At 42.0% G+C, this 121896-nt stretch overlaps 2 protein-coding genes across 2 annotated transcripts; one reads left to right on the forward strand and one right to left on the reverse strand.

Annotated features, from left to right (window-relative positions):
• Window positions 1-50352: 50352 nt before the first annotated feature.
• Window positions 50353-58388, reverse strand: LOC124613231 (dnaJ protein homolog 1). Its single transcript, XM_047141905.1, has 3 exons — window positions 58233-58388; window positions 51215-52028; window positions 50353-51105 (listed from the first exon to the last, which is right to left on the reverse strand). Exons 2-3 carry the CDS (start codon window positions 52019-52021, stop codon window positions 50872-50874), a joined length of 1041 nt encoding a protein of 346 aa, XP_046997861.1. The 5' UTR covers window positions 52022-52028; window positions 58233-58388; the 3' UTR covers window positions 50353-50871.
• Window positions 58389-58489: 101 nt separating this feature from the next.
• LOC124612404 (very-long-chain enoyl-CoA reductase) lies at window positions 58490-112682 on the forward strand. Its single transcript, XM_047140590.1, has 6 exons — window positions 58490-58629; window positions 58732-58782; window positions 64482-64795; window positions 93999-94215; window positions 110875-111067; window positions 112394-112682. The coding sequence occupies exons 1-6, from the start codon at window positions 58624-58626 to the stop codon at window positions 112519-112521; spliced, it is 909 nt and encodes a 302-aa protein (XP_046996546.1). The 5' UTR covers window positions 58490-58623; the 3' UTR covers window positions 112522-112682.
• Window positions 112683-121896: the final 9214 nt, after the last annotated feature.

The raw sequence follows: 121896 nt of genomic DNA on the forward strand, positions 1-121896 counted from the left end.
GTCGTAATGTGTAATCGGCAGACATCTATCCAGACCATCATACAGGAATTCCAAACTGCATCAGGATCTATCTCATGTACTCTGACAGTTAGGTGGGAGGTGAGAAAACTTGGATTTCATGGTAGAGCGGCTGCTCATTAGCCACACATCACGCCAGTAAATGCCAAACGACGCCTCGCTTAGTGTAAGGAGTGAAAAAATTGGACGACTGAACAGTGAAAATGCGTTGTGTGGAGTGGCGAATTACGGTACACAATGGGGCGACGCGATGGCTGGGTCTGGGTATGGCTAATGCCTGGTGAACGTCATTGCCAACAGTAAAATTCGGAGGTGATGGTGTTATGGTGTGATCCTGTTTTTCACGGAGGGGGCTTGCACCCTGTGTTGTTTTGCATGGCACAATCACAACACAGGCTTACATTGATGTTTTAAGCATCTTCTTGCTTCCCACTGTTGAAGAGCAATCCGGGGATGGCGATTATATCTTTCAACACGAACGAGCATCTGTTCATAATGCACGGCCTGTGGCGGAGCGATTACACGACAATAACATCCCTGTAATGGACTGGTCTGCACAGAGTCCTGACCTGAATCCTATAGAACACCTCTGGGATGTTTTGGAATGCCGACTTCGTGCCAGGCCTCACAGACCGACGTCGATACCTCTCCTCAGTGCAGCACTCGGTGAAGAATGGGTTGCCATTTCCCAAGAAACCTTCCAGGACATGACTGAACGTATGCCTGCGAGAGTGGAAGCTGTCATCAAGGCTAAGACTGGTGCAACACCATATTGAATTCCAGCATTACCGATGGAGGGCGCCACGGACTGGTAAGTCATTTTCAGCCAGGTGTCCGGATACTTTGGTCACATAGTGTAGTAGATAAGGACGGGAACTGAAAAAGACTCTTTTGTAGCTCTCACGCCTAATGACGCAACAAACGTTTCGGAACGCACTTCAATGGTTCTTTTTCTATGGTACGTACTGAATGGAGAAATATCTGAGCGTTTTTGGAGATTCTTTATTTCAGAAAATCAAATTTCAGATGGCGTATCAAAGAACGGATTTTAGAGTAATAGGAGATAATGCTTCACGGAAATGGACAAAAACTGATAGGTCAGACATTTGTTATGCAAATGTCATGTAAGGCAAAAAAGCAAGAGTTCAAGCCAAAATCCAACCAGCTTATAGTAATGCGTTTTTCATTCAATGTTATGCACATCACGTAATTTAATAATGAGAAATACAGCAAATATTACGCAAAGCGAAAGAATATTTTTTTTCTAACATTCTGCCTATTCCAACACTCTTCTCAAGATCACCGCAACATGTGTCCATTCTTAAGAAGCATATGGACGTCAGCATTCCAGTCCATCTTTTACAAGTTGGTACTTAAACACACGGATCAGAAACAGAACTTCATGAAAATTTCCAACCTTTAAAAAGCAACCTTACTGAAAATTAATGAACATCAAAAACTGATTAAACCACAGCAGAAGCAACAGGAATTTTAAATTACCTGAATGATGATAATTTCAAGTTTCGGTTAGGGTTTTTCCAAAAGATTATGCTTCATTTTGAAATAGCTTAGAACCAATTGCAGTCTCCAGAAATTAGATAATGGATATAAAAGAGAATTCGAAATTGCTATAGCCGTCCAGTGTGGACGAACGCTAGCCGCTTCAGTCTGGAACCGCGCGACCGCTACGGTCGCAGGCTCGAATCCTGCCTCTGGCATGGATGTGTGTGATGTCCTTAGGTTAGTTAGGTTTAACTAGTTCTAAGTTCTAGGGGACTCATGACCTCAGATGTTAAGTCCCATAGTGCTCACAGCTATTTGAACCATTTTTGAAACTGCTATTTTAAGAAACTCAAAGTACTGTGAATCCTTCAAAGACACTCTTGATAGAAGGAAGTATGTCACTATATATGTGTTGATATAATGGAGAGAGATACTGCCAGCAAACCCTTAGCAACGGCTAAATGGTTAAGCAAGAAATGCTTCGCTAGTTTTAAGAATGATCATCCTACAGAAGATATAGTACTGACCACTGAAGCACATCCGATGAGCAGTAGTCTGCAACACGACACGTTAACAGGACGTGTAGAACAGCGGAACCATAATAAATTATTTAAATGGCAGAAAGGTAGCGTCCACTTGGGCCCAACAGCGTCCTCTTCTATGTGACCGCACAGATCAGTGTTACGTAATGCTCGGTCAGTGCGGAGTCGTCAGACGAAGTGGAGACGTGACGGGCATGGATGTGTGTGATGTCCTTAGGTTTAAGGTCTGATGACCTTAGATGTTAAGTCCCATATATATAAATAAAACACATTTTTAAATAAAAGATAACCTTTATTACATACTACTATACAAGATCATATCACCAACAATTTTACATTTTATATCAATACCTCTACCACGAATAAAAATACAAATACACTCCTGGAAATGGAAAAAAGAACACATTGACACCGGTGTGTCAGACCCACCATACTTGCTCCGGACACTGCGAGAGGGCTGTACAAGCAATGATCACACGCACGGCACAGCGGACACACCAGGTGTTGGCCGTCGAATGGCGCTAGCTGCGCAGCATTTGTGCACCGCCGCCGTCAGTGTCAGCCAGTTTGCCGTGGCATACGGAGCTCCATCGCAGTCTTTAACACTGGTAGCATGCCGCGACAGCGTGGACGTGAACCGTATGTGCAGTTGACGGACTTTGAGCGAGGGCGTATAGTGGGCATTCGGGAGGCCGGGTGGACGTACCGCCGAATTGCTCAACACGTGGGGCGTGAGGTCTCCACAGTACATCGATGTTGTCGCCAGTGGTCGGCGGAAGATGCACGTGCCCGTCGACCTGGGACCGGACCGCAGCGACGCACGGATGCACGCCAAGACCGTAGGATCCTACGCAGTGCCGTAGGGGACCGCACCGCCACTTCCCAGCAAATTAGGGACACTGTTGCTCCTGGGGTATCGGCGAGGACCATTTGCAACCGTCTCCATGAAGCTGGGCTACGGTCCCGCACACCGTTAGGCCGTCTTCCGCTCACGCCCCAACATCGTGCAGCCCGCCTCCAGTGGTGTCGCGACAGGCGTGAATGGAGGGACGAATGGAGACGTGTCGTCTTCAGCGATGAGAGTCGCTTCTGCCTTGGTGCCAATGATGGTCGTATGCGTGTTTGGCGCCGTGCAGGTGAGCGCCACAATCAGGACTGCATACGACCGAGGCACACAGGGCCAACACCCGGCATCATGGTGTGGGAAGCGATCTCCTACACTGGCCGTACACCACTGGTGATCGTCGAGGGGACACTGAATAGTGCACGGTACATCCAAACCGTCATCGAACCCATCGTTCTACCATTCCTAGACCGACAAGGGAACTTGCTGTTCCAACAGGACAATGCACGTCCGCATGTATCCCGTGCCACCCAACGTGCTCTAGAAGGTGTAAGTCAACTACCCTGGCCAGCAAGATCTCCGGATCTGTCCCCCATTGAGCATGTTTGGGACTGGATGAAGCGTCGTCTCACGCGGTCTGCACGTCCAGCACGAACGCTGGTCCAACTGAGGCGCCAGGTGGAAATGGCATGGCAAGCCGTTCCACAGGACTACATCCAGCATCTCTACGATCGTCTCCATGGGAGAATAGCAGCCTGCATTGCTGCGAAAGGTGGATATACACTGTACTAGTGCCGACATTGTGCATGCTCTGTTGCCTGTGTCTATGTGCCTGTGGTTCTGTCAGTGTGTTCATGTGATATATCTGACCCCAGGAATGTGTCAATAAAGTTTCCCCTTCCTGGGACAATGAATTCACGGTGTTCTTATTTCAATTTCCAGGAGTGTATTATCATCATGTAAAAGCTTACAGGACTTCCTAGTCCTAACACATAATGGTTTATCAATAAAAAAAATTGTAGATGTTTCTCCAACACCACGCACTTGAGACATAGTCATCAAGAATGTCCGATAACCGAGAACATCACGAGGAGGAACTTGCTCCAAAGACGTAGCAGTAGACTTAGTAGTAGTATCAATTCGAATTACTGCAACAGTTAACCAGCACTGACCAACTGGTTTATCAGTAACAAACAAAGTAAAGTCAAAACGACCTCCTCGAAACACAGTCTGTCCCTTTAGTACATCAGCTAAAACGGACGAACTGACATTCATGTTATATTCGGTCTCCACATCTAAGATAGATTTTGAACCACTCGGAAACGTGAAACCAAGTGCCACCGTGCCGCGTCGACATCACAGAGCGAATAATCGGCATGCGAGTGCGTTCGAACGGGGCAGAGTGATTGGTTTCCGGGAGGCGAGTCCGCTGTTCCATTACACTGCAGCCCATACAGGCCACGCCGCTTCATCAGTGAGGCGTATGTACAATCATTGGAGCAAAGACAGCCTTAACAGTGCCGACAGGGCACTGGACGATACAATGTGACCACAGCGCGAGATGACCGCCATCTTGTCCGCTTGGCTGTGATCGGCGGGACAGCTTGACCCACAAGTTGGTGCGATGCTGGAGCACTGCAACGGGTGTGTACAAGTTTGCGTCGACAGTGTGACGTCGTCTTCTGCGGGCTGGACTGGTAGCACGCACACCATAGCGTCAGCTGCCATTGGCGTGCTGAGTGGCAAAATGTAGTGTTTTAAGACGAATTCCACTTCAACTTGTACAGTACCGGCCGCATACGCGTTCGACACCACTGTGGTAAACGCAGTTGGGCAGATCATATTGTTGAGCAGCATAGCGGACAAATGCCAAGGGTGATGGTTTGGGGCGGCATTGCCCATAACACGCGATCTTGCCGCCTACGTCTTGAGGGCAGTCTGAGGAGCTACCGCTACATCAGGGAGATCTTACACCCCGAGACACTGCCCCTAATGCAGCCCATTCCACCTGCCATACTTCAGTACAACAACACTCTGCCCGTTCGCCTACGATGTCGCCCATAGAACACGTCTTGGATATGAACTGTCGGCTACATCTGCATCTACATCTACATGGATACTCTGAAAATCATATTTAAGTGCCTGGCAGAAGGTTCATCGAACCACCTTCACAATTCTCTATTATTCCAATCTCGCATAGCGCGCGGGAAGAATGAACACCTATATCCTTCCGTACGAGCTCTCATTTCCCTTATTTTATCTTGGTGATCGTTCCTCCCTATGTAGGTCGGTGTCAAGAAAATATTTTCGCATTCGGAGGAGAAAGTTGGTGATTGGAATTTCGTGATAAAGATTCCGTCGCAACGAAAAACGCCTTTCTTTTAATGATGTTCAGCCCAAATCTCTCTCCCATATTTCGCGATAATACAAAACGTTTTGCCTTTCTTTGAATTTTTTTCGATGTACTCCGTCAGTCCTATCTGGTAAGGATCTAAGGATCACACACCGCGCAGCAGTATTCTAAAAGAGGACGGACAAGCGTAGTGTAGGCGGTCTCCTTAGTAGGTCTTTTACATTTTCTAAGTGTCCTGCCAATGAAACGCAGTCTTTGGTTAGCCTTCCCCACAACATTTTCTATGTGTTCCTTCCAATTTAAGTTGTTCGTAACTGTAATATCTAGGTATTTAGTTGAATTTACGGCATTTAGATTAGACTGATTTATCGTGTACGTTCAGATCGTCCTCCAGCCACAGAGAACTAGCCTACAACGACGTGGCAGGGTATTCCCCAGCAGCACACTCAGGCGCTCTTTGAACCCTTGCCGTCATGTCTAGCGGCTCTGACTGCAGCAGGTGGTGGCGCTACTCCGTAACGAATTTCCATAGTTAGACTGCACGTACAGGCCTGTAATGCTAATCACTTTTGTAGTGTCATATACCCAATCGGTGGAACCAGTTTCAGCCGGCCAGAGTGGCCAAGAGGCTCTAGGCGCTGCAGTCTGGAACCGCGCGACCGCTGCGGTCGCAGGTTCGAATCCTGCCTCGGGCATGGATGTGTGTGATGTCCTTAGGTTAGTTAGGTTTAAGTAGCTCTAAGTTCTGGGGAACTGATGACCTCAGAAGTTAAATCCCACAGTGCTCAGAGCCATTTTTTGAATAAATTTCGTTGTAATCACATCTCTAGGTCTTGGTGTTTCACTTTTTCAAAACAGTAGTCATGAGCGACTGGAATGCAGTTGTAGGGGAAGGAGTAGAAGAAAAGGTTACAGGAGAATATGGGCTTGGGACAAGAAATGAAAGAGGAGAAAGACTAATTGAGTTCTGTAACAAGTTTCAGCTAGTAATAGTGAATACCCTGTTCAAGAATCACAAGAGGAGGAGGTATACTTGGAAAAGGCCGGGAGATACGGGAAGATTTCAATTAGGTTACATCATGGTCAGACAGAGATTCCGAAATCAGATACTGGATTGTAAGGCGCACCCAGGAGCAGATATAGACTCAGATCACAATATAGTAGTGATGAAGAGTAGGCTGAAGTTCAAGACATTAGTCAGGAAGAATCAATACGCAAAGAAGTGAGATACCTAAGTACTAAGGAATGACGAGATACGTTTGAAGTTCTCTAGCGCTATAGATACAGCAATAAGGAATAGCGCAGTAGGCAGTACAGTTGAAGAGGAATGGACATCTCTAAAAACGGCCGTCACAGAAGTTGGTAAGGAAAACATAGGTACAAAGAAGGTAGCTGCGGAGAAACCATGGGTAACAGAAGAAATACTTCACTTGATTGATGAAAGGAGGAAGTACAACCATGTTGCGGGAAAATCAGAAATACAGAAATACAAGTCGCTGAGGAATTAAATAAATAGGAAGTGCAGGGAAGCTAAGACGAAATGGCTGCAGGAAAAATGTGAAGACATCGAAAAAGATATGATTGCCGGAAGGACGGACTCAGCATACAGGAAAGTCAAAACAACCTTTGGTGACATTAAAAGCAACGGTGGTAACATTAAGAGTGCAACGGGAATTCCACTGTCAAATGCAGAGGAGAGAGCAGATAGGTGGAAAGAATACATTGAAAGCCTCTATGAGGGTGAAGATTTGTCTGATGGGATAGAAGAAGAAACAGGAGTCGATTTAGAAGAGATAGGGGATCCAGTATTAGAATCGGAATTTAAAAGAGCTTTGGAGGACTTACGGTCAAATAAGGCGGAAGGGATGGATAACATTCCATCAGAATTTCTAAAATCATTGGGGGAAGTGGCAACAAAACGACTATTCACGTTGGTGTGTAGAATATATGAGTCTGGCGATATACCATCTGACTTTCGGAAAAGCATCATCCACACAATTCCGAAGACGGCAAGAGCTGACAAGTGCGAGAATTATCGCACAATCAGCTTAACAGCTCAAACATCGAAGCTGCTTACAAGAATAATATACAGAAGAATGGAAAAGAAAATTGAGAATGCGCTAGGTGACGATCAGTTTGGCTTTAGGAAAAGTAAGGGGACGAGAGAGGCAATTCTGACGTTACGACTAATAATGGAAGCAAGGCTAAAAAAAATCAAGACACTTCCATAGGATTTGTCGACCTGGAAAAAGCGTTCGACAATATAAAATGGTGCAAGCTGTTCGAGATTCTGAAAAAAGTAGGGGTAAGCTATAGGGAGAGACGGGTCATATACAATATGTACAACAACCAAGAGGGAATAATAAGAGTGGACGATCAAGAACGAAGTGCTCGTATTAAGAAGGGTGTAAGACAAGGCTGTAGCCTTTCGCCCCTACTCTTCAATCTGTACATCGAGGAAGCAATGATGGAAATAAAAGAAAGGTTCAGGAGTGGAATTAAAATACAAGGTGAAAGGATATCAATGATACGATTCGCTCATGACATTGCTATCCTGAGTGAAAGTGAAGAAGAATTAAATGATCTGCTGAACGGAATGAACAGTCTAATGAGTACGCAGTATGGTTTTAGAGTAAATCGGAGAAAGACGATGGTAATGAGAAGTAGTAGAAATGAGAACAGCGAGAAACTTAACATCAGGATTGATGGTCACGAAGTCAATGAAGTTAAGGAATTCTGCTACCTAGGCAGTAAAATCACCAATGACGGACGGAGCAAGGAGGACATCAAAAGCAGACTCGCTATGGCAAAAAAGGCATTTCTGGCCAAGAGAAGTCTACTAATATCAAATACCGGCCTTAATTTGAGGAAGAAATTTCTGAGGATGTACGTCTGGAGTACAGCATTGTATGGTAGTGAAACATGGACTGTGGGAAAACCGGAACAGAAGAGAATCGAAGCATTTGAGATGTGGTGCTATAGACGAATGTTGAAAATTAGGTGGACTGATAAGGTAAGGAATGAGGAGGTTCTACGGGAATCGGAGAGGAAAGGAATATGTGGAAAACACTGATAAGGAGAAGGGACAGGATGATATGACATCTGCTAAGACATGAGTGAATGACTTCCATGATACTAGAGGGAGCTGTAGAGGGCAAAAACTGTAGAGGAAGACAGAGATTGGAATACGTCAAGCAAATAATTGAGGACGTAGGTTGCAAGTGCTACTCTGAGATGAAGAGGTTAGCACAGGAAAGGAATTCGTGGCGGGCCGCATCAAACCAGTCAGTAGACTGATGACAAAAAAAAAAAAAAAAAAAAAAAAGTGTATGTTGTAAATTTGATGGTATTCATGAATATTACAAATAACTGAGCTGCTGAAATTTATCTTGGAAAAGTATCTAGACAATGCTCTTAATGAAATTACGAAATTGATTTAAAATCCACTTCACAGTTCCCACAGCTACGTCAGAGGCAGAACGCTGTTTTTCAACATTGAAAAGAATAAGAACTTTTCTGAAAAGGTCTATGATTCGGAAAGTCTTAAATACACTTGCAATGCTTTCAATTTTCTCGGATGTCATTCAGAAATCAAGGACACAGTTAATGATCTTTTTGTACAAATTAAAACAAGAATAATGGACTTCCCTTTTACATTAATAGACCGTCCGCCCCCGGCAGCTGAGTGGCAGCCGGCACGGTAGCTCAGCGTGTTCGGTCAGAGGGCTTCCCGCTCTCTGTAATAAAAAACTTGGGCAAACGAGTCAACGATCAACTTGAACGGATGTCTTGTGACGTCCACCCAGACCAAACGCAACGAACAATACAAAAAAAGAAGTGGTCAGCGCAACATAACGTCAATCCTAAATACCCGGGTTCGATTCCCCGGGTTCGGAGATTTTTCTCTGCTCAGGCACTGGGTGTTGTGTTGTCCTAATCATCATCATTTCATCCCCACTGACGCGCAAGTCGCTGAAGTGGCGTCAAATTGAAAGACTTGCACCCGGCGAATGGTCTACCCGACGGGAGGCCCTAGTCACCCGACTTTTACATTTTATTTTTTTAATTAATATACCAAGATTACAGTAAGGTTACTGTAAGTAAAAAGTATTTGATTTTGTTATTATAGGATTTTATCAATTTTCTGAATAAATTTTCTTCTTATACACACACACACACATACACTCCTGGAAATTGAAATAAGTACATCGTGAATTCGTTGTCCCAGGAAGGGGAAACTTTATTGACACATTCCTGGGGTCAGATACATCACATGATCACACTGACAGAACCACAGGCACATAGACACAGGCAACAGAGCATGCACAATGTCGGCTCTAGTACAGTGTATATCCACCTTTCGCAGCAATGCAGGCTTCTATTCTCCCATGGAGACGATCGTAGAGATGCTGGATGTAGTCCTGTGGAACGGCTTGCCATGCCATTTCCACCTGGCGCCTCAGTTGGACCAGCGTTCGTGCTGGACGTGCAGACCGCGTGAGACGACGCTTCATCCAGTCCCAAACATGCTCAATGGGGGACAGATCTGGAGATCTTGCTGGCCAGGGTAGTTGACTTACACCTTCTAGAGCACGTTGGGTGGCACGGGATACATGCGGACGTGCATTGTCCTGTTGGAACAGCAAGTTCCCTTGTCGGTCTAGGAATGGTAGAACGATGGGTTCGATGACGGTTTGGATGTACCGTGCACTATTCAGTGTCCCCTCGACGATCACCAGTGGTGTACGGCCAGTGTGGAGATCGCTCCCCACGCCATGATGCCGGGTGTTGGCCCTGTGTGCCTCGGTCGTATGCAGTCCTGATTGTGGCGCTCACCTGCACGGCGCCAAACACGCATACGACCATCATTGGCACCAAGGCAGAAGCGACTCTCATCACTGAAGACGACACGTCTCCATTCGTCCCTCCATTCACGCCTGTCGCGACACCACTGGAGGCGGGCTGCACGATGTTTTGGCGTGAGCGGAAGACGGCCTAACGGTGTGCGGGACCGTAGCCCAGCTTCATGGAGACGGTTGCGAATGGCCCTCGCCGATACCCCAGGAGCAACAGTGTCCCTAATTTGCTGGGAAGTGGCGGTGCGGTCCCCTACGGCACTGCGTAGGATCCTACGGTCTTGGCGTGCATCCATGCGTCGCTGCTGTCCGGTCCCAGGTCGACGGGCACGTGCACCTTCCGCCGACCACTGGCGACAACATCGATGTACTGTGGAGACCTCACGCCCCACGTGTTGAGCAATTCGGCGGTACGTCCACCCGGCCTCCCGCATGCCCACTGTACGCCCTCGCTGAAAGTCCGTCAACTGCACATACGGTTCACGTCCACGCTGTCGCGGCATGCTACCAGTGTTAAAGACTGCGATGGAGCTCCGTATGCCACGGCAAACTGGCTGACACTGACGGCGGCGGTGCACAAATGCTGCGCAGCTAGCGCCATTCGACGGCCAACACCGCGGTTCCTGGTGTGTCCGCTGTGCCGTGCGTGTGATCATTGCTTGTACAGCCCTCTCGCAGTGTCCGGAGCAAGTATGGTGGGTCTGACACACCGGTGTCAATGTGTTCTTTTTTCCATTTCCAGGAGTGTATATATTCAATCCCGGAGCCCCGCTGCTTTCAGCTACATCTACATCTACATCCATACTCCGCAAGCCACCTGACGGTGTGTGGCGGAGGGTACCTTGAGTACCTCTACCGGTTCTCCCTTCTATTCCAGTCTCGTATTGTTCGTGGAAAGAAGGATTGTCGGTATGCTTCTGTGTGGGCTGTAATCTCTCTGATTTTATCCTGATGGTCTCTTCGCGAGATATACGTAGGAGGAGCAATATACTTCTTGACTCTTCGGTGAAGGTATGTTCTCGAAACTTTAACAAAACCCCGTACCGAGCTACTGAGCGTCTCTCCTGCAGAGTCTTCCACTGGAGTTTATCTATCATCTCCGTAACGTTTTCGCGATTACCAAATGATCCTGTAACGAAGCGCGCTGCTCTCCGTTGGATCTTCTCTATCTCTTCTATCGTCCGCAGCTCGTGGTCGTGCGGAAGCGTCCTCGCTTCCCACGACCGCGTTCCCGGGTTCGATTCCCGGCGGGGTCAGGGATTTTCTCTGCCTCGTGATGACTGGGAGTTGTGTGCTGTCCTTAGGTTAGTTAGGTTTAAGTAGTTCTAAGCTCTAGGGGACTGATGAGCATAGATGTTAAGTCTCATAGTGCTCAGAGCCATTTGAACCATTTTTATCTCTTCTGTCAACCCTATCTGGTACGGATCCCACATTGCTGAGCAGTATTCAAGCAGTCGGCGAACAAGCGTACTGTAACCTACTTCCTTTGTTTTCGGATTGCATTTCCTTAGGATTCTTCCAATAAATCTCAGTCTGGAATCTGCTTTACCAACGATCAACTTTATATGATCATTCCATTTTAAATCACTCCTAATGCGTACTCCCAGATAATTTATGGAATTAACTGCTTCCAGTTGCTGACCTGCTATTTCGTAGCTAAATTATAAGGGATCTATCTTTCTATGTATTCGCAGCACATTACACTTGTCTACATTGAGATTCAATTGCCATTCCCTGCATCATGCGTCAATTCGCTGCAGATCCTCCTGCATTTCAGTACAATTTTCCATTGTTACAACCTCTCGATACACCACAGCATGATCTTCAAAAAGCCTCAGTGAACTTCCGATGTCATCCACAAGTTCATTTATATACATTGTGAATAGCAACGGTCCTATGACACTCCCCTGCGGCACACCTGAAATCACTCTTACTTCGGAAGACTTCTCTCCATTGAGAATGACATGCTGCGTTCTGTTATCTAGGAACTCTTCAATCCAATCACACAGTTAGTCTGATAGTTCATATGCTCTTACTTTGTTCATTAAACGACTGTGGGGAACTGTATCGAACGCCTTGCGGAAGTCAAGAAACACGGCATCTGCCTGTGAACCCGTGTGCTACGAGCCGCCACTGCATACAGTTGAGATTTATTTATATACACGAGCCCTGCTGACCGTTTTTCGGCATTTTGCATCCGTTCTGCAGGTAAGTTCAGTCTGCCCCGACACTACGAAACCAACATTTGCATAAAATGCCTGTATTCCCATTGAACTGCGGATTCACGGAGCGGGGTCAGTTAACCCAGCCTTTAGTTGTGCCCTGTTACCGCACCAGTCCTACAGTCATGTGGCAGCTGTCCAGTGTGACGTCCACGTGACGGTCAACACGCAGCTCACGCCAGTACGCGATCAAGGTCTTTGCCGTCGACGCCGGCAGCGGCGGCGGCAGCGCCACGGCACAGTTCTGGCCAAGATCCCAGGAGCAGCACTAAATCTGCTCCAAGCGACGGCGTCGCTGGGTATGGGCTCCCACACGCAGAGCTAGGCACACTTCCTTCAGATGTTCTATTCACTCAGTCGTGGCTTAGAACATACTTGACGCAATTAACTGCATGGATAGAATTACTAGTATTCCTCTTATATCATCAGTAGTCACTACAGAACGCAGTAAGTTGTCCTCGACGGCGAGTTCCCATCAGAGACAGGAGTATCGTAAGGAGTGCTCCAGGGAAGTGTGACAGGACCTCTGCTGTACATAATGATCTGGAGGACAGCGTAAGCAGCAGTCTGCGGCTGTTTGCTGATGGTGATGTAGCGTATGGGAAGGTGTCATCTTTGAGTGACTGTAGGAGGATACAAGATGACTTAGACAAAATTTCTAGTTGGTGTGAAATGCAGGAAATGCATATGAGTAGGAAAAATAAACTCATAATGTACGAATGCAGTATTCCCAGTGTGCTGCTTGCCACAGTCAAGCCGATTAAATATCAAGGCGTAACCTAACGTTGCAAAGCAATATGAAATGGAATGAGCATGTAAGGATTGTTGTGGAGAAGGGACGTCGGACAGATGTGCAGAACTATAGACCTATTTCTCTAACGTCAATCAGTTGTAGAATTTTGGAACACGCATTATGTTCGAGTACAATGATTTTTCTGGAGACTAGAAATCTACTCTGTAGGAATCAGCATGGGCTTCGAAAAAGACGATCGTGTGAAACCCAACTCGCGCTATTCGTCCACGAGACTCAGAGGGCCATAGGCACGGGTTCCCAGGTAGATGCCGTGTTTCTTGACTTCCGCAAGGCGTTCGATACAGTTCCCCACAGTCGTTTAATGAACAAAGTAAGAGAATATGGACTATCAGACCAATTGTGTGATTGGATTGAAGAATTCCTAGATAATAGAACGCAGTATGTCATTCTCAATGGAGAGAAGTCTTCCGAAGTAAGAGTGATTTCAGGTGTGCCGCAGGGGAGTGTCGTAGGGCCTTTGCTATTCACAATATACATAAATGACCTTGTGGATAACATCGGAAGTTCACTGAGGCTTTTTGCGGATGATGCTGTGGTATATCGAGAGGTTGTAACAATGGAAAATTGTACTGAAATGCAGGAGGATCTGCAGCGAATTGACGCATGGTGCAGGGAATGGCAATTGAATCTCAATCTAGACAAGTGTAATGTGCTACGAATACATAGAAATAAAGATCCTTTATTGTTTAGCTACTATATAGCAGGTCAGCAACTGGAAGCAGTTAATTCCATAGATTATCTGGGAGTAGGCATTAGGAGGGATTAAAAATGTAATGACCATATAAATTTGATCGTCGGTAAAGCAGATGCCAGACTGAGGTTCATTGGAAGAATACTAAGGAAATGCAATCCGAAAACAAAGGAAGTAGGTTACAGTACACTTGTTCGCCCACTGCTTGAATATTGCTCACCAGTGTGGGATCCGTACCAGATAGGGTTGATAGAAGAAATAGATAAGATCCAATGGAGAGCAGCGCGCTTCGTTACAGGATCATTTAGTAGTTGCGAAAGCGTTACGGAGATGATAGATAAACTCCAGAGGAAGACTCTGCAAGAGAGGCGTTGAGTAGCTCAGTACGGGCTTTTGTTGAAGATTCGAGAGCATGCCTTCACCGAGGAATCAAGCAGCATATTGCTCCCTCCTCCGTATATCTCGCGAAGAGACCATGAGGATAAAATCAGAGAGATTAGAGCCCACACAGAGGCATACCGATAATCTTCCTTTCCACGAAAAATACGAGACTGGAATAGAAGGGAGAACCGATAGAGGTACTCAAGGCACCCTCCGCCACACACCGTCATGTGGCTTGCGGGATATGGATGTAGATGTAGATGGAGAGTTGACTTCAGTTTATTGGAAGAATTTTAGGAAAGTGTGGTTCATCTGACACGGAGACCGAATATAGAACATAACCCATTGTTGAGTACCGTTCGAGTGTTTGGGATCCGCACCAGGTCGGATTAAAGGAATACATCAAAGGAATTCAGAGGTGGGCTGCTAGATTTGTTGCTGATAGGTTCGAACAATACGCAAGTATTTCAGAGGTGCTTCTGGAACACAAATTGGAATCACTGCAGGAAGGTGTTTTTTTTCTTTTTTTTTTTCTTTTTGAGCAGCTCTATTGAGAAAATGTCGATAATGTGCATTTGAGGCCACCTGCAGTACTATTCTACTGCAGCCAACGTACGTTTTGTGTAAGAACCATGAAGATTAGAGAAACAGGGCTATAGTACGGAGTTATATTGACAGTCTTTTTCCCTCACTGTATTTGCGGGTAGAAATTACTAGTTGTGGTACAGGGTATCCTCCGGCACGCACCATACGCTGGCTTACGGAGTATCTATGTATTTAAAATGCAGAAACATTTTTCCAAATAACTAATTCTAAATCTACTTTTAACCTAAAACAAATGACCAGTTATATATGTAATTTGTGTGGTGATAACAGGTGTAAAATTTAAACTTTCATAATGAAAAATGTAATTCTTATTGAAATATCCCAGGCTACTGTGTAGTGGTCAAATTAATTTCATAGAGAAAGATAATGTTTGGTCTTCATCGGTTTACATCATAGCCCTATGGACAGCTGTAGAAAGAGAGAAATAGATTGATCAAACTGTTACAGAAAAAACTTTGTAGCCATGAGACCATCAGATTCAATTTGACAATATCATGAGAAATGATAGACTGCTACTCACCACATAGAGGAGACTTTGAGTAATGTACATTCACAACAAAACGACTACTAAACATATGAACTTTCAACCTAAGGGTCTTCTTCTATTGTGCAAAAGACACACGCATTCATGCGAGCACAACACACACACACACACACACACACACACACACACTTCAGAAATGACAATTGAATAACCTATTATTGGCCGGCTTTATGAATGGGATCTTGTCGTACAGTGGCAAACGAGGCTATGCTTTCACTAAGTTTCCACAGTTTAAGCTAATAATCCTGTACGCGATTTACGTCGTCAGTGAAACTGTCTCTCTCTCTCTCTCTCTCTCTCTCTCTCTCTCCTGTTCGTATCTGCGTTGCTGGTCAGTTCACTGTGTTTACTCAACTCGTCGCTTAATGGCACAGGTCCTATCATCATCCTGAGCCAAGGTGTGGCCTATGTAGCGTAATCAGAACGTTGACAAGTTGGGCTGTGGTCTACTAAGTCATCTTTAACGGAGTTCAAAGGATAAAGTCTCCTTGGTAGCTTAGCACAGGTGATACTGAAACGAAGAGGAAAGGTTTCCGCATGTCCATTCTTACGATCGATTGTCCTTAGGATTTCGACTGTTCCCTTAGTTAGTAAAATGAAACACCTGCAGCCTTAGTTTTGATGTTATTTTATTATTTGACAATCAGTTTCGGTGACTCAATACACCATATTCAGACCTTAACTGATACTGACGGGATGACCATCGATCGTATACACGACCCCGTCAGTGGCCAACATCTATGAACTGGCTTCCGTAGAATACTGTAACAGCGATGTTTGTCTGGAATTATTGACGGTTGTAGACACAACGTGCCATTCATAGATGTCGACCACTGATGGGATCGTGTATATGATCAGAGTTCACCCCTTCACCCCCTTTAGCATACTAGAGCCTGAAGATGGCGTATTAAGTCACCGAAAACTGATTGCCATATAATAAAATAACATCAAAACAACGGCTGCTGGTGTTTCATTTTACTACGTAAGAGAGGAGATTCTCAGGAAATCAATAATTGTGCAAATTTACAGATTCAATTCAGAAACAGTTTCCTCAATAGTTTAATCTTCCTATAAAGCAACTAAATCCGTCCTACATCTTTCGATTCCCTTGACTAACCACTGAGCCATATGTTTTATAGAAACTAGAATATTCGTAGTTTGCACAAAACAGATGCCTCATTAAGTCTAGCCAAGGAGATCGAAAGATATAAGACGAATTGAGATGCTTTACAGGGAGTTAGTTGGGAGGATACAGATACTCTTCATATCGAAAAGCAAACAATCTTTTACGGGAACTGTGAAACAGGACACTAATCGGGTGTGGTATTTTGTGTGAGTAATACTCCAGCTGCCAATGTATCTGGGTTTACGTCAATGGCTCCAAGCATTGGAGTATTAACAACAGATATGAAGTTATGTAAAATGTCATTTGTCAGCTGCCATGCGCCCACAGAAGGAAGCACGTCCCAAGTGAAGAATGTGTTCTATGCGGAATTGGAGGTAGGCATGGATTCGATCCCGAATAGCAATTGTCAAGTCGTACCGGTTGATATGAATGTTAAAGTGAGAAGAGGAGACGTATTCCATTTAACAACCGGAAAAAGTAGTTTACGTGAACTCAGCAACGACAACGGCAACATCAACAGAACATTTCCAACGGAAGCATATACATAAAGGAACTTGGGTGTCACAAAATGATAAAACAGTTAATCAGATAGATCAGTCTACACTTGACGTCAATGGAAAGAACTGGATGGTAGATGTATAGACAGCACTGGGTGCAGAATGCGGGAGCGATAACTTCCTAGTAAAATTTCAACCCACAGCCAGAGTTAGAAACAATCTCAAGAAATTAGTACGTTATCACGTCGATGTGTTCAAAGATATTACAAAGAAAGACAAATTTCAAGTCCAGCCCAGCAACCGCTTTGAATTTCTGTAGGAAGAGAATTCACAACAGAACCCAGCAGAAGTGTGGAAAGAAGTCAAAGGTGCAGTAAATGAGGTCAAAGGAAGCAAATCAGGGGCAAGGTAGTTTGGTTTGGGGACTAAAGCATTAAGGCATTATCCAAGAGAAGGGAAACTAAGTAAAGCTGGCTACGAGGGGCAGATTTTGTGCAAGACAAAGCAGGGTTCGAAGAAGTACAGACAACTATCCAAGCAATACTGAGGAGGGCAAAGAGAATGCACGACAAAGGAATGATTGAGGAGGATCAGCAAGATTTCTTGGGACAAGAGGCGCAAAAGAAGCACCTTAAAGTTAACTTCTTTATGAATGGACCCAAGAGCCACCAAAAATTCGGCAAGAACAATAATGTGCCATACTCACCAATAAGCATTGGGTAAACAATCTATATATTCAACAGAGCAAACAATACAGGTTGGTCGTAGAGAATTTGAAAGAACACATGGTTTACTTAATTTAATATTACAAAGAGCCCAAAAATCTGAAAATTTTTTACAAAAGACCTAGGAATGTGTAGCGATATCTTAAATTTGAATCATGTGAATTAGGAAGCCGATGGGAGGCTGAAAAGCACAAGCAGTGTGAAATACAAAACAATTACTAAACCGACATTAGGTGCCAGACATAGCATCCCACTACTGTCTCGGGCGTCTCCAGACAGATTATAGACGTATTCCCAAGGAAACTGTCTCTCTCTCTCTCTCTCTTTATATACAGGGTGTTCCATATATCTTGACCACACTAAATAACTGTTTGTCCAGATGCAAATTACAAAATGTTTCAATAAAATGTTGTTCAGCTGTCAAAGAGACATCAATCAGCATGGTTGCCTTCGTTGCAGTTTTGTTTTTTAGAAATGTATGAACAGTGATATTACTTTTTTAAACGGCACCCTGTATTTTTTATTCGGTAATTAATTTCCTCTCCTAAATACCTACTCAAAAATGTATCACAGTGTACCATTCACTGAAACACAGCGCTTGTGCACAACACAACATTGACGTTGACGCTCCCATCACTTAGTGCAGATACTTGGGGTAATGGAACACATCCACGTGCTGACGTTGACAGGAGACAAATGTAGACATAAGCAGAATTCACACCCGTCATATCGTCAACCATCGTCAGTTGAAGAGTTGGGTGAATAGAATGTACACCAACGAAGAGAAGGTAGAAATGCTACTCATCTATGGGGAATCTAAGTTAGCAGAACAGGAATTGCAATACTGTTTTCTCATGTATGGATACATTTTGTACAGTAGTTTAGCCCTTTTAAATACTGTTGTGTAGAGTAGGCATACAATAAAGGCTGTCCTTCTTACAAACTGCATCGACATAACGTTTCTTCTATTGTTGTTGTTGGTGGTGGTGTTGGTGTTGAAGGTAAGCGAAATGCTATGCAGGCAGCGGAACTGTACAGTGAGCTATATCCTGGCAAGAACCCACCTTCCCGACGGAGGTTTTCTCGTCTTGTTGCGACGCTTCAGGAAACAGGAAGTTTCAACCCACGACAACGCGATCGTCGTAGCACTCGCACAGACGAAGCTGCCGACGCTACTGTTGTCGCTTCCGTTGCTACGAATCCACATGTGAGCACACGACAGCCTGAACACGAGATTGGCATTCCTAAAACCAGTGTACATCGTATTCTTACACGTCACTAGTTCCATCCTTACCATGTACACCCACATCAAAAATTGCATGGGAATGATTCCCAGAATCGTGTACAGTTCTGTCAGTGGGCACAGCAGCAAATCCTCGCCAAACCGAACTTCTTCTCCAATGCTCTATTTACCGATGAATGTTCCTTCTCCAACAAAGGACAGGTAAATACAAGGAACATGCATTATTGGTCCAGCGACAACCCACAATGGCTTAGACAGGTGGAACATCAGCGTCAATGGAGAGTTAACGTCAGGCGTGGGATGCTTGGTAATACAATTATTGGCCCTCATTTCATCAATGGTAGTCTAAACGGCACAGCGTATACCAACTTCCTCAGACGAATTCTTCCTCCTCTTCTGGATGAAGTGCCGCTAAGAATCAGAATGCTTATGTGGTATCAGCACGATGGATGTCCAACACATAGTGTCTTGCGTGCACATCGTGCTCTGAACCGAAGGTATCCTGCCAGATGGATTTTTCGAGAAGAAACAGTTACTTGGCCTGCTAGGTCTCCTGATTTAAATGCTCTGGACATTTTTCTTTGCGGATGCATTAAAGACGTTGTCTATCGCGATATTCCAACAACTCCAGAGAACATGCAGGAACGTATCGTACTTGCTTCTAATTCTCTTCAGTAGGCAGCACTGGAAGTAGTAAATACTTACTTCATTCAACGAGTGCACAAGTGTATCGGTGTCCAGGGTAACCACTTTGAGCATCTTTGAATGTTCTACTCCTGGGCAATGGTACAGGAGAGTCAAAGTCAATTTTGTGTTATGCTTTTACTTGGTTTTCGGTTGTTTTCTGACAACTCCAGGAAGTGGACGAGTTTGTGATCCCGGGCTCAAAGTCAATGTTGTGTTATGTAATTAACAACGTGTGTTTCAGTGAATGGTACACTGTGATACATTTCTGAATAGGTTTTTAGGACAAGAAATGAATTACCGAATAAAAAAATACAGGGTACCATTTAAAAAAAGTCGTACCGCTGCTCATATCTTTGTAAAAAACAAAGCTACAACGAAGGCAATCATGCTGATTGATGTCCCCCTGACGACTAAAGAACATTTGCTTCTGGACAAACAGTTATTTAGGGTGGTCAAGATAAATGGGACACTATATATATATATATATATATATATATATATATATATATATAGAGAGAGAGAGAGAGAGAGAGAGAGAGAGAGAGAGAGAGAGAGAGAGAGATTCTATGGGAATACGTTAATACGTTTACAATCAAGGATCAGATATAAGGATTTTTGTCGTCACAGCGTCACAAAGTAAAATACATCTTCTTCTTCTTTGTGTTCAGGGATATAAATAGAGCGAGGCTGCATGGCAATCAGACACGCTGATTGCTCAGCTACAGAGCCACGGTATATATGTTGTTATAGGTGTCAATTTATAGCTCACGACTTGAGAAACTCCCAAAGTTTTTCTCACAAAACACACCTCACCTTACTCTCAAGGAGTATCTCTTATACTTCACTCATAACGACAACAGGATTTGACCCCTTGTCCAATGCAGTTGCAAATGGAAGATTTGGAGTCCATTCACGTTGAGCAGTTTGTGTGCAAGCTGTAGTTCTGCAATATTATAAAATGCCCGACACAAAAAAATCATTCAGCCGACGTGAAGACCAAAGATCTACGTAATATAAAACAGCATCTCCATAGGTTAGAGATTACTGTCATTCTTTCCAGATATAGAAGTACAAGCTTCGATTACTATAGACTCAGAAATATTTTTTTTTTCTTCCATGAGTCAGCCAATATTCGTGAGTCCAAATGAAAATAAAAATAAGTTTTGGAAAACATGGATAAAAATTTTATCAGTTAAAACAATCTTGGTGTTTTGTAAGAATGCTGAGTCAACGTATGCCGGTATATGGCGATGGCATAGGCACCACTGACGTCAGAGCCAGCAGCTATCGTATATAAGAGGAGTACCAGCAGCCCACTGCCGGTCATACCACTTGACAATGGCCAAGGAGTGCTTGACCGAAAGCTCGTGTAATTTTAATCACTTCACGCGCCTGAAACCTTAGAACTTTTTATACAGTCTTGGCGTTTGTTTCTGAAGGTCGTCTATACCGACAGTAGCTCTGTGTCACTCTTTTTTTCTAATTAGTCAGTTTCGTTCATGTTGACTTCATTGAAGTTAAAGCCGATTTTGCACGTATACCATCGTAGATAAACGAAAAAAGACGTTTGGAAAAATCAAATTGTCGAACTCCCTATAGAGCCTTCTTCTGGGAACTGTCTGCACATGCACACAGTCAGTCTTTGAGTAATTTAAGAACAGTATTTCTTGTGTTTATTGCCACAAATGCTAGTGACTGATACAGCATTTCTATTACTAACTGTAATTGTGACTGGCATAAGTGCAGTAGCATTACCCACTTCCCCCCCGAGGAAAATAAAAAATAATTATAACCGAACAGCACAAAACTAAAAGTCACTATGCCTAATTTCACAGCCACGTCAGCTATACATAGCTGCTATGTCCCTGCTACAGAAGAAAGCAATGAAGATCATTACTTCTAGCAAAGAATTGCTCATTATAAACTACTCTTAGCTAAACTCTGGGCTGTGACTGTTTACAGTCAATATATGTTCAGATGCCTCATTCACGTGAAGCTGAACCATAACACACACAGCAAGAGCCATCAGATTTACCGCCACGTTATCCAGAATAAGGGCAGGCCAAGATGTCGATTGACCAAGACACATGGTAGATCCCCAGTAGCGGCCATGAACATGAATGTTTGTTACACTCTGCTGACGATTTATTTCTAATTATAGAAAATGACTACCTAACTTGCAACTAGGTTCTACGACACGAACAACAATACTGATAATTGTGTTCCTAATGTTATTAAAATGTCCATTTTATTGTTACATTATTTTTGTAGATTCATGTCTGCATTAGATAATTACTTCAAAATCTGGAGACTCCAACCCAGTGTGAGTAAGACAGAAGTGTATTGCTTCCATTTAAATAACCGGTTGCCGAACGTAAAATTGGAAGTAAGTTTCAGAGGCAGAATTCTTCGTCATAATTGGAACCCAAAATATCTTGGTGTCACCTGGACCGTACACTGTGCTTCAGACAACGCCTTCTTAACTTAGCTCAAAAGTTGAGGACTCGAAACAACATCCTCCATAAGCTATGCGGAACTACCCGGGGATCTTCAGCAACCACCCTGCGATCTTCAGCTCTGGGCTTGGTGTACTCAAGTGCTGAGTATTGTGCACCTGTTTGGATGAACAGTCATCATACAAAGCTTGTTGACACCCAGCTGAATACGACAATGCGCATAATATCTGGCCAATCAGGTCTACTCCAGTTTATTGGCTTCCACTGTTAACCGGTATAATGCCTCCTGATCTACGCAGATGTACTGCCCTTATGAGAGGATTTCACAAGATCTACAGGAATTTTAACCTACCCGTGCATAGCGACCTGCCACTTTTAAATCGTAAGAGGCTGAAATCACGCCATCCAACTCTGTGCGGTGCTGCTGACATGGTTGCTAAGGGTTTCAAACCTCCTGAAGAGTGGAAAGGTCGGTGGGAAGCAGTGACAGATGTGCGCCTGCATAACATCTTCTCAGGTGTTAAACTTCCAAGTGGATTCGACCTACCACGCAAGACCTGGACTACTCCCAACAGAATCCGTACCGGCCATGGCCAATGCAGGGATTATCTCTTTTAAGTGGAACAAGCTGCCTAATCCAGCCTGTGGCTGTGGGGCGCCATACCAGACTGTTCACCACATTGTCAGTGAATGCTGGATTCGAGCCTATCACGGTGCTGAAGAGGACTTCCTGCTAGCAACTCCAGATGCAGTGCGCTGGATTGAAGGACTGGATATTCAGTTGTAAAGACAAACTTAAGTTTCTTGTGTGTCAATAAGTACATATGTATACGTAATTTAATTTTATGATATGTCTGCATTAATCATACGCTAAATAAATGTAGATTCATATGATCCTGACATAATCCACCTAGTCGTAACAGATCAATGACGTTGCACTGCTGATAACTTATACAGTAATACGAAGACGTATGTATAATACCTACAGATAGTTCTGACACCAATTCGACACCAGGGGAGACTCTTTCGTGGTTGGCAACGGAAAGAAATTCCACATATTCTTGTCCTCTCCTGGTATCTGGTGACTTTTTTCCTTGTTGATTTTTGTTGCGTGGGCATTAGACCATGGTGTAAGGCATGTTTCTGCTCCTCATGTCCAGTAACAAAAGCCATTAGGGATGGAAATACCTGTACCGTGCATTGTATGAACAGACTTTTCATTCATTGGAGAATTATAAGCATATCTAGAAATGATTATTTTCGATTCTAGTAAAAAACGGTGGCGTAACAGCTACTTGTTTGTTTGTGCTTGTGTATGTGTGTGTGAGAGAGAGAGAGACAGAGAGAGAGAGAGAGAGAGAGAGAGAGAGAGAGAGAGATAGGCGAGGAGTGGAGGGGGCAAGGAAACCTATTCATTGATTTCATCTATTGTGAATTAGACATATTAGACATATTTCAACAAAACCATTAATCAAATATGTATATCGACGCAGTGGAAGGTGTCAGCTAGTCACGGACATGTTTTCTACAAAAAAAAAAAAATACATTAATATTAAATGTAACTGTGGGACCAATTTAAAGGTACTGATTCTTGGAAATAATTTCGTTCCTTTACTCTTGAAAAAGGCATCGCATAGCTGGGAAGAAATTTGTTCTATTTTTTGTCTGAGACAGCTTGCGACTTCAGCAGATTTATATAGAACCGCAATAACAATTGACCATCGATAAAATTATTATTATTTTAGAAACTCTTTGCAACTCTTTGAAAAGGGACCTCCAAAAATTTTACAAATGATTTCCAATTGTAGATTTCCGTTCCTCATTTCAGGAAACAAATTATTCCAGGACATCCAAAAGATTAATTTTCTCATCCCTGTCTTGATGAACGTAAAGAACAAGTAAATGGGTGAGTATCGCCTGTATTATTGTTCATCTGAGCCAAGTTTTAAGTCGTCGCAAGGTGCTGAACGACCTCTTAGGGGATGATCGGTTGACGATACTGGAATTGTTATTATCAGAATGATCAGGCGAATAACTTCCTGAAATAGTTCTTTAACCCTGCCACGTTCAGTAGTAATTGAATAGAGGATACAGTACAGGATCACACATCAATCGTAATGATTTACAGCATTCTGAGCTCTGCATGAGGCCTGTCCAGGATTAGGTCTACTGTATGTACCCCATGCAAGTACTCCAAACGTCGTTTAGACGGAAGATTTCTTTGAGAAGACATAACAAGTCTCCCTTCAAGATAGAATAGTCGATTTAGATCCACTTGGTTGAGCCTTCGATCAATCTCGTTCAGAAACCGATCCAGAATTTCTAACAAACCTTTCTTAAATCTTCGTTCCTCAGACAATTTTTTTGTATATCTCAAACTCGTTGATATTTTCCTTTGCTGTGATATATTAGGGTCTGTTAGATTTAGGATTTTAGAACAATCTTTTGTATAGTTGAGGGTTTGGATTTACTCATGTTTTTTCACTAATCAGTTTTGTTTCGTTTATTTGTACGATTTGTAAATACCACTGCCTTTTACAAGAGCCTGAAAATTATTTGCGTGGGTGACCAGAAAGCGATGGAGGGCATGCTGCCCACAAACTCACTCCAGTCTACAAATAGACCACTCAGCTCGCCGAAACTGAAATAAAATATTCTAACTGTTTATGTACAATATAGTCCACCGGAGTCAGGAGATACGACGATTAGTGCAGGCGTACTGAAGTGCAGTTAATTACTCGCCTTAAAAGTGGTGAATAAGCTACACTAACTGCAACACGATTTTCTACAACTATATGTAGCACACAGAATTAGAAATATAAAAACAAAAATACAGGCTATCCAGCAAATTATTATCCTCACAAGTTCACTTTTACACATTTGCACAAATTTTTTTGCAATAACTATTTCGATCGAAAAACACTCAAGCCAGTTGTCTTGAACGCCATCCGAGGCTTGATATGCCTAGACACGGCTACAGTTACGGTGTATTCTGAACAGTAACGACACAGACGTGCAACTGACGACGATCGAATCACTGTTTTCAAGCCACTACGTTGTTCGTTATGGTGCGGACGGCATACGGAACTCATGCAGTTAGAATACCTTCAGTGTCTGCAGCAGTGCCCACGCTTTTTGACTACAAAATCATTTATATCTTCGTTAGTTGAAGAATAAAAACTTTTCCAATTTTTCTTCGAGCAAAGCTATACTATATTCGTGTTCTGTACAGATCTCCGTTCGATAACTCTGAAAATCTTGCTTCTAGAATTTTTCTAACGAAACCAAAAGTAGATTGTGACCTCTGAACTATTTCTTCTGCCCTCTGTACCTTTGTCAATTTATGGAATCATGATGCAAAATGTACAGCTTTCTCATTACATATATTAAATATAGTGTTGTACCTTAATTATAAAGGTTAGTTAATCTAACATGCTTTCATAAATTTTAGTTCAAAAATCAGTTTTTAGAGAATAACTTGAAAAATAAAAGAAGTAACGCGATATGAATCTCTAGGTAACGTTTTTATATAAAAATGAACCAAAATTCAAAAGTATAACTTTGTACTTTTAATATTACGCACTTTTGAATTTTCGTAAAAAGTGGGTTTTTGTGGAAACCAAACAGTGGATCATGCTGAAACTCAAAACATTCAACATTGGCATAGTTTTGCATACTCTGCCCAAGTTTTGTCACTTTATTAAACATTTCATTTTACTCTGAATAGACGTGCGGTCCTTTGAGCTGCACAGACATGCATTAGGCGCTGCCGGCTTGATCTAGGCAGGGCGGGGGGGAAACCTATCTCTCGGTCGCCACTATAGATATGTAGATACAGAGCTGGCTTCCCCACACTTTGGCTTTCTCTAACATGATATCAGACGCTTCTGCAGACCCAGAGGTGTTTTTAGAACGTCTACAGAATGTTTCACACAGACTTCATTAACACGCTCTAAAACAAAAAACGGCGCTCCACGAAGAAATTATCCGAATGGAATGGAAAGCGGTAGATGTGATGTACATGTACAGACAATAAATGGTTACAATTTCAGAAAATTTGGATGATTTATTCAAGAGAAAGAGCTTCATAAACTGAGCAGTTCAATAACGCGTTGGTCCAACTCTGACCCTTATGCAGGCAGTTATTCAGCATGACACTGATTGGTCGATTTGTCCTCCTGAAGGATGTAGTGTCAAATTCTTTCCATTTGGCGCGTTAGATCTTCAGAATATCGATCCAGTTGGAGGACCCTGCCCATAACGCTCCAAACATTTTCAATTGGGAGAGATCTATCGACCTTGCTGGTCAAGGAAGGGTTTGGCAAGCACGAAGACAAGCAGTAGAAACACTCGTCATGTACCGGAGGGCATTATCTTGCTGAAATATAAGCTCAGGATGGGTCGCCATGAAGGGCAACAAAACGGTATAGAATACAATCGACATCGCTGTGCTGTTAGGGTGTGGCAGATGACAACCAGAGGGGTCCTGTCATAAAATGAAATGGTTCCTCAGACCATCAGTCCTGGTCGTCAGGCTGTATGGGGGGGTGACATTCAGGTTGCTTTCCCAACACTGTTTGTGCCGTCTCCAGACACATCGTCGAGGCTCAGTTGGTGCTCATCACAGACAATTCTACTCCAATAAATGAGATTCCTGGCCGAATGTGCCCCACACCACAGTTGGTGTGCACAGGTCGGTGGTAGTCAGTGTAAGGGGTGCCGTGAGCTCAATTCCCTTTCTGTGAGCTGCGTATTAATGATTCTTACCGTCACTGAAGCGCCAGTCGCACATCGAATGATGATAACGATGAATCCAGGGCTCTGAGTGTCTTTGACGATTGCTTGGTCCCCTCATTCTGCCGCCTCTGTAGGTCGAGAGCTTCCTTCTTGAGACTGTGTCCAGCCATGGTTCATCCAATACCGCCAGCCCAGTTCTTCGCTTAGCCCAAACGGGTGAAAAGCAGCTCTCATATAAATACAGACTCAAACATTTCCAACAACCTCACATAGGCTTGCTGGACTGTGTGTCTTCCATCACCAACTGAGTTCCATACATACAATACTTTGGTCACTATTTTCTGAACTCGGTCATAGTTTTGCTAAAATGTTTAAAAGATTTTACCGTTACAGCTCATCAGTCGAACACAGTGGAATCAGCTGTTTAAATTTCGGATCTGGATTCGTCTTGTCAATGCCCGATAGTATCACATCTGTGTACACGATTTTCCTCCTTGCACTTTCCAGAGCTACACTATGTGATCAAAAGTGTCCGGACACCTGGCTGAAAATGACTTACAAGGTCGTGGCGCCCTCCAACGATAATGCTGCAATGGCAGCCCTTTCTTCACGGAGTACTGCAATGAGGAGAGGTATCGATGTCGGCCGGTAAGGCCTGGCACGAAGTCGGCGTTCCAAAACATTCTAAAGGTGTTCTATAAGATTCAGGTCAGGACTCTGTGCAGGACAGTCCATTACAGGGATGTTATTGTCGTGTAACCACTCCTCCACAGGCCGTGCATTATAACACGTGCTCGATCGTGTTGAAAGATGCAGTCGCCACCCCCGAACTCCTCTTCAACAGTGGAAAGCGAGAAGGTGCTTAAAACATCAATGAAGCTCTGTGCTGTGATAGTGCCACGCAGAACTACAAGGGGTGCAAGCCCCATCCATGAAAAACGCGACCACACCATAACACCACCGCCTCCGAATTTTACTGTTGGCATTACACACACTGGCAGATGACATTCTCCGGGCATTCGCCATATCCTCACCCCGCCATCGGATCGCCGCATTGTATACTGTGATTCGTCACTCCACACAACGTTTTTCCACTGTTCAATCGTCCGATGTTAACGCTCCTTGCACCAAGCGAGGCGTCGTTTGGCTTTTACCGGCATGATATGTGGCTTATGGGCAGCCGCTCGACCACGAAATCCAAGTTTTCTCACCTCCCGCCTAACTGTCATAGTACTTGCAGTGGATCTCGATGCGGTTTAGAATTACTGTGTGATGGTCTGGATAGATGTCTTGCTATTACACATTCGACCCTCTTCAATTGTCGGCGGTCTCTGTCAGTCAACAGACGGGGTCGACCTGTACGCTTTTGTGCTGTACGTGTCCCTTCACGTTTCCACTTCACTCCTAACATAGGAAACAGTGGACCTAGGGATATTTAGGAGCGTGGAAATCTCGCGTACAGGCGTATTACACAAGTGAACCGAATCATCTGACCACGTTCAAAGTCCGCGGAGCACCCCAATCTGCTCTGTTACGATGTATAATCAATACTGAGATCGCTGATATGGAGTACTTGGCAGTAGGTGGCAGCACAATGCACCTAATATGAAAAATGTATGTTTTTGGGGGTGTCCGGGTACTTTTTATCACGTAGTGTATATCTGAGACATCTTTCACAGTTACCAAGAGACCACACAATGGATCACAGCTTCTTGAACCTTCGTGTAGTGCAAACTCCAAACAATGATTCCTGCAGTTGGTGTAACATCTCTTGGCACCTTCGTCCCACCCAGACATAAAGATGCACAATCGAAACGATTGATGCTTCGAAACTCAATTCCAATCGAGAGTCTTAAAAGGATGTATTTAATAGTAGTTGCCGCTGTTTGTGCCCTGGAATCCGGTAGACTGTATAAACCCAGAAAAATCTTTTACTTCGCATACACAAAGAGTGAACTACTCCTGGCTGGCCATGTGCGTCGTTGTATTTGACACAACTCCGTAAAATAGAGAATTATTTATTTGCTGCACAATGCCTCGTTGGGTCATGTGAGCCACAGTTTCCACTATTTCGTTTAGCATCGCTGGCGCCAGCAAAGTGTCGCGGCGGTCCAGTTCAGTTCTGTTCTTTCTCTTATCGTCAAGTGTCATAAGAGTTCCAGTAATCGTTTCATGACCTCTCAGTGGATTTCCAGTTTTGTAGAGGAACCTGAGCGAACTGAAAATTACTAGTAAAAGGTTCTAACTTAATTGGCCAGCACATGTCGCGCGTGTTACTCTGTCACAAGTCAGCTGTTTTCATGTCACTGGATATTTGCCACATTCTCTCGATGAAAAGACAATTCTCGCGTATTTTTGAACTATTCCTTATCCTTTTTCCAATTGCAAAAACCTTCTTTGAGAAAAGCTGTTTCAATCGAGGGCCTTCTATTCCTCGCTATCTGGATAGGCTCATATAATACGGTCATAGCAGAGCACACTGACACTCTTTTCTTCGTAATATAGCCACGGGTACAACAGAAACCATTCCGATTTACGGTATCCTCGATTCCTTTGTATAAACAGGTGGTAGGACAGAACAGAATGTAACCTGACAGATAATAACTTCAAGGATGTGACAGGGTGTTTCAGTTACTTATAAGCGAAAATTGTTGTCAACCGAAATACAAGTGGCATATTCGCTGACATACATTATAATTTTTATCACTGGCTCTGCCTGAAATTTTTTCCACTTCTCCGGTCGGCATTCAATAAGCAGAAAGACAATTACAAAATCATGAAAGACACTGACAGGATTCATCAACGGCACGTCAAACTGGGAACATGAGCGTTCCACCACACCCGCAAACGTTTACAGCGATTCACCGGCGACTTGGCAAAACAGGCTCGTTAGCAGGATATCATGGTGATACTGTAAGACCTCGAACACGACGGGACGCTGCAATTGAAGAGACTGTTCTCGAGCGCTTCGAGGAAGCACCTACGACAAGTACTCGAGCTGTTGGATACGACATGGGGGTCACTCTTCGGTTAGTCAGGGAGGTTTTGAGGGATGACGGCCACCATCCACTTAGTTTCCACCCTGTCCAAGGCCTAAATCCTATGGCGGACTATGGACACAGGCTAGGGTTTTGCCAGTGGTTTCTGCGACGTGTTGCACGAGATCCCGACTTCCCCGCCTCTGTGTTGTTTACCGACGAGTGCACCTTCCATCGGTATGGCCTTTACAACACTCAAAACGTTCATTACTGGGCAAGGGGAAACCCTCACGTCACGTACATCCACGGACACCAGGAACGATTTTCGTCAACATTTGCACAAGCATTGTGGGTGACCATCTGATTGGATCGGTCCGTCTACCTCCTCGTCTTACTGGGGAAAATTACTTCCACTTTTTGCAAAAAACTCTACCCGGCCTGCTGGAAGATGTTCCCCCTGGACATAGGGCTACGCATGTGGTTGTAGCATGGTGGGGCGCCCGCACATAACAGTTGTGCTGTGTGCGGATATTTAAATGAACTCTTCGCCGGCTGGGTAATTGGCAGAGGTGCTCGTAGGATATGGCCCCCGCGATCACCAGACCTCACGCCACCGGGATTTTTCCTGTGAGGATTCTTCAAGGTTCCAGTTCACTCATCCGCACGAGAATCACCTAGAAACGAAGAGGAATTAATAGATCGCATTCAACATGCCACCAATCACATCGGAGCAATGCCAGGAATCTTTGAAAGAGTTCGGCAAAACACCGTTCCACGTTACCAAGTTTGTGTCGCATCAGACGGTCGCCAGTTCGAGCACCTGCTTTAAGTAAACAATATCCTAGCTACAAAAAAGGCCCTTTTCAGGGCCGACACTATTTGTAAAAGACTTTCTGTTCGCGAACTAACAGCTGTTAACGGGTTTGTTCCCTGGTATGTCTTATCATGAAACTACAACGGATGTGTCGGGACCCCGGCGGATTCGCCCCCAGAGTGGAAGGCTGGCGCGCTACCGCCGAGCGTGCGGGCCGTCTTGGATAAATCGCGATCTCCGCAGGCAAAGCTTTCGCGGTCATGCGTTGTCCAGAGCATCCGACAACAGGGCAATCTCGCGGCCAATTGGAGCGCGTGGCGCCAATAAAATTTCGTGACACAATTTTTCTCCACCCCGTATACGGATGGACCTCTGCTTGCTTATCATTAGTTAGTACGTGAACAACACCGACCATTCCTGTCGTGTATATTTACAGGTGATGAGAAATGATGTCTTTGTGCCAATATAAGGAAAAGAAAGGAATGGTTGAGCCCAAATAAAGCACCAACTTCCCGTACAAAAAACTGCGCGGGCATTCACAAAAGATAATGTTATGCACCTGGTGAAACAGCGACGGGATGGTGTACTACGAATTGCTTCCCCGAGGTGTAACCATCACTGCTAACATTTATTGTCAACAACTGAGATATTTTGCACACGCAATCCAAGAACGATGACCAGGAAGACTGCGTAAAGTGATGCTACTCCATCATAATGCCCGGCCACATTCTCTTAGACTGACAAAAAGTCTTTCTGATCCAACAGAAACTTGTGTACAGAGCAAACTGCAACATGATTGAGCATCTGCTGTGACATTCTTGAGCCTAGATGACTTTAGTCGTCGTAGAGCAGTGAAATTGCATTCTGTATCGCAGCTTGAAGCTGTACACAAACGCTTAAGTCTTGCCAAAACTTAAACATTACCAACTAATTCTCGCAATTTTTTTACATAGACACCAAAACATCTTTTGTGTCTTTCAGGAACTTTTGGTAGTGTCGTAGACGAAAGAGCTCGAGTTCTGAACATCAATTTCCGTGTGTGAAGCTTCCAAATCATGTCCTTCCTTTTTTTTTGACACTTTTTTAAAGGAAACCTATTTCTTCATGCCAGTTTGGTCAAGTATTCGATATCGAAGCCCTTGGGCAGCCGTATCAATGATTTCAAAATATTACTGCCCGTAAAGTTCAAGTGATACAATTATGTGGATCTGTGCCATCCTCCTACAAAATCTGTGCCATCCTCCTACAAACTTACAGCGAAACAAAGAAGATTCGTGCTTATCTACTTCGATCCATCACTTGTAATCACACCAAAACAATTCATTAAAACTTCGAAAATTGTCTTTTCAGCGGATCTAATAAGTGAATTTGCTTTACTGGCACATTAGCAAATCCTGTAAAACATTACTTTTTAATGCGCAAGAGCTTTTAGTATGTATAATTAGTTAAGCTTGAATATATATGTTCAAGGGTGTCTTTTTTTGTCAACTAAGAGTCAAACAATGGAAATTGCTTTTCACGTCCCTCCCACTCACAGCCGTTGACGCCTTGGTGAACAGTGAAGGAGAATATATCACTGATGGCTGAAGTGTCTGTTGTATTTATTAAATCTAAGGAAAAATGCTTCGAACTTACACAGAAACCAACTCCAAATGTAGCGGATCAACGCGTAAGGAAGTTTTAGCATTAATTTACGGCAGTGGATTGCAGCCATGCCCGCAAGTCAGTTGCGGTCTTGTTGATAATAACTTTGTGCACCATGAAGTAGCAAAGTGTGTCGAACAAACATGGGTGCAAGAGTTGCCCAAACGGCGTGTTGCCCAAACGGCGTGTTGCCCAAACGGCGTGCTCAACGAGGCTGCGAGTAACTCTTGCCACTAACTGCCATCAAAACCAGCGTACTAGTGCTAACCTAATGTGTGTCAGTATGTGAACTGAAGAGGCATATTCGTTAAACATATGCGCACTATCGAGTATAAATAGTGGGCATTCAGTACCAGTGTTAAAGCTCTCTTGGACAATGGTGCTGTGCTACAGGGCGGCTACATGAAGCTGCCAGAGGAGGAACACGTTTCCAGACTGTGGTAGGGCCACAGCTTATCCCTCTGTGTTCGCAAGGGACTCACCAGGAAAGTACTTGGGCTCGAACAAACACAAATACACCAAAATCGTGTGAGAAATAATGTAAAGGTCTCTTATTGCACTAGTGATACTCCCGCATCTGCAAAACTCTGCAGTCGTCCGTTAGAGGCCTCTGCGTATGCCATGCCGCATTGCACACTGACCTGCCGGTACGCCAGTCGGGACCAGTAGGGACGGTCAGTGCGCCTCTGAAGTTGCGTTTTGTGACATTATTTGTGTATTGAAGCGTCAGATGGCTCGGCGATTGGTAATCAATCCTGCTAATGTATTGCGATTGGTTGAGATGAAGTTACGAGGAACCCTTCTTCGTTAAGATGGTATTGGTGCAGAAGACGAATCATTCGCATGTTTTCTGGTATCTATTATAGTGCAGAAATATGAGCATAAGTTAGAAACAGATACTGTTGTAACACTAACACATAATGATGATGATAGGGATGATAATGACGAACAACTCATTGCAAACGGTAGTGCTACGGCAAGTGCGGGAAGAGGCGATGGAAGCAGTGACAGTGAATACCAACCGTCTCCCAAGAAGAAGGTTAAAGTTGCAAGTATCATCACGGCGTTTGATGACAAAACACTGGAGAACATGTACGATGATTATTACGCAAGAGGTTTCGACACATACGACAAGCTTCTGAAAAGATACCCTAAACTGAAGTCTAAAAGCAATATTAAAAACATACTGGATTACGTGGCAAATAAAAGAGAAGGAAATACAGTTTTCAAAGGAAATCGTACACTACTGTTCAAGACCATCAAGGAGCGTGTAATGGCGAAATTCGATGAAGCACGAGAATGCGGTTCCGCCGTTCATTATTGGCATTTACAACATTGGGCATTGGACGTAGCCAGAAATCTCGGGTGTACAAACTTTACAGCTTCACTAGGATTTATTACTAATTTGAAAAAGGAGTTTAGGATAACATCACGCCGTATCACTATGCTCCAAGCACGAAAAGATAAGGATGACGAAGAAGAGCTTATTGAAAGAGCTCAAACGTTTGTTGCTGACGTCAATGAGCATATCACGAGAGAAAACATCGATATTAGTTCTGTATGGAACTGTGATCAGAGTCAGTTCAACTATGAACTTTCTTGTGACAGAACACTATCCATGAAAGGGGAGAGAGACACTGACGCGATGTTGCAATCAGTTAACTGTGCAACACATAGTTACACGATCGATGTTGCTATATCAATGGACGGACGATTGGCAAAAAAACTCAATATTCGCTTCCAAGAATCCAGTGGAAAGTTTGGACCCCGCGTGTCAAGGGAAATAGAAACGCGGTGCCCTCCAAATGTCGTTGTCGATGCAAGTGTGAGTGGGAAGATGACGAAACAACATCTGAAGACGTTTTTTCTGTCAGTTTTGAATCCACATTTGTCGAGAAAGTCAGTAGTACTTTGTGACTCGTGGTTCAAATGGTTCAAATGGCTCTGAGCACTATGGGACTTAACAGCTGAGGTCATCAGTCCCCTAGAACTTAGAACTACTTAAACCTAAGGACATCACACACATCCATACCCGAGTCAGGATTCGAACCTGCGACCGTAGCGGTCGCGCGGTTCCAGACTGAAGCGCCTAGAACCACTCGGCCACTCCGTCCGGCTGTGACTCCTGGTCTGGACATTAGGATGAACGAGTACTACTGGAAGCATCTGGCGGAAAACATGTAGATTTAAAAATCATTCCGCCTAAAACTACAAAATATGCACAACCTCTGGATGTGTATTTCTTCAGGCAATATAAAATATATGCCAAGGGAATAACAGACTTCATTAAACTACGTTCCAGTAATATGCAGCCGAAATTGCACGACAGATTCTTTATCATGAATATGCATTCTGTCATTTACAATCAGTTATCTCCGGGAATATACAGACTAATGCTTCGTTACGCGTGGCAGAACGCTGGCTACGATATTTGTGAACCAGTGAACAACTTCAAAAGTGTCATTGACGTGGCGTTCAACACTGATATTATAGAATGTGCAAATACGCCATGCGATCAACTTGCATTTCTTCACTGTGCGTTTTGCAGTCATTCGTATTGCTCGGAGTATTTTATTGACATTCCGCATTTACATTTATAGTTAAGATTGCTGCATTGCGTATGGCATCTGCAATTACATCTGTAGTGATATCTAGAGCATGACTGCAGAAAAACGACACCCACCAGCACATTCAGAGGTACATAATGGTCCTGTAACCAAACGTTCATACAGATCTGTTTGTTCAAGCCCAAGCACTTTCCTGGTCAGTGCCAGCCAGCAGCGGGCCAGAGCAGGCCTTCCAGCAGAAAAGTAAACTCCTGCCCGGAGGCAGGGAGAGGAGGGGGAGTAGCATCCTGGCTGCTGCAAAGGCCGTCCACCCACCAGCATCTGTCTTCCACCATCAGAGGGAGCAGCTCAGCGTGGAGGGAGTGACGCTTGTCAATGGAGGCCGCTGCAGGGCCATCATCAAAGAGTTCGTTGCTGGGGTGTTGTGCCTCGTCGTGGCTGTCACAACTGGGCCATGAGCAACGGGACTGTGCCCTCAGTAAAGCTGAGTGACCAAACCACCAAGTGAGCGGAATCCGGCGTGAGCAGCACGACGGACACCTGTGCCGCATGAGCCAAAGGAAAACAAAATATGTACAGATTGCCACACCGTCTCTCTGGAGCCGTGACTTGCCCTGTGCCCCACCCCTCAGCCTCCACACCAGCATTTCTGCACCTCTGGCGACTTTATCTGGTGTCTGAGAAGTGGGCATCGTTTTTGCAGTATGGCATTCGGATCCACCACCTCCATTTGGATACAGCAGTGGAAAGGTGTGATTAGTGACGAACAGTTTTGTTTTCGAATGTGTAGTCTAACAACCCTACACAACAAAGGTCAAAAATTAATTATGATTGTAGTGTTGCTCACACTGCTAAATATTGCATTTTCGGGCAACAACAAAGTTATATTATGTGGCAGGTGTCATTATAGCACAGTTAATAAAGTCATTTCATGAAATAATGGATAAACTAGGCACTCATCTTTTCGTGATTCCCAAGCTAGTCTCGTTGTGAACTCATGGCTCAATCGTCGAAAATCTAGGTGGTGATGATTCCAAGCTCGGATGCAAAGAGGCCTAGGTGTTATTCTGCGATGTTCAAAAGTTTTATAGATGTGTTTCATAAACCATTCTTGAAGATTAAACTTTTGCAAGTTAGCACAATCGTGATGTAAAAAAAGTAATCAGCACTCCGAATTTAAGTTACACTTCTTTTTTATTAGTTTTGTTGCAATATCACGTAACTCACAGTATAAAATATACTTGAAAATATCTTCCTCACTGTTAAAGTTCACATTTCATAAACTGACTACAATTTGCGTCTTTTCAACATGACACGCCCAAAAATCAGAGTTACAAATACGTCAAAGATCATAGTGACAAAAGAAAGAATTCACATAAGAATAATGTCATTGCAATATAAACATATCGATGTATCAAAGTACCTTTACATTAATGAAATCAAATCTGAATGTTGTCTCAGAAATATGTTAATTACTTTACAGAAACACAGTAGAGTATTGCTAGTATCGAGAGGTTGAGGTGAGGTGCCGTAATGGTTACGTAATTCAAGTGCCATTACAGTAGGAAGTGTGGGAGGTGCAGAGTTACATACGTAGGATTTTTAAAAGTGATATGTGGTTATTACAGAATTATTTGGAGAAGCATTGAAGTATTGTTTTGTTGTGTATCTTAGTGAGATCTGAGTGTGAGGAACCTGCTGTTTTTTTGCTGTCTCACGGGGGTGCAACTCCTGAACCTTTGGTATCTGTAAGCCTCGTATTCAGTTTGCGGCACTAGAGTATTATATTTGTCGCCGTTTCAGCCACAGTACATATCAATGTTTTGAGTCTATGTGGTAAGACGTAGGAATTAAGGTTGTTTTGTTTGATGTTGTGTTTTAGTGGTTTACAATGGTAAGTTGAGGAATAGTGGCGCGACCAGGTGGAGGAGTTTTTCATTTTGTGGTTGTGTGGTTTCTGATTTGGGATGCTGAAGGATGAAAGCAGCACAGTGGCAGAGTCAGAGATGCAAGGTGTGTCAGAACCTGAGGTACTGCGGGTGTTACTGGAAAAGCTAGCTCAAATAACAGTAAATAATACGCATTTAAATAATCAGCCAGCTGAGTACTAATTTGTTACAGCCGAGTTGGTACTTGCTGAAGTGCAGAAAGAACTGCCGCCAGGGTTACACTAGGTAGTGGAACCTGGCAAGCAAAACCTACTATTTTACTATCACGTGGTATCGGTGGAAGTAAAGACTGACCAAACATGAGTATCCATTCTGGATCGATGCATGCGAAATTCCAGTGTTATATTACCCATCTGTGGGAGTGGAAGCGAGGATTGAGGGATGTTGCTATTCTCGGCAGACAGAGACAGGTCCGCCGAAATTCCAAGATAAGAATGTCAAAATTGAAACAGAAGAAGGATCACTTTGTGTCCATACAGAGCGATACACTTCGATGTGAATGTACGTGCAGTTCAATTGTTTCTATCCAGACAGAAGAAGATAGATTGCCCAAGAGATACAGTGAAACCCAAGCTGAGGCTACACTGAGTCGTGCTGCATCAGGCTTACTCCACCTTCGAATGTCTGGTGGTAGTAGCAAACTGCTATGAGCAGGGTGGAGTCTTGGAAGATAGACACCTAAAACTCAGAGGAAGTGGATAATGATTAATGGGGCTGCATGCAACGTAATAGGACCAACTTCACATCTAATGGCGTCCATTTCAGGGGCCACACAATTGAACATCACACAGCCAAAGCTGTACTGGGCAGAGGCAACGTTAGGACTTTTGCCCAGACGAAATATAACCTTTCCGATTCAGACTTTGAAGCCGGGCCTAATACAATCTGTGGATCAAATAGTCACCACGGAAGAGGGACGTATCCCAGCCGAGCAATTGATGCAGCATGTTATGCGTTACAGAGAAGAATAGCACCAGGAATAGTCCTTCTGAACGCCACCATGCAGAGTGCCAGAGTGGTCCTGACTCTGTTACACGTTGCTTTCATTCTTATAAGGAGGATAGCCAGCAAACAAAAGGAACCATCATGGTACAAATCCCAGTGGGTAAGATACCAAGGCCATGAGAGAAAGGAACTCCAGAATTTTTGGTGCCTAGTGCTTAAGTAAAAGTGTAACATTAGTATTCACGTGCTTGTAGGTGAGCGAAACCCCAGAGTACCACAATGTGGTATACAGGGTGTTACAAAAAGGTACGGCCAAACTTTCAGGAAACATTCCTCACACACAAATAAAGAAAAGATGTTATGTGGACATGTGTCCGGAAACGCTTAATTTCTATGTTAGAGCTCATTTTAGTTTCGTCGGTATGTACTGTACTTCCTCGATTCACCCCCACATGTGTGGGCTGACGAGAACCCGCACGCAATTGTGCAATCACGTCATCAACACAGATTTTCTGTGAACGTTTGGGCAGGTATTGCTGGTGATGTCTTGATTGGGCCCCATGTTCTTCCACCTACGCTCAATGGAGCACGTTATCATGATTTCATACGGGATACTCTTTGCTAGAACATGTGCCTTTACAAGTACGACACAACATGTGGTTCATGCACGATGGAGCTCCTGCACAATTCAGTCGAAGTGTTCGTACGCTTCTCAACAACAGATTCGGTGACCGATGGGTTGGTAGAGGCGGACCAATTCCATGGCCTCCACGCTCTCCTGACCTCAACCCTCTTGACTTTCATTTATGGGGGCATTTGAAAGCTCTTGTCTACGTAACCCCGGTACCAAATGTAGAGACTCTTCATGCTCGTATTGTGGACGGCTGTGATACAATACGCCATTCTCCAGGGCTGCATCAGCGCATCAGGGATTCCATGCGATGGAGGGTGGATGCATGTATCCTCGCTAACGGAGGACATTTTGAACATTTCCTGTAACAAAGTGTTTGAAGTCACGTTGGTACGTTCTGTTGCTGTGTGTTTCCATTCCATGATTTATGTGATTTGAAGAGAAGTAATAAAATGAGCTCTAACATGGAAAGTAAGCGTTTCCGGACACATGTCCACATAACATATTTTCTTTCTTTGTGTGTGAGGAATGTTTCCTGAAAGTTTGGCCGTACCTTTTTGTAACACCCTGTATGTTATCATGAACACTTGCAGAAGGCACGTAATAGATTAGATTGTGCTGAAGAGAAACCCATGGTACTAAGGATTATGTAACAGCTGTTAGAGGTCGACCCAGAGACTGGGTCTTCCCATAGGCGAAAATATTGTAGTGTGTCACCCCATAACGTAGTTTTAGTGTGAATTTATGGCAGTGGATTGCAATCGTACCCATAAGTAAGAAGTGGAATTGCTGATAGTAACTTTGTGTAATGTGAAGTAGCAAAATATGTTGGGCCGACATGGATGCAAGAGTTGCCAAAACAGCACACTCAGTGGGATTGCAAGTAACTCTTGCCGCAAACTTCCATCAAAACCAGGACTGGCGCTAACCTAATGGTTGTCAGTACGTGACTCGAAGAGGCGCATTCGCAAAACGTATGCGCACCGCCAAAGCTACATGGGTGGCGACTTGAGGCTACCGACGGAGGATCACAGTTCCAGTCTGTGGCAGGCTCATTGTTCGACCGTCCGAGTTCGCAAGGGACTTGGAACTAGCCAGCAGAAAACCAGACCAGCAGAACAGTCGACTCCTGCCCAGAAGCAGGTGAGGTCACATCCCGGCTGGTGCAGAGGACATCCAACCACCAGCATCCACCTTCCGCCATCGCGGGGAGCAGGTCGGCATGGCACGAGTGCCATTTGTCACCGGTGGTCGCTGTGCGACCTTCATCAAAGAGTTTGCTGTTGGGGGAAGCGTGCCTCGCCGGGGCTGTCACAACAGGGCCACAGGCAACAGGGTTGCGTCCTCAGCAAAAGGAGAGCGACCAAACTGCAGAGTGAGCGGAATTCGACGTGAGTGGGACAATGGACACATGTAATCCCTGAAGCAAAGGAAAATCAGATGTTAACAGAGTGCTGCAGCGTCTCTGCATCCGTGAGCTGACCTCTGTCCCGTCCCCCATCCTCTGCTCCAGCATCCCCGTACATCTGGCGACTTCAACAGTGACGTAAACGTTTTGTTCGCAAATGTCAGGAGGTGGTCATAGCGAGATTTCAGATTTTCTGCTTGGGAAACTGCAGCAATAAGGCCGGTACTAAAATTTCTTTAGCTAGTAACTGGCCAGTTTGAACTATTTCACATTTCAAAATAAAACATTTCAGTGAATATTCCTAAAACTGAAAAATATTTAATGTAGGTTCTTAGTCGTTAGGTGAAGGTTAAATATCTTTCAATGCATCTTTAAAGTCTATATGTGGATTAAATCCTCAGACTCTACAAATTTGCGGACATCATAGATGCCGGAACTCATTAGAACGGAAGTTGTGTCCAACAATTCTGTATTATTTGCGTCATCAAAGATCTTCATTTTCTTTGTAGTAGTTTGTTGAGGAGCTACACATACCCCCATCATTTATTATGGTCAGGTGTCAGGCTCTTCAGCTGTACTATTGAGCTGCCATAGCATGAATATTCATCCATAGTTTTCAAAACACTTTTCATGAATTCCTGGTATATTATTCTGTTTTCCTACTTTGAAACATGCAATGCCTTATTCTTCACAGCAGCGTCATCAGAAACTTTAATACTCGACGCTCAGGGCGTCTCATTTCAAATTTTTATTCAATAAACCTTTAGAAGTGGCGTTCCATACGATTTTTGTTTGCCTGTAATCATCTATAGATTTACGCGTGCTTCTTTTGGAGTCAGCAGACATTATTGAACAAAAATCTCTTCACAGCACAACCTCAACACACTGCACTGTGAGACACACAAACGCCCCAGCTGTTTGTCTTCTGCAAAAATCACACATTCCCACCGAAGGCGAGAAGCAATCCATTTTATGCACGGCCTCCATTTCCAAGAAATTACGCATGCACAAATGTTTTTATATTGCCATTGGATCCTGATGATGAGGTATCGCCTCAAAACATGTCAGTAAACAAATAATTTAGCAGTCAACAAATTTTGTGATTGGCACCGGTATCTGAAAGCCTTTTCATAATTTTGAAAGTCAACGACTATTAATGGTCAATATAGCTTTAAATTATGAAAATGTGGAACGCTGAGAAATGTTGAGTACATGCATTTCAAATCAAATATCTGCCAGACAAATTACCATACAACGACAGTAGCAGTGTAACTTGGTGTATCATTAAAACCAAAATGTTAAAGTTATAAGATTTGGCGACCGAGGACAACAACACAATAATTACCTGTGAAACAATTGTGCAGTGGTCCAGTAACACCCACTACATCGAATCAACAGTTCATGGGGACTCCACAAAGCAGGACATGTCATTACAACACTTTAGGTAATTTCCCCAGTCCTTCACAAGTTTCATTTTACTCTCCACATAGGAGGCAGTACTATGTAAAAAATAAAAAAATAAAAAAAATTAAAAACCTTTTGCTCAGGCTGAAAGAAAAGTAACTGACAAAACCCATCTTCCCTTTAGCCTTATGTGTCAAACATTACACTCGAGCAAGGAAGATTGGACCTGTAAGGCTGACAATTAAAAAATTATTACTTGAAACATTCTTCACTGCAGCTTGGACAGTATGTACTTGGCAGTTTGAAGCATAACTACAATTCATGTCAATACTCCACACTACACCAACAGGGATTTATAGATTCAAACTTTCCAGAAAAACTTGGCAACCACACTTCATGACCACAGATTTTTTACGCAATGATAGATTGTCCATTCACCCCCAACACTGTTCCTCATGGCAAAAAAAGTAAATAAAAACGATGCCCCAACTGCCGCATGCTGGCAATAAAAGTTCTTTGGAAATCTCAGTGTGAAGACTGCTTGGACACATCCACCCTCCAGCTCTACATCTACATAGATACTCCGCAAGCCACCATACAGTGCGTGGTGGAGGGTAACCTGTACCACTACTTGTCATTTCCTTTCCTGTTCCCTTAGCGAACAGAGCGAGGCAAACAGAGCCTCTATAAAAGCCCTAATTTCTCGTATCTTACCTTCATGGTCCTTATGCGCGATGTATGTTGGTGGCAGTGCGTTCGGCAGTCAGCGTCCAGTGCCAGGGATTTCCACTTGAGTTCCTGAAGCGTCACTATAACACTTATATATTGTTGAGACCTACCGGTAACAAATATAACTTGCCGCCTCTGAATTGGTTCAATGTCTTCCTTCAATCCGACCTGGTACGGACACCAAACACTCGAGTAGTACTCAAGAATAGGTCACACCAGGGTCCTATATGCCGTCTCCTTTACAGGTGAACCACTCTCATCTAAAATTCTCCCAATAAACCGAAGTCGATCATTTGTCTTCCCCACCAGTTATCAATTGCTCGTTCCATCTCATATTGCTTTGCAACGATACGCCCAGATATTTAAATGACTTGACTGTGCCAAGCTAGATACCAGTAATACTGTATCCGAACATTACAGGTTTGATCCTCCTACTCACCCGCATTACCTTATGTTTTTCCACATTTAGGGCTAGCTGCCATTCAACACATCAACTGAAATTTTGTCGAAGTCGTCTTGTATCTTCCTACGGTCACTCAACTTTGAAACCTTACTGTACAACACGGCATCATCAGCAAAAAACCGCCGGTTGCTGCAAACCCCGTCAGCCAAATCATGTGTGTATGCAGAGAACAACAGCGGTCCTATCACACTTCCCTGGGGCACTTCGGACGATCTCCTTGTCTCTGATGGGCACTCGACATCCAGGACAACATATTGGGTTCTACTATTTAAGAGGTGTTCGCAGCCACTCGCATAACAGTGAACTTATTCAATATGCCGATACCTTTGTTAACAGCCTGCAATAGGGCACCGTGTCAAATGCTTTCCGGAAATCTAGAAATATGGAATCTGCCTGTTGCCCTTCATCCATGGTTCGGAGTGTATCATGTGTGAAAAGGGCAAGCTGAGATTTGCACGAGCAATGCTTTTTAAAACCATGCTCGTTTGTGGACATAAGCTTCTCAGTCTCAAGAAAGATTATTATAATCGAGCTGAGAATATGTTCAAGGATTCTGAAGCAAACAGAAGTTAGGGATATTGCTCTGTAATTTTACAGGTCCGTTCTTTTACCTTTCTTATACAGGGTGTCCCATTAATCTTGACCACCCTAAATAACTATTTGCCCAGATGCAAATTACAAAATGTTTCAAGCAAATGTTCTTTAGCCATCAGGGCACAATAATCAGCATGATTGACTTCGTTGTAGCTTTGCTTTTTACAAAGATATGAACAGCGGCATGGCTTTTTTAAACAGCACCCCGTATTTTTTATTCGGTAATTCATTTCCTCTCCTAAAGACCTATTCAAACATGTATCACAGTGTATCATTCACCGAAACACAACGTTATTAATGACATAACACAACATTGACTTTGAGCCCGGGGTCATAAACTCATCCACTTGCTGGAGTTGTCAGAAAACAAATGAAAACCAAGTAAAAACATGACACAAAACTTTGACTCTCCTATACCATTGCCCAGGAGTAGAACATTCAAAGGTGCTCAGAGTGGTGACCATGGACACCCATACACTTGTGCACTCGTTGAATGAAAGAATTATTTACTGCTTCTAGTGTTGCCTGCTAAAGAGAATTATAAGCAAGCACGATACATTCCTGCAAGTCCTCAGGAGTTGTTGTAATAACGCGATAGACAACGTCTTTAATGCATCCCCAAAGAAAAAAGTCCAGAGGATTTAAATCAGGAGACCTAGCAGGCCAAGTAACTGTTCCTCCTCGAATAATCCATCTGGCAGGATACCTTCGGTTCAGAACACGACGTGCACGCAAGGCATTATGTGCTGGACATCCATCGTGTTGATATCACATAGGCATTCTGGTTCTTAGCGGCACTTCATCCAAGAGAGGAGGAAGGATTCGTCTGAGGAAGTTGGCATACGCTGTGCTGTTTAGACTACCATTGATTAAATAAGGGCCAATAATTGTAGTACCAAGCATCCCACACCAGACGTTAGCTCTCCGTTGACGCTAATGTTCCACCTGCGTAAGCCATTGTGGGTTGTCGCTGGACCAATAATGCATGTTCCTTGTATTTAACTGTCATTTATTTGAGAAGGAACATTCATCGGTAAGTAGGACATTGGAGAAGAAGTTCGGGTTGGCGAGGATTTGCTGCTGCGCCCACCTACAGAACTGTAGACGATTCTGGAAATCATTCCCATGCAATTCTTGATGTGGTTGTGCATTGTAAGGATGGAACTAATGACGTGTAAGACTATGATGTACACTGGTTTTATGAATGCCAATCTCGTGTTCAAGCTCTCGTGTGCTCACATGTGGATTCATAGCAACGGAAGCGAGAACAGTAACTTCGGCAGCTTCGTGTGTGCGAGTGCTACAACTAAACTACTGTACTAAATGTATCCGTACATAAGTAAACAGTATTGCAATTACTGTTCTTCTAACTTACATTCCCCATAGATGAGTAGCATTTCTACCTTCTCTTCTTTGGTGTACGTTCTACTCACGCGACTCTTGAACTGACGATGGTTGACGGAATGATGGATGTGCATTCAGTATGTTTACCTTTGTCCTCTGTCAACGCCAGCACGTGTATGTGTTCCATTACCCCCAGTACCTGCCTGCACTAATCGCTGGGAGCGTCAACGTCAATGTTATGTAATTAATAACGTTTTTTTCCGTGAATGGTACACTGTGATAATTTTGGAATAGGTCTTTAGGTTAGGAAATTTAATTACCGAATAAAAAATTAAGGTGCCATTTTAAATACCACTGTTCGTATGCTTGCAAAAAAAAAAAAAAAAAAAAAAAAAAAAAAAAAAAAAAAAAAACCCAAGTAAGGCAATATTGCTGATTGATGTCCCCCTGACGGGTAATAAGTATTTGCTTGAAACATTTTGTAATTTGAATATGGACAAACAGTTATTTAGGGTGGTCAAGATAAATGGGGCACCCCTGTATACTGGAATCACTAGTGCTTTTTCCAGTCTCTTGGGACTTAGCGCGGGGCGAGACATCCACGATAAATGCAAGATAGCTCAGGGACCAATGCCACACAATACTCTCTGTAAAATCGAACTTGGATTCCATCCGGACCTGGTGACTTACTTGCTTTCAAATATTTCGATTGTTTCTCTACGCCAGGGATGTTTCTTACAATGTCGTTCACACGGGAGTGTCACACAGTCAAATGGTGGTATGTTTGTACGATTCTCCTGGGTGAACGATTTCTTGAACGTGAAATTTAAAACTTTGGCTTTCGTTTTGCTGTCTTCAACTGCCATAACAGACTGGTCACAAAGTGACTGAATGGAAGCCTGAGATCCGCTTAGTTATTTTACGTAAGACCAGAACTGTCTATGCGCGAAGCATACAGCTACCACCGTCACACCTAAGCAAAATATCTGCCAGAGGACCCAGAACTTAAATACGTTCTCTGGCAGATATTTTTCTTGGGTGTATGCTACGCGCATAGATCTTTTCACAGACGCACGAATCTGTACTAACCCTCACTTGTCATCATTTGTGGGTTCTCTTTTGAACCGTGAGTGCAACAGCCTCTGCTTTCTCAGCATCGTCCGAATTTCGTTGTTAAACAATATTTGATCTTTTCCCCAGACCACAATTTACGATCTTCTTAAGTTTTGCCCATAATTCCTCTACATCCATCTTACTGGAACTAAGTGATGCCAATTCACTGTCTAGGTGAGATGAAGTAACTCCTTATCTGCTCTATCTAGCGGAAACACACTCCTAGCCTTCTTGGTTGACTTATTAACTTTCGTAATCATAGTTGCTATAATGACATCACGATCGCTAATACTAATATTGTCGATAAGGTCCGGCCTATTTCTATGTACAAGGTCAAAGATATTTCCATTGCGTGTGGGCTGCTGAGCTAACTGCTCAAAACAGTCTTCAGAAAACGTACTCAAAAGTATTTCGCATGACTGTCTGTCTGAACCCCGCAATGAATCCGTAGACATCCAAGTCTATACTCGGTAGGTTTACGTCGCCACCAATTAGTTCAAATGGCTCTGAGCACTATGGGACTTAACATCTGAGGTCATCAGTGCCCTAGAACTTAGAACTACTTAAACCTAACTAACCTAAGGACATCACATACATCCATGCCCGAGGTAGGATTCGAACCTGCGACCGCAGCAGCCGCGCGGTTCCGGACTGCAACGCCTAGAACCGCGTGGCCACCGCGGTCGGCAACGAATTAGTATTGCACGACATGGGTATTTACGCGCTATTGGCCGTAGACTCCCTTTGATTGACTTTAGAACTGTCACAGCAGAATCGGGTGGCCGGTAAGAAAACACCCAACAATTAACTTCGTTTCACCTACACCTGTGTAGTAACTGGATTAGTTCATTGTCACACTCCACTCCGACCTCAATCAAGACAATATTTTTGTCAACTGCAATGAACGTTCCCCCTGCTACAGCCTCTAATCTGTCTTTCCGATATACTTTCCACAACTCGCTAAACATCTCAGATCTTCCCACTACAGATTTCAGCCAGATCTTAGTCCCAACAATAATCTTATGCGCGGGAACTTTCCTGGAGGGCAGTAGATTCAGGAACTTTATAACGAACACTTGGTTTACTGACACAATTATAACAGTCGAAGTGTCTTTATTCTGAAAGCTGTTTGACTTCCCTTGCTGCATATCGACTGGCGAGTGTTCATCAAGGCACCTGAAACAACTACCTAGCGTAAAACACCCTCATGTGCACTCGAAGTATTCTGCAACCCGAATAGCTGCTTCCGTTGTGTAGTGCACCCCTGACCTATCGAGGGGAGTCCTACAAATCCCCTCACAATAACACAGGTCTAGAAATCTGCAGTCAAGGCCGTCACAGAGTCGACAAAGCCTCTGGTTGAGACCCTCCACTTGGCTCCAAACCAAAGGACCCTGATCAACTCTCAGAACGACGCTGCAAATTGCGAGCTCTGCTTGCACCCCGTGCACGAGGACAGCAGACTTCACCACCTCCGCCAGCTGCCTGTATGAACTTAGCATCACCTCAGAAGTCAGTGGCGACGTAAACCACATCTTGCAGACTACTGCACCCTGCACACTCGATAGCCACAGGCAAGGCCACCTCCACATATCACATCTCGGAATGACAACACCCCGGCAGACATACCGAATGCACACTGGCTTGCTTTCTAGCCCTGAACGCGCTATCTGCCTAACGTGCTGCATAACATGCCTAAGTTGGAGCTCTCAATAATTAGTAAACCCCTCCCCCGTGTGCCTGCTGAAGGAGCACTCCATTGTACACCCATTTGATAAGTTTAAACAATGTCAGTACTATGCTATTCTTCCACTGCAACAACCGTTATATGTCTTCAGGTGCGCATATTTCACTTCAGCACAACTCTTATTTTTCAAAGTTGAAAATAATGACAAACACAAGGGAGGGAGATTGGAGCTTAACATCACATTGACGATGTCATTTGAGGCTTAACATCAAATTGGTAAAGTTTTTGTGTGTAACAGTAAATTAAGTCTCACTGGGAAACAGATTTTTTCATAATGTGTCACTCCCTAAAGAAATGCACAGCCTACCTGTAGTGTAGTAGGAGTGGGAAAAATATTTACTTATCGTGTAACAGACACTGAAAATTACTTTGAGAACAGTGGTATATTTATAGCAGTCCCTGAGCTGTATACACAGCTAAAACATGTTGGATGACAGCACTACCACAGTAGCTGTTGCAAAGCAAGGTAGTGAAAGAAATTGTGGCTGCCAAATTGTGTTTAAAAAAATTGAGAAAAACCACTGACAGCATTTTACAGGATGGAGGCACACAGCTGTCAGTCTCAATTCCATAAGTTTTTATTATGCTTGCAAATCTAGATTTCAGCTATAAATATCCATCTTCAGTGTATTTTCATTACCATTCAACACTCATGGCAGCTCATGTCAACATATGTTCTTACAGCTGTATAGGCAGGACCCTGAGCTCCTCCGTGACTAACTTGCCACAAGTCTGTTGAATGGAAATAGAAAACGCACTGAAGATGGCTATAGCTGAAATCTATATTTGCAAACATGATAAAAACTAATGAGATTGCACCTGACTTGTGCGACTCTCCTCCCTTACAATCAACAGTCAATATGCACAGTGGTTCCTGAAGGAATCAAAGTTGGCATTTTACAGATCATCTTCAAACAACATGTCATGTCATGGAAGACGTGATCACAATGTGTGCCAGATACTGAGGTGATGGTGGGTGAGAGGATGTCATCATTACCTTTTCGTCAAATGGGCCATGTAGCAAGCACAAAATTTTCACCTTCGTTGCTTCATTTTTATACTGTGGAAAGTATATTGTACAGCTTTCATCACAAGCAAGCGCACAGTACAGCAAAATTTCATGTGAATACATTATAGAAATACGTTTTCTGTTTGGAGTGTTTCCAACAGTCCTTAACATTCAATTGAGATTTTTCCTTTCTTTTTGCATTTCCAAGATATTTATATTTGTTTAAAATGGATTAAAAATGTGAATATGAAGTATCCTGAAAATACAAGTTCAGTAAAGACCCATTCACAAGTAGTTTTAGAAAATTTAAAACAATTTGTATCCTTGGTGGATTTTTGAATCTTAAGGTGAAAGCTACACCATAATCCTAATCCATAAATCAAGCTAATTTCCACTTTTTAAAAAGGGCTTCACACAGTGCAACATGCAGTCAACTTTTTACCACCCCTGCCCTTTTTGTGGCAGTGGGGTGCATTTTAATAAAGTGGAATTTACTAATGTTACTTTGCCACAGGGCCATATGATCTATGCATCAAAGGCTGGAGCTCACTTTTGCGAGTGAAAAGTTAACAGAACGGCCAGATTTCTTCACTTAAATTTATGCTCCGGTCCTCAAATTTTCTCAATGTTTCTACAATAATGAAGTATAGGTGACAGCAAACTGTTCCACAGTAGGTATTGTGCAGTTCTTCGAAGCTGCACCTGCCATGAATTCCAACACGTTTTAATTCAAAACAGAATGAAACTACCTTTGCTATGTAAACAGTGGCAATGTATTGTGGTTAACTTTTTGGTCACATGCACTTTGTGGCTTGACCCAAAGTTAACAAGGGTATGGTGTATAAGAATCGCTGGTGTATAAATAATATGGCACAAACATTCTAGAAAAATTATCTGCCATACTTGCCACTATTTTTCTCTACTAGAGAAGACAAATATTGTCATATTCAGTACAAGGTATATAAGTCAACATTTAATGTTTACAAGTCATCAATACCAAATCTTGTTTCACTTTATTAGTCTTAATTTCTGGTAATGTAAAAGTAGCCTGCTTTCCTCATTGTACATAGTTCTTACCAGCACGGATTCTTCCCTGTGTGAAACACTATGAATGCTGGATACAGAACATTATCAAACCTATAAATTTCTAGTGTTGTTTATTATTTTGAAGTGTTTCAGCTATGAGGTTATCAGGTTATCTGTCCATCCTCAGCAATCTGCCAAAAAGAAATGTAGTGTGAGGGAATGTTTCAAAGTTTTCAAAATTTGATAGTACTATTACTTTTAGATTTTTCTTTTAATACTTCATCTACGATTCCAAATGGAGAAACAAATCTACTAACAATTATGAAAGTATTATTGTGTAATATACCAGAAGGACAATAGATGAACACATGACTCTGCTCAGGGGCAGAGCACCTCCCCTAAAAAAAGCACCCTCCCCCCACAGTGGGACCAAAACTGCTGTAAAAGGTAATTTCTGCCAATATTCGGCAAAGTACTTATTTTTATATAATGGAACTTGTATGAACATCCATTTACATGTCTCTACACACCAATTTAGAAAATGCAGCACAAAAATGACATTAGAATAGTACTACTTGGTTGTGAATTATAGATCACCATAGTTTCACAAAACCAAAAGTATACTGCAATTAAAAATGCCACAGTACCACACTAAGCTGGACAGCTGTGAAACACTGCTACCTTTGACACTACATGTGCACTGAAAGAAAAAAAAATTAATGTCTGTTGTGTTCTACAGTGATCCCAAATCACTTTGAACTGTTATCTCAAATAGCTTTTGAAACATCAAAGCACTGTTAGCAAACCAGTGTTCACAAATTTCTTGTTTACTGTATAGAATTCCATTTCCACACTGAATGCTTTACCCATTCTTATTGCAAAAGATATTTCACAAAAACAACCAGGCCTACTAAAAGATCTTGCACATTAACCATAAACTGAGCAGTAACAAACAATAGATTAATGACCTGAATTTTTTTTACTTCTGTATGTGTTTTTATGGTTTGTACCTTTTCCCTAATCTAGATGTGTGGACACACACACACACACACACACACACACACACACACACACACACACACACACACACACGGCCCCAACTAAGGTTAAGGGAAAATGAGGGTTCTGTTTCATAAAAAATGCAACTTTAATACAAATTTTATTAGCTAAGCTATTGGTTACACAATACTATTCACAAACTAATTATTTACAATATGTATGCAGGCCCACAGAACAGGCAGACAATATAGCATTGTACTAAAACGTACAAAATACAGATTGGAAAATAATAATGTTTACAAATAAAAATTAAATCTTTAATTAAATTTATTACAAATATAGACAAGAACGAGATAGTGACACTGTCACCATTTTGTTATATTCAGTCAACATTGCCACATTCTCACATAACATTCTTGCAGCAATTTAAGGAAAATCTAGACACACACACTTGCACAGAAGAGCAGATTCACTCTCAGATCACACAGCATAAAAGGAACACACACTCTTTACAACAGTCTTTTCATGTAACTGCCAAACCAACAAAGAACGAAAAATGATAATCACATTCTACATGGAAAAGATGAATGAATCTGCATTGCAAGTAGGAGAACAGACTTCACTTAAACAGCTTTAACCATAAAATACCCCCACATTAACATTCAATTTGGCAATGTATCATATAAAATGTCTCTGACACTTTGCGAGAGAACATCAGGGAATTTAATATCAAATGAAACCAACAAGTCCCCTTTCCTGCTTGGTTCCTTCGGGAATGGCAGACCATGACCCTGAATGCGCTTCACTGTAGTTGGTTTCACTATCTCATTTGTGAGATTTATAGGAATTTTTTCGCCTGTCAGCGTAGGAACCTGGACGACAGTTCCACATAACGCCTGAAAGAGGACAATTATCATTCAGATTGGGTTGTATTAAATTGCGAGTACATAGTATTTAATACCAGAGACCAAATGAACATAAATACTAAATAAATAAAAAACTTACCTGTTTCAAAGTAATTTTTGAAGTGAAGCGGATGTCACTTCCTTCTCTCTTGAAAAGAGGATGTGGCTTGTCTCTTATTATGAAAACAATATCAGCTGGAATTTTGTTTCGGCCTTGGTCCCCTTCACGCTGGAAGGTAATTTTCGTACCTGCCTTCCAACCAGGTTTCACACTTATTGTCAACACTTTATCCTCTTTACGTGTAGAACCATCAGGCTGCAAAACCTTCCTTGATATCTTCATTTTCTTGGTGCAACCTCGCAGAATGTCCTCTAATGTTACATATAAATCATGTTCAATTGGAGCATCCTGTATTTTGTCCTTGCTACGAGTAGGAGATCCACCAGGATGGTAGTTGAAAGAATGAGATCTGAAAGCAGGACCACCTGATTTCATGCCCATTGAGGTAAATGGATCATCTAACTCCATGTCATCAAAGATTCTGTTGCCACCAGGCCCACTCATTTCAAAGAAAGCTTGGAATGGGCTTGAAGACCCGAAGAACTGGGCAAATGTTGCACGTGGATCGCCGTGGAATGTGTAAGTGAATCCAGGTCCACCACCTTCAGCTGCACCAGGTGCACCTCCCTTCAGCCCTTCCTCGCCGTATTTGTCATACACGTCTCTCTTCTTTTTATCACTTAAAACTTCATAGGCTTCAGCTACCTCCTTAAACCTTTCCTCTGCACCTGGGCTCTTATTTTTGTCAGGATGGTACTTCAGAGCCAACTTGCGGTAAGCTTTTTTAATTTCATCATCTGTGGCACTTTTGGGGACTCCCAGGATTTTGTAATAATCTTTCCCCATCTTCAACCTGCAACAAAAGAATGACCCATGTCAAAATTATATTAATCAATACTTACAGTATCCTGAAGAACTAACTACAAGTTATCATGAACAAGTCATCAGGTATGATTGTCTACTACCTTATAGTAGTAAATTTGTCTCCGTCAGATGGAAATTTTCTCATTGTTATAAGGAGTTGATTTTCTTTTATCAAGTCTGCATATTCTGGACATAAATCATTGCTAATGCATTCACATTCATTTGCTATGACTGAATAGAATAAAACAAAGCCTAAACCACACCAGCTCCCACATGTGACAATTCAAATATGGGAAATATTTGACACTGCTCTTGATACTGTGAGCAACTGTGACAACATGATACATGATCGATAAATATAAACACTATGGAGATCCCTGCATCTTCTGTATTATTGCTATTTACACTTATATTTCTGACGTAGCTAAAGGAAATGCAATCATTTGAACCAATTCTTAATTAGTGCTCTCATCAATTTTGTCTATTGAAGTGGTTTTCTGAAAGAGGATATAAATTACTGCTCTCATCAATTTTGCCTATCAAAGTATTTTGGTGAAAGAGGATACAAAGTTACCTCCATTTACGTAACAGTGATAGTAATGTTCTTTCCATTTTGACATATTTGCAGCTAACTGCAGATAAAAGGAAATAGTAAATGATGCCTGCATATGCTTGCAACACAGGATTTACAAACCATTATTACTGCAGTTAATAATTCTTCCTGTACAAGATAAATGTTATTTCAATAATGAAGTGTCATTTAGGCATGCCTGATATTTTTCGAGATTTCAAATTGTGCTTGAGAATGGCTATATAGTGGAAATCATGATTGTGCGAAATAAATTAATAAAATTCTGTAGTCAAATAGGGGAAATTTTTTTAGAAAAAAACTGTCACGGGATTCAATCAAACTGTTCAGGTCCTTCACTGAAATCCAAAATTTTGTTGCGGGTGAAATTGTGGTAAAAGAACTTTTTATATATAAATGTAATGTTCTCCTTAGGAGAGAGAGTACTAACAAGTATTTCCAACAATTTACAAATTAATGGCAAGTACTACAATTGATGGAGCTGGAGTATGTACCATGGACCAATGATTTTTTAAAAGTGTACAGCCTAGTAATAACAACTCTTACTGTCTGCAGCTAGCAGGATAGTATTACAACTACACTATCATACCAGTTCCTTCGTCATTTAGGTCCAATGTTTTCTTTATACTTAAGATCCCAAAATCAAACAAGAAAGGACATTGTCAAAATGAATGTTAAACTGGAGTGTTTTCATGGCCTAGCAAAAGAACTCTTAGACAATGAGAACAGTATGTATAAACATTTAATCACATAAAGAGATTGGCTTCCCATCCAGACTAACTCAGAAACTACTACAAACCTAATTTTTACTGCACTCAACTGCTACCTCTACTAACCTAATACATTAGGGAGAAATGCCCATCAACATGCGTCATTCAAAACATTATGCCAGCTGAAGTGGGACTCAAAAATGAATAAGTTGTGGCAGTAAATTATAATGACTCTGTATGAAGTGATTTACAGGATGCATTTAGAACTCACCCCTAATCTGCCACTTCACTGGTGAAAATGCCTGCTTCAGGCAATATGTTTCTATTACTGTGGCCAAGTTGATAACATACAGCTAGGTAACCAAAAAAGGTGCCTGACAACAGCCAATGTGCCTCAACATGCTTTGAGAACCAAAATTTTAAGATTTGAAAACTGTTGTCCCAAGCTTTTCTATTGCTCTCCACCACCTGTTGGAATATATTAAGTACTAGACAAACCAGCAATTGCAACAAATGTAATAGACTTAAGATTTACATCACAATTTCCTTCTCCCTATTCTGCCCATCTCCTCCTCTGATATTCTCCTCCTTCCTCTGTCCTATGCCCACCCCTCTTCCCCCCCCCCCCCCCACCTCTCTCTGACTTTTTGAGCCTTGTTTATTATTATTAAAAACAAAACCTCACTTAGAGTGGGTAAAATGGTTGGGATCATTGGTATACACAGTACAAGACAGATCTCTACAGCTACTTTTCAGTTAACAGGAAGGCTGTACAATGCCACCTGGAAGTTTAGTATCATGAAGAAAACTGAAGTAACTCTGAAGAACATTTCAAAATTTTTGATAATTTCACACACTGTCTTGTCTGTATATAGTTGCATAGATGAGACATCTGTGATTAATGTGGATTGTCATGACTAAAGTGTAATAGTTGTGCAGTAACTGAAACATATTGCTGACTGCAATTTGTTCTTGAGGTTGTGGTTAAATTGGGACAGAAGAGGAACTAACTTTGCCCACTACAGTCCCCATGGCTGACTAAAACCTACTGTCATGTTCCCATCACGACTCTATAGCTAAACTCCAAAAGCCATCTTGCAGTGTGTGGCAGAGGGTAATTTGTCTACCACCACCACTTCCTTTCTTTCTTTCTTGTTCCAGTCATGAATTGTTCACAGGAATAACAACTGCTCGTAAGCCTTAATGTGGGTCAAGTCTATATAATTTTATCAATATACTTTTGCTGACTTCTACAAATGCACCCTGTCGGAACTTTAAACAGTAAGCCACATTGTGACGCAGAATGCGTTTCTTGCAGTGCCTGCCAGTGGAATCTGCTGAGCATCTCCATCATGCTTTCACACGTAATAAACAAAACACTAATGAAATGTGCAGCTCTTTTTTTAATCTTCTCCATTTTCCCTGTCGGCCTTATCTGGAATAGATTACACAGATGAGCAATATTCAAATATTGGTCAATCAAGGGTTTTTGTGAGCTATCTACACTGCGAGTTGATTAAACTTCCTGAAGATTCTTCCAGTGAATCTGACTTGCATCTGTCTTAGCTGCAATCAATTTTAGGTGACTGTTCCACTTTAAATTGCCCGATAAGCACACTCCTAGGTATTTTGTGACTGCTTCCACTGATTGTTTTGCAATCATGTAGGCATACTGTAATTTGTCTTTCTGACTATTTATCCACAATATGGGGCATGGCCAAAGTTATTTTTATACCTGAAGATTTCTCTCCACTGAGAGTGACATGCTGTGATCTGTTTGCTAGAAACTCTCCAACCTGAACACAGTGTTGGTCTGATTTTCAGTATGTGCATATTTTGTTCACTACATGGCAGTGCAGAACTGTACTGTATTGAATGACTTACGGAAATCAGGGAACACGACATCCACCTGGGTGAGAGTATCTACTGATGCCAATAAAAATACGTAAATTGCAGCACCACTACTTTTATCTCTGCTTACCTATGAATGGCAACTTCAAATTAAATACGAAGAGTGCTAATTGTAACTACTTGGTACATGTTAACAGCACAAACTTTGTCCAAGAACATTACACACTTCTGAAAAATTTAATAGTAAGTTAAGGGAGAAAATTATTAAAGGCAAGAGACACATTATGATGTGTATGTGCAATTGCAGTATCACTCAAAATCTAAAAGTGCCACCATATCTGTATGTATACGCAATGTTTACTACTGTATGTACACACAATGTTTACTATCCCCGCACCTTTAACACTTTAAACAAATCTGTTTCCAAGTGCTTCACACAATGCAAGTTCTTTTTACATACATTCTTGAAGAATTAAATATGTGTAACTTAAGTACAACCACAAATGTTACCTTGTAGATTGCATAAGAAACATTCTCACCTACAAAAATGTTAATACCTGAATAGTTTTTTTTTCCTTTCTCATAGTTTATTGAGCACCTTCCCACAAAATATAAAACTTTTGTCACTCCACATATAATATTACAGCAGTATTACCCATTTATCTCTTATTTCCATAACAGAAATTAAAAAATTGACACTACGTTGCAAGAATTTATGATTAATAATAGATCGAGAAATAGTAGTACAGTGAATACTGCTCTTTTAAAATGTTGGTAAAGATACTATGATACTATGAAAACCTACAGTTCCTAACTCTAAGCACCTCTTCAGGTTCAAACATATACAATCTTAAACCCATATATATAAAATGCATTTCACATTTTCAACATTAAATCGCACAGATTTCACAATATTGACCTATGTCGCAACCTACTATATTTGCTGTACATGCGAGTAGCAGACGAATCAGGATAAGAATATAGTATACCCATACTGAATAATCAATTTTCATAATTATCAAAAGATGGAATGATAGCAACCATATCCCGCATTTACTATTAGTGTGTAACAATGGAACCAACTCCTATTAATTAGCATGTAGCCAAGCACCTTTATAATTTAAATGTCACTGCACATTTAACACACCTATGTTGTCAATGCAGGTATGTTAGTCAAAAAGAAAGTATGTGATAACATCCTTAGCCGCCATTTACTAGCAAACAATTATGCAAAATATGTTAATAACTTACGAAAGTTGAGAATATAATGAAGTTTTACTGTAAATTAGTGAACAAAATAAATTTATCCATATGAAATCTCCCCCATAAATTACTTATCCCAATAACTGCCCCCCCCCCACCCCCCAAATCCTCATTGCTACAAACAAAATACAAACTGTCAACCTTACAACATCCCATTGCTCCAGTTTCCCCAACAGCCCTACAAGACAGCATTGTCAAGATCAATATGTGTCCTATTAGGAGTATCAGAACACCTAGTAACAGTGATATGCAAATACTATTTCTACTTAACTTTGAATGTTTCAATTTGTCTGCTATGACAATTTCACAGCAAAACAACTAATATGCTGCTTAAAATACAGAAACAATTTTACATGGATAAACCATGAATTGTCAATGTATACACAGTCACAACACCCAAGTTCCATGAAAGACTATTCTTTTTCCATCACAAGCTAGACAAATATACACTTTCAGTTACCCATGCAGTAACAGTTTATAATTTAATCATTACATCTCATTAGCATATGCAGTTGGCAAAGCTAACAAATGTGAATGCCAAATACAGATTTTGCTAATAGAATGGTCTGTGGTGAAGACTAACGTCACAAAAATAAATTGCGCAGCGTGTTCAGAAAACATATTTGGTAACGGAAAAATCAGTTATTTTGAAATTATGTACAAATACAATACACAAAATACGAAAATTTCAAGGGGTCGGGCCACGGAGTATCTTTTACCCACACCTAATTTCCGGAATCTTCCAAGATCCATAACTTATCTGATTTTTCAGATTTTAACAGCTTTGATTCCATTGTCACGCTGTCGCAACCTCAGGTGCTAATATAAAAGCAGTACTATGCGCGTTGTTTTAATGTGGTTACTCTATTAACTTAAAGTCAAGACTTGGGAATACACATTGGGGGCAATACGGATACTATCATCAAAACATTGCATTTTTCGCGCAGATATCGATTTATCACATCATGTGGTGTCAACTGCTTTATTGACGACGTCCTGAAGTGTAACATCATACTGCACACAAATTCTACGAAAGACTAATCACTTCTGTTGGAGATACTGATTCTGCCATAAAAGCTTACCAACACTAAATGTAAACAAGATCAAAATATGACGTAACCTAACCATTTAGAACTATAAATAACTTGTTGAAAGCTCTGCTACTGCAACTTCTACCACAAACCATTCTCGGTTGGAATTTACAACGAACTATCTCCTTTATTGGCTAATGTTTTCTTTAATATGCCTATTGTGAGAGAATGAATACGACCTTAGAATAAATGTGACATTAGATGCAATTAGTTTGTTTAGCACGAGAGCAATTACATAATTTGATATGAGCGCCTATATAAACTAACTTGCCCTAAATTTTTACTGTTATATCATGATACCTGCCACGTAATTTTTTATGCGACACGTTACGTGGAATTATCTCCGTCAAAACTGCAACGTCTAAACTTTTCGAAGTGCATTACGCAGATAATACAAAGAGAGGAAAAAATGGCAAAGGACAGTGAATAATCCAATGCACTCTGAACGTACGATAACATAAAATGGCTCTACAAAGGAAGCGAAACTTCGCACCCAACCAATACGATCAACCTTTTCCTCAAATATTAAAATATAATTCATTTTCACTCACATTTACGACGAAGAACTAAAATAGTTCGGTCTTGCTTCACTGCAACACACTGCGGATCATTGCTCAGCAGAGAACACAGTAGCATCCATTTTTAAAACATAAATAAAAGCGTCTAAAATAACATATGGGAGTACTTACGATTTACAACGATGTAGAAGATTCTGCAAATAATTTAAACAAACACACGAGCGACAGCACAACTCACACGACTTCGTCAAACTAAACCCTTACGCGCTTCTGCTCCGTGCATATATACCCACACTCTTCGAGAATATTCCGGAAGCGTCTGTACGCTGGCAGATTTCCAACACGGCAAAGATAACATTTGGAAAGATGTACTCAACGTTTCGATTATCGATATTTTACCTTCGAGCTGTCTGGTGTAACATCCTTGTTGCTGAAGTGCTTCTACCTGTCGGCAAAGAAACGATACTAAGTTTTGCCTTAGTCAGGTTTTATGCAAATATAATGCGGGAGGTACGGATAAACTGGTTGGAAGTTGAGCGTTGAGCGCCGTAGATTAAGCAGGATGAATGTAAGCTGTGAAGTCAAATGTAGCGATAGATATGAAATGCTGTTTGTTAATATAATGTGGTTAATATTATTAAATGATGTTGATATGTTTTGTTTCTTTCAGATTGAAATTTTCGCTGCCCAAGATTCAAAACGTATCGGAACTCTCGATAATGTAAGTCACTGTAAAATTATTACGGAAATTATCAGCATCAAAACTTTATTTCAGAAGTGGGGCCCATATTGCTCTATTTTGCTATTTCCTGTGGTTACTTAGTTAAGGAATTTATATTAAAATAATAAAATGCTAATACAGATTCTAAACAATGCATATGATTGACCATCTCCAAGAATCTGAGAAATTATGTTTAATGGGAATAATTATCACGCCCAAGAAAAAGGAAACAAAGTCGTTACTATGTTTTTTCTGGTAGCGCTGTTTGTTGCGTGGTCAAGTATTTGATAGAATTCGTAATTGACAGCATGCCGATAGCTGCTGATTTCAAAGTAAGATTTAGCGGCAAAAAAGCATTAAGGAAAGGTTTCGGAATATGTCAAGTTATGTCATAAATGAAGCTCTAATGTGCGCTAGAATGTTGCACGAGATGGTGTTGGAACACTTAAGTTTCCCATTCAAAAAGGAAAAAAAAACCTAGATTTTTGGTGTTTATTGATCAGCAGACGTGGAGTTACCAAGACCACCGTGTGCAAAATAAAATAACTTTCAAACTTATTATTTATTCAACCGAATATGGTTCAAAGTTGTTGTTAATGATACCTCATGCCAAAGTCTTTCTGGAGACCTACACGTTCTTGCTCTTATGCTAATACATTTCCTGCCTAGTGGTATCTGTGGTTGATAAGAGGAGTGTACTGAAGATGAACTGGGCAGTTGACAGCCACAATATCGGAAGTAAAACCTAGTTACAAAATACATTTGCCTAGTGTACTTTTATTGAAAGTGTATGTGGTGTAAATATGACTGGTCACGCAGTCTGTGAATACTGTCAGACTGTGCCAAACGTTTACCAAAAGCTGTAAACACAATACACATTGACACAAATCCACATGATTGTGGATGTGCAACCTTCTAATACTTAATAAATGTAACAGGTTACAGTGATTAGTACTTTCAGCTGATACTCAGAGCTATCAAGTTTGAGCCTAACTTTAAATGTTGACATTTAAAGTCCATAAGGATCTAGTTGATCTAGTCCTCTTCAAACCCCAAATCAGGAATTTGATGAAATGGACAGGATCGTTCCTATCATTAGTGTTGATAGGAAGAAAAGTTTTGTAGAGTTGATCTCTCAGAAACACTTTAAAGTTGTAGATGAGAAAGCAGTAAACATGTGGCACCTTGCAGGTTTACCTTATACTGCTGGATAGTTGTTGATTTATTATTAACTGTGTCACTAATTCCAGTATAGAATATTAAATACAAGCTGCTGTTAACTATGTGGGTTTCCAACATTATGAAACTAGGTATCTTTCAGTTTGAACGGGAAGTGACTGCATCTGTCCCAACATTAGAAGTGGGACATCATTGCTCAAATCAACCCCATCTTTCCCTACAGTTCCTAAAAATATAACTGCTTTATACGTATTTAGATGTGTTCTCAGTCAATTGTCGTGGGAATTTTGCTGTTTATCGTGGTAGATTAAAGCAGCAGCAACCTCTGTATTCAACAGGTTCGTCATCAAAAAGACAGGGATGAGTCATTCCATGCCAAATCAAACTATCTGCCAACCTGACCCTTTCAGATTTTCATCAAATTTTGTGTGTTCATTGCCCATGAGAATGAAAAATGTCAAATTTCATCATTTTAGCACAACTACGACAAATGTAATGGCCGCCGGAAAAATCGAAAAATGTATGTAATTTGATACTAACCGCTGTAACTTCTAGATCTGTGAAACAGGTAATTTTGGGAAGTGCTACGAAGATTTCAAATTATACCTCACATGGCCATATTCAAACCATATCCATAAAGGTCAGTGACATTGATCTTGAATCTTATAAAACATGTTGCCTTCAAAATTTCTATATAAAAAATTATCGGTTTTTCATGTTACACTACACAACATAAAAGAAAAGTCAAGTTGGGATGACATTTGGAGGTACAAATTAATATCTACAGCTATGTGATACAATAAAGCAATACTAATTGAATGCAAACTGCAACAAAATGGCACAGACTACTGAGAAACATGTTAACAATTAAAACACTGTTGTGATAGCAACACACATTAAGATAGCAAGATAAACTGGACAATAACGAGCATTTGCAATATGCAAGGTAACAGGCTATGACCTCGGACTTCCAGGAGGCAAAATGTGATATTATCATCTCTACCAAATGTGTGGAATGTATGGCAAGTAGATTAAAATTTATACAAATGTATAAAGACCTACCATGCCTCAGTGCTGGCTAGCAAGAGATCACTGTGCATATTTTGGCAAGTGATCACTGTGGCTCTTTTGGTGAATGGACAGATATGTCACTTGCAGTTCTCACATCGGCCTTCGTAAGAATGTCTGTCTTGTCCACAGTAAAGATGACAGGTTTCTTGGAGTATTCAGATGAAGTTGAACAGCCATTATGATGCAGAAACTTTTCAGAATACACCCATGGCAACAGTGACCTTCATGCATGCATGCAGCAAACTCAGTAATATCACTGAGGTATGACACTTGTTGTGGCCCACGTTATTTGATATGTGGTTAATTGGAGAAAAACTTTATGGTCTTTGGGAATAACACATTGTAGCTTATGGATACCTGCACTAGTGCAAACCTGTGCAAATTTCTCTTGAAAGAGAGCCGCATCATCACATTATTAGTTCTTTAACGAAAGTCGCACACAGTAATGTTCTTGTAACACCATTCAGACAACTGTCTTCTCATCTGAGAGTTGTAGAGGCACCGCAGAGTGGCACAGGACGCATGTCTGAGTGATACCATTATTATTATTATTATTATTATTATTATTATCATCACGGTCATTTTCCTTGCGGTGTGACAAGCAAATGCCACACTGAACAATCATTGAAATCGCTGATCAAAAGACACGTTTGCAAAATTGTTGCGAGTTTTGTAAAGGGCCACAGCACCATCTGAAAAGTAGTAAATGTACCCGAGTGTTCTATGAAAATGAGATATCGTGAAGTTTACCAAATGATGTTGGATAGGCTGAACACTCAGAGGAAATATAATCAATTGCATGATATTGTGGATGTCTATAATAAATAGCGAATGGATGAATGGTGGCCTGTGTGATGTTCCAGTGGTACCTCTCTCATCCTGCAGTGTAAATGCCAAATTCTCTGCAAAATCTTTCAACAACGTATCCATTGTCACAAAGTGTCTTCCAGCTGGTGAAGAAATTCAGACAATTGGGTGGTTACAAAGGAGTGCAGAGCAGCCCCCTCCACCTCTGGCCCAAGAAGTCTTCCACAGAAGTTAGAAGAGTGAAGGAAGTTGTTGTATATATGCACAGTTTGTATGTTGTTTCATCAATACCATTTTCATCAAACAGCTCTCCTGGGTATCTCATGAGACACTGTACCTGGGCAGTTCTCATATGTTGACTTATTACTTCTGCTGTGCGAGATAGCAATTGATCTTGGCAATACTGTGTACATGTTAAGTAGAAAGTCTGCTTCTCATGTCAACTCTTTCAATCTGTAACCTTCCAACATGAGCTTCACAGTTTGGTGAATACTGCAGATACACACACTGTCAGTACCAGTTGCACCAGACAGAAAACAGTTCTTGGACCATAACTGGCAAATTTTGGATAATGCTTCTTTCATGGCCTCGATGTTTATCTTAGTGCTTGATACAGCTCATTTGGGTTTCCTTACACCAGTAATCTCTATTTATGAACTGTGGAAACATTTTCCTTGAGAAAAACAAAATCTTTTTTCCCAGCAAACAGCAGCTGTTGTAGAATTTTGTCATAGAGTTCACAATATGTTCACTTAGGTCACAGATTAGCAGTTACTAAGATACTACATCTTTGGCTAGTTGTTTTGCCTTTCTCACGAAATAGTTTGAGGCTCCAAAGCCATATTTAGTTCTTTGAATGCCTTAACCTTTTGGAAGAAGTGTCAACATTTGGATCTGCTCACTGATTATGGTGCTAGTACTGAATTTCCCTTTCACTTGCATTATAATTTCAGATTCCACATTTGTTTCACCCTCTCCATTTTTTTTCATATTTACTTTGCAGTAGTGCTCTCTCTCTCTCTCTCTCTCTCTCTCTCTCTCTCTCTCTCTCTCTCTCTCTCTCTCTCTCTCTTCCCCCCCCCCCCCCTCCCCCTTCTTCACCAGGGATTTGCCAAGGGATAACACACAGTCATTTGTTACAAGTAAAGCAATGTGTAGGACAACAGACATGTCTGACATGCCAGAGGAGTAATGAAGGTTTGGAATTCCTGTCTGTGTAGTTGGTTCAGTGACAGGCATTGTTTGTGTATCATATTTTTACTACATCTATCACATATTTTGTGGTCTGTCATTCCTCATCATATCGACAAAACACATTTTCCCTGTGAATAATAAAATAGCTTGTTACTGGCTTGTTCATATTGTTACCTACTGTGCGTTGCTATCACATCATCTTTTTAACTGTTAACATGTTTTCAATACTTTGTCATTTAGTTGCAGTTTGCATTCAATTTATACACTTTTATTCTATCACATTACTGTATGTGTTAATTTGTATCTCCTAATCCAGATGGCATCCTGAATTTATTTTTTTACTATGTTGTGCAGTGCAACATGAAGGTGCAAATATTTTTCAAAAATTTTGAAGATATGTTTTGAGACATTCAGGATAAACGTCACTGACCTTACTCATGTATATTGTTTCAATGTTGCCATGTTGGATATAATTTGAAAGCTTGTTCCTAGCTCTTTCCAAAATTACCTGTTTCGTAGTTCTGTCTCTACTAGAACAGAAGTTACAGCCATGTGTGTCAACAATGTTAGTTGAATTTTCCGTGCATTTTTAAAAATCAGGACAGCCATTACTTTTTGTAGATGTTAGTTCTAAAATTTTGCAATTTTCATTCCCGCAATGTGTGCAATGAACACACCAAAGTTGACAAAAATTGGACATGGTTGCGTTGAAAATTGTACTTTCCTGTGTTGATTTGGCATGTAATGACCCCGATTTCACATGTACTGGTAAGACTTTTGAGGAATCTATTTTCTACAATTACTGTGATTTACATGCATCAGAAAAACTTGAATGAAATGATAAAAGTGTGTTAACTGTCAATGTCAATCAAATTCACCAACAGCCCTGTATCTTAAGATGTTATTTTATTTTATTTTGAAGGCTATCAGTTTCATGACTTCACTACACCATCTTCAGGCTCCATACGCATCTCTCCAAATAAACAAAAATGTCATATAGAGCCATAAATCTCTGGAGGTCATTAATTCAATTGTTACACTAGTGTTTCATTCAAAGACTTGATAGTAACTCACTGAAACACTAGTGTAACGATTGAATTCACGACATCCAGAGATTATGACTCTATATGACATTTTTGTTTGTTTGGAGAGATATATATGGAACCTGGAGATAGCACAGTGAAACGCTGAAACTGGTGGCCTTTAAAATAAAATAAAATTGTAAGATAAACGGCTGTTGGTGAATTTCATTGATATTGACAGTTACTTAACTAGCCGATGTCTCCTGTCCATGTTGAACCAACAGAGGCAAAGTCTGTTAACTTTTCAATAAGCAAAGTTATTCATATTTTATTGATATATTGCTGTCATTATAATGCAAAGAATATTTTTGATAGTTTGTTTATCAGCATGCAAGTTTCTTATAAACAAATTAATGTAAATTTCAGGTGAGTCCATCAAGCAACATAAGAAACATCAAGAAACAGATTGAGGAGTTGAGGCCAAAGTTATACCCTGATAGGCAGTCAGTCAGACTTGAACCAAAGGGAAAGACATTGAAGGATGAAGAGACTGTGAGCTCATTGGGATTAGGAAATGGATCTAAACTGTACGTAAAAGATCTTGGGCCTCAAATAGGGTGGAAAACCGTTTTCTTAGCAGAGTATGCTGGTCCACTTGCAGTGTACTTGTGGATTTATCAGAGACCATGGCTGTTCTATGGTTCAGATGCTGCAGCACTACAACCACATCCTGTAGTTCAGTATGTATTTTATTCCAATATAAATTTTCATTTTATTTCGGTCTTTATTGGTTTGAGAGTAATTTACTTGGTCTTAACACTTACCAGGCAGAAAGGGACTTATAAAATTATTACTATATCACCAAGTCTGAGTGGGGGAAAAAGACTTGTCAACTTTAATTTCTGATACCATCTTACTGCAGCTTATGATCAACATTTTTCTAAACTTGTGTTCACACAGTGTTTTTTGTGTGCAAATTTTAATAACCTTCACAGTAATGTCCCCAAAGATAAAGCCACAAGGTGACGACCTTAAGAGAAAGAAAAGACCTTAGAAATGAAGCATAAAATCATTGAAAAATACGAACAGGGTGTGAGCGTTGCTGATTCAGCACGCACATACAGTTGGTCTACATAAACTATTTGCACTGTCCTCAAGAATGAGGACAATATTATGCAGATAGATGCTTCAAAAGGGAGAGACAATAACATCTAAACAGCAGTTTCATATTCTGGACGATGTTGAAAGGTTGCCCCTCACATGGATAAATGAAAAGCAATTGCAAGGTGACACTATTAACAAGATCATCATTTGTGAGAAGGCAAGAATGATTTTCATTAACTTCGTTAAGAAGATACAGAGAAGGCTGCTTTGTATGCTGAAAATCATCACCCCAATAAAGCAGTGGCTACATATGCTACAAATTTATTTGATGATAATGCTGTGTCGCATTTTTGTCAAAAGTTGGTGTCAGCTGAAAAAATGTTTACAGATACCTTCCTAGAAAAAAGAACTAGTTAAGTATAGTGAATAATAAGGTGCATAATAATGTACGAGGGTTGTACCAAAAGTAAGGTTTCCATATTTTTTACAAATAGAAAACATTGTTTATCATTATTAATTTATACATCATTCAAAAGCTTACAATTTTGTCTATTTTTCAACATGGTCTCCTTTTTTGACACACTTTTGAAGATGGTGCTCCAGCTTTTGTATTACGAAGTCGAAGAAGTCTCCCGCCAACTCGTTGAGGAAGTGTGTGACCTCTGCTCGGACTTCGTCACTCTTGAAGCGTTTGCCACCAAAGTGTTCCTTTAGCTTGGGGAAGAGGTGATAATCGCTGGGGCTAAATCTGGGTTTATGGGGGATGGGGCATAACAGTCCACCCAAATTTCTTCAAAAGCTCCTGTGTTTGATGAATGGTGTGGAGTCTAGTATTGACGTGAAGAAGCACTACTCCCTCCATCAGTTGTCCTCTCCAGTGATTCTGGATTTCTTGCTGAAGTTTGGTTAATGTTTCACAACATATGTCTGAGTTTATTGTCTTCCCAGGTTGCATGAAATCGATGAGGAGTACCCCCTTTTGATCCCAAATCAGTCGCCATAACCTTTCCTGCCGACTGCGTTTGTTCCAGTTTCTTTGGTGACGGTGAACCGGAGTGACGCCACTGATGACTGTTGTGTTGTTTCGGGGGTGTGACGATAGTCCAACAACATTCTGCTTGTTGCCTCTCCCTTCACATTGTTGAAGAAACTTGCAAGCAGTCAAGTTGTTGCTCCTTGTGTCCGTCAGTCAGCATCCATGGGACCCAGCGAGCACACACTTTTCGATAACCCAACGTTTCTGTTAAAGGTTTTTCAATAGTGTTGTGGGAAGCTTAGGAATGCCTTCAAGTTCATGGACAGTGACCTTCCGATCTTTGAGCAGCTCACTGTTGATCTCCTGGACGATCGCATCCAGAACTGGCAGTCTTCCACTCCATTCATCATCATGAACTTCTGTGCAATCCTCAGAAAAAGCCCTGCACTCTTCACAATAAACCTCAGTCAGTTGCCAATGAATCTCCATGGGCAGTAACTTCTTTGGGTGGAGGAACCGGATTACTGCTCAAACCTCGCACTTGGTGGGAGCGGCGATCAGCACTTCCACCTCTGATGGCTGCTAAGACAACACTGAGCGACGCTTCAAATTGCGGACATGTGGGCTCGAGACTGGGGGAACCTCTGCGCACGGCACTGTTATCGGATTTAGCCTAGCATCTTCCCTCGAGGCTGTAGCTGATTGGGAACCTTACTTTTGATACAACCCTCGTATGTATAATTTTCTTTGAATAAATGTCATGAATAAGATAAAACTTTTCGTACTTTTTCTAAAATCATATTGGCAAAGCAAAATAATTTGGCAGACCAACTAAAAATATTTGTTTACTTTGTACTGCACTTGTGTGTTTTGATGGTTTAAACCCGAACAGGGTTGGAAGATCAGTAAAGAGAAAATTCTTGATCCGTTACTTGTTTTGTCTGCTTCACCATTGACTCGGTAATAGAAAAAAAGAGCTATCACCTTGTATTTCTTAAAACTGTAAAACCCAAATTATGCCATCAGTGTAAGATTTAGTTGGTTCTGCTTCCCTTCACGTCTTATTTCCTCGCAGTAGTCTCTGTGGAGTGTGATCCACACTTATAATTTTTACTGGGACTGTTACACGTGTAGTAGGGAGCAACCTATTAAATCTATAGACATACTCAGCAAACTGTTGTGAAGTGCATGGTAGAGGGTACTTCCCATTGAATCAGTTATTAAGGCTTCCTCCCATTCCATTCACATATGGAGTGCAGGAAGAGAACACTAGTTTAATCTTGTCTTTGCTCGTTGTAGGGGAGCCATACAAAAATGGTTGTGGTATCTTCAGAGATTCATCAGTTAAAGCTGGTTCTTGAAACTTGCTAGTGGGCTTTCTGAGGATAGTTTGTGTCTATCTTGAAGTGTCTGCCATTTCACTTTGTTCAGCATATCTGTGACCTTCCTCGGGGTGTAGTAAACCTGTGCTGTCCTTCAATATGTACATTTCATATCCCCTGTTAGTCCTATTTTGTGCAGGTCCCACACACTTCAGCAATGTTGTAGAATGGATGGCATGAGTGATTTGTGAGCAATCTCACTGGTAGACTGATGTTATTTCCCGGGTATTCTACCATTGGACCAAAGTTTGTCACCTGCTTTACCTGCATGTGCATTCGTTGCATTTTATATCCCTTGAGTGTGTTGCACGCAGGTATTTGTATGAGTTGACAGCTCCCAATTGGGACTCATTAATACTTTAATCATAGGATACTGCACAGTTGTACATTTTTGCCACTCTTTGTACCACTTTGGAAGGTTATCGAGATCTGATTGAATGTGTGTGCAGGTTTTTTTCAGATAGTAGATTATAGAAAAATGCAATGCATCATTAATGAAGTCTGAGGTTCACTGCAGGATCATTACTGTACAACAGAAACAGCAAGGGTCCCAAAACAGTTCCATGGGGCAGTTCCAGAAGTTACACCTACATCTGTCAATGACACACTATCAGAGTCTGTCCTTCCTACCAAGAAATCAGTTCAGTCACAAATTTCACTTTATGCACCATACAATTGTACTTCCAGTTCAGTAATAAGCTTAGCTATGGTACTGCTTCAAAAACCTCCTGTTAATCGAGAAATACTATATGTACCAGACTGGCTTGATCTATGTATCAGGATGTCATATGAGAAAAGTGAGTTTTGTTTTATGAGCAATGTTTTTGGAATATGTGGTGGTTGTCTTAGAGGTGGTCATTCTGTTTGAGAAACCTATTACTGAACCTGCTCCTGTACCCAATGTCACCAATGCATGTTTGTGTAGTGGGGCTCAATTCAGAGATAAGCCAGTCTGAAATCACGAATGAAATTTTCAGTGTCTGTGTATAGCCAGAAGGTGAGGAGAGGTGAAGTGTGATGTCCCTGGTCACCAGACTTTGCACCAATATCCTGGGTTAAATTACAAACATCTCTGCAATCTCTCATGAAGTGAGGTCATGTGACACTGTTGGCTGTGGTCTGTCCATCAGGTGGGGACTTTAAGCTCGGCAGTCTCATTGGTGGTACTCAAGAGCAGTAGGCGAGGTGCCAACACTGGACTTCACACTCTCCCTTCTCTCATCATCATATAAACATACATAACACCACATTATATGCATCCATTACATTCACATACAATGACAAAATATGTGTTGGACACAACTTCCCCACATCTACAAGGAAAGGGGCCATTGTGGTGGCGGAAGAAAACCTACCTAACTGGGCGATTGAACCTACCCCTTGGAGTCACCCAGCCATCAGTGCCTTAAGACTGATATCCCCCCGCCCCAAGATTCTACAATAAATTGATGTCAGGTGTATTGGACAGTCCTCCTGTGATTCACTATTTCTACCCTTCTTGTAGATGGGTGTGAGCTGTGCTTTCTTCCAACTACTTGACACAGATGAATTTTTTGCCATTCAGGTGTGTATTTGCTAATCAGTCTAACTGAAACTAAAATGTGTGTACAATGCTGGAGCTGACGGCTCATAGATAATGTCCGTACATTTTTGTTGCACAGTATTTTTATTACCTGTGATGTCATTATACTAGTATAGGCGTATTAAGTTATAAATTGGTGCAGTGTGGAAATACGTTGAACTAGGAAATCTATTTGGGTGGCACTGTGAAGAGCTTGCAGAGCAGTACTTAGCATCTAAAGTGAGACAATAAAAATACTGGTGGAATATAAGTGAAAACCTGTATTAAACAAAAATTACAAAATAATGAAAAGGTATCATCTTGTACAACTGGGAAATGTGCTTGGAATTACAGAATATGCATGGGAAAGGAAAGCTCACATCAATGTGAGTCCAAGGAATAAAAAAAAATCCAGTCTTGAGCAGATGGGAGAGCTATGGGAGTGTAGGGGGGGACGGCGGTTCAGAGGGCCACATAGCTGGCCCGTCTGGCATACAGCAGCCAGCAAGAATCTTGAAGACTTGTCTCATATGCCGCCCCCCCCCCCCCCCCCTTTCTCACAGACTTTAATGTTAATATTGACAGTGATAAAACAGTGCTGGGTGATTTCATCCTCACACAATTTGGTGTTGTGCCCATGATGATTCCTGCCACAGCACTCAGCAACACAAGCATCGATAGGAATTTCACTAGACACTTGTATTCGTTGCATTATGAGATGTACACATGTTACTTTAACTATTACAGACACCTGCTCATTCTGTAAATGTAGGACTAATTCATGCTGTAACCATTACACTACTCTGCATTGCATTAATGAACAGTAATATGGAAAACATAGATTGCTACTCACTGAATGATGTAGGCACTGAGTCAGATAGGCACAATCGGCATAAAATAGTTGGATCCTTCTATCACCCACCAGACTTATCTCCAGGTGTAACCAAAAACTTCAGAGAAAATCTCAGTTCACCTGTGACTAAGTTCCCCAATCATACTGTAATCATTGGTGGAGACATATTAGTCCAACAATTAATTAGGAAAATTGTAGTTTTATTAGTGGTGGGCATGATAAGACATCCACTGATGGCATCCTGTGAAAAGTGTCTTCTCTGAAAACTGTCTAGAACAGATTGCTGGGAATGCCACTCATGATGGAAATACATTGGATCTAATGGCAACAAACTGACCTGACCTTTTTGAGGATGTCCACATTGAAACTGGTATCAGCGACTATGATACGGTTCTGACAAAAGTGATTACCAAAGTACAAAAGGACAACTAAAACAAACAGAAAGATACGTATCTGCAGGAAACTAGATAAAAGGTTAGTAGTGTTGTATCTCAATGAGAAACTATAGCTCAAGTTAATGAGGAACTATAGCTCAAGCTTAACAGAATAGTTGACCATGTACTGGATAGGTATGTACCCAGTAGAACAATTCATAATGGGTGGGATCCTCAATGGTATACAGTCACTTTAAAGAAACCTGTAAAGGAACAGAGATTATTGCACAATAGGTGTAAAACAAGGCATAGGACTACAGCTACAGAGATGCTGAATGGAACGTGTTTGGCTGTCAAGGGAGCAATGTGTGATTGTTTTGATGACTACTGCAGCAGAATATTGTCAAATGATATTTCACAAACCCAAATAAATTTTGTCAAACAATGGAAAAGAAATTTTGGTCATACATAAAGGCTGTTAGTTGCACCAAAGTTAGTGCTCAGTCCCTAGTGAATCCCCCCAGGGGGTCCACAACTTTTTTGTGGATACGTGCGTAGCGAGCACGGGACCCCGAGCTAATGTGGCCCTCTTTCCTTTCGGGGCTGCATACCTTCCTTTTCCGCATCCTTCCCCATCCCCCATCTTCGTCCCACCTCACCTCCGCCTCTTTCTTTCCCTTTCTCCCCCTCTGGGAGTATGTTTTGTGCCTACGTCCGGAGACGGACGCTCGAAAATGTAACACATTCTTCACTTTCTCTGGTTGCAAGTCTTCATCCTTCCTTTGTCCTTCTCTTTTCCTTACCTCTTCTCTTTACCCTTTTCTCTGCTGCGGCATTTGAGACCTCTCTTCTCTCCTTTCCCTTTTGTTGTTCCTCCCTTTCTCTTTTTTCCTCCCTGTGCTTGTCTGAAGGCCGATCCACACATTTCCATGCGTAGCCGGTGACGGGGCAACGCGTAATTCCCCGCACCGGGTAGACAGATAGGACACGTACGTGCCACCTGGTAACGGCCAGGCCCAGGGAGGGGTGATTACTCAAGCTGATGCCTTCTGAAAGTGCCGATTGGTCCCTCCGTCCATTTCTCGGGAGGTGTGACCTGAGGTGTGAACAATCACCTAAGGCGGGAGTGCCCTCAGAGAGGGTCCCCACAAGGGAGGACCGCGCCATCGGAGAGGCTGGTAATCATGGGGTATACTTCTGCAATGGTTTCCTCATCTTCTACTATGTCTGCTCACAAGTGTAAGTTCAATGAGTCTCAGCCACAGACAGTTCTTCCTTCATTGCCACAGTCCCTTGTTGTTTCTCGGTCTGACAAAGGTCACGACTTCTCCACGGTCAACCTTTTCATTATTCAGAAAGGTGTCGATGCAATTGCAGGTCCTGTAAAGTCTTGTTCCAGATTACGAAATGGCTCCTTGTTGTTAGAAACAGTCAGTGCCCTCCAGGCACAAAAATTGCTGCGTACTTCACTGCTACACACCTTCCCTGTCCGGGTGGAAGCGCACCGCACTTTAAATTCCTCAAGTCGGGTCGTTTATACACGCTCCCTCAACTGATTGGCTGATGAGGAAATTCAACACTACCTTTCTGACCAGGGCGTAACGGCTGTTAGTCAAGAAAAGGGTTGACACAAACATCGTTCCAACCCGTACTGTCTTCTTGACATTTGACAGAGTTCAACTCCCATCGAACATAAAAGCGGGCTATGAGATAATTTCCATTCGCCCTTACATACCAAACCCTGTGCGTTGCTATCCGTGTCAGCGGTTCAATCATACCAGCCAGTCCTGTTCCAATCCGGCCAAATGTGTTACTTGTGGCAAGGATGCCCATGAGGGTGCTTGTCCACCTCTATCCCTTCGTTGCATTAACTGTATGGGTGACCACGCTGCTTCCTCTAGAGATTGCCCCATTTTTAAAGACGGAAAAACTCATTCAGAAAATCAAAGTGAAGGAAAAGGTGTCGAGCTTTGCTGCTCAAAAATTATTCGCCAGTCGAAAGCCCACTGTGCCTCAGACAAGTCAATACAGCACTGTCCTTGCCTCTCCTCGGCCAACAAAGGAGGCAGCCACGCAGACTTGTGATCTCACCTTTAGTGCCACGGTCGTCAGATCAGCCAGCGCAAAGATTGCCCATTCAACCTCCCCACTCTCGCCTGCTCACGCTATGGCTCTCCCTTCATCGGGTTCTGCTAAATCTTGAGCCCAAAAGTCAGACACCCGGACTTCCAAAAAAGAGCCTACTTGTGAAGATTTTTTATGTACCCCAACTTCACAACCATCGGTTCCTCCTTCATCTAAACATCCTGTTTCCAAGAAAGCTAATAAGAAACCCAGTTCCTCTCCTTCTCCGCCACGGGGTGTCTCATCTACAGCACCACCTGGCGGTAGCCGCCCTCAGCCGTCTTCTGTGTCGCCGAGGCGCACTGCTGGCGGCCGATCAACCGGCAGATCGCTGGTGGCAGGAGCTGCTCCTGAACAACCTATGGATCAGGATCTTCTGCCTTCGGCTGAATGCCGTTCCATGCTGACGGTCGCAAGCTCTGAGCAGTCGTTGAGTTGAGGGGAACCTTGGTCACATTCTTCCATTTTCTGTCCACCCTATGTCCATTATCCATTGGAATATCCACGGCATTCAAGCCAATAGGGATGAATTGTCGATCCTCTTACGATCCTACTCGCTGGTCATCTTCTGTCTTCAGGAAACAAAGCTGCGACCCCACGACCGCTTTGTTTTCCCCCATTTTCAGTCAGTCCGATTTGATCTCCCCTTTGTTGAAGGCACTCCTGCACATGTACGACTCATGATTCTTCTCCGTGATACTCTCCATTATCACCCAATCGCCTGAACAGTTCCTTCCAAGCTGTCGCTGTGCATCTTTCCCTTTCTGGATACACCTTCTCTCTTTGTACTGTATACATTCCATCGTCCACACCAATGGCACGAGCTGATCTCCTTCATCTTCTTGGTCAGCTTCTGCCCCCTATTTGCTGGTTGGGGACTTCAATGCCCACCACCTGCTTTGGGGATCTCCACATCCTTGTCCGCGTGGCTCACTATTGATAGATGTCTTCCACCAAGCGGATCTTGTTTGGCTCAACACTGGGGATCCTACATTTTTGTCTGCCTCCACGACAAATATTCCTCATTTGGACCTTTCGGTCGGTACTGTTCCGCTAGCTCGGCGCTTCGAATGGTTGGCCCTTGCTGATACACACTCGAGTGACCACTTTCCATGTGTCCTTCGATTGCAGCCACAACTGCCGTATATGCGCCTGCGACACTAGAAGTTTGCCCAAGCCGATTGGACACTTTTTTCATCTCTAGCGACATTCGATGACTGTCACTTTCCTAGCGTTGACGATGAGGTCACTCATATTACAGAGGTTATTCTTACAGCTGCGGAACGTTCAATACCTCGCACTTCCGAATTGCCCCGGCGCCCCGCAGTTCCTTGGTGGAACGAGGCATGCCGTGACCCAATACGTGAGCGGCGATGTGCTCTTCGCGTTTTCAGACACCATCCTACTTTGGCCAACTGTATCTGCTATAAGCAGTTCCGTGTGCGATGCTGTCGCGTCATCCGCTATAGCAAGAAGGCAAGCTAGGACTTCTTTACTAGCTCATTTAACACCTTCACTCCCTCTTCGGAAGTTTGGAGTCGGATTCGACGGTTATCTGGTGCACCTAGTTTCTTCGCGGTCTCTGGGCTCACTGTCACGCATTAGACATTAGTGGACCCCGACGCAATTTCGAACTCATTGGGTCAACACTTTGCTGAGATTTCGAGCTCTACAAATTACCCGCCAGCGTTTCTCCCGAAGAAACGTGCAGCGGAAGTGCAACCTCTTGCTTTCTCCTCTCAAAATCGTGAAAGCTATAATACTGTTTTCTCAATGCAGGAACTCCAACATGCACTGTCTTCTTCTCGCTCCTCCGCCCCAGGACCGGATGGTGTCACATCCAAATGTTGCTGCATTTATCATACCATAGTCTGTGTTACCTCCTTCGCCTTTATAATCGAATTTGGACTGACAGTACTCAAACATCTCCCCTCTAGTAGCTATCACCCCATTTGTCTCACGAGTAGTGTGTGTAAGGTTTTGGAGCGTATGGTGAATTGCCGTTTAGCTTGGTGGCTGGAGTCCCACAGTCTTTTAACACCTGCCCAATGCGGTTTCCGAAAGCATCGTTCTGCAGTTCACCATCTTGTTGCCCTCTCCACTTATATCATGAACAATTTTCTCCGGAAACGCCAAACAGTAGCAATATTTTCCGATCTGGAGAGAGCATACAATACCTGTTGGAGGGCAGGCATCCTCTGCACACTGTTCTCTTGGGGCTTTCAAGGTCAGCTGCCCCTTTTTCTTCACGAATTTATGGCAGAGCGCACATTTAGAGTGCAGGTGAACACTACTCTCTCCCGTACTTTCTCCCAAGAAAACGGGGTACCCCAGGGCTCCGTGCTAAGTGTTGTACTGTTTGCCATTGCCATAAAGCCAATTATGGATTGTCTCCTTCCTGATGTCTCGGGCTCCCTCTTTATGGACGATTTTGCGATCTACTACAGCTTTCAACGGACCAGCCTTCTTGAACGACGTCTTCAAGGATGTCTCGATCGCCTCCAATCTTGGAGCATCGAAACAGGCTTCCGCTTTTCTCCCAGTAAGACGGTTTGTGTTAATTTTTGGCGTCGTACGTAGTTTCTTCCACCTTCCTTACATCTAGGACCTGTCAACCTTCTGTTTTCGGACGTTGCTAAATTCTTGGGTCTAATGTTCGACAGAAAACTGTGCTGGCCCTCCCACGTTTCCTATCTTTCGGATTGCTGTTTGCGATCCCTCAACACCCTCCGTGTCCTGAATGGTACCTCCTGGGGAGCGGACCGAGTGGTCCTTTTCCGCCTCTATCGTGCCTTAGTACGCTCGAAATTGTACTATGGAAGCATAGTTTACTCCTCTGCTCGGCCGTCTATTCTTCGATGTCTCGACTCTATCCACCACCGTGGATTACGTTTAGTGTATGGAGCTTTTTACACCAGCCCTGTGGAAAGCCTTTCTGAGATCAAACATGATGACGTATCTTGGACAGAATTACCTCCTCAATACCAACCAGCATGGATTCCGAAAACATCGATCTTGTGAAATACGACTCGCACTTTTCTCACGTGACATACTGAAGTTTTGGATCAAGGGAGTTAAGTAGATGCAGTATTTCTTGATTTCCGAAAAGTATTTGAGTCAGTGCCACACCTAAGCTTGTTGTCAAAAGTATGATCGGATGGGGTATCAAGTGAAATTTGTGATTTGATTGAGGACTGTTTGGAAGGGAGGATGCAGCATGTTATCTTGGATGGAGAGTCATAGTCACATGTAGAATTATCTTCAGGTGTGCACCAGGGAAGTGTGGTGGGACCCTTGCTGTTCATGTTGTATATTAATGACATTGCAGACAGTATTAACAGCAACATCAGGCTTTTTGCAGATGATTCAGTTACCTGTAATGAAGTACGAGGGCAGTTCAATAAGTAATGCAACACATTTTTTTTCTGAAACAGGGGTTGTTTTATTCAGCATTGAAATACACCAGGTTATTCCCCAATCTTTTAGCTACACACACTATTTTTCAACGTAATCTCCATTCAATGCTACGGCCTTACGCCACCTTGAAATGAGGGCCTGTATGCCTGCACGATACCATTCCACTGGTCGATGTCGGAGCCAACGTCATACTGCGTCAATAACTTCTTCATCATCCGCGTAGTGCCTCCCACGGATTGCGTCCTTCATTGGGCCAAACATGTGGAAATCCGACGGTGCGAGATCGGGGCTGTAGGGTGCATGAGGAAGAACAGTCCACTGAAGTTTTGTGAGCTCCTCTCGGGTGCGATGACTTGTGTGAGGTCTTGCGTTGTCATGAAGAAGGAGAAGTTCGTTCAGATTTTTGTGCCTACGAACACGCTGAAGTCGTTTCTTCAATTTCTGAAGAGTAGCACAATACACTTCAGAGTTGATCGTTTGACCATGGGGAAGGACATCGAACAGAATAACCCCTTCAGCGTCCCAGAAGACTGTAACCATGACTTTACCGGCTGAGGGTATGGCTTTAAACTTTTTCTTGGTAGGGGAGTGGGTGTGGCGCCACTCCATTGATTGCAGTTTTGTTTCAGGTTCGAAGTGATGAACCCATGTTTCATCGCCTGTAACAATCTTTGACAAGAAATTGTCACCCTCAGCCACATGACGAGCAAGCAATTCCGCACAGATGGTTCTTCTTTGCTCTTTATGGTGTTCGGTTAGACAACGAGGGACCCAGCGGGAACAAACCTTTGAATATCCCAACTGGTGAACAATTGTGACAGAACTACCAACAGAGATGTCAAGTTGAGCACTGAGTTGTTTGATGGTGATCCGTCGATCATTTCGAACGAGTGTGTTCGCACGCTCCGCCATTGCAGGAGTCACAGCTGTGCACGGCCGGCCCGCACGCGGGAGATCAGACAGTCTTGCTTGACCTTGCGGCGATGATGACACACGCTTTGCCCAACGACTCACCGTGCTTTTGTCCACTGCCAGATCACCGTAGACATTCTGCAAGCGCCTATGAATATCTGAGATGCCCTGGTTTTCTGCCAAAAGAAACTCAATCACTGCCCGTTGTTTGCAACGCACATCCGTTACAGACGCCATTTTAACAGCTCCGTACAGCGCTGCCACCTGTCGGAAGTCAATGAAACTATACGAGACGAAGCGGGAATGTTTGAAAATATTCCACAAGAAATTTCCGGTTGTTTCAACCAAAATTGGCCGAGAAAAAAAATGTGTTGCATTACTTATTGAACTGCCCTCGTACTATCGGAAAGATGCTGCATAAATATCCATTCAGATCTCGATAAGTTTTCAACTTGGTGCAAAGATGGGCAACTTGCTCTAAATTTTCAGAAATGTAAAATTTCCCACTTCACAAAATGATAAAGCATAGTATCCTATGACTATACTATTAATGAGTCACTGTTGGCTGGAGTCGGCCAACCCATACAAGTACCTGGGCATAATACCTTGTAGCGATATGTAATGGAATGATCATGTAGGTTCAGTCGTGGGTAAAGTGGATGTAAGACTTCTGTTCATTGGTAGAATGATGGGAAAATGCCATCTGTCTACAAAGGAGATTACTTACAAATCACTCGTGCGATCGGTTCTAGAATATTGCTCAAGAGTGTTGGGCCTGTACCAGACATAACTGACAAGGGATATTTAATGTCTACAGAGGAGGACAGCACAGATGGTCATAGGTTTGTTTATTCTGTGGGTGAGTGTCACAGAGTTATTGAAGGAACTGAACTAGAAGTCACTTGAAGATTATTAATAAACTTTCTCAGATAGTTTGTCAAGAACCTGCTTTAAGTGATTACTCAAGGAATATACTACAAACCCCTACATTTCCCTCGCAGAGGGATTTGTGAGGATAAGTAGAATAATTACTACACTCACACAGATGCGTCCAATCAATCATTCTTCGTGCACTCCATATGTGAATGGTGCAGGCAGAAACCTTGGTAACTGATACAATAGGACGCAACCTCAGCTTTGCTCCTCATGGTGGCTTGCAGAGTATAGATGTAGATGTAGAATGATAATGAATGCTAAAAATATTTTAGTGTTTGGACAACGTCTTTTTTTCTGAAGTTGAAAACACGCATTGACACAGGCACATCTCATACACAGATGGCCAAGGTCTCCAGGCAATAAGTTTTCTACTTCAGAATGGGGACTTTGTCCAAAAACTAAAATATTTCTAGCATTCTTTTTCATTGTGCTTGGTGGCAGCTCAACTTGTGATATATACGGTGAGTAGCAATCTATCCTCTCCATATTCTTACTATTCCATCCTGGACTTTCCACTGCAGTAAAGAAATTGATAATTAAATTACATATTAAAATGAAGCAGTTGTTAAAATTGTATCCTGATGTTCTCACAAAAAATCTGTGGCATGGACTCAAGCTGCACACACAGAATTTTCTTCCTTTTTTTCTCCCAGGGGGTCTACTGATATTATGGGCAAAAGAGGGGCTAACTTGGCTAAAAATTCTGTACAGAATCTGATAGGGGTTGCATCTTTGGTCTGCACTAAGCAGTGATTTCAGCTGTTTCCCAGTGCCACTTGCACAAATGTCACTCACCTTCGCAATGGTATAAGCAGTAAACTGGGGTGTACATCTAATTTTTTTAGTAAAGGAACTTTTGGAAATGGAGCTCAGTATTTCTGCTTTAGTTCTGCTGGCCTCAGTTTCAATTCCTGTTTCATCCGCCAGTGTCTGGATGAGATCTTTATTGCCACTGATAGCCTTTTCAAATGACCAGAATGTCGTTGGATTTTGTGACATCTTTCAATAACAGTAGTCACACATTGTCTACTATAGTAGTTGTTAAAGGCTTTGCACATTGTAGAATTGGCAGCCAGATGTGTTAAATTTAGCATTTCATTATCTGTATTTAGCTCTCTGCTTTGTCTTACATGTATGCAGTAGTTGATGTTCCTTCACAAAGACTGAGCACTGCAGAAGTTCCCTCATACCCACAAATGTTCTACTGGATTACATATCTATCCAGTACATGGTCTACTAATCATTAAAACTTGAGCCATAATTCTACACTTTCTGAAGATGATTGTTTAAAGTTTATCTCTGAGATATGACACTACTTCCTCTTCATCTAGGGTTTTAATTGTCCTTGGCATTTCGCTAATCATTGTTGTTACAATTCCCTTACGGCCACTGATAGTTTAATATTTTTGTTTGTATGGCCATCTTCCACGGCAGCTGTTGAAATCAGTTGTTATTGGTTTTCTGTCTTGAGTTTGCTGCAATTTAATTAAAGAGAATTACACCAGATGTGTTTCGCTTTTATTGATTAAGCATCTTCCGTGATTATTGTTTTTTTCTTCACGTTCTCCACACAACTGCTTCTTCCCTCCTCGCTAACAGCAGTTTGTGTGAAAAGACTTCGTTTCACATATGCACTTGGCAGTTTTTACCATTCTGCGGTATTTCTTGCATTGCATTTGGATTATTTACACTTCACCTTTGGGACCTGAAGTTATGTGCATTTCTCATCCTGCACATTATAAACACTGTAATATTGAGTAGTGTGAGAAATACTCACAACTCCAGTTCAGTTTACAATGATGAAGCATAAATAACCAAAATGCACCACAAGAAATACTGCAGAGTGGCAAAAACTGCCAAGTGCATATGTGAAACCAAGTCTCTTGAAGTCAACCACTGCTAGCAAGGTCTGGTGTAGGTCTAATTCTCTTTAATTAAAAATTGCAGTAAGTTCAAGATGGAAAACAAGCAATAACTGATACTAGTTTAAAATCAGACATTCTCAAAGTGGTCAGATACAGATATATTTGTTGCCATTAGATTTAGTATAGTCCCATCACAAATTGATTCCCAAAAAATCTCTTCTAGGTAGTCTCTGAAGAATGCATTGTTTCACAAATCTTGGTAGATTTGAGTTTCTTGTCTGAGACAAATACACCACCTCTGTTACCCAGTAGCCTAATTTTCGATATACATTTAAATCCTGTTAATGCATTGTGCAATCCAAACAGCACTGCTGACCATCAGTCCACAAGTCCATTGCGTGCCACATTATAGAGGCCTTAAGGGGTGTTGTAGGCGTTCAACAATGCAGTTTGCAACTGCACAAAATGAAGTCCTTGTCGTTTGTATCTTGTACAGCTTGACCATTGCAAGAAATATTTCTGCCTCCCGTTGCTGAACCTGGTCAGAAGTCACTTGTGGGGAGGGGAGGAGGATAGCCAAAACATGAAATTCAATAGCAGTTGAATGTGCACTCCACATTCTCAGAGGTTTGTGTTTCCTGTGGATTACTTCGGCCACATAATGTACCTTTGTCACCACAAGGCAGTCCCATTAGTTGTGTGAGACTGCGCGTCAACCTACTAATGATGTGTGAGAATTGTGATTCTAGGATGTCAGAATTTCTGAGTGGAGCTCATATGTACCATGTTGCAAACTTTTAGTGGGGAGTGGAGGTCTTAGTCAGTGTACGGTAGTCCTTCTGTGTACTTTCAACACTCAGTACAGATTTTCAGATAGCTGAATCCAGGTAGAGGTCAAAACCCATCATAGTATAAGGGCGAGCAATGTGGCCTCTGTTAACATGCTGACTTGTCACTTTATATCCACTCCTCAGTATCTGGCAGTGGCATGTGATGCGAGTGCAGGACCGTCTTGCCCTTCAGCAAGTCCTTTAACTCCTTGTCATCAGATCTGCAGAGTCCACAGCTGGTTAAATGCTTTCCACTCTAAACAAAGAATAGGCAATGGCTCTTTTTGAACCACTGGAGTTTAGAGTATCTGTTGCAAATTTCAAAATAAAATTTAATTGGGTTGCAGTGCAGAATAGTTATTTTGTGGCTCCAAAAGTGGGAAGTCAGTGGCTGATGGTGTGTATATAATGTGAAAGCATGTCCTCCCGCAATGAATTGGAAGTATCTGCTTCATAGGCTCTGCTAAGTTCTGTGTAAAATTGTGACCAAGAGTGATGCTTCTCTGTGATATCCCTGGAGAAGAAATCCAAAATTTTCCTGTACCCATTTACATTTTGTTGTAGCACAGCAATGACATTGTGGGATGGGGCATTGGAAAAAATCGCAAGGGGGGGCTTGGGCAATCTGATTCACAAGGAGGGTAGCTTGCATAAGGCTTATCTGGGAGCCTTCAAAAGCTGTCTGTAGCTCATTGGTCCAAGTGACAGAGGTGAAAACATGCAGTTTGGGGCCAGAGAGAATGGCATGGAGTGTCACCTGGGTCCCAGGAACTTGGGTTACAGAAGATAAGTTTCAGCCCCAGATACTGACACACATTGTGCATTGTTGAAAGGGATGGGTAAGTTGTAATTGCCATAATGTGCTCAGCTTGTGGATATGTACCAGTCACAGAAACTCAGAATCCTAAGAATGCGTTAGCACCAATGACAGATTTGAGGATTCTGTACCTTTTAAACCATAGGAAAACTGTACACAGTTGTCCGTAATGTTATTCCGAGGATAAAACACACACACACACACACACACACACACACACACACACACACACACACGTACACACGTGAAATAGAAGTCGAATCCCCTCAAAACTTAATTGATAAAGCACTGAAAAGTCTGTGCCACCTTCTGTACGACATACATTATGGCTGAAAATTCAGATAGTTAAAAGAGGTTAGTTACTGCAGTTTTAATGATGGTCTCAGTTGCCACAGTGCTTGGTTATAAACTTTTAATACTTCCAACATAGAGAAAATGGAGCATACCAGTTGTCACTCAAAATCTCCTATGTGGTGCATGGGGTACAGGTTTTCAATCGTCTGAGCACTGAGTTGCCACCAAAGGGGCACCAGCTGTTTGTTTTCTTTTGTACAAGGAGGAGAGAACCCCAGTTCCTTTCTGATGGTCATGCCTTACCTGCTTGTATCATTGCACAGGATTCTGCTTTTGCTGTACAGAGTTTGCTGGGGAGGGGGGGGGGGGGGGGGGGGGCTAATGTCTGGGCCATTTGAAAGCAAAAGGACAGGTTGTGGTCCTAATGTGAAGCACTGTTGAGTGGTTGGACTGTGATATTTGTGTAGATAGGAGTAAACTGTTTGCAGCTATTGTGTTGCAATTTGTGTGCAGTTGCCATAGCATGTGCCTCTAATACACACAATTCTGGGTCAGTATCTATCAGAAACTGCATATTAGTGGTTCTGTTTGTTAGCACTAAATGTTGAGATAGTTTCCCAAGTTGTTGCTAATATACTTACTCATCGTATGTGGAAGGCTGCCATTCGTATGTCCCACCCAGGAATATGACAATGTGCACTTAAATACACTGCTGATAAAACAACCGTGGTGTAAACACTTATTCTGATCTAGGAAGAACCACATGCTAGACTGTCTTTGAGATGGCTCGCAGTCTTGTCATTTGTATATGCCAAGCAATGTAAATTGTTGAGATGTGAGATGGTGATGGCTCTGCCAGGCCATTAATTGGGAATTGCAGACTGATCTTGTAGCTGTCCATCTTCTCTCTAGTGGGCATTGCCTACAGAGTGATGGCCTCAATTACTTTGCCTGCGATCTCTTGACATCTAGCTGGAGTTCATCTCGTTCATTACCAAGAGCAGGATGTGGTGCATCTACAGCAAATGAGACATCTATATGGATCATAGGCGTAAGCAAGGTGCAGGGATGTTGCAGAAACGTTGACAGCTTCCTGCTGCCAGTTTCATTCATTTGCATAATTTATTCTAAGCTTTGCATGAGAGCAAAATCCACCAAATGTGCTTGTCATTCCATGCGTCATTCTCTCTGGAGGCAGACATGTTAGTGATAAGGTGGGTAAGCTTGCCCATAGAGCAGCCATCATATTTGCATATTTGGTGGTCATGTTATCCTAGTGGTTACATGTTTGTGAACTGTAGGAATAGATAATCTATAAAGAGTGCTAGTGCTGTAAGTGCCATGTGTTTCACTCAAAACTTGAGGCCATAGGCAGGTAAAGGTGGTGTTGACTGCTGGCAGTCAGTGTCTGAGTGCCTGGACACCAGCTTCCCTAGGTGCATGACTGTGGCAACTCCTGTAGCTGCATCATAGGTGGTCACTCTGACTTTGACCATATTTGTGGCTGCTCCTGGTGTCACTGCTGCAGTGTGGCCTCTGTTCCATGTTGTACCGCTGCTGATTGCACAGTAGCTGCTGCTGTTTCATCAGTTGTTGCTGGTGCCGTAATTGTTGCTGTAGATGTTCTAATGGTTGTTGTTGTTGATATGTGATAGTTCTATCAGGGTTGCTACATAGTAGGTACTTAATAAACAGTTAACTTCACCTAAAGACTCTTTATTGGTGTGTAGAACTAAATGATATCTACCTGTCACATATATTATCATTTCCTAGTTATTCCATGTTACACACGTCAGGCAGCCTCGCACATTTAATCCTTACACTATGGCAGGTAGCCATTTACTTGCTACTGGAGAGTGTGGTCTTTCCAGCAATGGTCTTTCACAACATTGCCAATGGATAGGTGTGGAGTGGTCTGCAATCTGAAATCACTACATCATATCTTCCTCCCATTATGACATCATTTAAAATCATCTTTGTTGAATACATTGCTGAGACTTCTAATTGTCAGTAATGCTTAGAATATGAAGTTGAAACATTTGTGGATAAGTTCATAATTCAGTAATTTTCTGGCAGGCAGGTAGTGCACTGAGAATTCCTTATATTCACTTCCCATTTCTTATTGAGATATTCGGAAAAATTGTCATGTAAAATTTTTCAGCTGGTATGAACAGAGATTGCCCAAGGGCACTGCTTTCTGGTAGTCATTTATGTCTTGCACCAAAAGTTGGCAGTGTAACGTTTTAAACCCAGTTTTTTTTTTTTCTTCCAGTAACTCAGATGTGAAAGTGGGTAGTAAGTTGATAGTAAATACTCCATATAATTGTACTTGCATTAATAAGCATTAATGTGGGACTGAGTTAATCTCTTTTCTGAAGCCATGACTTCCAAAATGTCATGTGGAAAGGTGCAAGTTCTGTTTCTCACAACTGATAGTTTCCAGAATCCACAGTATTCTGTGTGGAACAACTCATTCTGTTAGAGAATTCATTAAATTCCAGCCCAGATTATCTTCTAAGACTCTGCAACAGATACATGTGTCACACATTGGATATGGGTCACTGGGTCACTTCTGCTACCTGTTTGTAGGTAGGTATGGCCTGTACTTGCTTCCAGCTACCGGGCAAAGTTGTTTTTTTTTTTTTTTTCCTTCAAAGTATCTATGGTATATTGCGATTAAAAGAGGGAATAATTTGGTCCCAAATTCTTGACTGATATGGATACGGTCAATGCCATGGACCTTGATTTCAGTGATTAAACCTGTGTCTTCAAACAACTTGTATTGTTACTGTTTCGAAGGAGAGTTAAGAGAAGGGGTATGGTGGACACGTCTGCCCAACATCTTTCAAAATCTTGTTAAAGAACACTTCATTCTGCATGAAAAATAGTAAGTAATATGAGTACGTAATGTGTCACTCGCATACTTGTATGTTCAATATTATTTTAACAATTTTCTTGTGCTGATCTGCTGCTGCTATGTATTCACCTCAAAATGAAAATGAATAAAATTAAGCAAGTGAATTATTATGAAATGAAGTTAACAATTTTCCATGTAAAACTTAATCATGCCAGTTCGGTTAAAGAATAGTACATCTCCTGCAGGTGTACTTCACTTTACCAGTTAAAACTTCACAATCTGATGAAAATAACATAATAATTAGATAGTGCTGTACTACTTCTTTAATGATGGACTCATTAATTTCACACATTTACACTGCATTTGTGAATTACAACATAAAAATGTTCAAAACAGAAACATTTCTGGCACCAGCTGCAGGAAAGAAACTGCACAATGTGATGCAATGAACAAAGCGTGTTTCCAATGTCAAAACAGTATTTCACAATCCTCTTACTCACTCTGTTGCATAGTACTTCACACTCGGGCATGACACGACTGCAGTCGGGTAAAATGAGTAACAAACAAGAGATAGGCATAGAAGTTTAAAAACTGTACTTTCAAAAGGTTGTAACTATGTACAAACAGAATTATGGCCCAAATTTTTGTCTGGATTCAATTGCTGGTTCTTATATCTTGCAATATCATGCTGTTTTCTTCTTAAAATGTGAGGTCAAGGCGATTGTGATTTGTTGAAAGTTCAGTCATTGGTGATGATGGACATATATACTACAAAAAACTATCAGTGCATAGGACTGGGTCAGTACTTAAAATTACCTATCGACTGTTCAGTGGCAAAATTAATTTAATTGTGGCACAAAACACAGTTCATATTTACATGAATTCGTCACATTTCATGCTAAACATAATCATTTAGTAATTCTAAACATAATCCTTTAGTAATTCATTATAGTGGATTACACTTAATTATTTAATTTAATCCAGTCCATAACAAGCATTGCCATGCAATGTTTAACAGTCACTCATTTTGATGACAGTGACTTTTTGCAAATGTCAATGCACATACTTTGATATACAGAATGTGCATGAATGTGGTGTGAACCAGCATGGAGTGCACCCAACATAGGTCTTACTGGTGGGCTTTCTAGCAGCGAACTTTTGGGTGATGTCAGACTGCTTTAGGGGCATATGAATGAGTGGTTGTTTTTAAACTACATTATGCTTTGAAAATTGGCTAGGCTGTATTTTACTGTTTTGTATGAACTTAAAGAGCAGACAGGACTAGATTGTAGACAGTGTTGCTGGTTAGAAATTCAGGAAAGTACTTGGAAACTACTAATCTTCCATGATGTGGCTCCCTAATTTACATGTCTGATTGCCATATGATAAACTGGGGTAAATTACCTGAAATTATTACTGAGTTACTTAATTAGTGCTGTGAACAATATTATACAGAAGTATGTACTCGAAAATAAGTTAAACAGTCGTTAGGGTAAAAACTACAGTCAAAATTGGTAGTGACTCAGAAATTAAAGTTTAATTATTTTGAAAGATAATTACAGTAGTTGTAGGCAAATTAAAATATGTCACTGGAGAGTCAGAATGCAGGTTTTGCATGTTGCAGACTGTAGTACTTAAATCACTTAATAATATTTCCAAATTATGAGTGTCCAATTGAAAACTGATTATATCAACATAAACAGAACAATGAAAATAAGTCTGAATAATAAAATTCAAGATAAATTAATCTAAATAAGATATAGAGGTTTTTGTGTCATTTGCCAATAGGTAAATTTATTGAAAATAAGAAAAAAATTGGTTATTATTGGGAATAGAAAAGGCATAACAGATGAGAAGAATCCAGTATGCTATGTGACATTGACAGTAATAGCACTCACCTCTGCAGTGCTGCAGTAGTTAAATTCGGGCTTCGTAATCATGTGAGGGTAGGCTGAAAACAAATGCACACGTACTTGTAGGACATGAACGAAACAGCTAGAAAGATTGGACAAAAAGTACATTTAAAAAATTCTTAAGCTTTAAAATCATATTAATTTTTTCACACGGTTACCGTTCGGTCTACCCTATTTCTCCCGACCTATGAAAAGGTAACATTCCAGCACAAACTTTCTTCCAACTTTTCTTAAGTCAAGCTCTTTACAACTGCCTTCACCTCATCGTCCAGGTCTAACGATTACGCTTGAGGTCTGTCTTGAGTAGAAAAAAATAAAGATCGCAACGTCTAGAGAGTAAGGAGGTTATGGAGTCATTTCAAACTTAGTTTTCGTGGAGCCTCTTCAGTTCTGTGCGAGGTGTGTAGGCAAGGATTGTCCTGTTGCAAGATTATTGGCACTAGGCTGCCTCAAAAGCTATATTTTGCAAGGTGAGGAAATTTGTCGGAGCATGCTGTGGAGTACACCTGCGTCTTTCACTGTCCAGTGTGGCCCGAGGGCTGCTATGTGAAATGTTTTCCGAGGCCTTGAGGCAGTGCATGTCAGAATGTAAAAAATGAAAGTGACTCTTCTTATACTTAGACAACTGTACACGATAGTGATAAGAGAAATATCTTCAGTGAAAATATTGTGCTATTGAAATAGAGAAATATTTAAACTTTCTTAAATTTGGTTTTCACGCTACTCAATATTTATCATAACATATCTCCTAAACTATGTGTCATACAGCAACATAATTTTATAGTTAGTTACAGTAGTTCATGTTGATAATGTGTGCACACTTTCTGGCCAATAGAGTTGCTGACAGTGAGATAATAAATTAAAATGTCACATGGCAAGGAATTTTTTGCAAACCAACATCAAAATATAGTAAGCAGCAAATCGTTTTCCTTCACATTTTCTGTGGGGGATCAAAGTGAGGAAAAGTTTTGTAAAGATTTGAATTTATTTTAAATTTTGCTGGAAGTTGGAGGGTCACACAGTTTCCCCCAGATGAGACAATATTGTGTGGTTCATTGACGCGACGTGAGTTCCAGCATGCTATGAGGAACATCTTGTTGTTATAAGTGCAGTGCAGTGCGACAGTAGGAGTAAAGGCAAAACATGCAGTGCAGTGATTGATATAAGAACTTGTTAATTTTGGCACTCTGAAAATATATGGAAGCTAGGGAAGAGGAGGAAATTTGGGAAGAGTACTCGGGAAGTGCAAAGCAGTCACACAGATCTTCTTAAATTATGAATAAGAATGAGCATCAAACATTGTAGTAACAATAGTTTCTTGTTGTAGAGGAATGCCAGTTCCCAATGCCTTGTGTAACACACACAGTATCAGAAATTAAGAACTGACCAAGGACAACATGGTACCGTTGGTAGGTGCTGGCAGTTACACCAGAGTTGATGGATTCACTGACCAACTTAATCATTGTTCACAGTACTGATCATGATAACAACATCCAACTCACTATAGCACTGAACTCCTTTTACGTTTAGTTTCTCAACTCGGTGTCAGCCATGTTCGATAAAATATTCGTTTCAGATACAAATTCAGTAAGCAGCTCATGCTATAGAGCAGAGAAGTGGTCAGCTGACATATCTGGCGAATGTTTCAGTAATAGGATTGGAAGAATTACCTATTCTCTTGCTGCTTGTGTGCACAAAACAAATACTCTAGTTATTGCCTAGTAGTTGCTACTGCTCAGACTTACTAGCTCCTCCAACCAAGCAAATCACTGTGATGTGTGGGACATATTCCTCCTGAAGGCCATAAGTATTTCCTGCAAGTAGAGCCCCCAGTGGCATAGTGTTACCCACACCATAGGAACAGTTTGGTATGTTGGCATTGTGCGAGTAGGGGGCGCATTTTACACATTGTGTTGTGGGAATTTGCCACAGCTAGGAAAACATAGCTTAATATGTTCAAACTCAACAGTGGAACTGTTTTAGGGTATTACTGTTGCACTCTTACCAGACAATTAGTCACATAGACTCTGTGAGCATCTTGGGATGCAGTCAAGATTTTTCCCTTCCCCCCAGATGGTTATTTTGAACAAATTCACCTGAAGAGAAGACAGAAGTCGACATTCAGCACTCTCTTTTCCTCTTCAGGGCCATGATGGTGGACACACAGCTCGCCTACATCTAGTGGATTCTCTGCAAATCATACTGAAGTGTGTCTCGGAGGGTTCATCGAACTGCTTTCACACTAATTCTCTGTTGTTCCACTCTCGAACAGCTTGTGGAAGAAACATACCCATGTCTTTCATGTAAGCTCTGATTTCCCTCCCCATGTAAGTCAGCATCAACAAAATATTTTCGCACCCCGAGGAGAAAGTTGGAAGTCAAAATTTCACGAGAAAATCCTGGAGCAAATGAAAAATGCCTTTGTTTTAATGATTTCCACCCGAAATTCTGTATCGTGTTTGTGACACTCTCCCCCCCCTATTTCTCAATAGTATAAAATGTCCTACTCTTCTTTGTACTTTCTCAATGTACTCTGTTAATCCTATCTGGTAAGGATCCCACATTGAACAGCAATACCCCAAATGATGATGGACAAGCATAGTGTAGGCAGCCTCTTTAGTAGATCTGCTGTGTTGCGCCAATAAAATGCAGTCTTCATTCACCTTCCCCACAACATTTTCTGTGTGTTCTTTTCAATTAAAGTTGTTTGTAATTCCTGAGTATTTAGGTTAATTTGCAACTTTTAGATTTGATTGATTTACGGTGTAACGAAGTTTAACAGATCCCTTTTAGCACTCAGGCGGATGACCTCAAGCTTTTCATTATTTAGGATCAATTGCAAATTTTCGCGGCATACAGATACCTTATCTAAATCATTTTGCAATTGATTTTGATGTTCTGATGACTTTACTAGATGATAAATGACAGCATCGTCTGCAAGCAACCTAAGACGGCTGCTCAGATTGTCTCTTAAATCATTTATCTTTATAAGGAACAGCAGAGGGCACTACCTTGGACAATGCCAGAAATCACTTCTGTTTTACTCCATGACTTTTCATCAGTTATACAAACTGTGACCTCTCTGACAGGAAATCACGGATCCAGTCACATAACTGAGAATAGCACACAATTTGATTACAAGCCACTTGTAGGTATGGTGTCAAAAGCCTTCTGAAAATCTAGGAATGTGGAATCAGTTTGAAATCCATTGTTGATAGCACTTAACACTTCGTAACAGCAAAGAGCAAGTTCTTTCACAAGAGTGATGTTTTAAATCCCTGTTGACTGTGTGTCAATATTCCACTCTTTGAGAGGTAATTCATAATATTCTAAAATTCTACTGCACGTCACCATTAATGATACGGGCCTGTAATTTAGTGGATTGCTCCTATTGCCTTTCTTGAATATTTGTGTGACCTGTGTAACTTTCCAATTTTTGGGTACTGATCTTACATCAAACAAGCAGTTGTATATGATTAAGTATGGAGTTATTGTATCAGCATACTCTGAAATGAACCTAATTGCTGTACAATCTGGTCTGGAAGGCTTGCTTTTATTAAGTGGTTTAAATGGCTTCACTACTCGGAGGATGTCTACTTCTAAGTTAAAACATTATTTATTGCTAAGAGGTCAGGTGTGTTTTCACAACCATTTACTGTTTGAGTGGTCTCATGAACTATGTGCTCGAGTGGTCTCGTGAACTATGTGCTCAAAATAATTTTCAGAGAATGCATTTAGTACAATATCAGATGATACATGCATACCTCCTGATTTAAACATGTATTTTCACCAACATATCAAGAGTAAATTGAAGTTACCACCAACTGAAATTATGAGTCAAGTACATGTTTGATATTAGACTCAAGTTTTCACTTCAGTTTCACTACAATATAAACTACTTCGAACAGCAACAAATATGCTACTGTCAACTATATTTAGCCTATCCTTTCTGTCTCTAGTGTTAGCCAGCTTTCATACTTACAAGATTTGAGTATCAGTGCTTCCTATTAGCGCTTGGACTCTGGCAACACAGCTATGGCAATTTACAACTGTTATGCTGATGCTTCCTAGATCTACAGGGTGTTACAAAAAGGTACGGCCAAACTTTCAGGAAGCATTCCTCACACACAAAGAAAGAAAATATGTTATGTGGACATGTCTGGAAACGCTTACTTTCCATGTTAGAGCTCATTTTATTACTTCTCTTCAAATCACGTTAATCATGGAATGGAAATACACAGCAACAGAACTTACCAGTGTGACTTCAAACACTTTGTTACAGGAAATGTTCAAAATGTCCTCCGTTAGCGAGGATACATGCATCCACCCTCCGTCGCATGGAATCACTGATGCAGCCCTGGAGAATGGCGTATTGTATCACAACCATCCACAATACGAGCACGAAGAGTCTCTACATTTGGTACTGGGGTTGCGTAAACAAGAGCTTTCAAATGCCCCCATAAATGAAAGTCAAGAGGGTTGAGGTCAGGAGAGCGTGGAGGCCATGGAATTGGTCCGCCTCTACCAATCCATCGGTCACTGAATCTGTTGTTGAGAAGTGTACGAACACTTCGACTGAAATGTGCAGGAGCTCCATCTTAACCCGGATGAAATCATAACGTGCTCCATTGAGCATAGGTGGAAGAACATGGGGCCCAATCAACACATCACCAACAATGCCTGCCCAAACATTCACAGAAAATCTGTGTTGATGACGTGATTGTACAATTGTGTGCGTATTCTCGTCAGCCCACACCTGTTGATTGTGAAAATTTACAATTTGATCACGTTGGAATGAAGCCTCATCCGTAAAGAGACCATTTGCACTGAAATGAGGATTGACACATTGTTGGATGAACCATTCGCAGAAGTCTACCCGTGGAGGCCAATCAGCTGCTGATAGTGCCTGCAGACGCTGTACATCGTACGGAAACAATTGGTTCTCCCGTAGCACTCTCCATACAGTGACGTGGTCAACGTTACCTTGTACAGCAGCAACTTCTCTAACGCTGACATTAGGGTTATCGTCAAGTGCACAAAGAATTGCCTCGTCCATTACAGGTGTCCTCGTCGTTCTAGGTCTTCCCCAGTCGTGAGTCATAGGCTGGAATGTTCCGTGCTCCCTAAGACGCCGATCAATTGCTTCGAAGGTCTTCCTGTCGGGACACCTTCGTTCTAGAAATCTGTCTCGATACAAATGTGCCGCGCCACGGCTATTGCCCCGTGCTAATCTATACATCAAATGGGCATCTGCCAACTCTGCATTTGTAAACATTGCACTGACTGCAAAACCATGTTCGTGATGAACACTAACCTGTTGATGCTACGTACTGATGTGCTTGATGCTAGTACTGTAGAGCTATGAGTCGCATGTCAACACAAGCATCAAAGTCGACATTACCTTCCTTCAATTGGGCCAACTGGCGGTGAATCGAGGAAGTACAGTACACACTGACGAAACTAAAATGAGCTCTAACATGGAAATTAAGTGTTTCCGGATACGTGTCCACATAACATCTTTTCTTTATTTGTGTGTGAGAAATGTTTCCTGTAAGTTTGGCCGTACTTTTTTGTAACACCCTGTATATCCTTCCTCTGTTTGGCCTGCACCCATTAAGACTGAAGACCTTTTTGTGTTTCCCAAGGCAGTTTAACCTAAGAGACCACCCAGTACACGCCACACAGCACCCATTGCCTGTGTAGCTACCTCTATGTGCAATGGACTCTTGACGTATTTAGTACAAGCTTTGGTGCAAGTTGAGGAATCTGCAGCCCCCGATTCAGACCCTCCATTTGAGTCTGTACCAGGGGTCTGCAATAGGTCCTGTTGACTGTGCTGCAAATGGTCAGCTCTGCTTTCATCTTGCGGAGACAACTAGCAGCCTTTACCACTTCAGATACTGTTCAAAACCTGAGAGAATCTCTTCCAATCCAAAGTGACACACACCACTGGTATCAAAATGAGCCACCACCTGAAATTGGCTGCACCCTGTGTCCTTCATGGCATCTATAACGTCCAATTCCACATCTGGACTCCACCTCATATGCACACGGAGTGCACAGTGGCTTTCTTCCCCTCCTTGGCATGTGGTCACCCATAACACCTAACAGTGGAGCTTCCAGCAATCAATAATACCACCTGTGTGCCTGTCTGGATCCTGCAGGCTGAGAGGTTTTCTATGAAACAGGACAAGCAACTTCATGTGGCTGAGGGACATGGTCAGCCACAGATAGCTTAGTCTGCTACATGCCGAGATGATCTCTCACCCGACCACAGGTGTGGGGTCAACCTCAATGCATGCAGTAACTGGGCATGCCACCAGTGTGGGCTGACTGGCAGACATGTGGGTCATGCTGGGCGTCTGTTGGATCCCTGCGGTCAGCCCACAAAATTCATGCCCATCCACTGTGGCCTCAAGCTATGTAACCAAAGCCAACACAGGCTGGAACTGAGCAAAGTGTCACCACCAAATCAGCTTGCATCCGCACGCTACAGTCACAGTCCCTGTCTCTACTAAAGATGGCAGAAAACTACACTACACAGACAAACAGCTATTGACACATGCTGTGCAAATCTACGGTAGACACTAATGAAAATGCAACAACTGTGTCTTTGTAAATTAGATTAACACGCAGAGATTCAAAAACTGAATACCGAAGCACACTCATCCCTTGTCACATTATTCTAATTGACATCATGTCCTTTGTCATGGTAGCTTTGCAAAAGTTGCTTGCAGCATTCCAGTTGAATTTTTTTGTTCTTTCCTGAAAGACAGCGTAGTACTTACCCTTGGTGCACAGATTTTGCAGAATTCTAGTTGTAAATAGCTGACACTTCCCTTGGATATTCCAGTGTGGTTTGAGATACGCTTTTGAGTGAATCACCAATCATTTTGAATCAAATTGTTGATGAATTTGCAGTTTTTATTGTCTGTGGCAATGATGGACAGCTGTTTTGTCTTTCACCAACAATTATAGCTTTCCCCGGCTTCATAAAATTTTACAGTAGTGCAAAGATTTCCCACTTGCTTTAAATGTTGAGAAATATAAAGCTGTGCTTTTCACCCCCCCCCCCCCCCCCTCCCCAAAAAAAAAAGAGGGAGAGAAAGAGAGCGCTACTACCAGGCTTCAATATAAGTGGGTTGAAACTGTTATCATTTCACTCTCAACAAATATCCATATGTAACATTTTATGTGGATTAGAAATGAAATAATCTCATAGGTATTGTTATAGGTAAGGCAGATGGTAGTGTTCGGTTCATGGGTAGAATACTTAAAAACTAGTCAGTCAGTCTTCAAAAGACATTGCTTTCAACACTCCCTTGCAACCCATCAATATATTTTTCGAATGTGTGTCATCCATACCAAATAGGAGTAGCAGAGGACATTGTACATAAAGAAATAAGGGCATCATGAATGATGAAAGATTTGTTTTATCTGCAGTAGAGTGTAATAAAAATGTTCAAAAACCTGCATAGACAAACAAAAATTATCCCACAAAACCTTAGAAAGTTTCAAGAAACAGTATTAATGAAGTATGTGTTATGCTATCTGTAAGAGAAACCATAACTATGTAATATTATTGAAAATGGTAGCCTTTTGTACAGTATACACTTTCCTACAAGTTTTACTAGGTTGAATTTAGTTTAAGTGATCCAGAGCCCCTCGGGATTTTAATTTTTGGTGATATCTATGAAACTCAATGTGTAAATAGTATTTTTTTTTCAGCATTGCAGCAGCATGCTGGTCTCTGCATTATGTCAAAAGGCTGCTGGAAACCATATTTGTACATCGGTTCTCTCATTCTACTATGCCCCTACGTAACTTGTTCAAGAACTGCACATATTATTGGGGTTTTGCTGCATATGTTGCATATCATATCAATCATCCACTGTATACTGCTCCAAGCAATATCCAGATTTATTCATCATTAGCTGTTTTCTTGGTAAGTAGTAAGATTTTAGTGATTACTTGTGACATATTTTAAAAAGTGAGAAACAGCCCCTCACACTGCAATTTAGACTTTAGTATGCTTCTCTATCTGCCTCAACATCTTAATCGTTCATTTATCAAGCATACTGCAAGAGAATGTATTTTTCTTCATTTCCACCTTCCTGGTTGTTAAGATAGTTAGGTATGGTGAAGATCCAGCATGGTTCAGTACCAATATTAGATTATTTTATTGTAACAATGAGAGCTGCATACAACTAAATTCCTAGTTGAGAAACAAAACCGGAATGTCCAGCAAGGTGTAATGACAGTTACACTACAAAGGTGTGTGGAGAAAATAGCCAGACTTTACATGCTGAACTGTCAAAAAATCTTTGAAAATTTTGGTCCTCCATAAAATCGGCCAATGAAGAAATTTTTATTCCATGTGAACACCTTACCTAACACCACTGAATTGCAAACACTACATTCTGTCTTCCGAACTACATCCCCAAAAAGATCACAATGCGGAAATGGAACTGACAGTGGAACCAGTTCAAAATGCTAGAAAGAAGGGATACATGACTTGATGAGTGTTTGCTAAATTCTGTATTGAATATGTGGAGCAGCCTGCCCCATTTGCCAGCATCAGTTTGCCATTGGTTATTGCAACAGGACAAGCAACTTCATGTGGATGAGGGACATGGTACCTGTATACTGCTATTTCCAGGTACACATGATTGAAATTCCACATTGAAGCAAAAAGAACTAGAACAGTTTTTTGGAATGTTCATTACAGGTACCAAAATTTTGTCACATGTAACAGTGACACGTGAAAAAGGCAGTTGTCAAAGTATGGTGAAACTCTGCAGAGAGGGTACTAGTATAAGAAGTGCCAATTTTGTGTATGGAAGGATGACAAGGATTTGAAAAACAATTTGTCCATTACGAAATCAAATATTTTATTCTAAATTCTTTTTTCAACAATTAGAAAGATCACATCTGACATCAGACAATTAGAAGGAATTAACCAAGATTTATATATGAAAGTTTTTGTGCCATCTTACATCGGCATGACAGTGGCTTGCCACATGTTCCTCTTTACCACCTCAAAAATGGAGAAAACTTGTTTGTCAGGTTGAAGCCTCCATCTCACTTGTTGCAAGAGGTTATCTTTTGTATACTTCTCTGCAGGATGAGGTGAATTTTACTTCAGAAGTAGTCTATGGAAATAACATTCACGACTTTGATTTTACCATATAATTATTGCTTTTACCTACTAACAGTTTTTTGAGCTATCTTGCTAATTAATCATAAATTTCCAGGAATTTATGAATTTTGGAAAGGTTTAAAGTGCATGTTTTCATCTTCTAGTACATATGGCATTATGCCATAATAAAGAACCAAACATGAGGTAAAACAGTACTGGTACTCCAAGAAAATTTACATTCCGAAAACCACACTGAACAGCTTAATATCACGTCAAGACCTACTTCATTTGGAATCTGGACATACCAATGTGCACTATAAGCCAAATTATGAATTTTAATATGGTTCACGAAATTCTGATGCTCTTGGAGTATCCTCTGATTTTTTTCTTTTATGACATAATGTAAGATCTTTAAAGTTTTACACGTACGAACATAGGGGCTCCCTTGGTCATCGTAGCTGTGCAAGTGTGGCGACGCATGTTATCTGGTGCTCTCTGGCAACTGATGAAACGAACCTATTTTTAACAGGTCGCAGGAAAATATTGCGAATGGTGGTTTCAAAAGCATTAAGCCTAATTGACAAAACGACATTGGGTTGCGCCACTCATTGCGTAGAAAGTTACATGCAGATGGTTTCATGTATGACTGTAGACACAGCAACACAAGTATGCACTTCAGTTACATTGTTTTGTGGGTTCCTGAGTTGTCTTAAATGAAAGTTTTGGCAGCTGCACGTCGCTCAAGTTGTGATGGAGCAAAAGTTCGTTGTGTGGAACCAGTGCATAACAAAAAATAAGAAACGTGTTTCGATTTGTGGCGGGATGAAAACGTCAGCTCAGTTGCTCAGCAACCTTGTGGAAATAATTTGTAATGAAGACACAAGAAGTTCTTTTAATTATCTTAGAATGACACCAGAACTGTTAAAGTTTCTTCTTAATGGAGTTAATTATGTGATAAGGAAAAGATACTGTAGTGCATGAAGCACTGTCGTTAGAACTGAAATTACATATCACATTGTGTGCCTTACAATCGAGAACACTCTGAATGCTAGAAGATGCAGTTTTAGTTGACAACACTTTTCATTAACAGTAATAATTATTAACATTAATTTCCAGTAATAATTATCAACATTAACAGCCATAATTGTTCAGAGCAGGCTGCATTAAGAAGAGAGTGGGTTGCAAATTATTGTCTTGAAGATAGATCTGCACAGTGGCAATATTCCAAAATTCAAATATATGTGCTGTGACATTTTAAAGAGATGAATATTGATTAAAGCATGCAGCTTCTTGATTTGTGTATCCTTCCCTCGTGTCAACACTATTCCATAAAAAAGAGTAAGTCAACTCAAACGATGGGATTTTAGTCTTCTAGACGAGAGCATTTCCACAGCCAGAATTGTACTGGGTTGTATTTTCTTAACTAAGTTGTATATGTGCTCCTAATTCAATAAATTGTACCCTGCAGCTCAGGTATTCTCAAACCATTTATGTTCTGATCGCACATGACGATCTCGGGGGCAGCAATATGTTGCTTATTTTTTTTTAATCAGCATCACTGAAATCCCACAAACGTCTGTGCAAAGCATAGATATTCGCAAAGCGAATATTATTTTCCATTCCGCACTTCATATTTGTTTGTCCACACTCTGTGACATACACAAACTCAATACTCTGGCAACTAGTGCCGCCAAATTTGGAACACATCGAAAGTGTTTAGTTTCACTGAGTTGGGCAAACACGCGGGGCCTGAAATTTAGCAACTTCACTAATTTTAAGGCATCGCAGAACTGTATGAGGTTCAAGTAAAGCGTGATACCCATTTTTTGTTGTTGTTATTGACCTGATGAAACTAATAAAACATATTCCAGACGTGTATTTGCAGTAGTTTCCCAGAACATCCAGAGAAGAAAAGACGTAATTTCATAAAATTTTTAATTTATTAACGACTTGGCTCAATTTGTTTTTGTAAATTACACACAACTGCACAAAGTTTTCGACAGAAGTTGTAGAGAATTTAATTTTGGAAAAATGATGGTAATAATGTATGAATGTCAGATAATCTGCTTTTATTAATACCCTAGCACGTGTGAATTCATATTAAACCGGAAAAAAGAAAGCTCAATGTATTTAACAATAAATGTTCAAAAATGTCTCCACCGACTTCAATGCATTTAGTTGTGCGTGTATAAACAGATTTCGTTGTTCGTTCCAGTTTCACAGGGTTGTTCTTAGTGTTGTAAAATTCCCGGGAATTTAAAATTGAAGAAATATTCCCAGGGAACATTGCCGGCAATATTTCCAACATTCATAAATTCCTGGTAATTTATGATTAATTAGCAAGATAGCTCAAAAAACTATTAATAGGTAAAAACAGTTAATTATATGGTAAAATCAAACTCAATAGCTGAAATATATTTTAAGATAAAATTTTAATTAAATAAAATTCCTGGGAATTTATAATTTTAAAAATTAAATTGCTCAAATTAATAGGTCAGTGTGGTATTATGTGATTTAAAAAAACATGAACACACTTGTATGTTCCAAAAATATTGTAATTGAATAAAATCATTAGAAAAGAACCAGAATGTAAAATCTTATAAAAATCAAATTAAAACTACTAAAAGGCAAAAGATTTAATACAGCATCTTTATTTTCCATATTCAATAGTTTTTAAAGTTCCCTAGACACTGTCAGTCTCAATGTCCATTAAATCATCTTGATCCTCCTCCTCTTCTTCTACATTTTCCAAAAAAAAAAAAATTTAGTCACTTGACATGATCTCATCATCTTCTTCAATCTCAGGATTTCATCTTCTTCTTCCTGTCCTCCTGTTTCCTCTGGGTTGTCTTCTGCTTGCTTGCTTGCTTGCTTGTTTCTTTCTTCTTCTCTTTTGGAGGTGGAGCATTCGAGAGCTTCCAGTTGTAAGAAAGAAATGTCAGATTTGGCGCTCACTCAGAAGGAATACAGTTTCTTTTCTTGGAATGCAACCAAGAAAACTTACTAAATGTACGCTTTGTGGCAGCTGAAGTTACTGGTGCCCCCAATATTCTTATGGCTAGATGTGCCAAGTCGCAGGTACCTATCAACCTCATCCACCATAATAGAGGCCTGATAATTTTATCCTTATCGTCCATCCTTTCCCAAAGAAACTTTCTTGAAAATAAGCCTTCCTTGCCTCTGTAGTCGGCTAAACTTCCTCTTACTTTTAAGACGTCCAAACCCATATGCTGAGCACAATCACAAACAAAACCTATGGTGTCTAGTAGTTCCGTAGGGTTGAACAAACTTCCCTGCATTTTAGGGTCCAGCCTAAATGCTGCAAGATGGATTGGTCGAATCCCAAATTTTTTCTCTTGATGACCTTTTCCATGACTCTCTCTTCTTCTGATTTTTGCATGGATGATGTTGGTAAGTTTTCCTTCATACTTTGCTCTAGTTCATTTAATTTTCTGGCCACTCTATGTATTTGTGGGTCATTTGATTCAATGGATGTGAGAAGATCAACAATTAGTTTCAGCAGATTTATTATTTTTTCTATTCTAACCCAAAACACAGCATTGTTTAGTAGTTTTCTTTTAATGGCTGGGTCTAGATCAGCCTTTTCATTGATGATGGCCAGTGTTTGGAGGACCACTTTGTTTGATTGCAAGCTCTCCAAAGGATTGGTTCAGCATCTCCTGCAAAAAAAAATTATTAATGATAATGAACGATTTACTAAAGGCACAACAAAGAATAAAAACTATTAACTTGTGCCACCTAAAAAGTTTTTATTACTTTTGAGAAATGGGATAAACATAACAGTACTTTTTGCTTTATTTCCAATCCCGAGTAAAAATTATGAAGAAAATAATCGATATATCACAACTACACCTACAGTGTACACAAACTACTTCCGCTTTACACAAACTACTTTCGTAATTTGCCTTCTTAATACAATGAAATACATATAACATTATTAATGTTCAACACCATAAAAACAATTTATACCTACAGTATAATAAGATACAAAAAAGACTACTATAAATGCCCGTTTTCATACCAAAGAATAGTAGGCCTTAAACAATTTGAACTTATATTTGTTTGGTTATCCATGTGATCAAAAAATGCAGTTATTCCTCTTGATAAACTTGGGCTGTAAAAAGAAGTCCCAAACGGTCCGTTCTTTCTTGACCATTTTGTAACAATGAAGAAAAATACAATAATGAACAAAATAGGAAGCGGCCTACTCAAAGGTATTTGAGTCACTTGCCGCTTAAATGTTAAAATTTCACTCTCTCATCTCACACAAAATTCTAATTAAACTGGTTCTTTAACTTGCGAACATACTTGTCAACTGAAAAAAAAAGTATGACTCTCTCTGAAAGCTGCAATAATGTAGGGTTTTTTTTTTGAAATATTCCCTCTTTTGTCTTCTAAGAATGAAATTTCCCAATTACAACTCATTGTAATTAAATTACACTTAAGACCTACAAGGTGCTATCCAAAATTTTCGGAACTGGTGCTGCTATCTGTTGAACACCTTATCTTTGGCCCCCCAGGGGGTCCACAACTCTTTTGTGGACACGTGCGTAGCGAGCACGGGTCCCCGAGCTAATGTGGCCCTCCTTCCTTTCCGGGCTGCATACCTTCCCTTCCCTTTCCGCATCCTTCCCCGTCCCCCATCTTCGCCCCCCCCCCTCACCTCTGGCTCTTTCCTTCCCTTTCTCCCCCTCTGGGAGTATGGTTTGTGCCTACGTCCGGAGACAGACGCTCGAAACTGTTCCAAATTCCTTGCTTTCTACACTTGCAAGTCCTCGTCCTTCCTCTGTCCTCTTTTCCTTCCCTCTTCTCTTTACCTTTTCTCCGCTGCGGCGTTTGAGACCCCCCTCTTCTTTCCTTTCCCTTTCTCTTTTTTCCTCACTGTGCGTGTCTGAAGGCCGACCCACGCACTTCCATGCGTAGCCGGTGACGGGGTAACGCGTAATTCCCCGCCCCGGGTAGACAGGTAGGACACGTACGTACCCCCTGGTAACGGCCAGGCCCAGGGAGGGGTGATTACCCGAGCTGATACCTTCCGAAAGTGCCGATTGGTCCCTCCATCCGTTCGTCGGGAGGTGTGACCTGAGGTGTGAACAATCACCTAAGGCGGGTGTGCCCTCAGTGAGGGCCCCCACAAGGGAGGAGCGCACCATCGGAGACGCCGGTAATCATGGGGGATTCTTCCGCAATGGTTTCCTCACCTTCCACTATGTCTGCTCACAAACGTAAGTTCACTGAGTCTCAGCCACAGTCAGTTCTTCCATCGTTGCCACAGTTCCTTGTTGTTTCTCGGTCTGACGAAGGTCACGACTTCTCCACGGTCAACCCTTTCATTATTCAGAAAGGTGTCGACGCAATTGCAGGTCCTGTAAAGTCTTGTTCCAGATTACGGAATGGCACCCTGTTGTTAGAAACACACAGTGCCCTCCAGGCACGAAAATTGCTGCGTACTTCTCTGTTCCACACCTTCCCTGTCCGGGTGCAACCGCACCGTACCTTAAATTCCTCGCATGGAGTCGTTTATACACGCTCCCTCGATGGATTGTCTGACGAAGACATTCAGCACTACCTGTCTGACCAGGGCGTAACGGCCGTTCATAGGGTTACGAAAAGGGTTGACACGAACATCATTCCAACCCGCACTGTCTTCTTGACATTTGACAAAGTTCAACTCCCATCGAAAATCAAAGCAGGCTATGAGATAATTTCCGTTCGCCCTTACGTCCCAAACCCTACGCGGTGCTATCGATGTCAGCGGTTCAATCACACCAGCCAGTCCTGTTTCAATCCCGCCAAATGTGTTACTTGTGGCAAGGATGCCCATGAGGGTGCTTGTCCACCTCCATCCCCTCGCTGCATCAACTGTATGGGTGACCACGCTGCTTCCTCTCGAGATTGTCCCGTTTTTAAGGACGAAAAGCTCATCCAGGAAATTAGAGTAAAGGAAAAGGTGTCGACCTTTGCTGCTCGAAAATTATTCGCCAGTCGACAGCCCACCGTGCCTCAGAAAGGAACATACAGCACTGTCCTTGCTTCTCCTCAGCCAACGAAGGAGGCGGCCACGCAGACTTGCGACCTCACCTTTAGTGCCACGGTCGTCCGATCGGCCAGCGCAAAGATCGCCCGTTCAACCTCACCACTTTCGCCTGCCCACTCTATGGCTCACCCTTCGTCGGGTTCTGCTAAATCTCGAGCCCAAAAGTCAGACGCCAAGTCTTCGAAAAAAGAGCATACTCGTGAAGAGTTTTTACGTACCGCAACTTCACAACCATCGGTTCCTCCTTCATCTAAACATCATACTTCCAAGAAGACTACAAAGAAACACAGTTCCTCTCCTTCTCCGCCAAGGCGTGTGCCATCTACAGCACCACCTGGCGGAAATCGCCCTCGGCCGTCTTCTGTGTCGCGGAGGCGCACTGCTGGTGGCCGGTCAACCGGCCGATCGCTGGTGGCAGGAGCTGCTCCTGACCAACCTATGGATCAGGATCTTCAGCCTTCGACTGAATGCCATTCCATGCTGTCGGTCGCAAGCTCTGAGCAGTCGTTGAGTTGACAGCGACCATGGTCACATTCCTCCATTTTCTGTTCACCCTATGTCCATTATCCACTGGAATATCCGCGGCATTCGAGCCAATCGGGACGAATTGTCGATCCTCTTACGATCCTACTCGCCGGTCCTCTTCCGTCTTCAGGAAACAAAGCTGCGTCCCCATGACCGCTTTGTTCTCCCTCATTTTCAGTCCGTTCGATATGATCTCCCCTCTGTCGAAGGCACTCCAGCACATGGAGGACTCATGATTCTTCTCCATGATACTCTCCATTATCACCCAATCCATTTAAACACTTCCTTCCAAGCTGTCGCCGTCCGTCTTTCCCTTTCTGGATACACGTTCTCTCTTTGTACGGTATACATTCCATCGTCCACACCAATGGCACGAGCTGATCTCCTTCATCTTCTTGGTCAGCTTCCACCCCCCTATTTGCTGGTTGGGGACTTCAATGCCCACCACCCGCTTTGGGGGTCTCCACATCCTTGTCCACGTGGCTCACTATTGCTAGACATCTTCCACCAAGCGGATCTTGTTTGCCTCAACACTGGGGTCCCCACATTTTTGTCTGCCTCCACGACCAATTTATCTCATTTGGACCTTGCGGTCAGTACTGTTCCGCTAGCTCGGCGCTTCGAATGGTTCGCTCTTGATGATACACACTCGAGTGACCACTTTCCATGTGTCCTTAGACTGCAGCCTCAACTGCCATATATGCGCTCGCGACGCTGGAAGTTTGCCCAAGCCGATTGGACACTTTTTTCATCTCTAGCGACATTCGATGACCGTCGCTTTCCCAGCGTCGACGATGAGGTCACACATTTTACCAACGTTATTCTTACAGCTGCGGAACGTTCAATACCACGCACCTCCGAATTGCCTCGGTGCCCCCCCAGTTCCTTGGTGGAACGAGGCATGCTGTGACGCAATACGTGAGCGGCGACATGCTCTTCGCATTTTCCGTCACCATCCAACTTTGGCCAACTGTATCCGATATAAGCAGCTCCGTGCGCGATGCTGTCGCGTCATCCGCGATAGCAAGAAGGCAAGCTGGAAATTCTTTATTAGCTCATTTAACACCTTCACTCCCTTCTCGGAAGTTTGGAGTCGGCTTCGACGGTTCTCAGGCGCGCCTGGTTTCTCCCCGGTCTCTGGGCTCACTGTCGTGCATGATACCTTAGTGGACCCCGTCGCAATTTCTAACTCATTGGGTCAGCACTTTGCTGAGATTTCGAGCTCTTCAAATTACCCGCCAGTTTTTCTCCCGAAGAAGCGTGCAGCGGAAGTGCGACATCTTGCTTTCTCCTCTCAAAATCATGAAAGCTACAATACTGTTTTCTCCATGCGGGAACTCCAACATGCCCTCTCTTCTTCTCGATCCTCCGCCCCAGGACCGGTTAGTATCCATGTCCAAATGTTGCTGCATTTATCAACCCATAGTCTGCGTTACCTCCTTCGCCTTTATAATCGAATTTGGACCGACAGTACCTTTCCCAGACGATGGCGGGAAGCTATTGTCGTTCCCGTTCCGAAACCTGGAAAGGACAAACATCTCCCCTCTAGCTATCGCCCCATTTCTCTCACGAGTAGTGTCTGTAAGGTTTTGGAGCGTATGGTGAATTACCGTTTAGCTTGGTGGCTGGAATCCCGCAGTCTTTTAACACCAGCCCAATGCAGATTCCAAAAGCATCGTTCTGCAGTTGACCATCTTGTTGCTCTCTCCACTTACATCATGAACAATTTTCTCCGGAAACGCCAAACAGTAGCAATATTTTCCGATCTGGAGAGAGCATACGATACCTGTTGGAAGACAGGCATCCTCCGCACACTGTTCTCTTGGGGCTTTCGAGGCCGGCTGCCCCTTTTTCTTCGCGAATTTATGGCAGAGCGCACATTTAGCGTGCGGGTGACCACTACTCTCTCCCGTACTTCCTCCCAAGAAAACGGGGTACCCTAGGGCTCCGTGCTGAGTGTTGTACTGTTTGCCATCGCCATAAATCCAATTATGGATTGTCTCCTTCCTGATGTCTCGGGCTCCCTCTTTGTGGACGATTTTGCAATCTACTACAGCTCTCAACGGACCCGCCTTCTTGAAAGACGTCTTCGAGGATGTCTCGATCGCCTCCACTCGTGGAGCATCGAAACCGGCTTCCGTTTCTCACCCAGTAAGACCGTTTGTGTCAATTTTTGGCGACGTAAGGAGTTTCTTCCGCCCTCCTTACATCTAGGCCCTGTCACCCTTCCGTTTTCAGACGTCGCTAAATTCTCGGGTCTTATGTTTGACAGAAAACTGTGCTGGTCCTCCCACGTTTCCTATCTTTCGGCTCGCTGTCTGCGATCCCTTAACACCCTCCGTGTCCTGAATGGTACCTCCTGGGGAGCGGACCGAGTGGTCCTTCTCCGCCTCTATCGCGCATTAGTGCGCTCGAAATTGGAGTATGGAAGCATAGTCTACTCCTCTGCTCAGCCGTCTATTCTTCGGCGTCTCGACTCTATCCACCACCGTGGATTACGTTTAGTGTCTGGAGCTTTTTACACCAGCCCTGTGGAAAGCCTTTATGCTGAGACTGCTGAACCTCCGCTGTCCAATCGGCGTGCAGTCCTTCTGAGTCGTTATGCTAGCCATCTGTCTTCCATGCCTGCTAATCCAGCCCATGACTTTTTTTTTCGACGCCTCCTTTGATGTAGGGTATGCAGGCCGCTCCTCCTCCCTACTACCCCCGGGAGTCCGCTTCCGTCAGCTGCTCCATTCTCTTTCCTTCCGCTTTCCTAAAACCTTCTTGACAACTTGGGGTACAGCACCGCCTTGGCTCCGTCCCCGGATCTGCTTGCTCCGTGACCTTTGTCAATTTCTTAAGGATGGTACCCCTACACTTGTTTATCGTCGGGCATTTGCTGCTCTATGTGCACAAATGACGGACGCCACATTTATTTACACAGACGGCTCGAAAACATCGTTAGGTGTAGGGAGTGCCTATATTGTTGGCGACACCCCAAATCACTTTCGGCTTCCCGACCAGTGTTCGGTTTGTACTGCGGAGCTTTACGCTGTTCTCCAGGCTGTCCACTACATCCGCCTCCATCAGTGGATACAGTACGTAATCTGCTCAGATTCTCTCAGCTCTCTCCTCAGTCTCCAAGCTCTTTACCCTGTGCACCCTCTGGTCCACCGGATTCAGGACTGTCTGCGCTTGCTCCACCTGGGGGGCGCCTCGGTGGCGTTCCTCTGGCTCCCGGGACACGCTGGTATCTGTGGGAATGAGGCGGCCGATATAGCGGCCAAGGCTGCAGTCTCTCTTCCTCGGCCAGCTATTCAGTCACTTCCCTTCATCGATCTACGGAGCGGTTTATGTCGCAACGTTGCTCATTTATGGCATGCGCATTGGTGAACACTTCCCCATAATAAATTGCGGGAAGTGAAAGCCCTTCCTTGCGCTTGGACCTCTTCCTCCCGAACGCGTCGTCGGGAGGAGGTAATTTTAGCTAGACTCCGGATAGGGCACTGTCTCTTTAGCCATCGACATCTTTTAAGCGGCGATCCTCCCCCACTCTGTCCCCACTGCTCTCAGCTGTGGACGGTAAGACACCTTTTAATTGAATGCCCCTATTTTAATCCGTTACGCTCCCGTCTACAGCTATCGCCTGATCTATCGTTGATTTTAGCAGATGACACGCGCTCAGCCGACCGCGTTCTCCAGTTTATTCGTGACAGTGAAATGACGCCAGTCATTTGAAGCTGTTTTTGGGGACAACCAACCCCTTTCTGTAGTAGATTTTTAAGCATTCCTTCTGTTTTTAGTTTCTCCAATTTTATGACTTTGTTCCCATTGCTGCTGGTTTTCAATTTCGGTTTTTTACTGTTCCCTAAGTCACGGGCTGGGCGCTAATGACCATAGAAGTTTTGCGCCCTAAAACCGCAAAAAAAAAAAACCTTATCTTTGGACTAATAGTCACCATCACCCTCGAAGTAGTTCCCATCCGCATGTACAAACTGGTCCCAGCACTTCCGCCACTGCTCAAACGTTTTCTGGAAGTGCTGTTCTTTGAGGGTGGTTATCACTGCCAGCGATGCTTCTTGAATCCTCTCTAGTGTCGAACCGATGACCTTTCAACTTGAGTTTCAGTTTTGGAAATAGCACGAACTCATAAGGTGCCAAATCTGACGAGTACATTGGGTGGGGTACATCCGCCATGTTGTTTTTTCCCAAAAAGGTCCTGGTTAGCAAGGACGTGTGGCAGGACACGTTGTCATGATGCAGCAGCCAGTTCCCTAGACGCCAGAGTTTGTGCCGTTATGGCTGCACGTTTTCTTCACGGAGCCGTCACAAAATGTCACAGTAGTACATGGGATTCACTGTTTGGTTGAGTGGGACGAATTCTTTGTGCATGATTCCCTTGGTATCAAAGAAAACGATGATCACGCTCTTCACGTGTCTCACTTTTTTTTGGGTCTTGGAGAACCTGGGCTGTTCCACTGGGACGATTGTTGCTTTGTCTCTGGGTCATAACCGTAAATCCAGCTCTCGTCGTTGGTGATAACCCGTGACAAGAAGGTTGGATCATCAGATGTGGTCTGACTAAGGTCCACGTACACTTAAACACACTGTGCCTTCTGATCGGCAGTTAAGATCCTTGGTACAAATTTTGCGGTGACACGATGCATGACCAATTCATCAGTCAACATTTGTTGACATGTCTCATAACCAATACCCACTTCATCCGCAAGGTCTTGAATGGTTCGACTTCGATTCACAGGAACCAATTGTTGAAGTTTGGCAACAATGTCTGGCTTTGTGCGACTAACAGGCCTTCCAGTGTAAGCATCACCTTAAACGTCTTTACGACCAACCCTGAACCTAGCATGCCACTCTCACATGCTTACGGCTTATGCTCTGTCCCCCAAACACTTGTTGAATCATTGCAAGTCTCTCCGTAGTTTTTTTCCTGAGATTCGCACAAAATTTGATACACATGCACAGTTCTGTTTGCGGATCCATCGTAAAATCACCACACACCAAACACAGAGTATACGGAAATCACTGTGGACATGGACCACGTACTCCCAGCTGAATGCCACTCTGCACGCTGACTCATCAGATGTGCAGCCCTCGCAACCTAGCGGTGCAAACATATACTACTACTCCTTTCCAGATGGTAGCACCAGTCCTGAAAATTTTGGATTCCACCTCATAAACCATGGTTATAATCAACTTAATTAGCTTTTTTATTTTAATACTTCTTTTTATTTGAGCACTCTTACTTATTTTAAATTATAAATAAAATATTTGGATAGGTTTTATGTTCAGGTTTATATGGATCTGGACTAAACATCTTTGTGAGAAATACACACATTTTTTGGTTTTCAGTGTTTTAAATATCAAAGAATTAGCCCTAGAACTGCCAACATCGAAATAATCAACATTTAAAAAAAAAAAAAAAAAAATGTTTATAAGATTGATATGCCATCTGAGTAACTAAAATACACTTGGAATTTTGTTTATTCAATTGTTTTTAAGTTTTCAGTTGTTGTTAGGGGTGTTTCAGGCTAAAAAGTTTCTTTTAAATTCGTGCGAATTTTGTAAACTGTAGTCACTGAAAATGGCATTTTGGGGAAAAATTACAGCTGAGATTTAAGATGTTAAAATATTAACAATTCTAAAAGTGATAGTGAAAACGATATTTTTGGAAAATAAATTTATAAATCATAATTCATCACAGGAAATGAGTTTTTGAATTCTGAAAGGAAAAGAAAAAAAATGACCTAGTCATTCGTTTGGAAAAATTAAAAAATACTTAAGATCACAGCCAGTTGAGAATTACACCTCCAGAGAAATATTTTGTAAGTTTAGGTTTCATTCAGAGAAATATGGGGGTTATAACTAGCCAAAAAATAGGCTTAGTGAAAATTTTAATTAATTATTTTTCCCACCAGACTTATGGTAAATGATGATTTGCATGGAATTTGCAAGGAAATTAATGCACGGAATGATAAATCTTGGATTAAAATGGCTGAATTTACTTAGTAAACCTAGATCAGTTTGGATTCCATAGAAATGTTGGAACAGGTGAGGCAATACTGACCTTACGCCTTATCTTAGAAGAAAGATTAAGGAAAAGCAAACCTACTTTTCTAGCATATGTAAACTTAGAGAAATCTTTTGACAATGTTGACTGGAATATGCTCTTTCAAATTCTAAAGGTGGCAGGGGTAAAATACATGGAGCGAAAGGCTATTTACAGCTTGTGCAGAAAGCAGATGGCAGTTATAAGAGTCGAGGGGCATGAAAGGGAAGCAGTGATTGGGAAGGGAGTGAGACAGGGTTGTAGCCTCTCCCCGATGTTATTCAATCTGTATATTGAGCAAGCAGTAAAGGAAACAAAAGAAAAATTCGGAGTAGGAATTAAAATCCATGGAGAAGAAATAAAAACTTTGAGGCTCGCCGATGACATTGTAATCCTGTCAGAGACAGCAAAGGACTTGGAAGAGCTGTTGAACGGAATGGGCAGTCTGTTGAAGGGAAGGTATAAGATGAACATCAACAAAAGCAAAACGAGGATCATGGAATGTAGCCGAATTAAATTGGGTGATGCTGAGGGGATTCGATTAGGAAATGAGACGCTTAAAGTAGTAAATGAGTTTTGCTATTTGGGGAGGAAAATAACTGATGATAATCGAAGTAGAGAGGATATAAAATGTAGACTGGCAATGGCAAGGAAAGCATTTCTGAGGAAGAGGAATTTGTTAACATCGAGTATAGATTTAAGTGTCAGGAAGTCGTTTCTGAAAGTATTTGTATGGAGTGTAGCCATGTATGGAAGTGAAACATGGACAATAAATAGTTTGGACAGGAAGAGAATAGAAGCTTTCGAAATGTGGTGCTACAGAAGAATGCTGAAGATTAGATGGGTAGATCACATAACTAAGGAGGAGGTATTGAACAGAATTGAGGAGGAGTTTGTGGCACAACTTGACAAGAAGAAGGGACCGGTTGGTAGGGCATTTTCTGAGGCATCAAGGGATCACAAATTTAGCATTGGAGGGCAGCGTGGAGGGTAAAAATCGTAGAGGGAGAGCAAGAGATGAATACGCTTAGCAGATTCAGAAGGATGTAGGTTGCAGTAAGTACTGCGAGATGGAAAAAGCTTGCACAGGATAGAGTAGCATGGAGAGCTGCATCAAACCAGTTTCAGGACTGAAGGTAACAACAACAACAACAACAACAACCTAGATTTAAGGTTCTCTAACTGTTAATAAGTGTTAAAACATTCAAAATCTAAAAATTTTCATAAATTCCCAATTTTTGGGAATCTTCCCGGACCAAGGAGATATTCCTGGCAATATTCCCATTTTATAAGTTCCCTCCCACTGGGAATATACCTGGCCGACACCACTACTCATGTGTATTGACTTTGTCCTCATAAATTATGTCTTTCATCCATCTCCATGCACAAAAATCCATCGGTTTTAAATCGGGCGAAGTTCTGCGAGTTTCGTTTTCTGAAGTGCTGATAAATTCTCCGCCAGTGTATAAAACCATAGCCATTCAAAGTATTGACAACTTTTCAGTTCCGAGGGAAAGTATACTGTCACTCAACACGGAAAAAGTGTGTTTTCACCCAGGAGAAAATTCATTTTTAACTGGTAATAATCCAGAAATTTTTTTTCTTTGCCCACATATACACCCTGTTACAGATTTATGCCAGTGGGAAAGTGGAGCCTGGCCAAGATGCTCCACGGTCACCAGCCGAGCCTTTCACCCTCCTGCATGTGCTCATGCCACCCCACCAACTCAGTTGGCTCAACCCTCACCATGGTTTGCTCCTAGCCTTGCAGTCTGCCAACCTAAATAGATTCCAGACACTGTCCACAGCTGCCAAGGCCACTGCCTCTGTATTGTATGCACCAGTTATGGGCCGGTAGCACGCCACCACAAATAGCTGCATCCTCATGCCACAGCGAGGGCCACATTTCCACCAGTCCTCCTCCTTCATTAGTCACCATCTCGGCTTCGTGGGGCATCCATACTGCATAAGCAGGCGCGCCCTCTTTGTGGGTGTTTCCACCTTCTGCCTCTCCTGATGGTTGCAGCCCCTCCAGCTGAAGCTGCTGGGCCTTCCCGCAGTGCCTTGCTGCCACTGGCAATTCCTCTGCCAGCTGGACTAGTGCCTTCAACACCAGTGCCCCCAACTGAGTAGATGGCTAGCACAGAATCTCCTTCCGCCACCGCTGTCATCACCTGCAGTATCCCCTGCTGAGGCCATGGATGTTTAAACAGTCAACCCATTGCTCACATCTGGACACCACCCTCTTACCAAGGGGAAGGGATGCTATAACCCTGTATGTAATACTTCAGAGGCGTGCCCACAGCACCAGATCACAAGTGCGCTACACTTCGAATATTCCACCCAAGGGCATCTGCGTGGGCTGACCATCAGAGGCTGCCTGTGGTGGGCCACATGACTTGTGCATGTGGCACTTCATCTGCTGTGCTGTCTAGAGGAGCTCTCCTCTTAATGATCTCAGCACAGCAGACACTTACACTTATATTGTGTTTGTACTTATTATCAGCAACTGCTTGTATCAGTATCTGTATTGTTTCTATGTATGTCTGTATTGCCACATGTTGTTACTGATATGTGGGAGAAGAATAAACTTTGGTTCATTGTGGCCATGCTGCTGTTTGGGTACAATACTTACCCTTGGCATTCTCATCAAACAAATATATTTGAGAACAATTGAAGAAATTGTTGTGCCATCAGTTATATGTATGTAATGCTCTCTCTTTCTACTTACCCTTGGCATTCTCATCAAACAAATATAGTTGAGAACGATTGAAGAAATCGTTGTGCCATCAGTTATATATATATATGTAATGCTCTCTATTTCTGCTTCCAGGTTTGTGAACTTGGTAATCTGAGCATTCATGTGGCTTTACGGAACCTTCGGCCACCAGGCACAACAATCAGAAAAATTCCAGTTGCCACAGGCAATCCTTTCACGACACTGTTCAATTTAGTGTCTTGCCCAAATTATACATATGAATTTGGAAGTTGGTTTGCATTTTCTGTTATGACCAGTTGTTTACCAGGTAAGATGGTTGCTAGTGGTATAGTAAGTATCAAACAAAATAAAACTGAAATGCTTAGAACAACATGTTGCATACTGTGCTTTCCGTGTGTGTGAATTTCCCCCCGTTCTTGGAACAGTTATGATGTTGCATTTTTATTTCTTTAACTTTGAAAGAAAATATATAATAGTACAAAAAGCAGTAGTTGGTTTATTTGTATATCATATTATCAGAGGCATACAATATGAGCATTATGGCAGCCAAATTAAAATTGGGATTTGACATTATAGTACTGAAAACTAGAATTCGGCAACATCGAACATGCTAATGATAGATTTTGTAAAGTCTTAAGCAGTACAGAAGGCCGAATGTAAACAGCGCAGAACAGTGGTCCGTGTAGAAGTCACTTAGCTGTCTCTGCTGTGCTGCTTGTTCTTGTCACAGATCAATAGTTACTTGAAGAAATGTGTTTTCAATGTGAAGTATGTGTTTTATACTGAATGTGACACTTAGCAGCACTGTTATTATAGTTGGCAGTATAAATAAAAGTAGCATGCCATTTGACCATTGTCAGTACATGGATTTGTTAATTATGGACAACAGTGATACTTGTAGTGTTCATAGCTTAAATATTAAAAGGCTTGAATATGCTAAATGGTAAACCCGATTGATATTCATCAGTGTCTTCATCACTAAGGTAGTGACAGATATTCAAGAATTTAGAGTTTGAAATATGCAGCACACTAGAGAACTATCTGCTTCAATGTGTGCTGAGATTGTCTGGAAACTGGTACGTTTGCGTACAAGTCCTTCATAAATATCATAGCATTAGCAACTTACTAATGGTTATTGATGCTACATTAAACTCACATTGTTTTGAAATGTAAAAGTTGATCATTTATGTCCAAAAAATGTGATAGTAATGCAACAATGGAAGGTCCATATCAACAATTATGAAATGAATAGATTCCTACTCACTGTTAAGATGACGCATTGAGTTGCAGACAGGCAAAAAGAAAAAATTGTTACACACTAAGCTTTTTGGCCTAAGCCTTCTTGGAAAGTGGCATTCTGGTGTGTGTCTCTGTGCATAACAGTCTTTTTGTTGTGCATGCCTGCAACTCAATATGTTATCTTAAGTGGTGAGTTAAAAAAATAAAGGGATCTTTAAAATAGTTAGAATTTCTTGCACTGGAATATTTTATTTCTGACTGAAACGTTATTACTGGTTGAAACTTCTCTGTTCTGGGCATCTATTAATTACTGTTTAAAATTTCTTCAGTTGACTTAGATTGAAAATGTGAAAAGCATTCAAAAAGAAAATGAATTCTGCTTTTTTTGTTGCAGCTGGAATTTTTGCTCTTGCTGGTCTGTACCAGATGTCTGTCTGGGCTATTGGAAAGCACAGAGCTTACAAAAAAGACTTCAGCAACTATCCTCGAAATCGTAAAGCAATCTTGCCTTTCCTCATTTGAGGAAAAAATTATCAATGACTGGGATTAACCATCAGAAGAAATGTGTTCTATCATTCCACATTAGTGGATAGTTGTTTTGGTTTTGGTTATGTGTGTATGTTTTTTTAACATGACTTGTAACAATATCAGTACAAATAAATATATTGTTGGTTGTAGTTCAATGTCTGGGAACAGTTTCCTAATGTGTTGTATGTGTAAAATAATCTTAATGGCACTGTGTTTATCACATTCATGTAGCTACTGATCAAAGATCTTACATACAGTAGTTTAAAACTACTTCTGACTTCACAGTTTTTGTGTGTTTATCTTTGTTTGTGTTGTTCGTAGAACTTGCAGTGTATTCTATATTTTGATGAACCATTGAAAAAAACTAACAATTGTGGTAGGTTGATCAGATCATCTGGATAAATGTGATGGTAGCATTTAACAAATGTGGGTTGCAGAATATATCATAATTGTATTCTAAATAGCAGTTATCTTCTCAGTGCAGAACAGGCATTCTATCTTAATTTCCACAGTGTAAAAATAGAATATCTGTGTTGTATGTTCTGTCTATCCTTGTATAAAAATTTGTCTTGTACTCTACTCTACTCCATTCCACTCCTCTTCTGTAGCTACAATCTTACTTGCATAGTGACAGACTTTACAGATGATTTTTCTTTTTGTGAAACAACTAGTGAGACTAGCTAAGCATTTATTAACAAATTATTTGCAGTGTTATTTGGTGGTACTGTATGTTGTTTCAAAAAAAATAAGGGAAAACATTAATTACTTTAAAAAATGCTTAGTTAAACATTCCCCAAAGAGCATGATCTATGTGTCACACACATTTCTCAGTGGCTGTCTTGAATAAAACATTATCTACAGAATTTGTAGTATACTGTCTATTCTGCATTGTAATTGTTGTATGTAGGGAATCCTGTGCTTGTTTATATAAATAAAACTGCATTCAGAATTCCCATTTGTTGAAGTTCTTTTGAATCAGTCCAGGTGAACAGATTGATTTACATAGAAGAGATTACATAGTCGATCATTTCCTAAATCACACTGTCGTGCAAGTTTCATAAATGGTCACACTGCCAACACACAAAATACTAGAAAAATAAACAGGGTGTATACGACCCGGGACATCCAGGAAAAACCTGGGAATTTTTTCGTCCGGGAGAAAACCGGGAAAAACCCGGGAGTTTTTTAGAATTCCGGGAATTTTTCATTGTTTTAGTTACCAGTTAAATTTTTGTGATTTTAACTGGTAAGAACCAATACTTCAACGAAGGATGTTACTGTTTCCCGCTTCTGCAGAATAATACTGCAGCAACAAAACATGAAGGGGGGGGGGGGGGGGGGGGGGGGGGAATGTAAGTCGCAAAGGCATTAGGAAGAATATGCAGTGCTTCCTAACAACAAATTGCCTGCGATGAGCGTGACGTGACAGCTGTTTACATTAGATTCATTTGAGCAGTTGCGGGCGGGCTCTTGCACATGCACAGTTGAGTCGTGTATGAGTAGTACCTTCACCTGCTTCTGGCTACAGATGTGTGGCTGGGCTAAATTGCTCCGGTTCGGAAATATCGTAGATCCGGGGCTGATTCACGGAGCAGTCTGAGTTGTAGTGGGGAGGTGGGTAGTCTCCACGTGACCTGTGTTTACGTTTAGTGATTTTGCTGTTTCCTCTTCGTTTATTGCTCTCACATTAAAAGAAAACAAAACGGATTTCTGTGGCCGGGAGCTACCAAATGAATTAAAATATGTTCGCATAATTACGGAATGCTAAAATATGTTGTTAGTTTCAGAGCAATGAAGTTATTTTTGTCGGTTTGCTGAAGAGATATAGCTTTTATTAATCTTTTGCGCTGAGGCAGTCAATTTATTTGAAACAAAGTGTTTAATTTCACACTATTGGCTAGTTTCAACTGTCCGCTACATTTCAAGTGCACATTCTCTATCTTCTAGTTCGTACAGCATTATGCCATAATAAAGAACCAAACATGAAATACAGTACTGGTACTCGAGAAAATGTACATCCGAATCTGGACATAGGATCGTGCACTTAAAGCCGAATTATGCATTTTAGTATGGTTCACGAAATTCCGATGCTCTTGAAGTATGCTTTGATGTCTTGTTTGTTTTATGACATGCGGGCTTCCTGCGTCATCGTAGCTGCGCAGGTGCGGTGACGCCTGTTAACTGGCGCTCTCTGGCAACTGCTGAAACGGACCAATTTCTAACAGGTCACGGAAAAATATTGCGAATGGTGGTTTGAAAAGTGTTACTTTCAAAGTAAATTTCCTTTTACGCAAGATAAACTATGTGGGAGAATGTGCAATGAATTTCTTAAATCGAAGAGTGTTTGACTCTCATTTAAAAATCAACGCTTTGAGGACGACCATCTAGAAGAATTTCGAGCCCATATCAGACATTTACGTCGTTATTAAAAATTTTACTGGCACATTTGTGTGGTGTTTGAAGTGTAACACGCGCAAAAAGATCAGCATTATATGTGGAAGCTTAGCTTCTCTTGCAGCTTATTAATTTTCGAGAGCAATATTATTTGTGAAAGTTGTGTCTTTCTCTTAGCAACACTATGTATTTTAATTTAAACCAATAACTTTGTGTGTGTGTGTGTGTGTGTGTGTGTGTGTGTGTGTGTGTCCGCACTACCCAAGAGTGATCTTGCTATTGGTTGACTACATCACGTGTCCTATGCTGTCATCAGCTGGCGAGATCATGTGACATGAGCTATGACTGGCTTACAAAAGCGCGTCGCAATCTCTATTTCATTGTTCAGAAAGTAACATGCAGTGTTTGGTGGATTCGAATTTATACCTCCGTAACACGAAAAAATGCAGCATACATGTTGCTCCACATCAAAGATCTTTCCAAAACGTGTTTTTTTCCCCTGGGTTTCGCTTCCTAAAGTGCCGGCAAATTCTACGTCTGTGTAGAAAACCATAAACATTCTAAGGATTTATAAGTTTTACAGTGCCAAGGAAAAGTATACTGTCACTTAACACGGAAAAAGTGTACTTTCACCCGGGAGAAAGTGTATTTTCAACCGGGAAATCCGGGAATTTTTTTTGCTTGTCCATGTATACACCCTGAGGAGACCTATTAGTTGCTCTATATCATTAGAACCAAAGAAACACACACACACACACACACACACACACACACACACACACACACACACACACACATACAGTTTATGGAATAATGTTAATACAGTTCACCATTTTATTCCGTCAGTAGCTGAGCCCATCTTTACTATTGTTATGTGTGTATAGTAAGAGCCTAAAAGAAACTTCTTGGCAGATTAAAACTGTGTGCCGGACGGAGACTCGAACTCGGGACCTTTGTCTTTCACGGGCAAGTGCTCAACCAACTTGAGCACTTGCCCGTGAAAGACAAAGGTCCCGAGTTCGAGTCTCCGTCCGGCACACAGTTTTAATCTGCCAGGAAGTTTCATATCAGTGCACACTCTGCTGCACAGTAAAAATCTCATTCTAAGAGCCTAAAAGAATTACAAATCATAAGACTTTGTGAAGCGTTGAGATTTCTTGTTTCCTCTTCATTTCATTACGATGATAATTATTAGACTGACCCTTTGTTTTCCTGCCTCTTATATTATTTCCCAGCATAGATCTTCCAAATGCACATTGAAAAGCTCTGTTTTTAAATGGATTTTACATTATAAGTCAGTGTATCAGTACCATATTAATTGCAAATTTCTGTTTAAGGTACACCAAAAGCACTCTTGACCAATTTTACTCTTCTGTTTGTCTTTTAATGTCCATTCAGTTCCTGTTTGTTACCCAGAATACAAAAAGTCATCCACTGAGTTTGGCATCATTGTTACAGGTTACTTTTTTTTTTTTTTTAGATGTAGTAAATTCCTGTAGCCTTAAATTAGATTTTTGTGCCTACTTTCACATTTCCAACCGATGAAGCACACTGGACTCTCATTTGGGAGGATGACTGTTCAAACCTGCATCTGACCATGCTGATTTAGGTTTTCCATGATGTCCCTAAATTACTTCAGGCAAATGCCAGGATGGTTCCTTTGCAAAGTTATGGCTGACGTCCTTTCCCATCCTTTCCTAATCCTACAGGACCAATGACCTTTGTTTGGTCCCCTCCCCTCTAAAACAAACCAAAAAATCACACTTGCTCCAAGAATTTCTTACATTTGTTGTAGAACTTCATGTGCACTAGAGGCAAACTACACCTTCAGTATAATGCACATGTATAGATATGTTCTGTGAACACATTTCCCTGTTTTTACAATTTAAGAATATGAAAAATTCTACTGGAGCTGCTAAAAATAGTTTTGGTGTTATTAACGTATAGTACTTTCAGACAATTTTTTTGTTCAGTAGTCTTGCTGATAAATTGCTTATTCACAGGTGAACAGTGTGTGGCTGTTCAAACAGTTTGGTACTATCATGTAGCCTCAGTAGCTCATGATTAACTCACTGGACAAAAAATTTTCATCCCCATTTAAAAGGGCACAATGAGTGCTTTGGAGCACTGCTACCAGCTGATCGTGTGACCCTCCACCACTGACATTAGTCATGACAATCAAGTTATGTGTATCCCCCCAGGGGGGCTCAGTACTCTTCAGTGGGGTTCGTGCTTGGCTGCCACAGGCCTATGCCACATCTTTTCCCTTCTGTGCTGCATGTCTGTCCTCTAGCTGTTCTATTCCTCCTCTCTTGGGCATATGTCTGGGATGTTTTTGGAAATGTGTTCTGTATTTTCAGTAGCCCATATCAGAACAGTTTGTCCACCAATTTTCATCCTCCCTGAAACGTAACAGATGACTGGGTAATGCATAATTCTCGGCCCCGGGTTGACAAGGGGGGCTCACATATACTCCTTGGTACAGGCCAAGCAGAGGGAGGGGTAATTGCCTGAGCTGCTACCTTCCCAAACTGCCAATTGGTCCCTTTTGTCAGGTGGTTGGGAGGTATGACCTAAGGTGGGTGCCCCCCTCCCTCTGAGGGTCCCCAATTGGAAGGAGGGCACCATCAGATACACTGGCAATCGTGGAGGATTTTCTTGCAATAAACCAATAATCTTCTTCATGGTCATTGTCTACTAAACATAAACGGAATGACGCGAGCTACGCCACAGTCCCTCGTGGTTTCATATACTGAAGACGCAGTCCTTTGCTACAGTAAATCTATTTATTATTCAGAAAGCTGTTGATCCACTTCCCAACCCTGTGAAATCTTGTTCGTTTATGCAAAAGTGCTTTGATTTTGGACTACGTACAATTCTCAAGCACAACTGCTTCAACTTTGCTCCTCCATGGCTATCGTTTTTGTGTTGAGGCCTGTCGAACACTGAATTCTTCCTGTGGTGTTACACTATGCTGCTTGATGGTGTAGCTGAGGCAAGAATTCAAATGTACCTCTCTGATTAGGGGGTCACTGGAGACCATCGGGTGATGGAACAGATAGATGCATCCTTAGTGCCCACACGCACTCTTTTTCTCACTTTTGATAGAGTGATGCTTCTGTCAAAGATTAAAGAAGGCTATGAAGTTCCCACAGTCAGACTGCACATTAAAAACCCGATGCGCTGCTGCCAGTGTCATCGTTACAACCACACTCAAATGTCATTTCGGCATCCGGCCAGATGTGTAACCTGTGGTAGGGATGCTCATGAAGACAATTGTCAGTCGCCTCCTTCCCGCTGTATCAATTTCAATGGCAACCATGCTGCCACCTCCAGAGATTGTCCCATATATATCGATGGGCAGACTGTCCAGGAGAGCCGGGTGAAGGAAAAAGTGCCTCACCCAGTCGCTCACAAGTTGTTGGCTAGTTGGAAACTGTTCTACCACATGGCACATACAGTACTGTTCTGTCATGTCGCTCCATGAAGGACATTGCCAAACAGACATACAACCTCAAATTGAGCACCATGGTCATAAAAATTGCCCAGTGTCATGGTAGCATCCCTGACTCCTCCACCAGCTGTGCAATAAGCCACCAAACTTTTGCCTCGAGGGGTGAAGTCAACTGCTACAGAACTGGCAGGCCAGAAAGGACAGAAGAAACATTCACACGAAGACTTCTCGTGCCCCTCTGCCAACTGGAAAGGCTCCAAGAAATCAAGCAAAGGCAAACTGTCTTCTCTTTCACCAACTTCGAGATCCCCATCGACGGCGTCGCCATGTGATGCCTACACCTGGCCAACCTCCGTGTCACCAGTGCACACAGCCAACTGTTTTTCTGCCATGAACTATGTAGACCGAGCTCTCGCATACCTTCCCGGTCCACTTTCTCCTTCATACATTCAATCACATTTGAGCAGAGGGCATGTTTGCCAGACACTGGGCATGAAGCCACTGTCATACCCATACCTAAGCCTGGTGAGGACAAACACCTTCCTTCTAGTTATCACCCCAGTTCTCTCACTAGCTGTGTTTGGAAGGTGATGGAACATATGATTCTTGCCCAGCTGGTATGGTGGTTTGAGTCTTATAATTTACTGACCACTGCTCAGTGTGGATTTAGAGCTCACCGTTCTGCAGTTGACCATCTCGTCACTTTTTCAACCCATGCCATGAATGGTTTTCTGCAGAAATAGCAGACTTTGGCCATGTTTCTCAATTTGGACAAAGCCTGGGACACCTGCTGGAGGACTGGTATCCTCTGTACTCTCTACACGTGGGGCTTCCGTGGCCACATGCCTCATTTCCTTCAGGATTTTTAAGAAACGAAGTTTTAAAGGTGAGACCTGAGTGTCTCCTGGCATATACAAATTTCAGACAACTTATGGGTATTCAGCCAGGTAATATTTTCAGCGACCGCCGATAATTCGGCGGGAGTACATCCCGCCATTTTCAAGACAAACTGCAACGGACAGGTGATGTACAGGCAAATTTAAAACCTCAGTTCTTAGACTGATGCAGGAACACTAGTGCCACCAAAGATGGCCAAAGTCAGAGAAATTGATAGTGAGACTACGAACTAGCAGGTGAGGTAACATTGACTCTATCCCTCTGTTTCTGACAAGGGAGAGAGCAGGATTCCTGAAGAAAAATGGTTTATCACAGGACACTATCAAGAGACACCTATAGTGCTGTTCCCCCTAGGTTATATGGCCTTCTGAAGATACACAAGGAAAGGGTTCCTTTCTGTCCTATAGTGAGTAATATCGGCGCTCTGACATATCGTGTAGCCGAGCATCTTGTTTCTCTGTTGAGTCCACGAGTTGGTCGGTGTGAACGTCATATCAGGAACTCAGCTGATTTTTTTTTACATCATTTGGAGGGGCTGCGGTTGAATGACTGCTCAGTATTAACAGCAGAGCTCTTCGCCCTTTATTGGGCCACACAGTATATCCGGAGACACAGGCTTTTCAATTGTATCTGCTCCAACTATCTCAGTGCCGTTCAGAGCCCATGTGTGCTGTTCACTGTCCATCCCTTAGTGCAACAGGTCCAGGAAAGCTGCCATTTGCTCAGTTTTGATCAAGCCATTGTGATGTGGGCTCCTGGTCCTGTCGATCTGATGGAAAACAAGGGTACTGACACTTCTGCCAAGCCTGCAGTCCTCGTGCCTCGGCCTGCTAGTTCTTCCATTCTCTCCAATGATCTTTGTGTCTCTGTCTGTTAGCAGGTGGTGTCACTTTGGCATCACCACTGGTCCTCCCTTTATGGGAATAAGCTCCGGAGAATTATGCCTCTCCCAGCAACTTGGATGGCCTCCTCTCGCTGTGAGATCATTTTAGCATCGTAGCATGTTGTGCACTGTCTTTCTAGCCATTGCCATTTGTTAAGTGGTGCTCCGCCACCACTTTTTGCTCATTGCCCTCAACCTTTGACAGTTTGCAATTTCCTGGCGAATGCGTTTTGTATAACCGCTTATGTTCTCGTTTGTTTGCTGTCTGAGTTATCAGCCATTTTATCAAATGACACACAGGCTGTCGACCACATTTTACTTTTTATCCATCGTAGCAATATGGTGAAAGACATTAATCTCTAGTTCGGACCTCTGTTTTTCTGTGGCATATTTTATGGACCTTTCTCAAAGTCCCTGGTTTCAGCTCCTCCAATCAATTGGGCTCTAACTTTCTTTTTTCTCCTACAGTTCTGATATGGGGACATACGACCCCAGTTGTTTTTGCACCCTAAATCAAAACAAGTTACATGTGTGTGCTAAGCTGCAGTGTGGAAATAATGCAGGAATTTTTTAATATTCTCCCGAGACAAAACGTCATAGTGAGCAGTGGAACACTGAGATCTCCGTGACCAAAGAAACTCAAATGAGCAAATTCAAGATCAAAAATACACTTTTCTCCACGACACTGTTACCAAAGTGTTTTACAAAGACGTTCTTGAAAGCCTCAGGAAAAGATTGAATTGAGTGAGGCCAAATATTTCAGACAAGTGAATGCTGATGGCAACATCTCGTGTCAAATGGCCACTTCTGCCATGGGATTTTTTATCTCAAAAGGCATTCCTGTTGTTCCACAGTCCCTGTTCACCTGACCCGATTCATTGTGACTTTTTCTTTTCCCAGAATTGAAAATTCTCTTAAAAGGACATCATTTTGAGACTCTGGAGAACATTCAGAAGAATGTGACATGTTAAAGGCCTTACCAGTTAAAGCTTTTCAGCGTTGCTACCGAGACTGGATTGACTCCGACTGTTGTAGCTGTTGAAGGGAACAATATTGTTGTTTGAAAAAGATAAAAGCTTTGATAGGTAAGTCTGTCTCATTACTTATATCACTCACCTTGTATTGTATTCAGATGTGCCCATGAATGCGCCAAGAACAGAGTTGCCTGATTTGTTGGTGTATCAACACACTGCCCATTGTGAGTGAATAGCGTAACATGATGGAAGAACATTGGTTGTAAAAAGATCTTAACTGACTGAATCTGAGATGAGTGTCGTGACTTGCCAGTGGAAATTGTTTCTAAACCTGGATAAAAGGACCTCAGTTTACAAGTCGTGTCAAATTGGGATAAAACCCCAAACTTTCAATGACTGCCGTTATTGGTGCCACATGTGATGGGTATGAAACTGCTAGCACTCCCACTTTTTATACCCAGAGTACTAGATTATATTGTGATGACATGATGGAAGTGGCACATAAGGCGGTTGAGCTCTCAATGTCCATAGGTAATTAATGTTTGTGGTCTGTATCCAGCATTCCATCACTCGTATTGGGTGGTAAACTATGAGAAACCTCCCTGTGGGCTCTTCCTTTATCAAGTGCTCGCTTCCATGTGTTGCTAAGTGAACCTGTCAGGAATTACCACTGTTAGTGAATGAAAGTCCATCTCAACCACTTCTCAAGAACATCGCAAAGGAAACTTCAAACAGTTGACATACAAAGTAAGTTACCTCACTTCACA

Source organism: Schistocerca americana, chromosome 4 (assembly GCF_021461395.2).
Source record: "Schistocerca americana isolate TAMUIC-IGC-003095 chromosome 4, iqSchAmer2.1, whole genome shotgun sequence".
NCBI lineage: Eukaryota > Metazoa > Arthropoda > Insecta > Orthoptera > Acrididae > Schistocerca > Schistocerca americana.

Excerpts from the sequence above, each read along its gene's own strand:
- LOC124613231 (XM_047141905.1), bottom strand. The coding sequence starts at position 52,021 with ATGGGGAAAGATTATTACAAAATCCTGGGAGTCCCCAAAAGTGCCACA. Across the intron at positions 51,106-51,214 it reads CAAAAATTACTTTGAAACAG|GCGTTATGTGGAACTGTCGT; the intron begins GTAAGTTTTTTA and ends GTCCTCTTTCAG.
- LOC124612404 (XM_047140590.1), top strand. Across the intron at positions 58,783-64,481 it reads GTATCGGAACTCTCGATAAT|GTGAGTCCATCAAGCAACAT; the intron begins GTAAGTCACTGT and ends TGTAAATTTCAG. Across the intron at positions 64,796-93,998 it reads CAACCACATCCTGTAGTTCA|CATTGCAGCAGCATGCTGGT; the intron begins GTATGTATTTTA and ends TTTTTTTTTCAG.